General features: G+C 38.9%; 1 long non-coding RNA gene across 1 annotated transcript; it reads left to right on the top strand.

The window, feature by feature from the left end:
• Positions 1-39,172: 39,172 nt before the first annotated feature.
• Positions 39,173-90,761, top strand: LOC120530014. The gene is made up of 4 exons (XR_005633872.1): positions 39,173-39,274; positions 80,793-80,951; positions 89,753-89,867; positions 90,216-90,761. It is a non-coding gene; the product is annotated as an uncharacterized LOC120530014 (long non-coding RNA).
• Positions 90,762-144,179: the final 53,418 nt, after the last annotated feature.

The following is a 144,179-nucleotide window of genomic DNA, read 5'->3' as shown; positions in this document are numbered from 1 at the left end:
TTTTGTTGATTTCATTATATTTTGTCCTTTCTCTGTGCAGTTTTTCCCCTTCATTGTATCTTAATAATGACAACTTAAAATGAGTAGATCAGACACACTGGCAAACAACACTGAATTGTGAAAGGCTGCAACTACTTTACTGTCAAACCCACTAATTAGTAAATAATAGATTAATTAAACAATTAGAACACCTAGAAAAGTAGAATGAAATTTAAGATGAAAATACTGTTAAAAAGAAAAAAAAATACATTATTCCTATATAACTGCTTGGTACATTTTAATATATATATATATTTTTTAGCAAACTTAGTTTTCTAATTAATATACTGTATTGTTCCCTAAACACAGAACTTGGGAAATATCAGTTCACTTAATTAGCTCAGGAGTTCAATTAAAAACAGAAGCTGGTTGAAACAAAAACCTGCAGCGACAGGGGGTCCCCAGGACCGACTAGGGAGACATTTTAAATTGGAAGAGAACTACAGTCCTATCAAGTAACATACTGCCAGAAATGAGTAGCCAGCAGCCATATGACATGTACTTCAGAACAGGTCAATCACCTGAAGCTAAGCATGTTCTGTCCCAGCTAGTACTTGAACAGACCAACCAGAAAAAGCTTGGGTTGCCACTGGAAGAAGTGTTGCCGAGGCCAGCAGGGGGTGCTTACCCTGTGGTCTGTGTTTGGATCTTAATGCCCCAGTCCAGTGATAAGGACACTGTCCTTTAAAAATGGCACAGATAAACATTAAATCGAGGACCTGACTCTCTGTGGTCATTAAAGATCCCTGGGTACCCTTCGTAATAAGAAGGGTGTATCCTGATGTCCTGGCTAAGTTGCCCACCACAGCCTAGTCATTCTGTTCCCCTTAATCATCCCCTATCTCTAACTGGCTAACTATTTCTCATCCCTAATGTGTGGTGAGAGCATTGGCTCAAAATGGCTGCCATTGCATCATCCAGGTGGGTGTTGCATATTAGCGGTGGCTGAAGCGGCTCCCTTCTCACTATGTAAAGTGCTGTTAAGTAGTGAGAAAAGCAACAACAACAACAACATTTATTTATATAGCACATTTTCATACAAATAATGCAGCTCAACATGCTTTACATGATGAAGAAAGAGAAAAAAGACAAAATAAATAAGAATTAAAATAAGGGAACACTAATTAACATTGAATAAAAGTAAGGTCTGATGGCCAGGGAGGACAGAAAAAACAAAAAAAAAAACTCCAGATGGCTGGAGAAAAAAAATAAAATCTGCAGGGATTCCAGGCCACGAGACCACCCAGTCCCTTCTAGGCATTCTACCTACCATAAATGACCTCAATCAGTCCTCATGGTATTCAGGGTTCTCATGGAAGAACTTGATGATGACGGTCATGTGGACTTCTGGCCTTTAATCCATCTATGTAGGGACATCACGGTGCTTTGATCGGGTGGTGGTGGCACAGATCGCCACCCCAGAAAACCGGAAAAAGAACAGAAGAGAAAGTAGGGGTTAGTACGGATTTTGAATATAAATACCATGAATAATAATGATAATTAATTGAATATACAGATCACCAGGATAATGTCTTTTCAGCAGTTTTTTAAAGTGCTCCACTGTATTAGCCTGACAGTATATAAATGTAAAGAATGATTATTTTTAATATTAGTAAAGGAAAAGATAATGGTAAGTATTCTGTTATCTCACACTTTCAAAGTCACCCTAAATTACAGGTACTCACTCAGGGCAATAACAAAATAAATGCATAAAATGCATCAAAGTTGTAATAACAATTTATATACACATATGATGTATGTACATGCTACTTATCACAAACAATGCAATACAAATATAATGGAAAATTGAAATTGCATAAAAAAATGTAATTTTGAGGTACTGGAGTACCAAGAAGGAGAAAGTTCTAAAGCTGTACACTGCATTAAATGTATACTAATTAACCGCTAAGGAAAATTAAAATATGTTAATTGTCTGCTTATTTGTAATAGGGGAAGAATATGAATGAATTTTGCACATTTTGAGCATATGACCGGAAAACGCACATGTGGATTTTTTTCTTGAACATTTTTCATATTGTTTGCTTTTGTATTGTATAACACTGCTTACTATTGAGTTCTATTATATCATAAACTTTTTTCTCTCATGAGGTTAAAACTTTTTCGTAGCCATTGATACAAGCTACTGTGAAGTAAGTAACATATAAAAATTTCACTTTTGGGTGCAGCATTACTTTAATGAGAACCCCATCATAAAGGAAGCCATTGGTCTAGTTTATCTCTGTAAATAAAGGAATTGGAACATACAACATTTGAAGTTGCATGGTAAAGTAAAGCCAAATACTGAAATATGGGTAAAGTAGAATTGCCTCTTTAAACACAAAATTATATGAACACGCCTACCAGAGCTAATTCTCATTTGTTTGCCATATAATTCTGACTGAAAGTACTGGAAGTTTATTTTGCTTTTCCTCCAATTAGGGCCTTCATACTGAAAAAATAAATAAAATAAGGCATTACAAAAAACCTGATAGAGAAAATTACAAAAACAACAGTATTACATGTTGATGCATTAATTACCAAGGCTATGTTGGTAAATGAAGTTGAATGTCAGCAACAGGCTAATAATGAAACTAAAATTACTCCTTTAAAGTTGGAAGCCAGTCTGTAAGCATGTGCCACACGTGTGGTATTCCTATTCTCCTTTCTGTTGCTAAATCTGCCAAAAACAACTCTGTCACTCACATTATCTACTGCACTTCTTTGAAATGCCCTTGGCTTTCACCTCCACTGACCTGCTTTATAAAAATAAAAATTTGATTCCTATTTATTTTCTACTGTGACTGAATTTTGCCTAAATGATTTTGGCATTAAGTAAAGTAATGTGGCATTGGCAGCTCTTTTCCAAAGGCAACATGTGTAACTCTGACCTCTGCTGCTTATATAGATTTTAATCCTGCGTTGCTTTGTTCTACTCCCTGTCACAGATCGTCATGTCATTTGCAAACCACTGCGTGCTTCAAAATCATCTTCTCTATGTGATTAGCTTTTAATAAAGGCAGCAAAAGAAGCTGGCAGGCTGCACTCTCTTTAGTCTTGGAAAATAGGTCCTGTCAGTGGTTTCATTCAGATTTATTACCAGGTAGAGATGCAGATGACAGGATATGTTAACATGAATCCAATCCATCACCTGTATGTGCCGGTATTTCTAAGATGACAAAAAGATGTGTTTTATGTGACTTTTATGCACAGAATATCAAATGGTACCATGATTGAAATTGTCATCGCCTCTGTTTGACAAGATCATCATACTGTTGCTCCCTTTGTACATAAATGTTCTTCAAATGTATACTACCAAATATAGGAGGACTTTTCTTAAGAATGAAGGAAAGACTGGAGAATTTTTAAAATAACAAAGCAGTTGATGCCTCAAAAGTTTAGATACTATATAGAAAAGATGCATGAGAAATGTTGAAATGAAATAGCGTTACCTGTAGGACTGAATGGGCATTGCCTTACTGGACCAGGCTTTTAATGCATAGGAAAACAATAGACTGGATTGTTATTTTTTGTTTTGGGCTAAACTTAAATTCTATAGGAAGGTCCAGATCTAATTATGCAATTTTCATTACCCTATAACTTATTAACTTTATTACATAGAAAATCACCTGAAAAATCCCGGACCATCGAGAAGCGAACTGACGACATGAAGAATCGTCTTTGCGCCAAATTGGAATCTTCTCCGCATAAGTCAAAGTCATCCAGATGATCTGGATCTGCATAATTAGATCTGGACCACCCTGTATTGTAGATGTACGTATGTTTAGCCAATATTTACTAATTTAGACTTACGAATTTCATCTGATAGTAACATTGTTATTGAAGATAAAGTGAGCCAATCTACAGACTTGAACAGACTAAGAGTTATCCAGAAATACATCATTTCTAATATTCTTCATCACAAGCCAACCTTTTTTCTACTCAGGCTTAAAAGATGCAGAGTTTGATCAGTAATTTCGCCTTATGAGGTTTTGTATTTACTCTCCAGTAGCCTGAACATCACCTCCATTAGGTTGTCTCAAATCATTTGTCCACTATAGATCTGTAAATATTTGTTAATAATGTTCACTTGGGAAAGTTTAATTCACATTTACTGTATTGTATCAAAATTAATGTACATCCACTTTCCACATTCTGTCCTAAGAGCAATTGCACTGAAGGGACGCCGTCACTCTCTTGCTGTATAAGAGTAGGGTTTTTGACTTTTGCTTCCAAAGGGCTTTTGTTTCCTACCAACTCTACATACAGTATGGTCGGTTTGATCTTGCCATTCACAAGTGAATCTAATTCTTTTTTTATGTGGCCAACTGCTGTCCAATCTGAAAAAGAAGCTCTGAGGCTGAATCAGGTATTAGGCTTGTTCTGATTGGCTGGTACTTATGCAAGTTGTTTTATGAAAACTTGTCTGCATGTGTGGATTTGTTTTTATACCGAGGTTGCTTAATTACTAGTAGAAGTTTTCCTCGTAATGCACTTTATTTCCTGTAGTTAGATTGGTACCATGTTGGATCACATTCCTACCTTAAATGCACAGCTCCATGGTTTCACTTGGTACTACAGTGAGACCACCATTTGCAAAGGGTGTCATTATTGTATTGGTCCAAAACAGAATGTGACTGCAGTGTTTACATCTACCGAAAAGAACCACACTATGGGGCAAATGCTCCAGAGTTTAAAAAAACTCATTGAATGAAATTGGCGTGAAAGCATATTTAGACCAATCCTTTTTTTTTGCCATTTTCCCATTTTATGTTTTGTGCTTTTTTGGTTGTTTTTTTATGAATAAACATTCAATTTGTAAAGAGTCTTGTTTAAGCTTGACCAAGCCAGTGGTTTCACGGTTCCTCTAACTTTAAAATCTATTTTATATATTATTTCAGACATTTAACATATATTTAGAGATTTAAAAACCAGGGCTCCATTTTAGGCTTGTGCAAGCTGAAGCTTACCCGTTGTGCTCGGGGTATGGCTTCTTGGGGTGAGGCCATGTCTGGGCAGGCTAGTGAAAGCCATGTCCTGCTTTTTGGGACATTTTCTATGCCTTACTTTATTCTATTCATGTTTGTGACTTCTATTCACAACAGAAATAAAGTCTGCAGTACTTTTGCAGGCTTTTACAAAGTTTTGAATTCAAAGTACTTAAAAAGAAGCCAAGAAAGCCTATCTCTGTCTCTCACACATTACAGCAAAGACAATACTAACTGTATGAGAACTCAATGAAAAATATTATAAAAACTTGTCAAACTGGTCGAACAGTCCAGATGTAAACAGACATGGAAGGCTGAGAAATGAGCAATCCTGCCACTGTACACACACAATCGTGTCTGTGAAGCTTTAAAGCTGTTCCATCTGCAGAGCTGGAAGTGTTCTCCTTTATGCCTCTCCAAGATGAGACAGCTTTTCTGTAAACCGGAAGACTCAGGTTTGTAACTGGTGGATAGTACTTAGTTGTATCATCACAGAACAGATTTCAGAACAGATTTCTGAGCAGAAACAACTGCAAACCGAAATAATTTATAAACCGATTAAGAATACCCTCTTTTATGGTACATTTGTTTGTCTTGTCATCTATGTCAGTGTGAATGTATACTGTAATTTCTATGTATTCTCTAAATAGTATTAACTTTTTTTTTTACAGTTCTTTTCGCTTGATATAAAGTTAATGGCCAAGAATCTCAATATACAGAGAAGGGTAAGAAATGTAAAAGTTTCACTACTAAATAACTTAGCCAAAAGCCATTCATTAATTAAGTAATTTACATTGACACATTCTCCCAAACCCCTGTTACATTATAATCTTTCAATTCCTTATGTCAAGGTTTCAGAACTCAGGGGGTTCAGTTATTTCATGGGCTATATCGCCATGATAGTACAAGAATACAGATTTAATGATGGTGGTCTCACTTGGTCTATTATGTGAGGCTTTCATCAGCACTTTATATGAAAAAAGGTCAAAAAAGTGTAATGGTACCTAAATTTATATGCTTTAACTACCATAACAACAACCAGCTTAATAAAGACTAGAAAAGCAAGCAGTGTGACATGGTGTTTAAGGCTTTGAATGTCACGCACTGATGCTGTGAGATCAAATCCTGCTACTGACACACTGTCACAAGAATGAGTCACAGACATCATGAAGGTTTAGGGCAGCCACCCGTATATTCTTCTACTTACTTACTTACTTATGCCCTCCACCCCTTCCGGGGTATGGGCTGCCAAAGGTAGATCTCCAGAGATTTCTGTCCTGGGCCATTCTTTTTAGTTGACTCCAGGTGTAGCCCATCCTTGTGATGTCTGCCTCGAGGTCACGTCACCAGGTATTTCTTGGATGGCTTCTCTTCCGCTTTCCTTGGGGGTTCCATCTGAGAGCCTGTCTGGTGATACTAGTTTGTGGTTTACGTAGGGTGTGCCCTATCCATCCCCATCTTCTCTTCCAGATGTCTGCTTCTACTGAAGGTTGGCAGGTCCTTCCCCATAGGTTGGTGTTACTAATGGTGTCTGGCCAGCGAATATGGAGGATCTTTCTGAGACAGGTGTTAATGAATGTCTTGATTCTTCAGGTGGTGGTTTTGGTTGTCCTCCAGGTTTCGGCCCCGTACAACAGTACTGATTTCACATTGGCATTGAACAGATGTATCTTGGTGGTCAAGGTCAGTTCTCTGGAAGCCCAGATGTTCTTGAGCTGGATGAAGGCGGCTCTTGCTTTGCTGATCCTTGCCTTGATGTCTGTATCTGTTCCATCCAGCTGGTCGATGATGCTCCCCAGGTAGGTGAAGGACTGTATCTCCTCCAGGGAACTTCCATTCAGTGTGACTGGGTTGTGGCTGTTGGAATTGATCTTAAGAATCTTGGTTTTCTCCGTGTGGATGTTGAGTCCAACCTGTGATGATGTGGCTGCCAACACACTGGTCTTATTCTTCTATGGCTGCAAAATAAGTTAATTTGAACAGAGATGTTTACAGATTCGAGTCCAAAACAGAGCTGATATTATTGAGGTAAGATGGTGACTTTAAAGGCCAGTAAAGGAAATGACGTAATCGGGCCCGGAACTGAAAGTGATGCCATCGGGACTGAAAGTGACATCATCATTGGGTCCGGAACCGGAAGTGATGTTGGTGATACCGGAAAACCAAACATGATGTTCTCAGGACCAGAAGTGATATCATGATTGGCGCTGGGGAAAACTGAAGTGACATCATCAATGGCGTCAGTACCCTGTGGGATTTCCCATGGATGGTCTGGAAGAGATGGAGAGAAACAGTCAGCACACCCTGCTGCCTAGCGTGCAATTACTATCATTTAGGCCCTTCAGCTGTCTCCCAATCGCACGTGTGTGACACCGTCTGCACACCAATTGGAAAAAATACTGTGAATGTTCTTGGATAAAGGCAGATCTCTATGGGTCAGAAAGAAAATTGCTTTAAAAGAGCAGGGACTATGCCTGAAAGCGGGGTGATGCCTGAAATAGCTGCTAAACAGATACTGCATACTTAACATTCAATATTTGTGTGCTTTCCCAATTTAACGAAATTGTACTACCAAGCAATGGGGTGCCATTTTGTTCCCATATTTGAAATTATCTGTCCTTTTTACTTTTCATTTAAATGTATTTAACATTAGTGTAGGGTTGTCACATTTGGTATGTTTGCCTACTGTCTTTTCATGACTGAATCTTAAGACACGGGCATTCAGTATCTGAAAATGAGGTTTGCATCTCTTCTGTTTGTAATGACGGGTCATATTGATTTACTGGTAACTTCAGCACACACTAGAACACTTAACATTTAAATGTGACATGGTAAGAATGAGTATCAGCACTTCAAAACATGATATAATGGTTCTCTTTCCAAAAGATTATCTATACCTTTTCTAATCCATTGATATAGTTAAGTGTAACATGGCCTGGTGGCTGGGTGCAAATCAATCAGCTTACCCATCACAGGCGATATACTCTGTATAGACACCTACACTAGGCCATTTTGGGTTCCATGCACCCTAACCTGCCCACCTTGTGCATATGGGAAAGTAAAAACAAAGGAAAAGACATGAAGAACTGGAAAACCTGTACTCCTCCCACTTAGAACAGTTCCCATGCTTGGATTTGGAGCTATGAGATAACCCGAGGGTAATTGTGTTGCCCACAGTGCTTAAAATTTTACAACAAGAGGCAGAATGATCATTTTAAATTAATAAAAATGTTCACTCTCCATTATGCTATTTTATTAGATCAGCAAAAGACATTTTAAAAGGTTTTTGTTTTGGATACATTTTAAACAATTGTATAATAGTATCCCCACAATTACAAATCATCAGCAAGCTGCTTTCTATGAATCGCCACAGGCAGACTGAGAGTACGATTCAGAATGTCTACTCAAAATAGCTGGGGAAGGCACAAGTCCAGTAGAGTGATGTGCTAAAAATAAATTGGAATGGCCTTGGTTTGAGGAAGAGGGGAGTGAAAGATCATACCTTGGCACATGTTGTTACGGATTAAATAAGCCACACTATGTGTTCTAAGAAGCTACAATATGGCTTGCGTATAATAAAGGTACTGTTATAGTGTGACATTAATGAAATGCAGAAGCTAACTATTCCCACTCTCCACTTTACATTTACATTTCTGCATGCCAGACCATGTATGTAACCAAAGCTACGTAGCTCCACATTTATTTCCGGGAACAACCTGTCATTCACAAGAACTCAACAACTGAATGACTGTAAAGGAAGCAAACTGCACCATCTCCAAAGGAAGTGGCATTGTCCTAATCTTCGTCTGTTCAGAATTTCATTACCTGATGAGATTATTGTCAATCTGCCAGTAATATATGTTGCCGTTTTTTTTTATTTATTTGGTTGCAACTTCATCAGTTTATTTCACAGCTGTGAAGAAAAAAGAAAGTAATTGAAAGTTGTTCTTTGTCTATAAGTTGATTTACCATACAAATTTTGCCGTTTTCTAGTTAAATATGTATTTGTCACATCAACAGGAGCACTTGAATTATACTCATGGATTGTGCCCATTGAAATCGTTCAGTATATGCATTATTTATATAATACTCAGGTTTTGGGCAAATTCAATTGCATTTTATTTAGGATATTTTAGTGTATGTAAATAACCTCACACAACATTTGAGGCTCAGGATTGTTTTTTTTTTTTGCTTTAGCTCTTATGCCAGGGGTGTCGAACTCCAGTCCTGGTGGGCCGCAGTGGCTTCATTCTAACCATCTTCTTAATTAGTGAGCCGTTTCTTGCTACTAATTAACTTAGTTTTAACTGTTGTGACTCAGACCCCTTAGTTGTTTCTTTTTCCTTAATTTTCAGCCAAACAATAATGAGACACAAAACAAGCCACCACATGACCAGCTAACCTGAAAATAAAGAAAGGTGAAGGTCTCTGTCATATTGGCCTGCTCAGGTCATCAAAACATCTCAACGGTTGTTTTCGAAAAAACAGAAAATCAGCAGCCTGCTGTGGCCGAATGAGAGCTGCAACAAGTCATGATATTAAATAACGGCCTTAATTAACAGTAAGAGTTGGCTTCTCATTAAGAAACTGGTTGGAGTGAAATTGGCTGGAGTTTGACGTTCAAATTTAGCTGGTCATCTGTCAGCTCGTTTCACGTCTCATTTCTGTTTGGCTGCCATTTAATGAAGAAATTAATCAATTCAGAGGACTGAATCCTTAAAAACAGGGCTATCAAAATGAAGGGAAAAGGAGTTAATTAGCAGTGAAAACTGCTCACTGATTAGGCAAAGGGTTACAATGAAAACCTGCAGCCACTGCGGCCCACCAGGACTGGAGATGGACACCCCTGCCTTATGCCGTTGCATGCTTTAAAAAAATGGAACAACCTGACAGCCCCAGAAGGTTAAAAATTCTTTTTTTATTATTGACTCTTTTGTTATAATATACATATAGTATATAATAATCTCTAAAAGCATGAGGTTTAAAAATGCAAAGTTTTCTTATTTTTGTGTTTTCTATGTCCTCCTTACAGATCATGCAATATCGTAAACTGTGTCAGCTTGCCACCTCTGGTTCGCAGATGTATTCTGCTCCTGCCAGGCTAACTAGTTCTTCTAAGTGACATGTCTCTTTTCTAATCTGGAAAATGATCTGTTTTCCAATTCTAGGATTTTGTATTTTTTAACAAATTGAGTATTTTTTCATATGCAAAGTTATCATGATGTTTTTCTAAAAAATGTAAAAACACATAATTTATTTCACCCATTCTTTTTCTGAGGTAATTAGTTCATCTGAAGTGTTGCAGTGACTTGAGTGAAAAGAGCAGGAATGAGCTTTACAGAGGCTGTCCCACTTGCACTGATAGCCACACAAGGCCAAATTACCTAACCTACATGTCTCTGGGGTGAAATCTACAGTACAAGAGAAACCTCACCCAGACATACAGTAAATGCAAACTCCCCACATGTCATGATTCAAGCCAGGTTGCCAGAGATAGTGAGATAGCAACCCTAATCATTGAGCCACTATGTTTAGATTCTTTAATCCTTTATAATAAATATGGTTCTAAATCCAATAAATTCAGTGCATGTGTGATAAGAACATCACAGAGATACAAGGAATATCTTAACATGCCCTAAACAAGAACATGCAGAGCCTTCAAGCACTCTGTATGCATTACATAGCAGTTTGAATTAATTAAAATGTGTATAAAGCTGTCAACAACACTTTTACCCTCTGCTTTCCTCAGTATTTCATCTTTGTCAGCAGAATCTCCTCATTTCTGCAGAAATGCAGACTGGCAGTGGAGTCATAACCCATTTTGCGCAGCAAAGACTTGATGGGAGCTGTTTGTGGAAATAAAGACACAAACATAGACTCTGTGCTCTGTTTCATTGCTGAGATATATAAAAATAACAAAAATAAACTCAGCAATAGATTTAGAGGGTCAGATATTTGCTTACTCAAGACAACTGAGGAAAATGTGTGCCTAATAGCTCTAGAATCATAGGTTCAATCTCCAGCTCTATGTATGTTCCCAGTAATGTCTGCCAGGAGTTTCTTGATGGCATTAAGTTTTGAATGCAAAGATTTGAATTTTAACTATATGCATACTGTGCGTATAAATGTGTATATATATATATATATATATATATATATATATATATATATATATATATATAGAGGGTGTCCCATATTTATGTATATGATTGAAAAGGCATTATAGTCAGGAAACTACCAATGCAATTATCAAGTAACATAATGGACCGTGAACATTACAAAACTTTAAATGTTTTTTGTTTAATATAAAGAGCTATTCTGTATATCCCACTGCACTATAATTAGGGTCCAATTCATGTAAAGTGTAACAGGACATAGTCAAACAGAGAAACAGCCCACCAGAGGCTGGGACATGGCTCCGTATTGTCAGCCAGAATGATAAAAAAGTCAACCAACTAAAAAATAACACTACAAACAATTATATAATCAATTATCCCATAGCCCAAGAAGCAAAGTGATATCCAATTAAGACTGTCTTTGCCTGTTGCCCCGCAAGGTCAAGGGGGGCCCTTCTGGGGTGCTGCTACAGGAGAGCTCTGTAATTACGATGGTAGCAACATATGTAGATTTCAGCATGATAATCATTCAGCAGCTTCATCCTCTGAAGATAAACACAATCTCCCAGTCTGAAGCACTTTTAATTAAGACTGATTGCTAAACTGAAGCCCCACCAGGTGCTGCGAACCACTTTGCTCATGAGGAGTCGGGAGAAAGAGGGAAATAACATATCGGCATCTGTTTCATTTCAGAAGGGAAAACTGAAGCCACACAGTAGGCACTTGGGCTCTTAGATTATAAATACTGTATCTGTAAGGTCATCCTGATCTTCTCGTGTACTTTGATTTAGTTTGCAGAAGCTGGAGCTGAATATTTTGTGGCTGCATTTCCAATGTGAATCATATGCTTTTATTGCTCTCTGCCTGTCACTTTTACCTGATAAATCAAGATTCACAGTTGCTCAGGTGAAGATGAGCCTGCTAATGATGTGTGGAGAGCACCATGAATTATTATTTCTTGTAGTAATTAGTTAATTTCAGATGACAGATTGGTATAGTGATTAGAAGAGTTAACTGGTTAGTGTAGTTACATAGTTTCTTTGTGGTATCTGGTTATTCAACACTTGTCCCCATACATTTTCTTTTTCCAAAAAAATAAAGGTTTCCTTTCATATTTAAATGTCTTGACAGCTTAGTTAATTGTTGATTCTGAATTTGCATATGTGAACGTTACCCGGGCACAGACAGGCAGACATGTTGTTTTTCCACCACCACACGTTTATTTACAATATTTACACATTTTGTAAGTGTCGCACAAACCCCACAAAGTCCTGGCCACACAATGCCTTCTTCTTCGGGCCGCCTCCACACTCTCCTCTGCTCTGTCCTGCTTCCACCTGACTCCAGCCTCAAATGAAGGGAGGTGGCCACTTTTATCCACACCAGGATGTGCTCCAGGTGTTCCCCGGCAATCACCCGCCGACACGCCCCAGTGTGGCGGAAGTGCCGGCTGTACTCCCAGAAGCACTACGGGTGTCCCTGTTTCTCTTCCTCCCAGCACTTCCTGGTGTGGTGGAAGTGCTGAGGTCCAGGGCTCCATAGGCATCGGGGCGCCCCCTTCCAAGCCCTCTACCCGTGGCCCCCAAAGCAACCAGGGTGGCAGCCCTCACGTGATCCCAGGTGGGCGCACGCACTCTTCCGGTCCTTCATGGCATCCCAGCCGGGTCGTCGCCCCTGGCATCCCTGACACATGGTATGACTGAAGAACTAATATCTCATCCTGGGTGGGTTTCTGGCTCATACCAATGGCTCCCTGTGATCTACCATGCTCAGACTGTTAACACTTAATGAATGTCCTAGGTCTGAAGACATAGGATTAACCGAACGACCGCTATTTTTTTCTTCTATTGTCACAGCTCCCAAGATCTACCTATCCCTGTATAGTGGCCATTTCTGTGTCATGTGCTGTTGCCCCATGTACTTTTGTTTTTTGCCTTTCCTGGATAAGCTCGGCTCCCCACAATACTAGATTGAAATAAGTAGTTTTTGAAAATAAATCAGTGGATGTTTCACACTGTTTCCTAATAGTGACACAAACTCATCAATCTGTGAGGGTTTTAGATTATAAAGAAACATGCAAAGTGGTTTGGGCATCCTGGACACATTGGCCAGTGATTTGAGTGTCTCTAAGATGTCCACAGTAAAGACATTCACAGCAGAAAAATATAAAAAAGATAAATTTAAGTATAAGTAGGTAAGCTAAAAAATGGCTTAGTGAGCTAAAAAGTAAGCACACATAATCATGTAAAGACTCAAGCGCTAAAGAAAAAGAGCCTCTCGTGAATTAGACTCTTTAGACTGGAGCAGATTGCACAATAAAGAACTGTAATCAACAATAATATAACAAATACCATTCTGAATTAAAGGCTAATCAAAATGATCATTAATCAAAACAGATGTAATATCATGCCACAGTAATTAAATTGAATTGCCGCCTACATCTATTATGTCTATAATGCCCTTTTGAAGGGAAAAGACTTAGGCAGACATTAGTCTCCATTTTTGCTTTTTGTTCACACTACCCCGGTGTTTTCAACCACTGAAAATGGAGACCTCTGAAAATGCTCTGTAGAGCCGTATACTTCCGAAAATGCTGGCACAGCATTTCAGTGTGGTCGGACGTAAATGCTGACTATTTTTTTCTGTTTATTATGTGTCCTATTCCTTCCTCGATCCTGCCGATTACAATGTCTCATTGGCTGACTGGTCAGCCTCCACAGAAGAAAGCAATAATTCCACACTGCAGACATTGAAGAGTTGCTTTCCATGGCGCTTCTTGTGTTGCTTACCTGTATGCATCTGAGTTGAGTTTTGTATGGTTTGAATGCTGCATAAATGTGCAAAAGCCATGTAATTTACCTATCGCTACAGTTTTGCCATAAATTCTGTGGCTGGTGATGTTACCATTGTAGTGAAAAATTCAAAGCCCTGTAAAAATCAGATTGTAAATAACTCAGTCGACAACCTCTTATCAATATTTATTACTTACTCTTGATTGATTCATTAAAGAAGGGTGCTTTTGGCAGTAAAGTTAATAACAAAGTGTTTAACAAAGTGTGTAGAATCCAGTCGAGGTCACAAGAATACAGGACAGAGACACACAAGCAAGAAGGTGATGATTACGGCGCACAATATTATTTATTTATTTTCTCTAGTTTGTGAAATATTTGGTACAAGATGTGTTCCAGTTTGTTGTAGACTCCTTATAATCAGTCCTCTCATAAATTAACATAGAGCTGATCACTTTTTTGTTTTTTGAAGTGTATCTTGCGGTGTTTTTATTTAATAACAAACCTAACATCACCCGTTCGGAACGCTTTAACTTTTTTGCTGTAATTAGTGCATTAACGTGAACGGGGGCATCTTTTTCTGTGCTGTGAATGTGCTTTCAGAGTCCTGTGTGTGCTGATAGTTTTGAAAGAACATAAAGCACAACGGATTCGGATTTTCATGAGTCTCTCAATTTTTCACTATCCCGTCCTTTCTGCCGATGTGCATATGCGCATTGTTGATGACTGTCTATGTCATATGTGTTTTTGGTTGTTTTTGTGTTGATGGAGATACTTTTGTAAATGCTCTGAAAATGATAATGTGGACTGAGATTGCTTTTGTTTAAAAAGTTGAGTTTTTTAATTAAAACATAGTTGGACAGTTGAGAGACAAAGTTGGAGAGACGAGATTGTGTTGGTTTGGACATGTGCAGAGGATGAGTATATTGGGAGAAGGATGCTAAGGATAGAGCTGCCAGGGAAGAGGAAAAGAGGAAGGCCCAAGAGAAGGTTTATGGATGTGGTGAGAGAGGACATGCAGGTGATGGGTGTAACGGAACAAGATGTAGAGGACAGGAAGATATGGAACAAGATGATCTGCTGTGGCGACCCCTAACAGGAGCAGCCGAAAGAAGAAGAATAGTAATGTGGTTGAGCCCTTGTTTACTGTTTTTTTATCAATATGTGTTCTCTGTGATTTTTGTTATTTTAGCATCGAAAACTCCCATATAAAGTCATAAAGTCCCATATCTTTAGTAGAAGAAATTCAAAGTGATGTTCACGCAAGATAGTTGAGTAATGAAAATGAAGGGTGGCAGAACCATACTTTCTAATGGGCCTCATTAAACAGACTTAAAAATCCATGAGAACTGCTCTTCCTTCTTGAAAATCAATTAATCTTGAAAGTAATAATCAGTAAGAATTTCCTCATATAAAATAGTCTTCTTCTGTGGGTGATCTGATGTTGCTGAGCTTCTGTTGGTCTTGGAAAAATGTCATATTTATAGTTCCAGAACACATATTCACCTTCAATCAATCAGCTTTAGACTGACATCACAAACTAGGAACTGAACAAAAAAGTCCCCATCTAAATTTTTAAAAGCTCTCACATACAAACCTGCCATCATTTCAGTTTCTAACATGATCAATTCCTTTTTTAATCTATTTTCCTTGTGATTTGAAGCTGGCAACTACAAAAAAAGTCTTAAAGTTTATACACCCTCCAAAAGCCAGAGGCCTACAAAATCAATTAACAGAGAAAGGATCCACATAGCCCTGGTGCCAACAAGCAAACCTATTGATTATTGAAATGATTTTATTAAATAAAGAAGAATGCCAAGATTTATCTGCCTATTGACCATCCTTAAAGAAGGTGCAAGTCTCAAACACAAAAGTCTGACCTGTAATTCCCAAAAGTGTAGGTGTTACTTCTCCAAATCAGCAGCTCAAAAATACTGGAACAAAGGAATATAAAGCTAAAAATATCCAGAGATGGAGAGAGGAAAACCATAAAAAACCTGTAACCCAAAAAAGACAAGAACAATAGTCCTTTAAATAAGTAAAGATTGTGGCCACCATGGGCAACTCACCAGCTTTCCAAATACCCGACACAACAGACACAGGCACAAGTCCAGCACCACAAAAGATTTTATTTCAGTGGGAAATGCTTTTCAGTTTGTTTCCCACTACAGCGTAGACAGGGCCGGCACCCCCAGTAAGGCAAATTAGGCATTCGCCTAGGGCATAGATCATAAACGGGGCAAAAACCCAGCCGCATGGGTTTGCTACTGAACATTTGGTTTGCACACTAATAAGCTTGGTCTAGGGTGCAAAATAACCTAGCGACCCATATTGAGCTCAATACAACAAAGCACCAAGCACCATAATAAGGCAGCACTTTGTCTTTCCGTTCTCTCTCGTCTTCTCTGTCTCTTTGTCTTCTTCCTCCCGACTCTGGCTCCCTGAATGGAGTGAGGCAGCTCCTTTTACAGAGCACATGGAAGTGCTCCAGGTGTCCCATAATCTCCTTGAGGCAGCACTTCCGGGTGTGGTGGAAGTCCTGTAAAAAAAGGCTCAGCAGTTCTCTATATGCCGTTTGGTGGTGACCAAGGACCCCAACAGGGCTGAGCTTCCAAGCTGTAGCAAGCCAGGGGGGGCTGCCCTCTTCCACTCTGGGAGAGAAAATACCCCGTGCAAGCTGTTGTCCTTCCATCAGCTGGGTAAGCGCCCTGGCCGTTCATCACAAGATTCATTAACAAAAGAAGAGAAACGTCAAAAACAAAAATAAAGTAATAGTAAAAAAAAGTCAACCAAACACTGATAAAATAATTCCAGAATTCCAAAATCAGGACCAACATGTCCATCTAAGTTAAATCAAAGGAACTTGACACAGGACTGAATCCCTGGCTGTATCGGAGCAAAGAAACACAAAAAAGGCAAAAAATGTATATCAAAAATGCCTGAACTAAATATTAACATTAAATAAACAAATAAATCCACGGAGGACAAAACCTAATGTGTCACTCAAAAAGCCAATCCATGAGGCACGGGAAACAAAAGTCAATTCATATAACGATGGCAAAACCATACAAATTGTTAAAAAATGTCAACTTGTGTATCTTTCTGCATAGAATCCCACTCTTATGATTTCAGAGGCCACGTTTAGAGCTGAATGGTTGAGGGTGAATGACTGTGCTGGAACAACTACAATATCAGGTGTCTTTCTTGTGAAGTTACTTGCAATTTTTTGCTCTATACAAAATAATATATAACCTTAATAGGTTGTGTGTCTGTTGGGCCAAATACAAAATGGACATTAGGATTTTATTCAATTTTTGTTGTGGCTGATAGTTAGAGGAACAATATTAGTGTGACTAGGGTTCCTTTCATGACTTTCACTCCGTATATTGCTGCATAGCTCGCCTTGCTAGGTATACGGGTGTGCTGTGCTTAATCACCAATTTCATCAGTTTAAATCAAAAGAGACACAAGATCTGATCGGTAAGATGTCCAGTGATTGCAAAGCTCATGATTGCTTTAGCCATAAACTTTGTTACAGTAGCTGTTAAGAGAATGCTACAGCCCGCGGGCAGAAAATAACCAGCCCAGTTCCTCTAGCTAAGAAACAACCTTTTAAAATCCTCCTTTGTAAATGAATGTGCTGCCATCATTGAAGCTGTCAGTAACACTGCTGCCTGGTTTTGATATGACGTCTGAAGAATTTGTGGTTAGTGGTTTTACTGTTTTTCCTTTTTTTTTGTTGTGATTGTTGGTTAACATTCTTGTTGTAGATGTGTAAGGTTTCCTTTTACTTCTTTATAGTTGCCATACAGTATGTGTGAACTGTGCAAAAATAGAGTGAAGTATACAATGTAAAATGAACAAGGCAGAAGGCACAAATAGGTTTGGGGATGGCCACCCCATATACTGAAAAATATCAAAAGAAAAATCAAACACATCTTTACAGCACAGAGCTGTAAAACAGAACTAACTAACAAAGAGAGTCTGGGTTCTAAAATATGGCTGAAACTGAAAGGGGATGGATTAGAGTAGCCGGAACAGGAAATGAGGTCTTCTGTAAGTGGGTTCTAGAATTGATAGGACGTCATCAGTGAGAACCGGAAGTGACGTCTTCAGTGGGGTGGGCTGGTGGTGACGTCACTGGGAGGCATGTTCTTCATCCGGTCTGCAGAGGGACAAAAGGAGAAAGGATCAGATGACTGTGCCAATCCCTGGTCTGACTGATAGTCTCCCTTGCGCACTTGTGTGACAACAGTTATATGAGGTGAGACACAAAAATAACCGGACTGGGCTTGGGGCTTTCCTGGAAAACCATCTGGAGGTCAGGTGAACGTGAATCATAGAACTATATCCCCTCCTACATGCCCTCTCAAACAGCTGACCGGCTAGGTATATCCTGTGAATTGCCCAGTCAGTGTTTGCACAATAATTGCTGCACGAGTTGCTGCGATAATGCCAGGTGAACAAATCAAACAGCGAATCAACATAAAATTTCTTGCAAAATTGAACAAAATGATGAAATGATGAAAACAGTGTATGGTGATAACAGTTTGTCTCATGCACAAGTTTTTGATTGGCACAAACGTTTCAAGGAAGGACAAGAAAATGTGGAAGACATTTAATGCCCAGGTCTCCCACGCTCGTCTCGAATGGATGAAAACATCAAAACTGTGAATCACATTGTTCGAAATGATCGTACTGGTTTTTCTGTAAAGGAGTTTTTGAATGACAAAAACATTTCTGTCGTCGATCATCCTCCCTATTCGCCTGATTTAGCTCCCTGTGATTTTTACTTGTTCATGAAAATCAAAATGACCTGAAGGGAACACATTTTTCTTCAATGGATAAAGTGAAGACAGAAACGGCAAGCCTGTTGAAGAGCCTCAAGCAAAAAGACTCCCAGCACTGTTTCAATCAATGGAAGATACGTATGGAGCCGTGTAGAGATAGGGACGGGGAGCATATAGAAGGTGACAATGTTTAGAATGCTGCAATTCATTAATAAATATAGATATATTTTTTACCAATCCAGTTATTTTTGTGTCTCACCTTGTATGTTTTAATATCAACATTATTTCAAAGAATACTGTATTAAAATGTAATTACATGTTAGATTTTTAACATGCTGCTCATTAATTTCACTGACATGAGTGTCAACAAATATGATCTTCTCCATCCATCTATTCACTGAACCTGCTTAATCCAATTTTTGGACCATCACTGGATACATTCATTCACACACACCCATACTGAGCCAGTTTAATGTTGCCAATTAAAATATAATGGATGTTTTTGGGATGTGAAATAAAAAGTCATTGAGACATGCGCAATCACCACTAAGAGATTAAGTGTGTCTGGGAATTGAACCCACGGTTCTAGAGCTGAGAGGAAGCCGTGCTAACCACTGCGTCGCCATACCATCCACAGTTCAAAGAGCTGATCCTACTGATCTCTTTAATGGACTTGGACTTTTCACACCTGAAGACGGCATGCTTGATTAGCTTGCTCACCAAACAAAATAAAGACGCGCCACACTTTTGTTTTGAATCTCTCCAACTAGACTTTAGAAATTCTGACAAAATTTGGAAGGAATACTGCAGAAAATCATTTTGACAGCAACTGTATTTGTGATTCAAGCATAGAAAGCATCTGTTGGGGCCACTGTTTTGGCTGGGGGTTTGATGGGTAGTCTTGAAGACAGATGTACAGAGCTGCAAGACTCCTAAGTTCAGGAATTTGGTAATGTTATCGAGATAATTAAAAATCACCAGACTTGATTTAAAATGAAAATTGGTATCTAAGCCTGAAAAAAGAACTAACCAAGAATAATTGCCAATGAATATAATATATAATCCGCTGAGAAACTTTGTAAAATGATTTCAGAAGTAGGTTATTATTCCACACAAATAACATACGTCATATAATTTATAGTATTTAAATAGTTTTACAACTTAACAAAGATTATGACAAAATGTTACCATTTATGAAAGAATATGCAAATCTATAAATACACTCACTTACAGAATCAGCTGCTTGCTACTTCTGCCTGTCATTTCTGTTCATTGGGTTTCATGCTGGACACTCTCAAGGTTGCATTTTGTTAATTAATCCTCACTACTCGATCTATCTAGCCACACACTTGGCCATCCATTTTGATATGCTCAGTGCATAAACAGCTTTCCTCCTTTTTTACAGTGTATTCTAGATTTTTTCTCACAATCCATGTATTCTTCTCTGTTCCCTGAGATCCTTTATAAGGTGGGCCTTTTTGTCATTTCATTACATCTGTGTCTCTTGTTTTCTACTCTCTTTTCTGTTTCTTTTTCCGGTTTCTTTGTGGTGGTGGCCTGCGCCAACACCACCTACTCAAAGCTTCATGATGCTCCAACAATGATGGACGGATTAAAAGGCAGAAGTCTACGTGACCATCATCATCAAGCCCTTCCATGAGAACTCTAAATCCAAAGAGGACTGTTTCATTTATGTTAGGTAGAATGCCCAGAGGGGACTGGGCGGTCTCATGGTCTGGAATCCCTACAGATTTTATTTTTTCTCCAGCCTTCTGGAGTTTATTTTGTTTTTTCTGTCCCCCCTGGCCATTGAACCTTACTCTTATTCGATGTTAATTAATGTTGACTTATTTTGTTTTCTTATTGTGTCTTTAATTTTTCTATTCTTTAATATGTAAAGCACTTTGAGCTACTGTTTGTATGAAAATGTGCTATATAAATAAATGTTGTTGTTGTTGTTGTTGTTTTGTGTTTTCAAAACTCATCATTTCTAACCGAAGTCAATTTATTTTTCTTCAGTCTTACATTTGGATGTTGAGGTTCATTAATGTATTCCATACTTGCAATGTAAGTGTCAGTAATTAAGGTAATATATTCTGCAATTCTCATGTTACCACATCTATATCACATACATGCCTTTAATAATGAATACCTGTATGCACAGTCCCATTTGTGCTAGTAATTTATTCGATATATATGGGTTTCTGTGTTTCTTTCTTTCCCAGTAGCTTGCCATGGCTCTGAAGAATGGAGGATTTCCCAAAAGGCATCAGTCAGCCATCCTCTACTGAACATTTCTTACCCCCCAACTCTGGGGTATTGTGTTGGGACTCTATGCACATTGAATTGTTTGGCTTTTTGAGCCCTGAGAGTTCACTGTATATACTAGTGTAATTTTTCAGATTTATATATTCCTTTATATATAGTAACCTATGTTTTGTCAAATTCTTTGCTAAGTAGTAAAAGCATTCAATTCTTAAAAATGACATGGCATAAATTGTTTGTGTAGAATAATAGGCTGCTTCTGAAATTATTTTTTAAAAAAGAAATCATATTATTGATTGGAATAAATGTATATCAGTTTATAGGGTCACTAGCTGTGCTACCCATCTAAAATGAGTTGAAATTTAAATAATTAACATAGACCTCACAATTAACATTTACAGTGCACCTTCAATTGGAATGTGTTTTTGTAATGCATGTAGCAATAAAATGCATTACATTTGTCATTCCAATAGATGGTGCATCACAAACATTGAAGTAATAAAATGCATTGCTACACATGTTTGTGATGCACCATCTGTTGGAATGACAAATGCAATGTGTGTGTTTCTGTTATGTGTCATTTGGTATGGGATTCATAAAGGCAGCATTAATATTTGTGATGTGCCATTTTTTGTAATGACAAATGCAATTTGTTTAATTAATACAAATGTTTGTGATGCACCATCTGTTGGAATGACAAATGCAATGTGTATGTTTCTGTTTTATGCCATTTGGTATGGGATTCATACGAGCAGTGTTAATGTTTGTGATGTGGCATCTGTTGGAATGACAAATGCAAATTATTTATTTAATACAAATGTTAGGGCGGCACGGTGGCGCAGTGGGTAGCGCTGCCTTGCAGTTAGGAGACCCAGATTTGCTTCCCTGGTCCTCCCTGCATGGAGTTTGCATGTTTTCCACGTGTCTGCGTGGGTTTCCTTCCGGGTACTCTGGTTTCCTCCCACAGTCCAAAGACATGCAGGTTAGGTGCATTGGCAAGTCTGAATTGTCCCTAGTGTGTGCTTGGTGTGTGTGTGTACACATCCTGCGGTGGGCTGGTGCCCTGCCCAGGGTTTGTTTCCTGCCTTGTGGCCTGTGTTGGCTGGGATTGGCTCCAGCAGACCCCCGTGACCCTGTAGTTAGGATATAACAGGTTGGATAATGGATGGATGGATGGATAATACAAATGTTTGTGATGCACCATTTGTTGCAATGGCAAATGTAATTCCATCCATCCATCCATTATCCAACCCGCTATATCCCAACCACAGGGTCATGGGGGTCAGCTGGAGCCAATCCCAGCCAACACATGGCACAAGGCAGGAAATAAACCCTGGGCAGGGTGCCAGCCCATTACAGGGCCACACACACACACACACACACACACACACACAGCACACACTAGGGACAATTTAGGATCACCAATGCACCTATCCTGCATGTCTTTGGATTGTGGGAGGAAACCGGAGCACCCGGACGAAACCCACAGAGACACGGGGAGAACATGCAAACTCCACGCAGGGAGGACCCGGGAAGCAAGGCAGCAGCGCTACCCACTGCGCCATCGTGCCACCCAAATGTAATTCATTTTATTAATACAAATGTTGGTGATTCAACATCTGTTGGCATGACAAATACAATCTGTATGTTTGTGTTTTATGCCATTTAGTATGGGATTTGTAAAAGCAGTGTTAATGTTTGTGATGTGCCATCTGTTGAAATGAAAAATGCAATTCATTTTATTACTACAAATGTTTATGATGTGCCATCTGTTGGAATGACAAAGACATAGAAACCGGACATACAAGTACAGGGACACACAGATACTTATTGTTTTATTTTCATGCCTACAGAGTAGAGTAAAAATCTTACTTGCACATACTAATCAACATACAACACATTATCATTTGCCACCAGCATTTTAACAAATAAAACTATTTCACCTCAAAGCATCTGTCTTTCTAGCCATAAATAACTACCGTGCCTCAAAACTTTTGTGTTCCTTACAATGAAAAAATCTCAGAAATGTGGAAATGCATTCCATTACTTCAGCCCCTTTAATTTAATGGCACTAACAGGAAAAGGCTGGTTGTTGGCCACTGTAAAATCCACTGATTTTGAAAATTCAATCAAACCATTATTGTCACATGGTTTACTGACAAGAAACATACTAATTAGTATGCTGCTAATTAGTTTTACTCACTCAAACACACCCTTAGTCATTGTCTTTGTCTGTAGCACATTCTCAGCATGCACTTTAAGCAAATCAGTAATTGGTTTGGGGCATTTCAATTCTGTTTTTTTGTTTCCTCAGATTTTCTCTTTGTATGCAGACATACACCATGCTACAGAACGTGCCAAGTGCAGAAGATGGACTGGTATTGAGATTTCATTGACCGCATGAAGGTGGCTGACTCTTTTAAAAAATTAAAGAATTTGATTTGATCAAAAATGTAATATGGTGTAATCAGTACAGCTCAGATTTCCTGTCACATCTACAACTAAACTCATATTTACATACTTAACGGCACAATTCTCACTGCACATGTTATTCCGACTCTTAACAATGTAGAATACTAGCTGTGCTACTCGTCTACTCGTTGAAATCTAAGCAATCAATGTAGACCTCAGCATTCAAATTTGCTGTGCACTGTGCAATGCCTATGTCTCTGTTATATGTCATTTGGCGTGGGATTTGTAAAAGCAGTGTTAATCTTTGTGATGTGCCATCTAATAGAATGACTGAGATATAACAATTGGATGACACTTGTGCTTTTTTTTAAAGTGAACAATAGGCCAAAAGTAGCCCAGGCCAAGGTGGTCCATGGACAGAAGTGATCTTGAAAAATTACCAATAGGTTACTTTAGCTGGTCCTACCAAATACTCTAGATCATTTTTAAATGTAACAGTAGTAGTCAGCAGAGGTCAATAATATTTGATGCCCCATTCAATTTAGCTAATACCACTCAGTGCTAATGTGTTTTATATGTCTCACACCACTTTCATAAAAGTGGAGGAAAAATCCTCATAAAACAGTGAAACATTCCAATATAAACTGAGGACAGAGCTGAAGTGCTAAATAAGCTGATTTCTTTATTAATAATATAAAGAATTTCAAAAAAAATTGAAAAAAATCCTAGAATAGAGGCATTTGACTATACAGGCATTACACGTGTGTTCAGTACCTTACTGCTCGATTTTAGAGCTCTTGTGAGGCGTCTGACTGACTGAAGCTGAGGAGCTTTTGAGTGATTCTGCATTGGCTGGGAACTTCCCTGGGGTGAAGAAGAAATTATCTCTTCATCTCACTTGACTGATCACCCAGCAATGTCTCTCATAGCTGACAAAACAGTCCTCTGCAGCTCAGCAGAAAAGTCACAGTGGCTAAAAAACATTGTCAGCACATCATGATCATAATCAATTGTAGCCAACAAACTTGAAAAGATCCAATATGGCCAGCTGCACTAGGGAAAAAATATTTTAAATAATCAGCAGGAGGAAGGGAAATGGTTTTAATTTGTCATTGACAACTATGGAACAGAACAGGAAAAGAAAAGAAATATGCCAATTAACTGGGATAAACAGGAAGATGGCCTTTGTATAAAAGTTTTTACAAACATTAAGATGTGTGTGTAAATGTTCAGAATATAATTATCATCAGTAATCTTTGAGACATTTTAAAAAGCTTACACTGGACTGTCGAGAAGACTGAGCATTTATTTCCAAAAATTTTGACCAAAGTTATAATAGCAGTAAAAACCTTTCCATGTAGTACACACTGAGGCTTCATAATTTATTTTTTCAAATGGCAATACAGTTTCATTACGGAGGAATATTTTTGACAAAAACTAAATATGTAAATGGTAGTGCTGCTGCTTTGCAGTAAGGAGATTGTGGGTTTGCTTCCCGGGTCCTCCCTGTGTGGAGATTGCTTTGAGTAGTGAGAAAAGCACTATATAAATGTAAAGAATTATGTATTATTATTATTATTATTAAATAAATAAATATGCAAATAAATAAAAGTACACCTGTGCTGGCTGGGATTGGCTCCAGCAGACCCCCGTGACCCTGTGTTAGGATATAGCAGGTTGGACAATGACTGACTGACTGACTAACAGTGAAATGTGACAATAAATACAAAATGACAACATGAAATGTAAGTATAAATAATTAAATGTGTCACAAAATATATTTTTTGTTGCTTATTTCTTTATGTGTTTATTTAATTATTTCTTAAGTCATTCATTTCAGTCATTTCAGTGTCACACAACATGAATTAAGCCCTGATATAAGAATTGCCACTTTCATTCGTCGGTGAGAGGGCGGGTTCTAACGAGTATTGTGTTTTGATTGGTGAATCGTCAGTAGAGTGAATGTAATCCTTTGGTCATCAGGTGCCACATTTACATCAGGCACTTCAGATTCCGACTCCTAATGATGAATTCAGTATTTCTTAAAATAAAAGATCAGCATTGCACAATAATCCAGCACGTTCATATATAACTTGCCATAGGATTCGTAAGTCATCCAGTGCTCATATGTGCACCCTGCGAATGACTCACCAATCAAAACACATAGTTCTTGCTAAAGCCCACCCTTTCAATTTTGATTTTGATTTTCTAGCACAATTCTGTGCCCTTCTGTATACTTGCACTGCGTATTCTTACTATTTTTAACAGCATAAACAACACCACATCTTAGGGTGCTGCCCGATTTGTGCTTTGAATATGCAAATATTTTACAAGACAACATACAGAAGACTTGATGCGTTTTGACTTAATTAGATAAAGAAAGAGTTTATTGCATATGTACATTAAATTATTTATATGCTTTAAGAATCTGTAGGTCACGCAGAGCATAATATTATCATAGCTATAATACATATTGAAAAGACCATGGACACAAAGAGTGGTTGACTTCACTCCTTCTTAGTTAAAAGGTGGTTAAATTGTCGGCATAAAACATATTCTTTCAAGTCATTGTAAAAGTGAAAAGTTAATATCTTTCAAAAAAAAATTTCAGGATTTATTTCTTAATGTTAAAATTGAGCTCAGTACAATTCCTATATAAGATGAATGATCATGTAATGCTGTAAAATAACTCCCGTCAGGTAGATAGATAGATAGATACTTTATAAATCCCAATGGGGAATTCACATACTCCAGCAGCAGCATACTGATAAAAAACAATATTAAATTAAAGAGTGCTAAAAATACAGGTAAAACAGACAATAACTTTGCATAATGTGAACCTGGTCAGAACACTCTCTGGTGGTCCAAGGTCTTCATAACTTCCTAAACTGCATTACATATTAATTGAACAGACTTATTTTCCTTTTTGGCCAAAATTCAGTCTTTGCGAACGCAGGCCTCTATACTCTCTGTGTTGCCATCTCTAAGACTGAGTAACACTTTGACTTCCTGCCAGTTCTCCATAACTTTCCTAGCACACTAGCACTCCTTAAGTAATCACTTCTGGGGTTCTTGGGAGGCATGGCTTCCCAAAACATATGAGATGGCTTCCTCTATTTGAGTCTGTCCACTAATGTGAAGACCATTGTGAGTCTTTTTCTTGCGACTGTTGTTTATGGCACAACATTGCGCACAGGCACTATATAGTATGTATTGATTTGGTACACCTATCTGCTTTTTGTTTTATTATACTGATTTTTGCAGACTCTAGAGCAGGGGTCCCCAACTCCGGTCCTGGAGGGCCACAGTGGCTTCAGGTTTTCATTCTAACCCTGTTCTTAATTAGTGACTTGTTTTTGCTTCTAATTAACTTGTGTTCCTGCTAATTAACCTGATCCTCTCCCCTCATGTCCTTCTGCACTCTTTTTAATTCATATTAATTGACTTTTTAAAGATTTGTTCCGCTGAATTTCTTTATTTATTTCCTTAAATGGCATCCAAACAGAAATGAAATGTGAAGTGAGGGAGCCAACAGAAGACCAACTAAGTCAGGGCCTCAAACTTCAACCAATTTCACTCCAACCAGTTGCTTAATTAGGCTCTGATTCTTGTTGTTAATTAAACCCGTTCTTTAATTCCATGGCTTGTTGCTGCTCTCATTGTGCAATGTAATTTCCTCTTTTCTAGGAGCATTGCTAATGTGGACCTGAGCATATCAACATTCTTTATTTTCAGATATTGTACGATGGACACAGTTTGCTGGTCCTGCAGGGAGGACCCGGGAAGCGAACCCAGGTCTCCTTACTGTGAGGCAGCAGTGCTACCACTGTGCCACCGTGCCGCATCTCATTATTGTATGACTGATAATTAAGGAAAAAGACACAATTAAGGGGTCTGAGTCTACCAGAGCAAGTCACTTAAAATTAATTCAAAGGAAGTTAATTAGCAGCAAAAACAGGTCACTAATTAAGAAAAGGGTTGGAATGAAAACCTGAAGCCACTGTGGCCCTCCAGGACCGGAGTTGGGGATCCCTGCTCTAGAGGCTGTAATGCATGACAGTTATTACTGAAATGTTGGAACCACCACATGATCACTTAGCTTACCTGTCTTGCTCATTTTAATGTTTGGTCAAACAACAACTAAATCTCATGACTATATCTGGATGCTGTATGTATGTATTGGGCTGCGTGGAGGAGCAGGCTATTTGGATGAAGGAGAAGGTGTCTGTAATAAGTGGCTACATTTATAATATAAGCTGAGAGGGTGTGGCAGATGTTTGCTGTTTGGCCAACCAACCACAAGCATTACCTGGTTACCAGATAATCAGACTGCAATCATATCTATGGATGTAATACTCTAATCTTCACCCTGTCAAATAAGCGAACCAGCTACTGTGGCGCAACATCTGAGGCTCGATCCCCACAAAGGGAAGCAAAGGTACGTACACCTGATGAGCCCCAATTAGGGTGAAACACGTGTCGTGTACTCTTTGACAGTATCGCATAGATATACATAGGCATAGACATAGACAACATAGGATGGTTGTATCTAGGCTAGGATGGAGGGTACCTTACCTGCCCTGGAGGCCTGTATAATAGAAGATTCAGGATGGACAGACATATTAGCCAAGCTGGTTAGTAATAATAATCCATTTGGGAGGTCATCATAGTGGAAGGACAGAGGTAGACTTCCTGCCAGGGCTAGTGTCCCCCCAAAACACTGGGTGGTAGCATTTCTCTGATATAGCTCCCATCTGGACACTCACATGGAGTTGTAGTCCTAGTGCAAAACCTTGTTGGGGTGCCAACAGAGAGAAATGCTGGTGTCAGGCTCCCCTGTCAGGGAGTGGGTCCAACTGACCCAAAATGTCTTCCACGTGGCAATCTTTTTTGCATCAGAAGTGCTCTCCTGGGAGCTACTCCACCTTCCCCAGCTAGTCAGAGTTGGGAGAGGAAGAGGACAAAGCTCACCTGGGAAGAAGTGGAGGAATGACAGGAAAAGAAAAGAAAGCATAACAAAACAAAACAAAACAAAACATAAGAAAAGGAATTGTACTTGTGGTTTGCAAAGAACCTGTAAGAAGGTTAACATTAAATAAAAAATAAGCACGTTTAAATCCAGTTGTAGTTGTGTCAAGGCTTTGGAGCTGAGAGACACCCTGTAGTGGCTACTACAAGGGATGTTCACTTTTTCTTTTAACTCTATTTATTAAGAATTTCAGAAACGAATTACATCACTTTTCTACATAGTCACCTTCCTTTGCAATGCAATTTTCCCAGCATCATACCAACTTTTTAATGCCCAATTACTACAACAAAAATATGAAAGTATGGAAACTTTTTGAATGTCCCTTGGAATTATATATATTAAAAGCGAACATATTTATATGTATGTTCGCTTCCCGGGTCCTCCCTGTGTTAAGACTTTGTATGTTCTCCCCGTGTCTGTGTGGGTTTCCTCCGGGTACTCCAGTTTCCTCCCACAGTCCAAACACATGCAGGTTAGGTGCATTGCTGATCCTAAATTGCCCCTAGTGTGTGCTTGGTGTGTGTGTGTGTGTGTGCGCGCGCCCTGTGGTGGGCTGGCGCCCTACCCGGGGTTTGTTTCCTGCCTTGCGTCCTGTAGTTAGGATATAGCGGGTTGGATAATAGATGGATGGATGGATATATACCTTGACACTGAGAAGCCAGATTGGCATGTCTACGATAGAATGTAGACAGGAACACAGAGCTAAATCATGAAGTCATTTTGGAGAAGGTGTGAACTGCCTCAGTAAAAGTGAGACGAGTGAGTAGCAGCACTAGACGAGAGCAGGCGCAGTAAACAATAAACTCCAAAGATAATTGAGGCCAAGTGAGTGCAGTTCATTTGAAGAGCCTATAAAACAGGTTTTGTACCATTAATGTGGATAAGGTGTCAGACAGATTTCTAACAAAGAGGCTGAAAGGATTGGAGTCTAGGGGTGAATGACTGCTTGGGGAGGGGTGCTAAACTTATTAATGAGTGAGACACATATTATTCTAAGCATCGAGTATATGTCATTTCTTTTTGCTTAAAACATTACAAGTAAATTTATTTGACTATAAAGGCCTTCCGTTCATATTAGAACATTAGAAAAGACTATTTAACCCAATGAGTGCACCAATTCTGTCCACCTAATTTGAAAATCTACCCATAGCAGGTTTATCTTTTTGTGGTCGTATTCTCTTTTGAAGGAAAATACATACACAGTTATAAAAGCAAGAAATGAAGCACTGCAGGGTGGGAAAAAAGAAGCATGTAGCATTTGCCAGTGGGAATTCATTCTTAATTAGCCAAACAAAACTAGTGCACTGGAATAGAAAATCTTTAGACTAGCGGACTATCCATAGACAGGCTTGGATATGAGCTTCTCAAACATGCAGGCAATGATTTACAAATGGAATTCTATGCAGGAATTCCTTTTTAAACACAGCTACAGGGGATAATTGAGGCTGAAATAAAAGACAGGGCAAACACATGCTGGGAAGAGGTCAGACAAGACTCACGGGAGCGGCCTGACCATATAAGCGGCTGCAAAGTCAAAGACTAAAGGGAACACATTCTGCTTAAGATGCATGCTTCCCCCAGGGGCATGTTAAGGACCTATTCAAAGGCTGGTTCTCACGAAGTGGTTTGAGAGTCGAATGGTGAACCAAAAGCAGCCAATGTGCTCAAGATGGTTTCTGTGCCCAGGTGGAGACCTCAAGATTTATTTTCCCATGTCCAAAGAACTTCCATTAACTTGTTTAATAACTTTTGTATCCTGAGTAAATGTAGTGTGTAGTCTGCCCAGATAAAGCAGTAAGATGGCATCTCACATTGTCTTTTAATTAGGACTGTGAGTGGGAGTGTGACCAGAGATAATTGATTTCTTGTCATATTATGAACTGTATTCACTTACTTTTAACAATGCTATTTAGAATGAAGTTATAACAATAATTGCAATCTTTGTTATCATGTTTGGGGTGTCACAATGATAGGCGCTGCTGCCTCACACCTCCAGGTTTTGGGGTTTCAATCCCGGCCAGGGTTATGAGCCAAATGTATGCGGGTTTGTCTCCGGTTTTCTTTGCACATCAAAAAGATGTCAGTGTTAGGTTAACTGGAGACCCTAAATTGGAATGTGTGTAATAAGCGTGTGCTGCAGCAGACTCACATCCCAACCAGGGCTGTTTCCTTCTTTGAACCTCAATGCAACTGCCTTTCACAGCAATACTCACAATCCTGAAAGAGATGAGTGAATTAGAGGTTAGACCAGTGATTGCCAACGTGGGGCACACGCCCAACTGGGGGGCAATTCGAGAATCTAGGTAAGTTAATTTATAAAATGAAAAAACAGAAATTTACTGTTAAAAATGATAGAAAAAAAGAAACAAATAATTTTTATTTTTTACAGAGACATTTATATATTTATACAAACATAGAAGGGATGGTGAAGAACCCTTTAATTTATGATTTTATAAAATTTTGCAATATAACAAAAATATAAAATGATCAAAATATTACAGAAAAAGCTGTCATTAAAGTTATTTTATGTTTATGAATATCACGTCTCTTATTATATGTTTTCAAAACTGTATTTGCTGTATTTTCATATTACTTCATATTATATTATCTTTTTTTAACAATTTCTTGGTGATTTCTTTGTCAGTACTTCAACTATCCTTTCCCTCTTTTGTTTCCATGTTCTTTGGAAGCTTGTTTAGACCAAATTAATGACATTTTGGGCTTCCTGCACGTGAGAAGGTGTTCACATTTTGAATAGGTAATAATAAGAATAAGGTATATGTTACAGTGGGGGACATCATGATTTTAAAGAGGCCTAGGTGGGGCAATAGCCAAAGAAAGGTTGGAAACCACTGGGTTAGACACATTTATATTTTATAATGTATATATTCTCAGTAAAGATGTTCAAACAGCCTTGTTTGTCTCCTCATTTATAATCTACTAACAGACAATCGCATGAGCTTTAATGAAGAACAGTGAAAGAAAGCAGAATGGAAGACACATTGAACTGGGAGTGTTGACATTGGATGGTGGGAGATTGATTCAGATAATTGCTATTTGCTTGAATTTGAATTATTTTTCAGTTGTAAATTTAGAGGTGGTCAAGTCTGATTGATTTTCTCTGGTTTAAGTCTTTACATGTTCAGGGTATGAGAGGGAGATTGTCTTGTCAGGCAGAGCCTGAAGGCGTCAGACGGAGAAAAAAAAAATTACCTAAGGGCATATGCTCAGATAATGGCTGAACGAAGCAGTGCTGTTGTGTATGTTAGGGTTATTAAAAGGCTCTGATAATAGCTTGGAAGATATGGAAAGAAATAAATATGTGAAATGTAAGAAAGGAAGATAGGCTGACAAAAAGGGACACTAAACGAGTAGAATACAATAACTAAAGAGAAGCAGAGTAATAGCATAGCCTTGTCTCCCTCCTGGTTGTGTTCTAGTGTTTATTTAGTTGTTTCCTTTACAATTCCCCTTTTGTCAAGCTATTTAGCTTTCATTAAATGTACAATAGGGAAATAAATGTACTCAACTGGAGGTGGAGTGCTTATCACTGCTGCTCCACACATCCAGAAGGCTGGATTTATGTCCAATGCCCAGTTGTGGAATATGCAGAATTTGCTTCTGTGTCCCATATCTTTGTAGTTATGTTTCTTTTTCCTACTCCTGTTTCTTCTAATATCCCAAAGATGCAAATTCATTTGTGACTTTAATTTTACTCAGTGTGAGTGTCTCCTGTGACTATTACATTGTAAAGGGCTTTGCCTGCACCGCTGCTAGGTTAGGATGCTGCCCTTGCCACACCGAAAATTGGGTTAACGGGACTGAAAATGGATAGATGGACAATTATTTTCATATATTTACAGAGAAAATGTTATGCGGAAGTGCATTTATGTCATTTATTTTTTCATATTTTATTTTAATTGAAAACTTTGTCCTCGGATATGCCTAAGCAATCACATGCAAGACATCATCAGCATGAAAAATAGTATTGAAAAAGCCTTAATGTTGATTTGGGAAACATTAATCAAATTAGCTCGTCCTTAATAGCATCAGTGGTCCGTATTTCATTCTCCCAAATGAAGGTTGTCATGGCTACCTTGATCTATATGCCAATCACAGGTGTTACAACATCACCATTGATTTTCAATTTAAATGTTTCAGACAGTAACAAGCCTCGATAATCTAATCAACCCAGGGGCCTTTGCCAGGGTTAAATAAATGTTTCCTCAGTCCTCCAGGGTTAAAAGCAGCCAAGATAGAGTTCAATAAAAGCAAGCTACAGAATATTCAGAACCTCCAGTGACGTGCCATCCTTTCTTGTTTTCTTGGATTGTCAGGAAGCAGTGTGAACCGAATCTGGCAGTGGGGTGGATGGAGTCAGAGGGGAAGGGGAGCAGCCACTAAGGACTGTATTCTACATACTTGACAGGCATAACATGACAGCACCATATGTACAGTAGATGATTCAGTAAAAATCAAGTGTAGTGGCATGCAAAATGTCATCTTTATTTTACATAGCACATTTCAAAAGGAAGATTATTCAAAGCTCTTTGTAGAATAATCCAGAGTAATCTGTGTATATATATAAAAAGTTCGCTGATGACACTGCTATTGTGGGCTGCATCAGGAGTGGGCAGGAGGAGGAGTACAGGAAGCTAATCAAAGACTTTGTTCAATGGTGTGACTCAAATCGCTTACATCTTAACACCAGCAAAACCAAGGAGCTTGTGGTGGATTTTAGGAGGCCCAGGCCCCTCATGGACCCTGTGATCATCAGAGGTGACTGTGTGCAGACGGTGCAGACCTATAAATATCTGGGAGTGCAGCTGGATGGCAAATTGGACTGATGCTGTATGTAAGAAAGGTCAGAGCCGACTATACTTTCTGAGAAGGTTGGCATCCTTCAACATCTGCAATAAGATGCTGCAGATGCTCTACCAGACGGTTTTTGCAAGTGCCCTCTTCTACGCGGTGGTGTTCTGGGGAGGCAGCATAAAGATGAAAGACGCCTCACGCCTGGACAAACTAGTTAAGAAGGCAGGCTCTATTGTAGGAGTAAAGTTGGACAGTTTAACATCTGTGGCAGAGCGACGGGCATTAAGCAAACTCCTGTCAATCATGAAGAATCCACTGCATCCGCTGAACAGTGTCATCTCCAGGCAGAGGAGTAGCTTTAGTGACAGACTTTTGTCACTGTCCTGCTCCACTGACAGACTGAGGAGATCGTTCCTCCCCCACACTATGTGACTCTTCAATTCCACCCGGGGGAGTAAATGCTAACATTACTCAAAGTTATTGTCTGCTTTTTTATTTTTATATTTTTCATTTTTCATTTTTATTACTATTTAATTTAATAGTTTTTTTTTTGTATCAGTATACTGCTGCTGGATTATGTGAATTTCCCCTTGGGATTAATAAAGTATCTATCTATCTATCTATCTATCTATCTATCTATCTATCTATCTATCTATCTATCTATCTATCTATATATATATATATATACTGTAAAAGCCAAATACCACTGACTCTCTCATCACGAAATCTCCCGAATCATGAGGATTGGGACTTGAAATTTGGGATTTAGGTTACCCTTGCTCGCTAAGAAACGGTTTTAAAAATTTCATGGTCCAAGCGCGAAATTTCTCAAAGATTTTTAGATCCATTTCTATGTCTGTCCAGTTTTCATGAGTACTTAATGGATTTAGATCGTTTTTTCCCATAATTTGCTTGAATATTCCGTTGATTTTGCGACTCATTGAGCTAAGTATCATAGTTCACTTGCTGTATTGATTTATTAGCGCAAATCCGAGAGAGACTTGGGCTGCGGGGAGGGGGGCGAGGCCCTCCTCATGCACGCGTCTGCCTTGGGGCGTAACCTTAAATGTGTTTAGTTACTGAATAAGAGAACTACTTAACAGATTTACATCTTTTTTTTCTATAGTTTGCTTGAACATTCCGGTTGATTTTGCAACTTCTCTCATTGCGCTAAGAATCATAGTTCGCTTGCAGGAGCGATTTATTTGCGCTAATCCAAGACTGAGGCTGCGAGCCGAGGGGAGAGGGAAGAGTGACATCAGGAATAGAGAGCTGGGTGGGCCCTCCTAACTGTCCTGTTTCACTAATACGTGGGCAACACCACAGGGGATGGCTAGTGTAAATATATAGTTAGGTCCATAAGTATTTGGAAAGTGACACAATTTTCATAATTTTGGCTCTGTACGCCGCCACAATGGATTTGAAATGAAGACATCATTACATGATTGAAGCATAGGCTTTCAGCCTAATTCAAAGGGTTTAAAGGTAATATTTAGAAATGACAAACATTTTTATTCATGATCCCCCCCCCATTTTCAGGGGCTCAACAGTATTTGGACAAGCTGCTGCATAGCCAGGTGTGAGCAGATCCTTCATTATTTCTTTAACTGTTAAGCAGGTTGAAGGTCTGAAGTTGATTACAAATGTGGAATTTACATGTAGAAGCTGTCGTGGTGAACTCTCCATATGAGGTCCAAAGAGCTGTCTGTGCAAGCAAAAACAGGCCATCATTAGGCAGAGAAAACAAAACACACCCTTTAGAGAGATAGCAGAAACATCAGAAGTGGTCAAATCAACCATCTGGTACGCTGTTAAAGAGAAGGAACACACAAATCTGAGAGACGGGCCGTAGTGGGGTGGGGTCATCCTCACTCACGCGCCAGCCTCTGTTTGAGTCGCTGTACCTCTCGCCACATGTTGGAGTGTACCTTGCCTCCGCTTAGCTAGCGATACCTGTTTGATTAACAGACATTATCATTTAGAGATTGTTACAGTGTAACGTTTGTTGTTTTTGAAAGAGAGATCACAGCTACGCGGGTTTCAGAGGGTACCTGCTCATTGGTAGAGATATCATGGCCTTGTGCTCTTCTTCCCACACTGGGGATGCTCTCCAGTCAGAGCTGAACATGATCACAGCTACATTCTCACCTCTGATAACAAAACCAAAAAAACTGTATATCAAGAGGCCCTCGGATATGAAAGCTATCAATATAAATTCTTCTCAATACAAATTATTAAATTAAAAAAAAAAAATGTTATTGATTTTTAAAGTTTGTCCTGTTTCACTACTACATGGGTGGAGCCACGTTGGGACAGCTAGTGTATATTTAGTCAAATAGGTTTCCTTAAAGATTCATGAAGAAGTGCCGATACTTACTTGTACGGTAACTAAGCATATACTGTACTATAATACATATGTCCTCTGATGCACTGACACCACTTCCATGCCTGGATCCTGCCTTGTGTTTAGTGCTGTAAGAAGAGCGCTATATAGCACCCGACCCAACACAGATTGACACGGGTAAAATAAAATTAACTATTTATTTTTCTTCAGCTGGAGGCACGTCTTCCCCGTAATCCCTCCAGCCACAACACAGTCCCAAGCACAATACAACAATCACCAAGCACTTACTCTTCCTCAACCACTCCTCCCTGGCAACCTCGTCCTGTTCCTCCCGATTCTGGCTCCTGAGTGGTGGTCGCTGGCTCTCTTTTATTGGGTACCCGGAAGTGCTCCAGGTGTTTGATTGGCAGCATCCGGCTGCACGTCTGGGTAAGGCAAAACCAGTGCCCAAAAGGGGCCAGCAGCTCCTCCTGCAGCACCCCCTGGCAGTGTCTGTGGAACCCAACAGAGCTGTACAGAACTCCAACCCCCATGAAGCCCTTTGGGAATCTGAGACTCAGCTGCAACCCAGGAAGGCTGCCATCTAGCATCCAGGGGGAAATACTGGGCTTCCCACCCTTGTCCCCCTGGCAGAAGTGGTGAAGGGGTGTCCCGGCCAGGCATGGGCCCTGGCCATCCGTCACAATATTTAAGGGACAGGCTGTTGGACTTGACGTCTTGATCCTCTAAAATGAATTGCATGGGAGTTAATAATAGATGGATGGATATACTATGCAATCAGCCATACCACCTGCACTTCAGAAAAGGTAATCCGGCTTAAGCTAAACATTTTTGTTCCAGACCAGTGCTTGGATGGGTGACCATCTAATAATTCATTACATTTATATTGCACTTTTCTCAGTACTCAAAGCACTATCCACACAGGGAGGAACCAGGAAGCAAACCCACAATCTTCCACAGTCTCCTTACTGCAAAGCAGCAGCACTACCACTGCGCCACCTGTGAGGACAAGTAAAAAAGTAAAAGCTTGGGTTGCTGTTGGAAGAGGTGTTATTGGGGCCTTCTCAGGGCACTAACCCTGTGATCTCACCCTGTGTGGATCTCAATGCCCTAGTGGAGTGACCAGGACACCATGCTGTATTTGGATGAGAGTAAAACTAAGTTTGGGACTCTCTGTGGTCATAAAAGATCCCTGGGCATCTTTCAAAAAGAATAGGCTGTTTCCTGATGACCTGATTAAATTACACGCCACAGCCTGGTTATTCTAGCCACCTAATCACCCCCTGTCCTTTACTGGCCGTCTATCTCTCTCTCACCACTTCACCAGCTAATAGCTAATGTGTGGTGAGCAACCTGGTGCAAGAATGACTGCCATATCATTCTGGTGGATGCTACACATTGGTGGTGGCTGAAGTGGTACCCCACTGTCTATGTTAGAGCACTCTGAGTAGGTCAGAAAGGCACTACATCAATGTGAATAATTATTACTATATTGCTCTGTAGTATAACCAACTACAATACACAGTTACATGTCTTGTGATGGAGTGGAACCCTGTTCAGTGCTGGTGCCTTCACTGTGCCCAGTGCTGCCAAGATAAGCTTTTCCCCTATATTCTTAAATGCCTGATAGGCTTTCAGCAGATTCAGTAATGAAAGAATGAATGAAGGAATGAATGAATGTGTGCTATTCTATGGAGTACATTCATCCATTTATCAAAGCCATGACCTCTTAGCAAAGCAGCATGACTAATGATTTAATTATTCATTTGCCTGGGCTTGACCAATCTTTGCACTACACTTTAAAAATGAGGCACTTGCGTGTTTAATTATGTAACAATGAAAAATGAAAACAGTCCTTCAAATAATATAAAAACATTCCAGATAGATAGATAGATAAGGCACTCTATAGATAGATAGATAGATAGATAGATAGATAGATAGATAGATAGATAGATAGATAGATAGATAAGGCACTCTATTATAAATAGATAGATAGATAGATAGATAGATAGATAGATAGATAGATAGATAGATAGATAGATAGATAGATAAGGTACTCTATAATAGATAGATAGATAAGGCACTCTATAATAGATAGATAGATAGATAGTGTGAAAAGATGCTATATAGCACCTGACCTGACCTGGACATGGGAGGCACGTGTAAAAGCACTCTTCCCTTCCTTGGCACCACCACTCCACTCTCACAACCTTGTCCTCCCACACCCGACTCTGGCCGATGAGTGGTGGTTGCTGGCTCCCTTTTATAGGTCACCTGGAAGTGCTCCAGGTGTTTGATCACCAAGATCCGGCGGCACTTCCAGGTGTGCTGAATCTGTTGCCCACACGGGCTCAGGAGTCCCAAACACAGCACCCCTGGCGGTACCTGCGGGATCCAACAGGGCTGCCTCCAACTCCAATTCCCAGGGAGCCCTGTGGGAAACCGAGGCACCACACCAGTCCAGGGGGTCAGCCATCTAGCGTCCAGGGGAATGTATTGCACTGTCCAGGGCTGCTTCCCCTGAATACAGTGTGCAGGGGCGTCCCGGCTAGGCATGGACGCCAGCTGCCTGTCACAATAGATAAGGCACTCTATAATAGATAGATAGATAGATAGATAGATAGATAGATAGATAGATAGATAGATAGATAGATAGATAGATAGATAGATAGATAGATAGATAGATAGATAGATAGATAGATAAGAGACTCTAAGATACATAGATAGATAAATAAGGCACTCTATAATAGATAGATAGATAGATAGATAGATAGATAGATAGATAGATAGATAGATAGATAGATAGATAGATATTACAGTACTATATTTTTCCAAAGGGTAGATTTAGCTTTTACATAAGCACAAGAAATAGAGAAATATTTTAATAAACAATAATAACCCCAGTCAAACACACACACGCAGAAGTATTATGAAAAAGTAGAAAAAAATTCTGCCTTGGCTAAGGATAACAGAGCAGTCTCAGTGAAAAATTAAATGTAGAAAAAAAAGTTTATTTTCCTTTTCTCCTCGAGAATCCTTAGTAAAGTCACTTAAAATGTCACACAAGGCCCACCCAGGATTTCCCAAGGTTCAAGAAAAAGTTTTCCTGGAAATTTTCCACCCACATATGTAAAATCCTCCCAAAGCCGTCTTTGAATAAAGGCACAGAGGCAGTTCAAAATGAAAACTTAAAACGGAAGAAGTCCTCCACATGCACCTACTTGGATGGGGGTGGGGGGCTCTGCTGTGATTCCCTACAGAACTAGATGGAAGTCTGCTGTTGGTATTCACACACAATAGGTCTATTGACTTTACAAACGCTCTCTTTCTTTTTCTTTTTTCTAGATATGACTATGTGCTAACCTTCTGGGCACAAGCAAAGCCTACTGTGAGAAAACAGACCCAGAGTACGAGTGCTGCTGTTTCCAACACAGAAACTGTTGGGTTTGCATTTTTAACAGATTGTATCTGAGTTGAACAGTCAGAGGAAACTGTCAACTGCAGTACAGTCTAAAAATAGTCTTTATCAAGTGTCACAAAATTAACATGCTGCGGAGTAAAAAGTATTTCTCTCATGGTTATAAGTTTCTGATAAGGGAGACTACGAAGCAACTAACTAAGTGGGCATGAAGGAAGCCTCTCCACTGAAGGAAGCCTCTCCACTGTATTTTCCAAGTCTAAATGCATGAGGTGAGGAGATTTCTAGTAATGATTATAATAGTGTTTTACACTGTCAGACTAGTGCATCAGGAATTTCTTTTTATTATGAAAGGCTGCAAAAATAATTTTTTGTACAAAGTAGGCTCACAGGTCTTTGTGGTGCAGCTTTGGTGGGAGTGATTAATTGGAGAGAACAAAATAAAGTGATTTTTTTTTTTTTTTGCGCATTCTTGCCATAGTCGGGAATGACAGTAATGTGAACCATGCATTTGCATTTCAAATCATAGGCATTTCTTTTGTTAAACAAGGAAGTAAAATTATAAACTTGCACACATACATCTGACATCAAAGGTGCAGCCCTTTTTAATGTAGACACATAATACTTGACTGAACTTCCTTGGAGGGAAAAAAATATATAACTGTGAGGTATGTACACCTTGGACCCTAATTCATATGACACACACTGAAAACAGACTGTTAGCAGGCTGTCTTGAAGAATTCAATTTGAAATACTGTATGCAACTTGTTAAGAAGAGATACAGCAGCCATAAATAACAAAGAATGCTTTTTGCTATTTAATAATTGTATTTGTGTGTATTGTGCCCATTAAAACCACACCAGTGCATCATTAATAAACAGTGCTCAAATTGTTGGGGCCATTAAGTTGTGCCAGGTTCGCTGAATGCTCTCTGGGAGTTTAAAGGAATAGACGGCTCTTTTCTTTTTTTCTTTTTTTTTTGACCTGGTGACTCCTGAGTCTGTAATACATCCCACCGAGACTTAGCAAACATCTTATACTTCCTAAGGGCAGAAAAACATTGCCAGGGAATGGGGGGGGGGATGATAGTAATTCAGTGGAAACTCTCAGTCCAATTATTATGTGAATGCAGGTGTAAGCAAAGAAACCAAGCCTGCAGGTTTTTCAGGATAGAGCACAGGCTTCAAAAGCAGTCCTTAAAGCATTGCCATTTACCAAAAACATTACATATACACACTCACTGACAATGCTGATTGTGTATAGGGACACCAGCCAGCCCCCTCGGAATTAGAAGAGCACCCAGCCTGTTTGTCAAGTGGCTGCAGCTGACATGGAAATCATTTGCATTTCAAGTCTGTCATGGGTGGATTTGAATTACGATATGAAGTTTGCACATTCTTCCCTATATCTGTGTGTGCAAAGACTGTATGGGTTGTGTTAATTGGTAGCTCTGTGTCCTTCATTGGCTTACTGGCCTGCCCGGGGGTTGATCATGCTTGGCAATTTTGACCGCCGTGACACTTGCTAAAATGAATTTGATAGACAGATAGATAGATAGATAGATAGATAGATAGATTAGTACCCCAAACCCCAAATACAACCTCACAGACACAGTCCCAGGTGCAAAATACGTTAACACAGCACGGTACAATAGTGTAATTGTTTCTCTTCTTTCTTTTCTGTCCTCCATTTCTCCCCAGTTAGTGTTGTCTATCTCCTATTCCAACTCTGATGTAATTTGAGTGAGGCAGAACTGCTCCTCTTACACAAGACCCTGTGGTACTTCCTGTACCAGGGCGTTGTCCATAGGATGCACTTCCAGATCAGGCGGAAGCCTCACAAAAATAAGGAGCACATGTCCCTGCAGCACTCTCTAGTGGCACCCCCGGAAACCAAAAGGGACAGTCCATGGGACTACAGTTCCCAGCATACCCTGTGGTGTCCAGACAGTTACCATAGTCCAGGGATGCTGCCATCTAGTGTCTCAGAGGAGTGAATAGTTCCATAAGTTATTTCCCAATGTTGTTTCAGCATGCTGGTTTCCTGTCTGAGCCCTTCTGGGACACCAGCATCTTTGTTGCAGTGTTGGCATCTTCTACCAGTCTCTTGATTTAGGAAAGGATAGATAGATAGATAAAGGCACTCTATAATAGATAGATAGATAGATAGATAGATAGATAGATAGATAGATAGATAGATAGATAGATAGATAGATAGATAGATAGATAGATAGATAGATAGATAGATAGATAGATAGATAGATAAAGGCATTCTATAATAGATAGAGGAGACGTCGGTTTTAGAAAGGATGCTCAGGGGACCGAGATTTTAGAATTGCTTCCTGCCTTGGATCTTAATTTATTTATTGGTATGTTTTAGCCTCCACATATTTTTACTGGTTTTTTGAATCATTTATTCATTTATTAAGCAGATTGAACTCCACTACTGGACATTCTTGTTTGGATTTTAATAAAAGCACAGTATTTAGACACCCTAACTTTCTGCGCAGATCACTGTGTTGTAGATTTAATTTTAAATGGTAAAATTTTTCCCATCAATCTATACTTAACCAGCAAAATACCTGTGCTTCGCAGAGGAGAAGTAGTGTGTTAAAGGAGTTATGAAAAAGAAAAGAAAACATTTTAAAAATATGATTGTCAATGTAATTGTCGTAGGCTGATTTTAGTATTGAGAGTGAATTTGATGATTGTAAATGTTGTGTATGATAAATGCACATTTTTAGGATGTAAGGATCTCTTTGTAAAAAAACATTTGCAGTTCTGCCTTTGTGCTGTAAAATAACCAAACTTTCTGCTGAGCTTACTCTTGAGCATGCAACGTACAGTTGGCCATGTGAGAAGCAATCTTGTGTCAAGTCAATGCTGACCTTTTTTAGAGTCTGGCACTGTGACTTATTTATTGTCATAGCGAAGCAGACCCTTAATAGAAATTGGAGGCATTTGAATTTGAATGAAAAGTCAGAGGGTATGAGAGGGAATACAGTCTCCCCTGAGCCAGTTCCAGTGAAGACAGTTACCTCAATGAGGTTCTTGTGCAGAGATTTGATCAGAAGCCTGGTGCCGTTACAAAGTTTTGGTGGTTGTAAGTTTAGTAGTAACATAATTGGTGTGCCAACCTTCAAAAGTAGAGTAGGCATGCCTGGAGTGTTAAGAGTGTGAAGAAACTAAATGAAAGGCAGGAGACACTAGCAGGAAGATGTGAAGCAAGGCGAACAATAACAGGCTTGAAGTGGTGGCGTAAAGAAGAAGGGAGCAGTGAGCATGACAAATAGCTGAGGAAAGTAAGGAAGTGAGTGAGGAGGCACTTGAGAGCGGGATGTTGTTAATGTATGTAGGCAGGTACAGCCAGTACTACTACATACTCAACAAGCAAGGTCCCCAGCATCTAAGTGAAAGAAATCTGAAACTGCAGAATAATAACGTTGATGTTATTGTCATGTAACATCCAAACAGAATAATAATAATAATAGCAGTAAATTATAAATTCGGTTTCACTTATGGCACACATGCTTGTACTTTTTAGTTTTTAAAAGCTCGATTGTAAATGTTGGTGCTTTGTTTTAATTGAAAAAAGAAAGACACCTTTTATTTGTTTTGTTTGTTTTATTTCGGTCAGGTTTGAGTGACTGTTGAATACAACCTACCAATATTGTCCTCTTCTTCCTTTTCCAGTTCAATGTGCGTTTTTCCTGGTGATCCTCTCACATGCACAATGTCTCAGAGAAAATTGCTGCTGAACAGCTGTTTTGGTGTTTGTTGTTCAACAGGGCATTAACAGTGTTTGTGTTTGTTCAGCTGAGTTTTTCCGATCGCCTTGCTTCCTCTCTGTTTCTCTGTGTGACTGTTGAGCATAACAATCCATCAACTGCCTGAGTCTGTTTTTCTTATTCATCTTTTTTATTTGTACAGTTTACCTCACCCAAAAATCTTTTGGCAAAAGCTTCATTCTGCATATCTGCACAGCTGGCCAGTCTTCTCCTCAGTGATGGCTTTTGGTTTCCATTTGTACTATAGCTAACAGAATCGTACTTTTGAAAAATTGTATGTCTGAGCAGCTGTCCCATTATCTTAGGTGTCAGCTTTCCTCACTGCCTTTTCATTTACTCAAGCAGCAAATGACTTAAGTTTAAGTATATTATAAAGTACTAGCAGACCACGTGCGCTTCGCTGCAGTCTCTGTAGTTGGAATAATTATGTATCTACATGCAACTTATAGAGCTTCTTTATATACATCATTTTTGGTTCGTCCTCCTGGAGCCAAAATATATAAATTTTATCTATGACTAATTCGTGAACATGCTACATAAAAAATAGAAACGGGAAAAACGGCAACACGATCAGGAACAACAGTAAATCAAATAAAGTAAAAACGGGCAACAGTGCCGGGAACAACAGTAAAAAACAACAGTAAATGAGATAAAGTAAAAGTCTACTAAACACTAAAGTACAAAAACGAAGTAGAAAGTAACAGTAAACCGCAGGGATTACCGGCACACCATGTCTACTAAACACTAAGAAACACTAAGTAGAAACACTAAAGGAAAAAATACTATTCAGTAAGTACTGTATCTAGTAAACAGTAAATCAGTAAAGGAGAGAGGACTAAACAGTAAGGAAAAAGAACGGCAAGACCACGTCAACTGCGGAGCTCAGCTTGGAGCAAAATGAAGTGAGTGAAATGAGGTGAATGGGAGGGGAGATGATCACGTGACTCCCCCACCCGCCTTAACTCTCAATCCCTCCACAAACACACAAACACAGTCTCTTGGATCCCAACTCTCCTTTATATAAATCAGTAAAGGAGAGAGGACTAAACAGTAAGGAAAAAGAATGGCAAGACCACGTCAACTGCGGAGCTTAGCGGAGCTCATGTCGGAGAGAAATGAAGTGAATGAAATGACGTGAATGGGAGGGGAGATGATTACGTGACTCCCACACCCGCCTTAACTCTCCATCCCTCCACAAACACAGTCTCTCAGATCCCAACTCTCCTTTATACAGTATGTATAGATTTAATACCTGATTCAGACCTTTGTATATCACACGGTTTATGGTCTGGTTTCCAGTTATTTAAGGCTATGATGTGACTTTTCAAGTGACTTTCAGTTAGTGCATTCATTTACAGACTCTTAATGAGTCTGAGGCAGTCATCATCATTCTCCCATAAAGTCAGTCACTTAGTGTTACATATCCAATGACTTACTACAACTAGTCCGATACAATCAAACAGGCTTGATTTTGTCTTTAGTAGTAGGGGTAGGCTGTGTGTGCATGAAAGATGACAACCAATTATGAGTTATAAGCTAGCTAGCTAGCTCCATTTTAAAACTGCTTTCTGTTAATATATGATGCTGTTCTGACAAGACACAATGATAATTGAAAGTAGCAGAATAATTCAACAACATCATCAGATTTATAAAATAAAATTAAATAAATTATTATTATTGTTTTTATTCTTATTGTTTTGCTATATTGCATCCAGAGAGAGGATAGATAGATAGATAGATAGATAGATAGATAGATAGTGTAAGAAAAGGCACAATATTGCACCCGACCCAACACAGATTGACATAGGAGGCATAGATAAAACCAATAAACTATTTATTGTTCTTCAGCTGGATGGTACGTCTTCCCCGTAATCCCTCCAGCCACAATACAGTCCCAAGCACAGTACAGTACACCAAGCTCCTTCTTCTTCCACTACCACTCCTCCTCAGCAGACTTTGCCCTCCTCCTCCCGACTCTGGTCCCTGAGTGGTGGTCAGGAAGTGCTCCAGGTGCTTCATTGCCGACATCCGGCTGCACTTCCGGGTGTGGCGAGACCAATGCCCAAAAGGGACCAGCAGCTCCTGCTGCAGCACCCCCTGGCGGCACCTGTGGAACGCAACATGGCTGCACTGGACTCCAACTCCCATGAAGCCCTAGGGGAGACCGAGGTACCGCTGCAACCCAGGGAGGCTGCCATCTAGCGTCCAGGGGGAGATACTGGGTTTCCCATCCTTGTCCTCCTGGCGTATATGGTGCAGGGGCGTCCCGGCCAGACATGGGCACGGCCATCCATCACAGTGCCCTTCCTTCAAATGAGCCCCGTAGGGCTAAGCGGCATGTCCTGCAAGGGCTGGTTTTCTCCAGGTTGGGGAGTCGGCGTCTTCCAGTCTGCGCCTCTGCCCAGTGGAGATACAAACATCAGATCTAGGGGCGTTGCCCCGACATCCCTGCCAATCGGACGTCCTCTCTGGACAACCCCGCCAGATGTGACCACAGCGGCCACAGTTATAGCAATGCCCCTCCCCTCCAAATCGACCCCTGTGGGATCGGAAGCAGGATGGGAAGTCCTGCTCCCTCATCCGCTCCACTGAGGGCACCCAATGTTTCCTCCCTTTCGCAGTGCAGCCCTCCACCATCTTTACGCAGATGGGATTGCGCTGCACACTGTTAGGATGATCCTGTTTCTTTCTCTGGCTTCTCCTCTTGCTCTGGGGTGCACTGACAGTGTGGATCCCCTTGTGGGAAGAAGGGAAACCCCTTACCGTTTGCACCTCTTTAGACGCCCGCGAGACTGACGCCGGCAGTTGTTGCAAAACTGTTTGGCAGCCGATGTCTATCAGCTGCCTCCCTGCATGCTCCTCTGCCACGCTGTCAGTCATTGTGGCTGCGTCACTTGTAGGAGGCGGGGCTACCTGGCAAACAGAACTGATCACTGCCGCTATTACTCTCCTCCCTCCCCTTTCTTCTACGGCAGAGGCCTCACTCATGCCGCACTGCTTCAGCCACTCCGTGATGGCTAATAACAGCGCGCCAAGCTTCTTTTCCAGTGCTTCCCTTTTCTGCTGCAGTACCTGAAATATTTGAACAAGGGACTGCAGGGGTAGGAGGACAGCTTCCACCTCCCCCGATACCTGAAAAAAGTTACTTTCTTCGGCCGGCAGTGGACTCGGTCGCACCTCATCTTCTCCTGCTGACCGTGAGCCATCGAGGCCCTGCGTTTCTTTCACAGGCCCCTTTGGAGGTCTCTCCGGATCAGGGTGAAGGTTCGCCTTCCCTGACTCTCTGCTTTCATCGGTGGGGAACTGACACACTCCCTCCACCTCCTGATCTGCTACAGGGAGGAACTCCTGTTCCTATAGCGGAAACACCGCGCCGGGAAGCTCATCCGGGCTCTCTTCCTTCAGCCGATGGATTGGGCCTAAGGGAAGACTCAGGTCAGCCTTGCTCTCTTCCGAGCTTGCTCCACCATAATGCCACGGACACACATCCTTAGGCCACCAATGGTTGCTTCGCCCCTCAGCGTTGGAGGTAGATAGATACAAATGCGAAAAAACTTTCCTGTGGCCCTTCGCCTACCTCCTGCTGCAACCCATGGTGCTGGTTAGCGTGGCGTGTCTGGCGGCTGACTTCTGAGTTCACCCAGCTTTTTTTTTCCCCATTCTCACGACGTCCTTAGAAGCTCCCTGGGGGTCGTCTTGAGGCTTCCCTGCTGTGTGTGTGTGCTTCAGTGTGCTGTCTCAGGGCACACCTCCTGCGCGGCTGTGCTATTCACATTCCTCCGCTGCTGTGCCTTACACCAATTTTGATATAGGTCCCGGCTCAAAAGACGAACCAGAATCCTGCCGACTACGCCAGTGTAAGAAAAGGCATTAAATTGTGCCCAACCCGATACAGATTCACACAGGAGGTATGGGTAAAACCAATAAACTATTTATTTTTCTTCAGCTGGAGGGTACGTCTTCCCCGTAATCCCTCTAGCCACAACACAGTCCCAAGCACAGTACAGTACACCAGGCACCTTCTTCTCCCACTACCACTCCTCCTCAGCAAGCTTTGTCTTCCTCCTCCCAACTCTGGTCCCTGAATGGTGGTCGCTGGCTCCCCTTATTGGGTACCCGGAAGTGCTCCAGGTGTCCGGCTGCACTTCCGGGTGTGGCGAGACCAATGCCCAAAAGGAGCCAGCAGCTCCTGCTGGAGCACCCCCTGAACCTCCAGAGAACCTGAGAGTGATTCCAGGTAATAGTGATGAGCCACCTGGAACACTCCCAGAATCCTGAATAAGAGGATCCGCCTCACTCCATTGGGGGGCCAGAGTCGGGAAGGAGGAGACAAAGCCTGAGGAGGACTGGAGGCGGATGGACTGGTGGCAAGGAAGGGAATAGACTGTATATTGTGGTGTTGGTAATGTGTGCACAAACTGTAAATAAATACGGGTGTTGAGTGAACCTGTGTCCTGTTCCGGTTTACAATAGATAGATAGATAGATAGAACTTTATTTAAATTCATGTGGAAATTTGGCTTTTTACAAAAGCTCAATAAATAAATTAATTTTTTTATGTAACGATAATGAGGCACATTACCTGCATTGTGAGGGAGTGTCAGTTATGGCGCTACAGCCATGTGGCACAGTTTCCCGAGGTTGTGCAGTCTCACAGGATCTTCATTGTTAGGGACACCCACGTAACACCTGGCAGCTGACCGTTGGATTGGGCCGCATGTCTGACTGGGGGGATTCCAACTAGGATCTCGAGCTGTTTCATCGTGTGGTGGGTGTGGCAATTTGCTTCAAGAGTGTATGCTCCCCAGCCTTACCTGACCTGACCTATGTTATGATAAGACAAAAATCCTCTCTCAAAAACATATGAGAGGGCTAAAATAAAAGTCTTACCTTCAGTAAGATAAAAAGAGCAGTCACAATCATAGCGAGGAATTCTGAATATGGTTGACTGATTAGGACGGTGGAATTTAAACCTACATGGCTGTCAGTTCATTCCTCACCTCTAATTCAGTTTGCATTCTCCATGTTCTGTGTGGTGTTTTCAGGGTTCCTTGAACAACTGAAGGACATGCATGTTAAGTTAAATGGATGATCTATAAATTGTAGTGTGGGTGTGTTCATGAGTGGGCTCACTGACCTGGTTTGGTTCCTGCTTTGCACCCAGTGCTGCCAGGATGAGTTCTGCTCTCTGTGACTTAATGGATTAAGAGGCTTTGAGGATATTAGGTTATTTGCATTTTGTCAGGACCTTTCTTCCTTATTCTTACACTTTTCATAATCTTTAGTGCCAGTACAGTGAGAAAAAGTTTGCTTTTATTTTAAAATATTTCATTAGTTTTGAAAGCAAGCAAGATACCTTTTATAACGCTTTACACCACAGAGTAATGTCAAAGAATAATTCACTGATGTTCATTAAGAATAATAACATAATAACAGTAAAATACATAAATTAAAGCAACGCCAAAACTGCTGCAGTGTGGGTGGGGATTTTTTGAGGACATGTGTCAGCAGCACAAAAAGAGCTGGTTTCCTAAACAAGGCCTGAGCCACATATTGAGGGACTGGTATCTTCCTATGACACGCCTTGCTATTTCCTTTTTTCTTACTTTCACGGGTTTTTTTTTTTGAGCTGTTAAAATGATGCCAGTATGGTCTTCAGGGGCTTCACGGGATATAACAACAAAGAAAAACGCGGAAGTGACCTTGGGTCATTGGCTTCCCTACAAACCATTTACTCATTGTGTATTGATATCAACCCAAGAATCACAGCCCCAGAAAATTAGGTAAACAATAGTTCCACACTTGTACTGGACATTCTCATTAACAATTAATATCCGATAGGGTCAGTGAAAACAAGCGACATAAATGAAAATATGTCATTCCACTGTGTGTGTAATATTGGGGAGCTTTCTTGTTCCTGACTTCCTCCACAATATTCTGTTTCTGGCATCACTCCAGAGTCAGGGGTGTATTGGCAGGTGACCATTCTATTGTGATTCTGTGACAGTTGCACAATGTAAGATTCTAGTCTTCCATTATACTCTGTCTAAAGTTATTTTGCGTTTTTAAAGCTAACCTTGATATTTTAAATCATATCCATGGATAAAATGAATAAATTATTCTTGAATATATACTGACCCTTTAAAATAAAGCACTATTTAAAAAGTTCTGGAAACAATGAACGCAGTCTGTTTTATTATTCTCACTGTCACCAAATTCTTCAGATCAAAATCCTCCTTTTTTTCTATCATAAAATTTCACCTTCAAAGCAATTACTCAGCAGTTTGTTATTTTTATTTGCATTATTGACATTTTGAGTCATATCCCACACCACCTATTTCCTCTAACTGGCCGAAAAGATCAAGTTCTTCTAGCCTGCTCTTTTTCATACGCCTACCCATGTCTGCTGTTGCTACCGTTTTTAAAGTTGATTTTGCTAGTGCAATAGCTCTTTTACTGAACTTACCTTTTTGATTAAATAAAAAATGTAATAAAATTAAATAAAATAAAAAGCATTAACTATGTCCCCTGCATCCCTATAATGGTATAATTTAATTTATTCAGAAACAGGGTAGCATGATGAGGATATTGTTTTTGGCTTCTCTTGTGCATTCAACATCATACAGCCCAAAATTCTGGGAGAGAAGCTCTTGTCAATGTGGAATGATTCTACCACTGTGTCCTGGACTACCTTACAGTGTTTGAGTAGGACAGGGGTCCCACAGGGAGCTGTACAGGCTCCTTTCTGCTTTAACCTGTACACCTCAGGCTTTAGATACAATACAGAATCATCTCATTGCAGAAATTTTCCGATGACACAGCCATAGTTGGGTGTGTCAGTGGTCGGCAGGAGAATTATGGAAGACTTTGTCTACCAGCACATCAACATCAGTAAAACAAAGCAGATTATCTTGGACTTCAGGTCAAGTCCACTCTGCCCCAATTCTCATGATGGTGAAGATGTAGAGGGGGTGAGGATGTATAGGTACCTTGGTGTGCATCAGGATGACAGGCTCGAATAAAGTACCAACACGGAGGCTGTATATAAGAAGGGCTGAGGCACCTCTGTTTCCTCTGGCGTTCGAGGTCATATGTATGCAGGCCACATGTTTTCTATCAGTCTGTAGTGGCCATCTATTTTATTTTTCTATGCAGTAATGTGATGGGGAAATGGCAGGTGGTGCCAACAGATTAAATAAACTGATCAGAAAGGCTGGTTCAACTGTACACATCAGGCTAGGCTCACTGAAGAACGTGGCAGAACAGACAGTCACTAAGGTAAGTGCCTGCTATCCTGGAAAATGGCCCTCACCCTCTGAATGAGATCTTGGCTAAACAGAGGAGCACATTCAATAACAGACTGAGACACCTGCTTTGCTCAAAGGACCACTATGTGAGGTCGTTTCAACCCTCAAGCATCAGGTTCCGCAATGAGTCGGCCCTTGGCTGAGGTGATACTGTTCCATGTTTGCTGAATGGTACTGAGCTTGTCTAGCAGACATCTTAACAGGCAATGATGCTATGTCCTGTATCATAAAATCGTAACTTACAAGTATGTTCAATTCAATCACTTTACACTTAGTAAATACCTACTTTATTAATCAACTTATAGATAAGTCATGTTATATGTGTATTTGTAGCTGTTATTATTATAATTCATATTACATGTAAAATTGTACATTTTGTCTACTGCTGTAACCCTGCAATTTCTTTCAGAATTAATAAAATCTATCTGTCTATAGCAATTTTTACTGAATGCAGGCTCAGACACTTATACATATTTACATATAAAATACTGTAAAAGTAAACAACATTGCCTTAGAATATTTACACAGATAGATAGAGAGATAGATAGATTTTTATATTTTTTTTAAAACACTAGGGGGCTTTGTCCCATGCTTGCTTCGCTCGCCAACCCCCGTGTTTGGTTTTCCGGATACACACTTTTAAGATTTTTTTTTCTTTGAATTGTTACTATTTCATTATTTTCACTTTTATTTCAGAACTTCGTTAAAAACAATATTTGGAATCTTTCAATGTCCCAACATGTTGAATCTTTTAAATGAGGTCACTGAGACAGTGTTGTGTTTAATGACTTTGTACCCTAATTCAGGATAGGTTTCTCTGTTTGGAATTTCAGCACAGACAAAACGATCTACAGCATCAGCAGTTAATAATTTTTTTTGCAAAGTAACCAATAAATGCATGTGAGGTAAACCCCATTTTTGAAATTCTCTGACTTAAACTTCAAAGCCTTACAATATTTACATACTTCTGACATATCACCTATGTCCATATATTCAACCTCTATTCGCCTTTTCGTTATTTCTCCGAGTAATAATTTCTCTTTGTTTGCGCTAATGCGATATTTACTTTCTTTTTTTGACACTTTCGTTTTTTTTCTGCTTTCATATTCTATATCTTGCTCTGCATGTGTATCGCACCTACGTTTTTCTTGAGTCTTTTGAATTCCACTGTTTTTATTATCTCTAACCTGCTCTGCATGGGTGAAGTTCTACTTTGTCTTTTACTCTTTGTCTTTTAATTGTGAGCCTGATTGGACATGCTTATTTTCAATTCCACTTGTTCCAGGCTGATCATTACTTTCCTTATTTTCTGAATTTGCACCTTGATTATTCTTTTTCTTGTTTGCATTTTTTTCTCTCCAACGCTTTTGAGTCTCTTTTCTTTGCGCTGCTCTTTCTTCTTTGCTTAGTTGTCGACATTTCAGCTACAACGTATTGCCCTTATAAGCTTTATATGCGCAGAGAGCCCTGGATCTGTGTGTGTTCAAAGCCTTTACACGACTGAGTATTTTGCTGTCTTATTTGATATTGGTTGTAAGTAGGGCATGTCTTGCAAGAGTCTCATGTTCTACGTTCCCGCGAGACGCTCCGTGGCCAATCTTTTTCATCTTGCGGGTCTTTAAAGTGTCTTCCGTGATCGTCACATGAAGATCACGTCTCGTCTCCCTAGTCTTTCTCTCCCAGGATTATTTTTTTATAATAGAGAGACAACCTTGATTGGGATATTAAAACAACCTAAACATCATACAATAGGCAAAACTACATGGCAGAAAATGCAAAAGATCTCATATTTTTATTATACTATGCTTAAGAAACAATTCTGGTGAGAACACAACACTCTGATCAACTAAGCATGGAGAGGGAAAGAAAACAAAAATCAGAACACAAGTTGTAACTCTTCATTAACACATCCACACATTATTCCCACACCATATATGGCTAAACCTTTCAACATTCTTTGTAGATGTATAAAAATTACAGTCCACTATGGTTCTGCTTTCACACACCATTTTAATAAACCCAGGCCAACTAATCTTATTTTTGTGGGCTTTCCATATACTTAGTTTAGCTTGACCTAGAATGAAATTAACAAGGTTCATGTTGTTCCCTGATCTTTCTGTTACCCTCCACCCAAATAAGAAGCCCACCCCAATACACTCAGTCCCTAATCTCTCAACTAGTTTTTGCATCATAATAAAAATATAAAAACAGTAAAAATCAGTTTCTCTAACATCAAAAAAAGGACAAGCATCAAAAACCCCCGGACCAATTACTATGAAAAAGGAGTTCACCGCTAGTATGCAATGCTAGCCACAGTCTCCACTTCAGACCTCCAACCCGGTTAGCCAACGTACAGCAACCTTCACACTGGCTTCAGTTTGTCTGGAACAGTAATCTTATTCCTCCAAGTCGTTTCCAGTGCTGTCTTCAGCTGGCTTTGGTGGTTGATCTTCACACAGGTGCTGTAGAGTTGCTTTCCCGTAACTAATTGTAGAGGAAAGTCCATCAGACTGGTAATTGACAAAAGGTTATTTGCTTTACTGTTAGTATGCTCACTTACTGGGGACACCACACTTTTGGGAAATAAGTGATCTTTGGATGGGTAAATCTTTGTTTTAAATAAAGTGTTAACATACTTCTAGGTAATGATGCTCATACTTTTGTTTAAAAATTTACCATCACTTGCATGGGGTGCACCCCTGTGTCTTCTGCTATTATTGTTGCTTCTTTCTAAACAAAATTGTTCAAGTCGATTATATGTTTAAGTATGATAAAACCATTTTTTGTAATATTTTCTACAAAAATAGATAGATAGATAGATAGATAGATAGATAGATAGATAGATAGATAGATAGATAGATAGATTAGTACCCAAATACAACCTCACAGACACATTTCCAGGTTCAAAATATGTCTACCTTTATCAGGTTCCTCTGTTAACACAGCACAGTACAATAGTGTAATTGTTTCTCTTCTCTCTTTTCTGTCCTCCATTTCTCCCCAGTGAGTGTTGTCTATCTCCTCTGCCAACTACGACTTAATCTGAGTGAGGCAGAGCTGCTCCTCTTAGACAAGATTCTGTGTGACTTCCTGTACCAGGGCGTTGTCCATAGGATGCACTTCCAGATCAGGTGGAAGCCTCACAAAAGTAAGGAGTACAAGTCCCTGCAGCACTCTATGGTGGCACCCCGGAACCCAAAAGGGACAGTCCACGGGACTACAGTTCCTAGCATGCCCTGCAGCATCCATACGGTTACCATAGTCCAGGGATGCTGCCATCTAGTGTTTCAGAGGAGTGAATAGTTCACATAAGTCATTTCCCCCTGTTGTTTCAGCATGCTGGTTTCCTAGCAGGGTAAGGATACCTGACCGTGCCCTTCTGGGACACCAGCATCTTTGATGCAGTGTTGGCATCTTCTACCAGTCTCTGGATTTAGGCAAGGAGTGCCCTGCTATCCTTTTTGTCCAATTACTGCCAGGTAAGGACTATTGACCCTGGGGAAGATCTGTCTTTTTACAGAAACCCAATTAAATAAATAAATGTCATTACATTATGACGAACAACAAATCTTCTCAAATACACACCAGAACAACTAAAAGAAAGAAAAGTTCTGATTTGGCACTTACAGTCACATTGTGGTATCATAAAGTGAGGTGTTGCCATTGGTATAAAAGAGCTTCAGTAGCGTTTCTTGACACACTTTTGTTCGATAATTCATTACCAGAAAGTACTCAATCTTAATGTGTAAGAAAGAGGATGTAGAGCATTACTCATAATGTCTTCATTCTTTCCTTTGCTATTACCTCTAGCAGTTCAACAACAACAATTTTTTTTGTATAGCCCAAAGTCAAACGATCCTGAATCCTTGAATATGCACCACTTAAATGGACCGTGAGAGACGGCTGTGTGTGGATGTGGGGCTTTGATAACATCAGGTGTCTTCTGGATGAACAAGGTCTTTCTGCATGAGGGTGTAAGTGAAGGACAGTTAAGCTGCTGTACCCTTTATATGATCTATTTCATCGCCAGACTCATCTTCTCTTGCTTCAGCTCTCTTGGCAGGTCCATCTTTGGCATGTTAATAAACAAAGTGTGGATGTCCAGCAACTGTTGCTATGTGAATTCTAATCCATCCTCTACATTTCTACAGTTAGTGGATGTAAACATATTCCAGTCACCAGGAAGACTAAAAAAAATTATACAGCTACACTCCATATTAATATTTAGCTGTGCATTATAAGGTTTTTGTGGGAAAACAAAACATTTCTTTTACAAAGCAACAAAAATAATTTAACAGAGGAGCAATGCAATAGCTGACAGCCACTCTGGACAGTACCGGAGACGAGCACTAGTATAAAGGTAAGCAAACAATAAAGAAAGTAATCAAAATAGCTGGTTGTAACATAACCAAAGTCACGTGACATATTAACTTAGGACCTAAGCTACTGACTTTTGAGAAGAAAGGAAATGAGAGGAGAACAAAAATTACAGCTAAAAGGTTTGCTTGATTAAATAAACCTCTGCGGAGCTTATGATCATTCATTAAGGGTAAAGTCACTGGACTAAGTGTGTCCAGAAAAAATAAATAACAAAGGACAGCATGACATCCTCAAGGCTACTAGTACAATATGTAGTGCAGAAATTTAGTTTCTGTTCATGTCATCGTGAATTTTTCTCCTGGTATTTTGGTTTTCTTCCCAAGTCCTCCACTGGTGTGGCCTGGGCTGTCTGTTGACTCTGAATTGGCTCAGTGTAACTATGAATGAGGCTATGTGTGTGAGTGGACCAGGCATCAGGCTACCTTGGGTTTTATTCTGTCAGGATGGGCTCTGTCCATATCAACTGGATTTGATTAAGGAGGTCTGAGGATGTTGTGTTATCTTATGTTATGCTACAGACATCAGTCTGCAAAAGGGGTGCTCAAGGTCAGTCCTGCAGTTGCTTAATTTGAAGCCGATCCTTACCAATAACTTGTTATTTAATGATATGGCCTGTTAGCACTTTAATTCGGCTGTGACAGGTCCTTTATACAGTAATCCCTCCTTGATCGCAGGGGTTGCGTTCCAGAACCCCCCGCGATAGGTGAAAATCCACAAAGTAGAAACCATATGTTTGTATGGTTATTTTTATATATTTTAAGCCCTTATAAACTCTCCCACATTGTTAACATTATTAGAGTCCTCTAGACATGAAATAACAACCTTTAGTCAAAAGTTTAAACTGTGCTCCATGACAAGACAGAGATGACAGTTCTTTCTCACAATTAAAAGAATGCAAACATATCTTCCTCTTCAAAGAATGTGTGTCAGGAGCAGAGAATGTCAGAGAGAGAGAGAGTGCAAAAGAACAGCAAACAATCAAAAAATCAATACGTGTTTTTGGGCTTTTAAGTATGCCGAAGCGCCGTGATAAAGCGGCATTTTTTTAGAGGAGCGTCTGTATCCACTAGGCAAACAGCCTCTGTGCAAACAGCCCCACTGCTCACACCCCCTCCGTCAGGCGCAGAGAATGTCAGAGAGAGTGAGAGAGACAGAGAAAAGCAAATAATCAAGCACCACGCGGGAAACATATCATAAATCATTGAGGAGTTTTGCTTAATACGTAATACATGCTCTGATTGGGTAGCTTCTCAGCCATCCACCAATAGCGTCCCTTGTATGAAATCAACTGGGCAAACAAACTGAGGAAGCATGTACCATAAATTAAAGACCCATTGTCCAGAAATCCGAACCAGCGAAAATCCGTGATATATATTTAGATAAGCTTACATTTAAAATCCGTGATGGAGTGAAGCCGCGAAAGTCGAAGCGCGATATAGCGAGGGATCACTGTATTGTAGATTTTTGTTTTCCAAGTTTATCATCCAAATGATTTGTGAATCCAAGTAATAATAATAATAATAATAATAATTAATTGCGTGCATATAATGATTTTCTCACTACTCAAAATGCTTTACATAGACAGAGGGCAGCCACTTCAACCTCCATTAGAGGTTTTAGAAGGCCAGAATGGGATGGTCATGATGAGAAATTTATGCAGGACATTAGGATAAAACTTACTCTTTTTTGAAAGAAGTTCAGGGATCTTGAAAGACCATGGATAGTCAGGACTTCATTTAAACAACTCTCCCAAAACAGGCCACTATTTTTACAGTACAGTGCCCTTTTCCCCACATTGTAGCATTTGAATCCACACTCAGACCACAAGGTAAACACCCCATGCTGGCCTCATCAACACAAGCAGAAGTCCTAGATTTTTCCTAGATGGTTCCATCCAAGTATTGGCCACGCTTAGCTTCAGGTGGATGACCTGTTCTAGTATATATTGTAAATCTCTGTCCTTCTTTTTATTTTTTTACTTCCACTTTGTTTGATAATTATGAGGAAACATATTTGTTATGCTGACCTTCATATTTCAAGGCAAAGCTGTACTGCTTATTGTCTATTCAGCCTCCTAGTTGCAAAATATCAATAAACTATTGGCTTATTGGCTAGTTCTGCTGCCTTCTGAGCCAAATTTCCCAGGATTGGGATTGTGAGTAATATCATCCTTTGCACCAACATTCACTAGTTCTACAGTCACTGGAAATCCTTGTTCATTGATGAACCAACACTAGAGCTCAATTGATTGATTCTCCTTCTCCTACTTTCTTTTGTAGTTTATGCAAAATTTTTTGCACCTTCATGTGCTATTTTGTTCTGTTTTTTTTACCAGACATTAAGTGGAGATTACCATCTGGTACCCCAACAATTTCATGTCTTTTACATTTTGTTTACACTATATGGCAAAATTTTAAAATGTTGTGACATTCATTTATCAAATCCTCTAACTCATTTCATCAAGTACACAGTTTTTGAAAGATGGAGCTTTGCCACTGTGTCCACTGTATCCCCTGCTATTTTTTAGAGTTGGGTGCTTATTCATTTCATGGATCGATTCATGCAGAGCTGTGTATTTTGTAAAGTGAAAAAGAAAGAGGATCTTTCACAACCTTTATTTAAAACGAATCTTGTATTTTAACAAGTTTTATAGATACGGAAACTGAAAATTATGTTGCGAGAAATGAACAATGTCCTTTATTGAAAAATCAAAGGTAACACTTTAAATGAAGCTACAAACATTTTCCAAGCATCTGAAGAAAAAAAATGGCAATACTTTAATCAATATTATTCTATGAAGAAGCAACAAAAACATGTGATCAGAGTGGTACCATATATACTCGCAGATAAGTTCTTCCGTGGATAAGTCGGGACTTGATTTTACAGTATAATTTCTGGCATTTTATAATGTTTGTCGTATAAGTCAAATGTGGAAAACTCACGTTATTGGCACAAGGGATTATGATATGCTAATGCCCACCTGAGAGAGTAACCATGGAGCACACTGCCTTTTTTTCTATGTATTGTGCCAACGTGACCACATGGTAATACCTAAACTATTCCGAAGCCACGTTCACACTGTTTTGTGTTTTTTGTATCTCACACCCTCATACACCTTTATCGTAAGAGCATCCCTTATCTACGATGGAGCATTCGATCAGGATAAAATATGAAGCTGGTTTTAAATTAAACGTCATTGAAGTAGTGAAAAAAATTGATAGCTGCACTGCTGCAACAAACTTCAATGTGTCTGAGAACCTGATGCGAGATTGGAGGAGGCAAGAAGATGTTTAAAAAATAAATAAATAAATAAATAAGTGTCACATTTTTGAATGGGCATATAAATTGGGGTTTGATTTTATGATCGATTTTTTGGGTTTCAAGACCCGACTTATACATGAGTATATATGGTATATACTTTTTTATTAATTACTAGCAGATTACCCAGTGGCTTCGCTCACTGAGTGGAAGGGAAAAATTTGTAGTTCTCATGAGACAATGGCATTAATGCCGTCTGAACAACACATCCCATGTGATTCAAATTTAATCCTCTGTGCTTGGCAGTACCCACACATGATGTCCATTTCTCCTATTGTAACTTTTGGATATAGGCAATAATCTTTTTCAGTGTTATAATTGAATCCGTCCATATACAGACCCTGACGCCTGTGTGACGTGGTAGCCTGTGAATACTGCATCCGTCGAGTTCAATTCTGCTTAGCATGTTTTTCGGGTGTTTGTGAGGCCCTCAATTGTGATTGTCGTATACGTTGATCAGTGAGCCTGCGAGCCTTCTCACTCGATCTGCTTTTGTCTCACTTTGTCTGTGTAACCTTACTGTTGTGGTCATATGTAAGCAGGTTGTTCGGGTGTTTGTGAGGCCATCAATTGTGATTGTCGTATACATTGATCGGCAAGCCTGCGAGCCTTCTCTTTCGATCTGCTCTGTCTCACTTTCTCTGTGTAACTTGACTCCTGTGGTCATACGTAATTTCCATTTCAAATGCGAATTTTATATATATAAATATATCAATGTTATGTAAGCAAGTATGGATTTATTTTTTGTATTACTTATTCATTATTATTCTTGCCTATTATTCTTTTCTTTTAACTATTTCATTGAAATCTTGTAAAGCACTTTTATCTACATTCTGTATAAGAAAATGTGCCATAGCAATAAATGTTGTTGCATAATATACTATTTATTTTGATTTTCCGAAAGCATTTGATAAGGTTTCACATGAGAGGATAAGTATCAGTCTGAAAGAAGTAGGAGTTCGGGGTGTAAATAGGGATCCTCAAATCTGGTCCTGCAGGGCCGCAGTGGCTGCAGGTTTTCATTCTAACCCTTTTCTTAATTAGTGACCTGTTTCTGCTACTAATTAACCTCTTTTTAATTAATTTTAATTGTGTGGTTAAATCTCCTGGCACAAAGTCTCATCTCGTGGGACGTGAAAGTGTCTCTCTGAGAAAGTCACGTCTCGTCTCTCTTCCCAAGATTTTTTAGAATAATAGAGAGAAATGGTTTGTAAAGATTTATAAATAACAAGTTAGTTATGTTTGCAGATGATACCAAGCCTGGTGGTTTCACAGATAATCTAGAATCCATTGAATTATTACAGAGAAACATGGACAGCATGTAGTCTTTTGTCAAATTTGTGGTAGATGAAATTTAATGTAATCAAATGTAAAGTATTACACATAGGAAGTAAAAATAATTAGATTTATATACTCAGTGGTAGATCTGAAAATTGAAAGTACTGCTTATAAGAAAGATTTAGGTGTCATAGTGGACTCGTCACCATCAACTGCCAGATAGTGTTCAGAAGCCATTAAGAAGGCTAACAGAATATGAGATTATATAGCACAATATGTAGAGTACGAGTCCAAGGAGCGTATGCTTAAAGCTCTGTAACGCACAGGTGGAGTACTGCATACAGTTTTGGTCTCTGGGCTATAGAAAAGAACAGCAGTACTAGATAAATTCCAGATAGGAGCAAACAGGCTGATTCCTAGACTACAGAGTTTGAGTTATGAGGAAAGATTGCAGTAGCAAAGCCTTTTCACTTACAGCAAACTGAGATTAAAAGGTGATATGATTTAACTTTTCAAAAGTATGAAAGGAACTGATATAGTGGATAGAGACAGTTACTTTAAATGGGGTTCAACAAGAACACGGGGCACAGTTGGAAACCTTTTAAAGGTAAATTTTGCATAAACGTTGGGAAGTATTTCTTCACACAGAGAACTATAGACACATGGAATAAGCTACCAAGTAGTGCGTTGGACAGAAGGTCTGTAGGGACATTCAAAACTCGACTTGATGTTGTTTAGGAGGAATTAAGTACATAGCATTGGTCAGCTTTGTTTTGCTGAATGGCCTGTTTTCACCAAAGGTTTTTTTAGTAGCCAGAATTTGACTTTCAATTGACAACAGGTACAATTCTACAACTTGATAAGACTTAGTATGACGCAGTCTTTTGTGAAAGTAACCACCTTGAAAAGCTCTACATTATATTACAATTGAGAAAATCATTTCAGATCTTAATTCTATTTGCATTATGTACTTTCCTAGGTAAACCAAAGCATCCAGCTACAGCTAGGCAGAATGAGATAAATATCCCTGCTGCACCTTAATGCCTGGGTCAGCCTTGAGATTCATTCTGCCGGATAAACAGTTAAGTAGTAGTACAGGACAGGGTTGTTTAATGGTTTATTGGCTGGAGACACTTTATAATTAATTAGCATTTGGTTTAAGGGCTGTGGCAACTAATGTTTTACTTTTTAAGACATAATAGTTTGTATAATATGCATAAAATAATAGTCTTTATTCTAGTGAGTAACTAGAATAAAAGTATGCCTGCTGAGGCATTCACAGTGGTTAAGCAAGCAGAGAAAACAATACATTTTATGGGGCTACTGCTGCTGTAAAAAATATTTTGATCAAATACTAGTGTGAAATTGAGTACTTACTGTACAGTAAACAACTCATAGAGTAATTTTATACAAAACTTACAAAAACACATTTCAGCCAAGTGTTGTCAGGGTGATTAATAGATTAATGTTATATACAGTGCATTTACAAGAGTAAATTGAATTTGAAATAAAAACTTCTATACCTTGTAACTTAGATTCCTAAAATGTCTCTTAATTTTACATGCTCAGAACAATTGCAATATCAGAACAACAAAGTAAGCAATATCCAACCTCTCAGCAGGATTATTCACAATAAGAACAAAAAGTATTATAGAAATCTACTATATAACATAACTACTATGACTTGTGTGTGTGTGTGTCTCTGGTCCTTCTAGCAATCTGATTGGTCAGTTTCACTTTAGTCTGATTCGTCAGTTTCACTTTGGTTGCTCTGTCAATTGCATTCAATACAAGAAGCACCAGGCAAGGGAGGCTGAGACACGTAAGGATAGGAGGACTGCTGTGAGCCACCTTCACACATGGGAAGAATACAAACGATGTTTTCACAGTGGGCAGTGGGGGCCATCTACCATTGGTGGTATTCAAAAAGCAGACTAGAGATGAGCAATGCACCTCAAAATGACAGAGTCTAACAATCAGGCTCTATGGGGATGCAATCAATAGGGGAAGTGTCAGGAAAGTGAAGCTGAGACACAAGAGGATATCGGGGGAAAAATATAGGATGAATACTAATGGTACATGTAAGGAAAGAGATATCCAATATTTTTATAAATTTACTCTATGTAGCTAGTGCTTAATAAATTCATGTAACCTCAATAACACCACAGCTTGGAAGAGAATACTTATAAAATAAAATAAAGCGAAAGGAAAAGCTGGTGAAGTAATTAAAGAATTTCTGGAACACAGGGATGGATCATACTGCTTGACTGACAAGGGTGATTATTAATTAATAAAACTATTGAGTGGATGAGTGGACCTTGCTTAGACTGACCTATAAAGCACAAAAAATAAAGAGGAAGTCTCCGAATCAATTGTGCTCTTTGATGATATTATCCTACTTGAGATGTTTGTAAGACCTGAATGGATTGTGGCTTCAGACATCTGCCTTTTCTGCTGTATGACTATGATCATACTTTGTAAGGAAACTTCAGTAAAAACCTGCAATAAATCATGATGACTGGTAACTTTTATGATTCCACTCTGCTTATATTGTCATCGTTTTTCTCCAAAGGTTCTACAAAGCTTTTTCCTGAAATCCATGCCTTAAACTGCATTTATAATGTTAATTTCCAACTTGATCAGCTGATCTTCCTCCCTTCAATATGGTCTTTTGTCTTTATCTAAAATGTAATCGATCAGAATGGTGTCATCATCAAAGTTCAGCAGTTTATCTGATGTTTAGGAGCACTCAGACATTCAAATGATTTTCTTATGACATAGGTAGGTGCCATTGATCTATAATCATTAAGTCAGGAAATGGTCTGCTTCTGGATCCTCAGATAACTGTGGGAACTTTAAAGTCTTTAAACAATATTGCCAAATCCTGATTTAAGATGTTCTCAACACTGTAACTCAGTGGTTCTCAACCTGTGGGGCAGGCCCCCCTATGGGGGTGCGAAATAACAAAAAGGGGGGCGTGAAGATGTGAAAAAAAGAAAACAAGAATCAAAAATATGATAAAAACATCTGTTTAAACCAAAACAAATTAACTTAAACTACATTCTGATACTAGAACAATAAATATAGAGTTAGATAAATGTCAATAAAAGTTAAGTAGGTATAATAAAATATGTTTAAAAAAATGTTAGGGGGGGCGCGATTAAAACTGTTACGAAAACTCGGGTCGCAAATACTTAAAGGTTGAGAAACGCTGCTGTAACTAGTTTGTCAGAATTCTTTTCAAGCATGTCAAGGGTCACCTTTTCTGAGCCAGCTACTTTAAGGCCATTTTGACTCTGGAATAGCAAACATACCTTTATTTTTTAACTGCAAACAGAACAGAATGAATGACAGTAGGGGAAGGAAGTACAATAAACAAGGCCCTGTGTGGTGGCAGATTATCACTCTAACCTTTGGTAGAATTTGTTCTGCTGACAAACTGTTAAGGGATCAACTGGAAAAAAGGAGGTTTACATTAGATAGATAGATAGATAGATAGATAGATAGATAGATAGATAGATAGATAGATAGATAGATAGATAGATAGATAGATAGATAGATAGTGTGAGCTCTGAAAAATAAAGAATAAAATCATCACAAAATTTGGGCATCACATCCTATTCCTTAACTGTAAATCTGATGTCCAATAATTGGTGAGAAAGAGCAGAGATTATGATATTCAGGGTTATTTTGTTTTAAAGGACTCCTTCTTAATAGTGAACAGTTACTCAGGTCAGGTCAGGTTGGGGAGCATGCAATGTTAGTGTGTTGCTGCACCCACTACACGATGGAAATGGCCATCTATCTGCCACAGCGAGGTGTTACGTGGGCATCCCCTTGGTCTGATCCAGCTGCTAGGGTTCTCAATAATGAGGATCCTGAGAGCCGGATCACTCTCAGGGAATTGTGCCACATGACCGGAGTATTATACTTTACCCCGTCTTACAATGTTAGGTAGTGTGCTTCATTTGGGCACCCACTTATTCGATACAAAGTCAAACTAGCGTTACCCACGGATACTCCGAAGAGACACTACTGAAGGAGTCCAGTCTTTGTGTCAGGTCACTGGATAGCATCCATATCTTGCAACCATATACCAAAACAGGAAGCACCAGGACTCTAAAGACTTGGACCTTTGTCCTTTTGCAGTGATATTGCCACACACCTCTTTCCAGTGCCCTCATGACCTCTCATGCTCTCCCAATCCATCTACTGACTTCAAAAGAAGAGTCACCAGAGACATGACAAGGTCGACACTCTGTACGCAGACAGACACACTGCTAATGGCTGTGCCCAAGAGGTCATTAAATGCGTGGATCTTGGTTTTTATGCAGGACACTCACAAGCCCAGACATTCAGACTCCTTGCTCAGTCTTTCAAGAGCCCCTATCAGAGCCTCCATTAACTCTGCAAAGCAAGCATTGAACAGAGTAAGAGCAAGAATACACCCCTGGTGAACTCCAGAAACAACAGGGAAGAACAATTACTCACTTTTTTTTTTTCTGGAGAGGCAACGATGGCATGCTGACCTTAACTGACCACGGCTCTCTACAACTATAAGTCTCCAGCTTTTTCTAAGGAATTCCCAGCTGTCTCATAGCTATTTCAGAGATATAATTCGGTCTTACAAGCATGTCTTGGATCTTCTCCCAGTATGCTGTATCTGGTACTCTTCCTGTGGTTATTCTAACTTCATGCTCAAACCATCTCATATGGCTTCCTCTTTGTAGTTCCTCTGTGACCTGAAAGATATGTTGGCGAGTGTAACAACACCATTATATTGGCCCTAGTTTCTCCTTTGTAATAGCATACCTCATCAGCTGCTTGATTCTGAGGAGTATGCAACTCAAAAAGGAATTACCTATTTATTGGTCTGTGATCAATAATAGTAGGGTTATGGAGTTTGCCAAATTGCTGGGAAAATCCTTAGGTGGTTCCAAGAACCTCTCAGTGAATTCATCTTAATGCGGCAGCCTCACTAATCCACTCAATCCAATATGATTGGATAATAATAATAGTAATAATACCTTGTATTTTTATAGTGCCTAATTATGGAGCATCCATGAGATTAAATGAAGCAAACTAAACTGGATATAGAGACACTGCCAGTAAACATAAAAAGTATTGGTGCTCATATAAGCCAACATCTGTCAGCGTATTCAACATATTGTATGTATAAGGGAAGTGTGACAGTGGTGAGGTCTGCGGTAGGAGCAACGGAAGCATTCAATGTGGAGGTGGGATTACATCAGGGATTACATTGGCTCTGAGCCCTTTCTTATTTGCAATGGTGATGGACAGGTTGACAGATGAGATAAGACATGAGTACACGTGGACTATGATGTTTGCTGATGGCATTGTGATCTGTAGCGATAGTAGGGAGCAGGTTGACGAGACCCTCGAGAGGTGGAGATATGCTCTAGAGAGAAGAGGAATGAAGGTCAGTAGGAACAAGACAGAATAATGTGTGTAAATGAGAGGGAGGTCAGTGGAATGGTAAGGATGCAGGGAGCAGAGTTGGCAAAGGTGGATGAGTTTAAATACTTGGGATCAACAGTGCAGAGTAATGGGGATTGTGGAAAAGAGGTGAAGAAGAGAGTGCTGGCAGGGTGGAATGGGTGGAGAAGAGTGTCAGGAGTAATTTGTGACAGACAGGCATCAGCAAGAGTGAAAGCGAAGGTCTACAGGACAATAGTGAGACCAGCTATGTTATATGGGTTGGAGACAGTGGCACTGAATAGAAAGCAGGAGACAGAGCTGGAGGTAGCAATGTTAAAGATGCTAAGATTTGCACTGGGTGCGACGAGGATGGATAGGATTAGAAATGAGTACATTAGAGGGCCAGCTTAAGTTGGACAGTTGGGAGACAAAGTTAGAGAGGCAAGATTGCATTGGTTTGGACATGTGCAGTGGAGAGATGCTGGGTATATTGGGAGAACGATGTTAAGGATAGAGCTGCCAGGGAAGAGGAAAAGAGCAAGGCCTAAGCGAAGGCTTATGGATGTGGTGAGAAAGGACATGAAGGTGATGGGTGTATCAGAACAAGATGCAGAGAACAGAAAGATATGGAAGAAGATGATCAGCTTTGGCAACCCCTAACGGGAGCAGCCGAAAGAAGAAGAAGTTGTGTTGTGTCTCTGCCTATCTATACTCAGGCTGGATGAAGGAAAAATGGGAGATTAGTCCCTTTTTAGGTGAACTTAATTATTAGAGCACTTAAGGCATCTGTACTTATTGTGGTTGTGTACCGGCACTTCATTCTTGGGAGATCTCTGTATTGTACACAATGCTACCAGGATTGGCATTGGCTGAACTGAGTAAACAGGTTAGAAAATTAATGGATGGATCTGACTTAGGTAGCACTTCTATGGTAATTTTGGTAATGATCACCATGTATATTTCATTTTTAAGACCCCATCAATAAAAGTTTTTTTAATAAATGGAAACAAATAACTTATAAAGTCACATTAAATGTGACCACATTTCCTATGGCACTATTTCTATATAATGTAACTTATTTACTTATAAATTAAGGCTTAAAAATAATAGTCCTCTGATTTTCATGGGATTTTATTTACATGTTTATGTTTTTGTATTCTATTTTGATTTGCGAAAGAATGAAATGAAATACTTTTGTCTTAGCTAACTGCTTAATTCTACACTTTAATGAAAAATTTCAAATCAGGTATAAGGTGTCTGTGTATTTTATTTTTTGCTTAACTAAAATTGGCAAAACTTTCTGTCAATTAAACCTTTTTGTCAGTATCTAAAAGCAGGTTCAGAAAGGCGCAGACAGTAATAAACAAGACACGGAGACGAATATCCTGAGTGGGAAAACCTGCCATTATTAAGGATGTTCAGAGGGCTTAATCAGATTAGCCACCATAAATAGTGTTTTATTATGTTACCAGAAAAATAAAACCATGACTCTGATGTTTTTTTTAGAGTAATTCGTTCTTATTTTCTGATGAAAATGCAGAAATCTCTAAAATAAAGTAAAAGCATGAGAAAAATGAATAATATCCTTGCATGAATTATGCTATTGTAGGAGGAAACATCAAATAAAAAGTATGAGTACATGATAATCTGCTAGTCTAAGAAAAATAAATCTGGTTCAGGAAATTGTGTTCACTTTTTCTCGAAGTATGCCATATCATTTTCATAGATTTTTTCAGAAAGAAAGAAAAAAAAGAAAGAATTATTTTCTAAGCTTACATGAAATATGACTTCTTCTGACTTTTGATCTAATTCAATTTATAAAAAAAGTCCCAATGCAATTTAAGAATATATCAAATATATACATAGATATATATATTTCTCTTCTGGTTCGTCCTGCTTCCACTTCAAAACCAGTCTCGCCCACACGCAGCCGACACGGCATTTCCATACCGACGCTGACTTCATATATTCAAGTTTTGACTTTATATATTCCGACAGTGACTTTATATATTCAAGTTTTGACTTTATATATTTGGTAATGACTTTATATATTCAAGTTTTGACTTTATATATTCTGACGCCGACTTTATATATTCAGAAAATCAATGTATTTTGCCTGTTTGGCACCCCATAATATATATACATGCTATATATATATATATATATATATATAGAGAGAGAGAGAGAGAGAGAGAGAGAGAGAGAATTATTGACTAGGCAGCGCAGAGAGATGATGTGAGATGAAGGGTTGACCATCTATGCAAGTCTTGTTTAATTTTTTCCATGCAGACGACGAAATTTTGTTGATATAGAGCTTTATGTTTACTTGTGATGTTTACCCAGGTATTTAAACTGTTCTGCAATGATAAAAGGTAGGGTGTCTAATCTAATATTATATGCTTGAGAATTCACCGGAAAGAGTACACTTTTATTCAGATTAATTCTGAGACCAGAGAGCTTTTGAAATTCTGTGAGTGCTGCTAAGACTGCAGGCACAGAATTTTCTGGGTCCGATATATACAGTACCATGTCATCTGCATATAATGAGATTTTCTGTTCCAGTCCTTCTCTGCTAATCCCCTTTATCTGATCAGTATTTCGACAATGTATTGCCAGTGGTTCAATGGCAATTGCAAACAGCAGTGGTGACAAAGGGCATCCTTGTCTTGTGCCACGTTCTAGTTTAAAGTAGTCTGAGCAAATGTTATTGATGCAAACTGAAGCTTCTGGGTTAGTATACAGTAATTTAATCCATGCACAAATGTTGGGCCAAACCCAAACTTCTCCAAAATAGTAAAAGGTATTTCCATTCAATCATGTCGAATGCTTTTCTGCATCCAATGATAATAATATTTCTGCGGTGTTTGATTTAGTTGGTGAGTATATTACATTAAACAGGCGTCGAAGATTTGAAGATAAGTGTGGCCCCTAATAAATCCAGTTTGGTCTTGTGATATTACTGAGGGAGCACTTTCTCCATCCTTCTAGCTATGATTTTAGAGAGTATTTTAACGTCGTTATTCAGAAGTGAAATTGGTCTGTATGATGCACATTGTAATAAGTCCTTATTTTGTTTTGGAAAGACAGTGATTAGTGCTTGGCGAAAGGTTTGTGGAAGAGATTGGTTATCTCTGGCTTCTGTAAATGTTGCTAATAGGAGGGGAGCTAGCTGAGCGGAGAATTTCTTGTAAAACTCTGCAGGGTAGCCGTCAGGGCCTGCTGCTTTTCCACCTTGGAGTGACTTTATAGCATCCAGTAATTCTGATAATGACAGAGGTTTATCGAGTTCCTCCACACTAAAAGCGTCAATTTGTGGTATCTGTAATGTATCCAGAAATGCATTAGATTGTATATTGTCTTCTTTAAACTCAGTAGTATATAGGGATTTATAGTAGTCTCTAAAAGTGTACATTATATTTTTGTGTTCGATGATTTTATCTCCGTCGCGTTAGTGATTACGAGATTGCGTTGCGTACATCTTGCTTGTGAATTTGTTGCGCTAAAAGCTTATTAGCTTTCTCTCCATGTTCATAATAATGATGTCTGGATTTGTAAATTAGTTGTTCAGTTTCTTTAGTTGTCAAGAGGTTTAATTCTGAATGTAGAGCCTGCCTCCTCTTATGTAGAGTCTCGCTTGGTAGTCTGGCATGTTCTTCATCTATTTTAGTAATTTCGCTTTTTATCTCTGCTACTTTCTTCGCGGATTTATTTCTGTGGGAAAGATATGAGATAATCTGTCCTCTTAAGAAGGCCTTAAGAGTTTCCCAGAGTATTCCTGCAGAGATCTCAGGGGATGTATTTGTCTCTAGAAAGAATTTGATTTGTTTGGATATAAATTCAGTACAATTCTCGTCAGCTAATAGAAGCGGGTTGAGGCGCCATCTGCGGGGTGAGTGTATGGGGCTTAGTAATTTCAGCTCCAAGATCATCGGAGCATGGTCTGAAATAACAATAGCATCGTATTTACAAGATTTAATCTTAGGCAAGAAGTTATTATCTATAAAGAAGTAATCAATCCTTGAGTAGCAATGATGTACTGGTGAGTAGAAAGAATATGTTCTTGAATTTGGGTTTAAAACCTCCAGGGATCTGATAAGTTGTGATCAGTTATAAACTTTGTAATTATCTTTGCGGTGTTAGTTGCGTTCCCCCCTGTGGAGGAAGTCTTATCTAAAAGTGGATTTAGAACACAATTAAAGTCCCCAGCCATTATAAGTTTATGAGTGTTCAGATTGGGAATGGATGCAAATAAATTTTGTATAAATTCCTTATCATCAACATTAGGTGCATAAACATTTATCAAAATCATTTTACAGTTAGATAAGTCTCCCATGACCATCACATATCTCCCTTCAGGATCCAATACTACATCTGATGCTACAAATGGTACTGTTCTATGTATGAGAATTCCCACCCCTCTAGTTTTCTTTGTAAAACTAGAATGGAACATTTGGCCAGTCCAGTCTTTTGCAGCGGAACTGATCCTTACTTAGTAAGTGGGTTTCCTGTAAAAATACTATTTTAGCATTTAGACCTGTTAGGTGAGAAAGTACTTTCTTTCTCTTTAATTCGTGATTCAGGCCTTTAACATTCCAGCTTACGAAGTTAACTGTCCCATCATGGAGACACTGATTCTGAGTTTTTGATGTCATTTTATAGTCTTAACTGGAAGTGAAATAGTTTAGGTCTTAATTTCCTATTCCCCAAGAGTTGTTGCCATGCAGCTTATTATTACGTTGATAGTTATAATTATAAAGATTGAGATGATAGATTAGGTATAGATCAAGCCTGCTCTCTTTCTCTTCCCCCCTTAACCCCCCACCCTCCCTTTTTGCCTCCCCAGGTGAGGCTAAAACCCACTTCACGCAGTCCCAGTCCTCTGACATACCCAGAGACAGAGCACGTCCAAAGCACATCAAGCCCCCATGCAGTGGGCTTTAAGGTTAAAAGATAGAGATATCTGTTACCAATATAGTCTTTAAAAGAGGAAAAAAAAAAAAAGAATTTTGCACTTAATATATATATATATATATAATCTTCAGCAATTTTAGTGCATTAAGATGATACCCCCAGATAATAAACCCAGGTGATGGTGTTAAAGATGTGTCCAAAATAAGCATAACAAGTCTTAATGCAGTAATAGCAATAACAGTAAACCAAGGGTATGATATTGAACAGTCTCATTTAGGGTACACATGAAATAATTAGAAAAGAAAAAAAAAAAAAAGGAGGAAAACGTAATTAACCACAATAAAAAATAAACATTTAGCGCCCTAGTAATACTAAGTAATAATAGTAATAAGTAAGTAATAATAAGAATATGAGAATATATGCTGATAAAAACCCGTATTTTAAAACAAATAGATCAGACAGTAGATTATTAATCCTAGCTTTATCATTTACCGCCATGACTCACAATTATGTATCAGAATAGTCCGGGATCAGCTTTCTTAATTCATTTTCTGCTTCCTCCTTGCTAGCGAAAACATAGAAATGACCCTGCCATTCCACTTTCAGTTTTGCGGATACAGGAGGCGTATTTGACACTGGCTTGCCGTAGCAGCTGTTTAATATTATAGAAGGCTGCGCGTTTAATAGCTGTTGCTGGAGAGAAGTCAGGGAAGACACGAATGTGGCTATTTTCATATATAATATCTTCCTTTTTTCTGAGGAGTGCCATCACCTCTAACTTAAATGATAATCGTTCAAAACGAACTATAAAAGATCTTGGTCGGGGTCTGACGGTGTTTGATCGCAGACGCGGTAAGCCGCTGCTATCTCAGATTCTGCTTTAAAGTCGCCCCCGATTATTTTAGAAAAAAGTTCAGTTGCGAATTTCACAGGGTTTGAACTTTCTCGATTCTCCGGCAGGCCTTCAATTCTGACATTATACCTTCTACTCCCATCTTCTAAAGCAGCCAGTCTGTCTCCAAGTTTTTCTCTGAGTTTTTACATTCGAACTGACATTTACTGCTCTTTCCTCGGCACTGGCAGCTGAATGTTCGGCCATTTCGATCCGATTCGTGAATGTCTCATTAAGATGCTCCAATTGATCAGCAAGCGTGCTCAGTTTAACCGAGTTTTTCTCAATGCGCTCTTCAATTTTACCCAGCACCTGTCGAAGTTCAAGTTGTACCTCTTGACGCAGCCTTTCATTTGCCTGTTGGAATTCCTGTCGCAGCCTTTCATTTCCAGTTGGATTTCCTGTCGCAGCCATTCATTGGCCTGTTTCATCTCCTGTTTCAGTCTCTCATGTGCCTTTGCCGTTGCTTTCTCATTAGCCTTCTCGCTTTTCTTTATATCTTGCGTGAGCTCAGCAAGCAACACTTTCAGTTCAGATAGCTCAATTGTGCCTTCTTGTACCGTAGATGAAGCAGCAGACTCTGCTGTGAATCTAAGATGTTTAAGAGGCATTGGTGGTTGTTGAAAGGTGTAAAATATTTGGCCATTATGGTACACTTGAAAGCGACAACCAAACAATTCAGCGGCAGCCATCAACTCACATGCAGATCCATAGGTGAAGGGCTTAAGCATTTCACTCTTACAGTGCTCCTGTATAGTATAATTATCTCCTGTACCATCATCTGTCCACACCTTGAACCTGTCCCAGTCATTCAATACATAAGACACAATGTTCCTCCGGATATCAAGAGTGAGCCTGATATGGCCGTGCAATATGTAACAAAGAGAATGGAAAAGGCAGGTGCCATCTCCGGGCATGGAAACCACTTGGTAAATGACAGTTCTTTGATCGATGGTGATCACCTCAATAGACATATTAATGGGGGTATGGTTGGAATGATAAAGGAAATGGGTACCTGAACAATGTAAAGTAAGTCTAAAATACCTACACAATAACTATAATCGTAATAAATGAACAATAAAACAGCGGAGAAGCCATGGATTAAATAAAAAGGCTGTAGTTATCAGCAGGGAGACGTGAATCCCGTGGCGAAGCAAGGAAGGGAATGTAGGGACTGGAGCGACGGACGGCCTTATATAGGCAAGCAGCCAACAATGTGGGAGGTGTTGGGATGGGGGACCCAACGCCGCCTCACACGATGACCGAGTTATAGGCTATGGATGTATATATGTACGTAAGTAGGATTCAGTTAGCGTTGGGAACCCGCATACCAAATTTCTTGAAGTTGGGCCCATAAGTAACAAAGACCGTTGAAAAGTTCAATATGGCGGCCGACAGTGGCATCATACCACCAAAATAAGTACGAACATTGGTTTCGGTTAGCGCAGGGAAGCCGCCTACCAAATTTCGTGAAGATGGGGCCATAAATAAGAAAGTTCAAAATGGCGGACGTTGTTGACCATTATGACCGTTACACGTAGAATTTCGAAATGAAACCTGCTTAACTTTTGTAAGTAATCTGTAAGGAATGAGCCTGCCAAATTTCAGCCTTCTACCTACACGGGAAGTTGGAAAATTAGTGACATTGGAAACTTCAATATGGCTGCCGAGATTGGCATCATACCACTGAAATAAGTATGTACATCGGTTTTGGTTAGCGCAGGGAAGCCACCTACCAAATTTCATGAAGATGGGGCCATAAATAAGAAAGTTCAACATGGCGGACGTTGTTAACCGTTATGACCGTTACGTGTAGAATTTTGAAATGAAACCTGCTTAACTCTTGTAAGTAAGCTGTAAGGAATGAGCCTGCCAAATTTCAGCCTTCTACCTACACGGGAAGTTGGAGAATTAGTGACATTTGGAAAATTCAATATGGCGGCCGACAGTGGCGTCATACCACCGAAATAAGTACGTACATCGGTTTTGGTTAGCGTAGGGAAGCCACCTACCAAATTTCGTGAAGATGGGGTCAGCCTTCTACCTACACAGGAAGTTGGAGAATTAGTGACGTTGGAAAGTTCAATATGGCGGCTGACAGTGGCGTCATACCATCGAAATAAGTATGTACATCGGTTTCGGTTAGTGCAGGGAAGCCGCCTACCAAATTTCGTGAAGATGGGGCCATAAATAAGAAAGTTCAACATGGCGGACGTTGTCGACCGTTATTGACCGTTACGTGTAGAATTTCGAAATGAAACCTGCTTAACTTTTGTAAGTAAGCTGTAAGGAATAAGCCTGCCAAATTTCAGCCTTCTACCTACATGGGAAGTTGGAGAATTAGTGATAAGTCAGTGAGTCAGTGAGTGAGTGAGTGAGTGAGTGAGTCAGTTAGGGCTTTGCCTTTTATTATTATAGATAAAACAACATATACAGTAGGAGAGTTTCATCTGAAGATCTTTTGAGATTGATATTTATTTTTCAGGCAAATTCTTTAGAAATGATTCTTACAAGAAAGTGTCCGACTCTTTTAACTAAAACCTTCACTATCAGTGCATCTCATCCCCAAGCATATTAATAAATTATTATATAATTTATTATAATTCTTCACAAGAGGAAAGAAAGAAAGGCAAAAGTGAAATCTATGGAGTCTCCTAGAATGGACTGTGCACCAGATATCTGCTTACAAAGTTACAGGTAAAGTTGTAACAGTCAGGTGTGCTAAACTGATGCAGACTTAATGCTGGAATCAAGTCAAAAAGTGTAAAGGGCGTCCATGGTTCAGCAACTTACGCAATGAAAGTTAATTATTTTTACTTATTTCATAATAAAAATGATCATTATTTTCATTTAAAGATTATTTTGTTGATTTCAGCCTTTACTCACACAATGACAAAATGTTGTGATTTCAATAGGGGGTTTTAGTCTTCTGGTGTCATTTGTACTTATATTTTAATTTGATTGTATTCATTCTATACATACTGCAGTTCTGTTATCACTATCATTTTCGCTAAATGGTTAAACAAAACAAAAAATGAATAACATGACCAATTGAAATATTATTACAGGTGGACCAGTGCTTTGTGCCATTGCCTCACAGCTCTCAGTTATTAGGTGGAGAGTATGGAGTGTGGAGTTGACACATTGTGTTCATGTCCAATTGAAATTTTTTTGGGTTCTTCTCTTTTCTTTCTTAAAACTGATAGCATGTGGTTTAGGTAATTTGGCAAGTCATAACTGGCTTGGTATGGGTGTGTGTGTGTATGGGTGTGTGCCGGGGAAGTTTCGGCTGTGAGCACAATCCTTTAGTTACCATTGCAATTAAAATGTGATAAAGAAAAAACTTCATTGTTCAGGTTTACTCAGGCTAGCATTATTCTTTGGGATATGAGAAGTTTACCTGTGGCAGAAATGTGTCAAGAAACGCTACTGGGCCTCCTTTATACCAATGGCAAAATGCCTGTATAATAACTCACTGTGGCAGGGACTGCTCTTTTTTAGCCGAGTCAGAATTATGGTGTGTATTTGTTGCTTGTCATAATATAAAAAATTGTATCTACTTATTGAGTTTCTGTAAAAAGCCAAATTTTGCCCTGGGGACAAATAAAGTGCTATCTATCTCGCACCAGTTGTCAAAGCAGCTTATCAGTTTATTTTATTTTCACAGAAAGTAAATAGTTGCTCCATGGCAACAAGCGACTGCTGCTGCTTGCCATTCAAAAGACCCCGGTACGCGTCCTCTGTGTTCTTTTTTGGGCGGAGAGGTGTCTCTGAGGCTAGGGATCTGCGCCAGCAATCAGAAGGTTGTCGGTTCAAATCCCGTAAACACCAGAAGTGACTCAGAAGCCCTTGAGCAAGGCCCTTAACCTGCAATTGCTCCGTCCTGGGTATGACGTTATTCTGCATCCAGCCGTGCAAACAGGTTCTCCAACTTACAAGGGAAAACTTGGGGGTTGTTGGCAGGATTGGCATTCCAGCCACTGTAAAAAAACTGTTCCAGTGTGGCGCTGAGGTGTCACCCACTGCAATCCAGGTGGGTCGTCATGTGGTGGGTGCGACAACATACTAGTGCATGCTCCCAACCTCACCTCACAGAAAGAAAAAGTGTCTCTCATGATATCAGTTATTCACCAAAACCTGATTTCTAAAATGCCATGTAAACCTTTATTCCAGGTACTCAGGTTATTGGACTTTGTGAAACCTGAGGTAGCCAGAAGTAGACTCTCTATGAGTATGTGGCCATGTACAATGCTGCTTGAAAGTTTGTGAACAATTTTGAATTTTCTATATTTCTGCATAAATATGACCTAAAACATCATCAGATTTTCACTCAAGTCCTAAAAGTAGATAAAGAGAAATGAGTTAAAGAAATGAGACAAAAATAGTATACTTGGTCATTTATTTATTGAGGAAAATGATCGAATATTACATATTTGTGAGTGGCAAAAGTATGTGAACCTCTAGGATTAGCAGTGAGTTTGAAGGTGAAATTCAGGTCAGGTGTTTTCAATCAATAGGATGACAATCAGGTGTGAGTGGAAACCCTGTGTTATTTAAAGAACAGGGATCTATCAAAGTCTGCTCTTCACAACATGTTTGTGGAAGTGTATCATGGCACGAACAAAGGAGATTTCTGATGACCTCAGAAAAAGAGTTGTTGATGCTCATCAGGCTGGAAAAGGTTACAAAACCATCTCTAAAGAGTTTGGACTCCACCAATCCACAGTCAGACAGATTGTGTACAAATGGAGGAATTTCAAGACCATTGTTACCCTCCTCAAGAGGGGTCAACCAACACATCACTCCAAGAGCAAGGTGTGTAATAGTTGGCAAGGTCACAAAGGACCCCAGGGTAACTTCTAAGCAACTGAAGGCCTCTCTCACATTGGCTAATGTTCATGTTCATGAGTCCACCATCAGGAGAACACTGAACAGCAATGGTGAGTATGGCAGGGTTGCAAGGAGAAAGCCACTGCTCTCCAAAAAAAACATTGCTGCTCGCCTGCAGTTTGCTAAAGATCATGTGGACAAAACAGAAGGCTATTGGAAGAATGTTTTGTGGACGGATGAGACCAAAATAGAACTTTTTGGTTTAAATGAAAAGCGTTATGTTTGGAGAAAGGAAAACACTGCATTCCAGCATAAGAACCTTATCCCATCTGTGAAACATGGTGGTGGTAATATCATGGTTTGGGCCTGTTTTGCTGCATCTGGGCCAGGACGGCTTGCCTTCATTGATGGAACATTGAATTCTGAATTATATCAGAGAATTGCAAAGGAAAATGTCAGGACATCTGTCCATGAACTGAATCTCAAGAGAAGGTGGGTCATGCAGCAAGACAACGACCCTAAGCACACAAGTCATTCTACCAAAGAATGGTTAAAGAAGAATAAAGTTAATGTTTTGGAATGGCCAAGTCAAAGTCCTGACCTTAATCCAATCGAAATGTTGTGGAAGGACCTGGAGCAAGCAGCTAACGTGAGGAAACTCACCAACATCCCAGAGTTGAAGCTGTTCTGTACGGAGGAATGGGCTAAAATTCCTCCAAGCTGGTGTGTAGGAATGATCAAAAGTTACTGGAAACATTTAGTTGCAGTTATTGCTGTGAAGGGGGGGTCACACCCGATACTGAAAGCAAAGGTTCACATACTTTTGCCACTCACAAATATGTAATATTCGATCATTTTCCTTAATAAATAATTGACCAAGTATAATATTTTTGTCTCATTAGTTTATCTGGTTTCTCTTTATCTACTTTTAGGACTGGAGTGAAAATCTGATGATGTTTTAGGTCATATTTATGCAGAAATATAGAAAACTAGCCAACCCGCGGCGTAGCATACGCCGCATAATCAGGCCGCTTTTTAAATGATTTTTAAGCACAGAGGAAAAAATAAACATTTGAAAAATCCGTAATTTAATAAACCACCAAGAAAAGTAGCATTGCAACAATGCACGCTACGAACCAACATACAATTGTCCGTGACTGAAAACCGGAGGAGCGCCGTCGCGCCTTCTCCTTCCAAAGCGAAGGACGGGTTGAACGGCGCCGTTCAGTACGTACTGCCCGCTTATGTGCCCGCCCCAACTCCCTACCTGAGTCGCTTTCGTCTGTGTACAGTCCACACGCACCTGTGAGTCACGTTGACTGTTAATTTTCCAGACACCGGCTCAGTCGGTTTCCACGTTGATTTTTCATTGTTCTTTGCGGTTCCTGCTGCTTTTTTATAAATAAACCACCAAGTCACCGGACCGGGGGGGGGGTTTTACAAAGGGTAGGGACGTAATCAGTGCGAGCGTATGACCCGCCCGCACTGGGAATTTCGCTCGTGGGGAACAATTGCAAGCCACGGTCTCCATCACGAATGGGGTTCAACGGCTTACGCACGGCTCCCCGCTCCCGGTAGACACACGTTGATCCATTCAGTGTAGCGCGCGTGCAGTACCGGACATACAAGTGCATCACAGACCTGTTAATGCTCAATCTCACGTGGCTGAAAGCCACTTGTCCGTCTAAGAATTTGGACGCCGACTGCTGTTGGGTTGTGTAACTATTTGGAAGGTGGGAGTCTCGTTCGTTTTCGGAAATAACCAGCCAAATCGCTCCACCAACTAAGAACTGCCATGCACCACCACCCACAGAATCGAGAAAGAGCTATCAATCTGTCAATCCTCTCCGTGTCCGGGCCGGGTGAGTTTTCCTGTGTTGAGTCAAATGAAGCAAAAGGCTTCACACCTGGTGGTGCCCTTCCGTCAATTCCTTTAAGTTTCAGCTTTGTAACCATACTCCTCCCTGAACCCAAAGACTTTGGTTACCCGGTTGGCTGCCCTGTTGTGGGGCCTGCATTGGTGAAGCAGGTGAGACGGTAATGAAACAGAGGCACAGGGCTTATTAGTTTTTAAAGACTGCTTCCTTCATTGGGTTTTAACCAATGCACGGAACGAACCAACACACAATCGTCCGTTTGGCGCGGAGGGTGGAACGGGAGGAGAGGAGAAGGACATCCACTCCGCTCCCTCCGTCATGCTAGTCTGCTGATTTCTCGTTCAGTATGCACTGCTTGCTCATGTGCCCACCTTCAACTCGTCACTCGAGTCGTTGTCGTCTTTGTACAGTCCAGATGCACCTGTGACTCACGTAGACTTTTCATTGCTCTGTGCGGTTTTGGCTGCCTTTCTATATATAATCCACCAAGACACCCGACCACGGTAGTAGCGAGGTGGGAGGGGGGTGTGTACAAAGTGCAGGAGCATCTAAGAAGACGCATGTTTGTCGCGGATGCAAATTGCTGTATGTAGCGTGTAAAACAGTTTGCCAGGGTGCATGCGGTTGTGCGTCATAACCGAAAACTCGTTTTTTAAAGACTGCTTACTTTATTGTGTTTTAACCTCAGTTGTAAAGGAATGTTTTAAGGATCCCATGGGATACCCCTCGCAAACTGTTTTACACGCCGCATATACCTCCGCGAGAAACATGCCTCTATTAACAGTCAGCGTGGGTCGGAGCTGCATGTTGCCTCTATGACAGACGAATATAAATGACGCCGTTGTCGTCGTATCCAATGGTCTTGGAGTTGGTGGGCGTGGCTCCTTCCTGCGTGTGCCATAGGTGTCTAACTTGTCGGCGGCTTAGTGAATCCACGCCCCTTCTGGCGTGCTTTCTATGGTCGTCTTGCCTTAGTGAATTATATATATAGATTCTAAAGGGTTCACAAACTTTCAAACACCACTGTAAACCCTTAAGTGGGTTACTGTTCAGGATTTTGTAGTCTGCACATGTCCATTGCACTCTGTCAGCTGCACATGCATTTGCTTCTCACATGCTTTCAACAGCCATGTGTAGAAGCGTCTACAAAATAAATTTCAAGTGGCAGATGTTCTGCCGATTGCATTATTCCTCCTCCTGGCTAAAATACTCTGTCTCAATATTTCAGAAATAGCTACATTTATATTGATGAGCTGAACGTACAGTGCTAAACCTGGCAATGCAGTCCCGAGAGTAGTAGGGTATCACGTTAAAAGTAACGTGCATTATGTAGCCTGACTACTTTTTTAAATTAACGATTAATCTAATGCAATACTTATTGAAGTAAAAATTCCTGCTCTATTATTAGGAAAGAATTATAAGAATTATAAGGAAAGAAGCACACATAGTGGGTCCATTATAGGAGAAAGGAGAGGGGCTGCTTGAATTCTAGTAACAGAAACCTATACATGTAGTCAATTTGAATAACCATAAAATTCAAGAAAATGATCACAGACATTATTCTTATTTTTAGATTCATGGTGACCAACGATGACATTTAAAGACACTTTGTTTGAAAATGGATAACTCCAGAAGGTCTGCGGTGGTCTGGCACCCTGCCCGGGGTTTGTTTCCTGCCTTGCGCCCTGTGCTGGCTGGGATTGGCTCCAGCAGACCCCCGTGACCCTGTAGTTAGGATATAGCAGGTTGGAAAATGGATGTGTGGCTGGAACTCCAGACGGTTACTTGTCCACATAAACAAAAGATTTCTGCCTTAATTGTTTTATTTACGTTAATCTGCGTATGTGTGTGCATGTAAAGGCACTCACTGGAGCAAATTGCTAAGGAACCACACATCCAAGCAGTTTTCCATTTTTTCCAGGTTCCCTTTTTTCCAGTTGTTTCTAAGAGTGCTTATTTAACTGTTTAGCTGAAATATTCGAATACATTTGCCATTGCCTTTAGGGATTTTTAGAATATGAATCAGTTCATTAAATTTTATTCTTAAACTGAAGAAATGTACACTCTCTTAACTGTCTTTTAGTCCTGGAGTGTGCGCTTCTGTTAACAAATTTCTTTGTGGGTTACATGCGTCTTATCATTAGATGGCCACCAGAAAAGCACCCAATAATCCAAAGCAATCTTTCTAGCACTGAATATTGAGAGCAGAGTACATTTAACATCCCTTGATTGATATTACACAGGTTTTATATACTAACATTTTATTAAATTCTGTAATTGCTTCAGCACATTGCATGCAAGATAATAAATCAGGGCTAACATAAGCTTTTAAATTCCATTTAGTATTTTTGAAATTTACTTCTTGCACATCAGTGTTTCCCAGTATGTACTCATAATTGCATTTTAATGATACACTTTACACTCTTATGATCTCATTCATTTGCTCATACTAACCGCATTGTTTTCCCCAAACAATTAAGTCATATTATGGTCAGAAATTTTTCCAGCAACTTTAGTTTTATAAATCATAATTTCATTATTAAACATTAACATTTTCAGGTGGTTTTGCACCATTGTGCTTTGATCATTTTCCAACAATGATCTTAATTTGACCAGAGCTACAATTATACAATTAATTATTTAAGATTCTGGAGAGAAAAGACACAAGGGCATACCTCAGTGTTCCTTCACGGAAGGGAAAATTGCATAAAAACCGACCTGATCAGGTAACAGAAATGTCTCGTCTTGTGTTCGGCTCTGCTTCATTAAATAATCATTTTCTGCAATAGCTCTTACCATGAAAGGAATTCACTGAAATAAAAAAGAAAACAACATGAAATTGTATACAGCAAGTAGCCCCTTTATTAGGCAGACCTCTGTAATTGTGAGTTGATCCCCCTCGGCACAGCCTGAAAAGTCTGAACACAAGTCAAGTCCAAAATGACACATGGTTGTTGCAGATTTGTTGCTGCGGGATCCCTGCTCTAAAATACTTACAGATAATCCACTAGGCTATGATTTATTCTCTGTGAAAACCACTGCATTAAACTGATTTTACAGTTGCGCTTCTGGAACCACTCTAGGATTTTCCTAAACTTGTAGTAAGGGGACTTACTTTACTAAAAAAAAAAATCCAGATGGATTTGCTCCTACCATGAAGAAAACTAATATACTGTGACATTCAAATATTGGTCTTTTCATGCCATTAGACCTAATTTGTTCAATAAGAACACACACTACACCGGCTAAATAGCTAAATGGCCACCCCCCATCATTTATTGTTTAAAATTGGCAGAATGGATTGTTCTACTCCCTCAGTCTTGGTGTGACGATCAGCAGTAACCTTTAGAAACTGGGAATCTTTAGACCTTGCTTGATATTTGGTCTAAGATGCTTATGGCTGAGTTGGGTGCATTAATTCCAAAAATCTTAGGTTTTCTTAAAACTCTGGGAGCTTTCCAGAGTGCAATGCAGTGCTCTACAAGTCGAATATTGTCATGTTTGCATAAATACATTAATGGAGCATTTATATGTTAAAATGTTTTATGTTTTTTTTATGCTTTGCATGTTTTATATGTGTCGCATATGTTGCACATATAAAACCGTGCACAGGATACCGCTTTTATTTTTCTATGACTATTTGGTCCTTGACTAATGGACCGGGATACTCCCAAAATATATTGGATGGTAAGTCTGGATGTTGTTGTTGTGTCTCTTTAGTACCTTTACATAAGAGGCAATGGCTATAGGTTTGTTCTTCTTACCTTTTCAGTAGTCTGCAGGAGCTGGGACTGGATTTTCAGGCTTTCAGGAAACTATTTCTTTTCACGATGAGTTTCTGCTACACTAATGCTCCAGAAATCCTGTAGGACAGAGTACATTTACTGCACCAGCTAGCAGCCCACTTGCATTGCCATGGACACACCTTAAGGTACTGTATGTTATTTTAAGCTATATATCCTTCTTTTATTTGATACTTGGTAAATGCCCTTGACTAAGGGACTGGTATACTCCTAAAATGTATCGGATGGTAAGTCTGGATGTTGTTGCTGTCTCTATAGTATCGATTTTGTGCTTAATTTAACTAAATATTGTTTTTTGTATTTTTTTTGTTCATCATTCAGTATTTTGTGTTTGAGTTCACGTATTGCTAGAATGTTATATGATAATAATTTTTGCTCTTACTGAACAAATTATCTTTCCTGCTGGATATGTGTAATTTATTTGGTACTATGTATTAATCCTCGAGGGGAAGTGATCTCTTTGTATGGCCTTTGGTTGTCAGAGTATAAGGTCAGCCACTGTACAGCACCCTTGGAGCAATTTTCAGGTTAAGGGCCTTACTCAAGGGCCTTCTGGCAGTAGCAGGATTTGAACCAGAAACCATTCAGATGCCAGAGCAGATCCTTAGTCTCAGAGCGGCCACTACACCCTATAACTTTTTTATTTTAAATGCACTTATTTACAACCAGTAACGGCACACTGCACGATAACGTGCAGTGAATACACTTGACTTGAGCATTCATAGTTTTCATAATCTTTCTCTGTACATTTACCATTCGTTTGCTCAGAGGTTGGGGCTCTTGCTGCTTCCTGAGCAGCTCCTCTTTTCTCCACCCTAGCGGCCCACTTCTTCTCTTCTTTCCTCGGCATCTGTTCGCGTTAAAACTGATTAAGTCAGTGTTTGTGTTGCAATTACTTAGTACGTCTTCTTTAATTTTTAACTTAATCTGGCTCTTAAGTCTTCAATCTGCCTCAAGAATGATTTAAAATATGAAGAGGTAGAGGAAGTGATGGCGAAGGTGGTAGGGATGAGAATGGCGCTGACTACCGAAAGTTGATTCTACAATAAAATAAAATAAAAATGAAAAGAGGAATAACCTTGGAGGTCAATCATCACCCTGAAAGCGGATAGTAGACGTCACGTAGTATATGTGTACCAAATTTCAGATCAATAGGTCAAACGGTTTGCAAGCGACAGGTGTTTTAAAATCCTGGACAGACAAACAAACAGCCACAGTAGCGTATTATATAAGAAGATTATTACCTAACTGTCTGTTTGTTCTGATTTCCTTGATACTTTATCTACCTCCTGGACCACATGTGTCTGAGTTACACAGTAAGCTTGCGCTAATGTAATTGTGGCTTTCTCCAGTTTAGTTGATATGTAGTTTACATGCTGTAAGAATGCAACTTTGTTTTGTGCAGATGATTATTTATGTAGAATGGTTATTTAAAGTGAATCTTTAGGCTATTATTTCACCAATACTCCAGTGACTGGTGTATTATTTAGTCCACTACAGCATCACAATGTGTGTAACAGGGTCATTGTTTGCCATATCTCAGTGGTGGCAAATACCAATTGGGTGATCTGAAGAACAGGGTTTCTATTTCTGATATACTCTTGAGAGTGAGTATGATGCCCAAGTTTTTTATATCATTAGTTCAGATTTCCTCTGCACGCATGCACACACACACACATGGTTAATTTATATCTGTCTACCAGCTTTTTTGTTTTTCCACAAATAATACTGAGTGGGAGACAATCAAAAGACAATGTCAGCAGTTAGGTGTGTTTTCTAGCACCCTGTTTAATCAACAGTGAAATCTGCTCCAACACCCACCACATGACGAACCACTTCAGTATCCCTCCTGAGTGCAACCCTGCAGCGGGTGACACCTCTACACCACACTGAACAATGTTAAGTCTTTTTTTTTACAGTGGCTGGAGTGCCAATCCTGCCACCAACTCCCAAGTTTTCCATTCAAGTTGGAGGACCTGCTTGCAGGGCTGGATGCAGATTAACGTCACACCCTGGATGGAGCAATTGCAGGTTGAAGGCCTTGTTCAAGGGTCCAACAGAGTGGAATTACTTCTGGCATTTACAGGATTTGAACCAGCAACCTTCCGGTTTCCAATGCATATCCCTAGCCTCAGAGTCACACTCCACCTACACGGAACTTAAAGGAAACAAAATGATGGGATCAGCGTTCATTTAGAAACATCCTTTTTGAATCACATGCTTGTCTAAAGTAGCATCTTCGTGAAAAGCAAGATTGATAATGATGAGGAACGTCTATCCATGTCTCCTCTTATATTGGTCCTGCAGCCAAACAGGATCACCGGGCTAGAAATAGTGTCATTGTTATCCCTGAAAATTGTCCTCCAGTCTGAGGAAAACAAAAGGGATTTAGAAAAGGACTGTAACAGTCTTCTCCTTCCCTGTACCTTCCATTTCAGAGGCAGTTAGCCGCTACTGTGACTTACATGTGTGACAACTGTTATTCACTTGATAATTATATAGCAAAAGTAGGAGTGACCAATAAAGCGTCAATTCAAACTCTTTCAAATGTTATCTGTCTTATAACCCAATAAGTTTAGCCTGTGTACTGGCATGGTAAAAAAAATGTAATTTTACAGTATTTTTTCAGCCTTTGAGGTTGCAGAGGGGGCACCTATACCACTGGGACCGATCAAAACCCAGCTCTGATCTGGGTGGCAATTCAAGGCTGGTCACACTCATTCACACACCCACACTCACTGATACTGTACAGAGCCTGTTTTGAATCACTAAATAATCTAACACACATGTTTTTTTGGATGTGTATGGAAAACCTAAGGCTAAAAAAAAAAACAGTGCAGAAACAGGAAGAACTTGTAAACTAAACCGAGACATAGACTGGCCAGTAATTTAAAATCAATTTTCTGGTGCTATGTTACAACAACACTAATCATTCCTCCATGGTGCCACCCAATGTATAACCTTTAACTTCTATTTTCTCCTTTAATATGTTTTGACTTTCTGACAGAGTTATCTGAGTTTTGGGGGTGTTATAGGAAATTTAGGATTTAGTCTGCAATAACATTGTTTTGGAGAATGGTGCTTTGGAAAATAAGACCTTGAGATCTTGTTAAATAAGTTTTTTTTATTTCTATGTAATGTGCCAAGCACCAAATCATTAAATTCCAAAAAACACAACATCCAGTAACACAGAATTATTTCTCTGTGCAAAGATTGGAACATATAATAAGAAGGAAATAATTACAAGACACTCAGTCTGTGTTTCAGTTTATTAATATTCTGTGTTCATAATAAGTGAGCTTTCTCCTAGTGGGCAATGAAGTTTCTCCCTAATCTGGAGAAACTCTTCTCTGTAAGCCTCACAGTTCAGCAGTAGACAGGATGCACAAGAGAATTAAAGGTCTTCTATAGCCTTCATACTATAAATACTCATACTTGTCGCAGACAAAGATTCAAGTCAACAAAATGCTTAATCTAGTCCAGGATCATGTGGAGGAGCGACCATCCTGGCAGCACTCATTATGAGGCAGGGACTGACCCTGGACAGGAATTGGGCACAGAGCTTCACTGAGTACAACACACATAGTCTTGGGGATCAGCTAGCACATCAAATGAAGTTCTGATACTGTATTTTACATGTTTAAGTGACGCTGAGAGCCAAATGGCATGTGGTATCACACTAATGAGACCTGACTGTAATCCTAACCAAGAAAATTCTAACAGGTGCTCTATGAGGGTCACTCCACCTTTTTAAAACTGTAAATCAGAAACAACTTTAATCCTAACTTGCTTCTAGGAGCAGATTATCACACAAATCAGGAGGAAAAAGAACCAAAAACTGAATGTGAGGTAAATGGAAGCAAAGAGACAAGTAGAAGGAACATCTAAGATAACAGTAATTTTTGGGTAATTCATTGAGAAACATCACAAAGACAGCATCTAGCAGTTTCAAGAAAGATAAGGAAAAAAACAGACCATTTCCCATAGATCTGCACCTTTAAAAGAAGCTCACCTGCCACACAAATCTGCCCCTTTAAAAGAATGATTTGTGAAATGTCATACACCAGGTACAAGCATGATGAGCACAGCAGAGCGCGTGAATGTGCATTCCTATACAGTATCCTCCTAAGCCTTAAAGTAGGCCTTACACTACAGCAAACATGGATGGCAACAGGGTAGTGCCATATAAAAGAACCAACCTTGACACACACAAAAATGTTTGGGGCAAACACCCATATATTATCCCAAGCTGCAATAGGGATTTGAAAATTCACACTGATGTGCATAGATTGGAGTCTAAGAGTGAACTGACTGTGATGGAGGTTGGCTGGTCTTTTAAGGCAGAGAACCGGAAGTCAGTGTCATTGAGGTCTGGAAACAGAAGTGACATCATCTTTTGGACGGGAAGTGGGAGTGACGTTATCCTTGGGCCCAGAACTGGAAGTGGCATCATCCTTGTGCCCAGAACCATAAGTGGTGTCATTAGGGTTGAATCAGGCAGAATTTCCTGTATTTGATCTGCAGAAACAACAGAGGAAGGTTTAGTGCAGCCCACCACCCCCTGGCCTGGCGTGGAATTTGTAATGTTTTGTAGGTTGAAGTAGCGACACACTCAGAATAACATTTCGAATGCTGTTTATTTTGAACCCTGTTTAACCAACTCTCCATACAGCGTGTTTTTTAAACCACGCCCTTCCCTCAGGATGTCATACGTCACAAAAGACGCAGACCATAGCAATCAATACCTGAACATAAATTAATTGACAAAAATATTATTGAACAATCATATACAACAGAATTACCTTCATTTGGTCCATTCAGCTTACTCCCATGTGCACGTGTGTGACAGCCAACAGTATACTATAAGTAACAGCATCAAACATGGATGGCAACACGGTGGTTCCAACAGCATACTATAATTAACAGCATCGTCATCATCATCACCAGATTAATGTCCATTTTACAAGTTTACTCAGGCTAGCTAGCTGCTCCCTATATCAGCTTCCCTCACTCTCAGCAGTCCTGGGCTTCTTCAGTTGTGTGACTCTTTGTTTTCATATCTTTCATCAGAAGCATCTCCTCAACCAATCAACCTCTGCTTTCACTCTACAAGCCCACATAGCTTGTTTCTTCTCCACACTAAAGCCTTCTCTTAACTCAACAGTCATGTTCCTCTCTCTGCACGATGCTCCACACTACTCATTCTCATTTGTATTTTTCCAGCTTTTTTAGTGTTCTGCCTTGTATTAGCTGTTTCGTGCGTAAACACAACATTCTACTCCCTGGACAGTTCTCATAAACTATTTCTTTGAATATCAGAGAGGCTCCTTTAGAAGTCAGAATGGGGGACGGTTTCTTGAATTTCTTCCATGCACCTCATCCTTTAATTTTGTCTACAAAGCCATTAATAAAAAATGATTTCTCTAATTTAATGTTTTTCAGCTTTATATTCAAAAAGTAATCCACACCTCAACATTCTTAAGCCTGTTGTATGCATGCTAATCTGTAAAGATAAATCTGAATTCTGGGTTCATTCTGGTCACTTTGGGATTTCTGCAACATTCAGAAGTGATTGTAATGTAAATCTCATGACTAACCTATACAGTAACTGATGTCCAGATCCACTATTCTAAGCAGATAAGTATTACCATTACCTCCCCATATATATTCTGTCTTTATACACAAAAGTGAGTAAGAAATAACTTTGCAATGTGCTTGTGTTCTCCACAAATTCAATGCAATTGAACAATCAAATTTAGCAGTTCACATACTTCAGTTCAAACGACGACTTCCTGTCACCCCCCTCTTTTATGGCACCTAAAATGAAAGTGGAGTAATGTGAAAGGACTGCATGTGACATTATTGGTCCTTGGGTGGGACTTTTTCTGACCTAAGTTATGCAACCGAAAAGAAAAAAGCAGGTAACATAAATACGAGAAGATGGAGGGAACAACGCCAGGGCATATGAAAGAAGAAAAGGTGGGAGTAGGTGAGAAAAGATGCCAGGGAGAGATGAAAAAGTTATTCTGTCATGAATACCTGGAGAAATATGTGATCCCAAACTGAGAATTAGCTTAGGTTATTCTGTTTTTCATTAAAAGTGTTTTTAAAGCCCTATGAAAGAACACAGAGAGATCAGTGAGGCTATGGTCAAGGGATGTGAAGTGTTGTACAATATGCTCGATTTTAATGGCTCAACTGAGTGCCCAAAAATGGTCTGCTAGCTGTCTCCCTGTTTCACCTATGTAGATGGCTGGGCACTTCCTACAAGAAATGTGGTAAATATGATTTTTAGACTGGCAAAAGGATCATTGTTTAATATCGAGTTCACCAGAGGGACCAGATACAAGGGTATTGTTAGTGACATATTTACCAGAGAAACAGAGGCACCTGTTACAGCTGAAAGTGCCTGGTGAGGAATGTGGCAATCTACTGTGAAATGAGCTGTATTTGACAGAAGGGGGTTAGGGAAAAAGCTGATGTGAAAGTGTCTGTCTTTAAAATGAAATATGGGAGAGACAGAGTGTTAGACTGACTAGCATTAAAACTTGGTCACTTTAGTTCAAGAAAATCTTCTCTAGTGTAGTAAATGTGCTATTATCCTCTTTAAAACTGAGATGATCAGTGCACTTCTGTAGTAAAGGGTACAGGTTAACAGTATTGCACACTTCTCATAAATTTGCCATCTACAGTAAGTCAATTGGCTGTCCTTCACTGAAATCTATATGGCAGGTTTATAGAGCTCCAGTAGTAGGTCTCTCTTCTCCTGACCTTGTTAACAGGTATGTTGTGGTCAGTAGAAGTCTCAGCCCCTATGTCTTTTTTCCATTCTGTTGTGGTAGGTAAAACACAAGATATCAGACAGATGAGCTTCTCTTCTGTTTTGAGGGTCCAAAACATCCCCGTTCCTTATTTCTTGTCACTGCATTATATGAATTGCACTTCTAGATGAGCATTCATTCGTTGTCAGCTTTCATTCACACACTCCCTGCCCCTGCGACTAAAGGCAAAATCATACCTGTTACATTTTGTCGAAGCAAGTCGTGAACTAGTGAGCATGTCATATTATGCAGCTGGCTGCTGACTGCTTCCGAGTCAATATGATTATGGAAATGAAGTCTTCCACTGAAAATCTCTGAAAAAATCTTCTAATGTGACATGGCCTTTAGTGATTTCTGACAAACAATATGGTTTGCCCTGCGGTAGAACGCTGGGTCTCAGACAAACCATTCATGTCCTGTGGTAAATAACCGTATAATGCAGGAAGTGCTCCAAGGCCTAAGCAGTGTCAGATGACAACACTTGAAACTAGGCCACCGTGCCTGCCTATTTAAATGTGTTGGATAGTATTAGGGTGTTGTACCGTGTTAGCCATTATGGATGTATTGAGAAGTTAAGCAAAATGACATCTTTTATTGGCTAACTAGAAAGGTTACAATATGCAAGCTTTCAAGGCAACTCAGGCCCCTTCTTCAGGCAAGATGTAATCAATGTGTTGGATATGAAACTTATGAATGTTCACTTTGTTTTTTCTAATTTAAAAATTACTTTTCCTTATTATCTGTTAGCATGTTTTTTTTCATAATACTAAATTCTATCCAATTTGCTAAATTAATTTTTTAAAATTCCCTTCATTTGGAGCAGTTAAGACACAATTTGTATGTCTAAGTTGCCATTAATGCACACCTTTACAGATAGGTGTGCTTTTGCTATGGTTTTAGACATTTTAGTAACATAACATCTTCCCAAACCTGCCTAATTCAAAAAAATATTACAGGGGGCCAGAGCCTATACTGGGAACACTAGGAAAAGAACAGGAAACAGGTCAGACACTGCACTGCAAGGCCCACTCACATACACATCTACAAAGGTACTAAATTTAACTCACCTACACATCTTTGCGGATAAGGGAGGAAAAAACACTCAGAGAACAAGAAAACCTCTCACGTATAACAAAAGGTCATGGGATTCAAATCTGTGAAGTGTCAGTGCTACCCAACGCTCCACAGTACAGCCCACACTTTTTCTTTTATATTTATATACATCTTTGTGCCTTTAATGCATATTAATACAACAGTACAATTGGATTCAACTATGTTTCTATTTCTGAAAATGGAATGAACTATAGTAGCTTGTCAAGATGGTTTCATTTGATTCATTAGTAAGAATCCATTAAAGTTTGGTTGATCCAACACCAGGAAAAACTACTATGAAAATGTGTGATGTAGAGTTGGATAATGGCGAGCTGCACAGTGAATATTCCCCTACATAGAGCTGATCATACATCTCTCCTCAATGCCACAGATGAGCATCTGCTAAATCATTTATGTGACCACACACATTCATTTATATGAGTCAATTTTCAGTGACAACAAGCCACTATTTATGAGAATCAAGATGAACAAGGAGAGAGCACAGACTTTATCGTAATATTGTACAGTAAGCTGGATAAAAAAATGGTGATAAGAGTTGCCATGTTATTGGTAATATTGTGAATGTACTGAGCACATGTGGAGTTAAAAAGGAGACGAGATGTAATGAGACAGGGGCGTAGGTGAGTTATACTGAGGTTTATTGGTTATGTCATGGTTAGTAAATACAGGTCCTTGTTTTGATCACATTATCGTTACTGGAAAATTTCTGCCGATGACATGATTCATTATTGTATCTAAACTTCCAACCTGACACATCTTGTAAAACAATAAATTGCAGTGTCAGGGTAATACTAAGTTATTATAATCTTCAAATAATAAAGGTGTGAGGCTGTTTTTTTATTTAGTGGTAATACTAAGTACATGTTTAGCTACGGCAACATAAAGCGTCACGCAGCTATCTTTCCTACGGTACATTTCTGAATGAGTTACATTGCTTGTGTTTTTTTACATTTATGTTCATAAATGCTATGTCATGTTCCTACTTTGATTTCAAGGAGCTGGAGATGTGAGCTGCTGTGACTAAGATTCGCACAAAACATCATGCAAGTGCAGAGACGAGCACAGGATGGGTGGTACAATAAGGAACGGTACTTATACGGTGATGAATAAGTAAGCCATATCATTACTTCCATTTTGAATAAATAAAGAATGTCATTATTAGCGAATTGTATAAATAAATACACGTTAAATGTCATATTTTTATTATATGGTAATTCTTGGTCATCCAACCCCACCTACAATCTGACCCCACCCACCCCATCCAATGTCCTGCAGTGAGATGTACTTGCTTCAGAGCGTGCAACTGCAGGTGTAGCCATTGAACATGTGTGATATGCCGCCTTAGCGTTACACCAAAGTAGAAGCAGTCAAGAGAAGCATAACTATTTATAGCCAGCATATTTTAATGTGAATAGTTAAAATGGAAACTTACCTTTGTTTTTCTTTTTTTTATTGCAGCATGTAGGTGAGTACATAAGACACGCTGGAAGCATTGCAGGAATCTGAGGGTGGTGGTAAAAGCGTTGCCAAAAACCTGTCCTGGAAAAAAGCATTTCAGGATGGCAAGCCTTAATGCAAGTTACCAGGTGCACGGAGGCCGTCTCTGTGAAAAAGCCTTCAGAAAGCCAAGATGTGCATAAAGGAGAAGCCAGCTTACACACAGGGATGAGCAGGGGCCCGGTGGCGGAACAAGCCGCCATGCTATGAGTGTAAGGGTAGTGCTGCAAAGTATTGTGGGAGCACACGCACAAAACTAACAATCTTTATAGTAGTTTTTGGGGAGGTAAAGAACACATACATGCAGCTAGCATGCTAAATAAATGCTACCTAGATACCCTAGAGCATCACTCACGATTGGCCACTAAGGAGGCTACGATCATGTGAAAAGAGTGGAACTCTACAGGAGAGTCTGTCCTCAGGCCAAATGTGTACTGTAGCATTTAGTTGGTGGCAATAATGATAATGAGGAGACGCACAGAGAGAACTCTCCAATCACATAAAGAGGGGAGGATGGCAGAAAAAAAGGGAGAGAAGCCGGGGAGTTTGTGCTAGCAAAATATGTAAGGAACTCTGTAAATAGTATTTGTAGGTTTTCTTGCAGCAGATTAAGGAAGTAACCTTTTATTTGTTTTTTTTTTTTTTTGCATTTTTTTTCAAACTGTAGAGTCATTTAGAATCCTGCAGAACTTGTACATATTGTAAATAGCATCACAGTTATCTTTTTTTCATCTGAGTGGGTGTGGACACTAACTTTGTGTGGTTTTTGCACGACACCCACATTTTAAATGGTTTTGCACATGAACAACAATCATTGTGTTTGTAATAAAGGACATCATTTGTGATATTTTCAAGAGTCTAAGCTGCCTTTATCTCACATACCTCTGGTTTCAACTTGGTTTTGAACTACAAGGAGCCTCGTTACCAAGGTTGTGCCAAGGGTTCAAGGGCATTGGGTTCCTCAACAAGTGCAATAAATAATAGATTAAAAATATGTAAGTTGAAGTAACCACTCTCAATTTAAAACGTAAACAGTAATCTAATTCATAGCTGAAGTAGCACAAAATGTTTCTGTTTTAAAGTAGATGAACAAACTTACCAATACTTTTAGTAATGAAATTTCAAAATCCCACAGAAGATATCTCACAAAAATTGAATTAGCAACTTTCTTAAACAGTAAATGTGCCAAGTTTCAACAAAATTGGTCTACTGGATTGTTTCATGCAGACAGATAGACAGACGGACAGACATGGCTATCGCAGTAGGTGTTTTTTGCATAACAGGTGAACACACCTAAAAAACGAATATATCTTTGAACTAAAATGTGACAGGCAGTTCTCTTCTCTTACTGCCTGTCTTGCCATGTTATTTCTGAGTGCTTTTTATTCCAAGTTCATTATTTTTTGACCGCATTTGTTGCATTTGTGGACTTCTGATTAAATTATACTGTATGTAGTTTTGTGTACAAATGTGTTTACTTGTAAACGGTTCTTCTGAATATTGTGTGGTTTAGCATTTCAATAAAAGGAATTTTCCCATAAGTCTTATAGTCTTATCAATTTTAATTTTGCTTCAGGATCAGATTCATAAAATCATGAGGAGAAGCGCTATCATAACAGACGCAATCCCTATTTGTCTGATTAAAATGTGATAATCAGGTTTAAATCTATTTACAAAAGATGGTCATAAGAATTAGAATTATATAGCATTATTGCCATGTTCAAATTGCAAACAATAAATAAGGCAATTTATTTTAAAATGTTATCGTTAATACAACACTGAAATAGATAATTAAACAAGTCATTGAAATAAGACTAATATTAATGGCCATTGGTCTGCCAATGTAATGAAATTCACTATACAATTAAGCAACCGTCTTATACATTACCGACATCCATCAGCAGTGAAAGCACTAGGGCATTATTTTAATTCTTTGATTGCCTCATTGTTACCACCGCTTTCTCTATTAATTGATTCCTATAACCTTCACTAAGTTGTCTTGTTTCCTTTTAAAATGCTAAAGAAAGAGTACTCTTTATAGACAACCTATACAAAGCATCTTTATAAATAACTGCTCATTTGTGATTCTTCAAGAGCATTAATACTGTTTAAGTCATGAAGTGCTAATATTTCACTATTGAATACTGCTTTGTGATGAAAAATAAAAATACTCATTAGCCAACCCATTGATTAAGTGCTGTATTTTGTAACAACTGAGACGGAGGTGTGGAGTCTGAAAAGCAAGCAGAAATGAATTGCTTGAAAAATTCCATTGAAAATCCCTGAGCAAAGATACTGCAATGCAATGTTTGGAATTTACATATTACTTGTAAAAGCATTCTAAAAAATGCCTGAGCTGTAATATTTCTTCTGTTTTGTTGGTGACACAGTGAGGCCTTCCACCATTAGGAAAATCTGCACTTTGAGATGAGTTTCTCATCCAAGTTATTTGAACGGGGTGATGGATTACTTTTCTTGGTAAAGCAGAATTTCTGCAAAAGTTTTTGGATATTAAAGAATGAAAAATTATACAATATTCCAGTGATAAATAGTCAAAGCTCGAGCAGGTAAACTTTAGGCCACTAGTATGTTTTCATTTAAAAAAAATGCAGACTGTGTTACCTTTTTGTCCACACTATCCCAGCATTTTAAACCCCTGAAAACTGAGACGTTTGAAAAATGGTCTCCAAAACTGTATACTTCTAAAAACTCAGCATTATGGTATGGACAAGTGAAAGCACAGTTTTTCAAACACGCAGCCTTCAATAGCGCTATGATTTGTTTGTGTTTTTTATTTGGCCCTTCCCTGATTGGATCCTGCTCATTACAATGTCTCATTCCCTCATTGGTCACACTTCACGGAAGAAAAACATATTCCAGAATAACGGATATTAAAGAGTTGCTTTCCATGATGTTGCTTACCTGTATGCATCTAAACTGTATTTTGTACGGTTTGAATACTGCGTACACATTCAAAAGGCAAATAATTTACCGGTCACAACAGTTTTGTAATAAATCCCGTGGCCAGCGATAGTCCCACCCTTTCAAGGAATTTTATGCCGGATCACGTGTACCTAGTGTATGTCTTATAGGTTTTCAGTCTTTTTAGTGTGGACAGAGATGCTTTTGTAAATGATACACTAGTATGGATGGAGATGATTTTGGTTTAAAAAAGTAAAACGTAGTAGTGTGAACACAGCCTTCGACTCAGAAGAACACAAATACGTAAAGAAATAAAATGATGATGTCATTAAAAATGTTAGTTTACCTAAAGATCTTGAAATGTGGTGATGAGGGACCCCTCAACAGTCTCACGCTGCCTAGTGATGGATTATGTGTGAAGTTCAGAGTATGATGACCAGCAGGATTATTAAACTGAATAGAATTAATCGTAATGATTCCATGATTTTTAATTAGTGTTAGAAAAATTGTTTGGCCTTTTGGAGGTACTTTCTACTTATTAAATATATAGTTGGCTGTGTTTATTTTTTAATTCATAATTAAAATGATTTTCTTGATATCATTGCAATGCAATCTTGGTTTATGTTATTTCCATGGGAGCCACTATTTTCTATAATTTTCTCATGGAAACTTCCATCATGTTGATAGCAACATTGGGTGGTTACTAGTGACGTAACATGATAACAGCACCTTGTGTCAAAGTTTCTGGATTTAAAAAATCAGTCAGTTGTTATTTGTGCATTTCAATTTAGTTAAGGAAAGCCAATTTAATTCTAGTTAGGATATCCTGGTTTTGAACTTTGACTTTTTTTTGTCACCTTGTTTTGGTCGCTAGTGCTCTGTCTTATGCTAACAAACTCCAGCCTTTCTATCAACTGTAACTTTAGAAATAGCTCTCTTAACACGTCTCCCTTAGATACACCAATTTGCACTTTGGCCACAATAATAAGAATATATTTTGCATACAATAACTTTACTACTGTCAAGGATAGCCAGGACACTTACCTGGGTGGGACACTTTTTTAGTGGAGAAGAGAGCTTGTACAGGGCCTTATCTCCCCTGGATGACTAGGTGACATGCCCTGGTTTGTTATGGCACCACAGATTCCCACAGGGCACACTGGGAATTGGAGGTCAGTGGCTCAGTCCTGTTGGGCTCGAGGGGTGCTGCCAAGGGGTGCCACAGGAGCTGCGGAGCCCTACTTTGTTGAGTTTCCTCCTTACCTGGAAGTACTTCCAGTGTCCCATGCTTCTAGGTTACCGGAACTCCCCGGTGCATGAATAAAATGAGCCAGCTGCAACTACACCAGGAGCCAGATTTAAAAGGAAGAGAAATTAAGTTTGCTGGAGTAGGAGTGGAGGTAAAGGAGAAAGAAAGAGATAGAGGAGAAGAAGATAAAGAAAGTACTGTGGTGTTTCTTGTGCTTGGTGCTGTACTGTGCATTGCTGTGGGAACGATTTGGGAAGCATTTCCCATAGCTGAATAAACGTGAGCAGCACTGAACTTGTGTCTGTGTCTGTCTGTGTCGAGTTATTGGTGGCTGATGCGCCCCCTGCAGGCCACACTACATATACCATTCCCAGGAAGCAGACAATACACCATACATTATATGCAATGTTAAGTAGTTGGCCAAACCCTGTTAACACATAGGTGCATGGCCTTTAGCCTATATCACTTCCAGATAGCATCTTTGAGCCTCAAGTACTGAGTGATAATCATAATTCAGTTTTAAGCCATGAACAATGAAAGTCAGCCACGTCATGGTTTTAAATGGCCCCAGATAGCAGGCAGATAATTGTGAGAAAGCTGACATGTGGTCAATGACATGTTTATTACCACATGCAAGATTTTCACTGAACTATGTACCATGTAATGACTCTCTGAAGCTATAAACTTGTAACAGTGATGCATCAGTGGATGGAAATGGAAAGTCTTCTTTATAATGGATTAGAACAAACTGTAGGAAGTGAACAGACACAAAATACCATAACCAAAAATCATCAGAAAAATAAGGCAGGCATCCCTGGAGCTCCTAGGAACATTAGCTGATAGGAACAGCAAGCCTGAGCATGGGTAAGAAATGAAAAGCAGACTCAGGGTGAGGCAGTATAATTTGAATGATAATGACGAGCAAGTCAAGGTTCATGCCAAATCTCAAACTGATCAGATGTCAGAATTAAATTGGTAACCAAAATCCAAAGACCTATAACCAGAATTAATTGCTAAACCAGGAAGACAATGATCAAAAGATTTTTGTTTCCATGTTACCTTCCAGAAGTGCATGTACCACCTCTATACGTTTGCTCCGGTAACATCACACATGCTGCACATTCTGGTGAAATTTGGGCACAACTGCTAGGCAATTACTCTGCACCCATAACAAAACAAAGGTGGTGTTGCGGCATAACTCCACAATTTCTTCAACTTTTCAAATTGCCATTAAACAAAAAACTCACAGTATTTTCAGAATCCATGAGTTCAGAAATCCACAAATAGATGTATGCATTTTTATTTTTCATTCAGGGAAACCCACCAAAAATTAATAAATATTGCTTATCATACGAGGGACATTCAAAAGTTTTCTGCACTTTTTTTTTTTTTACTTTATTTATTAAGAATTTAAAAAACAAATTATATGACTTTTTTTACATAGTCACCTTCATTTGCGATGCAATTTTCCCAGTCACGTGACACTCTCAGAAACAATCAATTACTACTCCTCCTACCTTCACCATTTCCAACAAAAATATAAAAATACAGAAACTTTTTGAATGTCCCTTGTAATAACATTTTACTTAAATATTGTTTTAATGAGATACAATATCTGTAGAGAACTTGGGCCAAGCAACAAAAGAACATGAGGAGAGAAAGAAAGTCAGTGTTGTTGTGAACTTGCAGTGGAAGGTACATGAAATCTGGACATTGGTAAGTATTCACAGCTTATTTAAATGCTGCCTTGATGAGATTAAAACACCGTAGAGTATTTTGGCATAGCAATCATAACTGCTATTATAATTCACATTATTTTTCATATATTTTATTGTTCTGAGCTCATTTAGGAATAATACCATTTTATATAATTTTTCCTGTTTATTATTTACAGGGTACGAGTTACAGGTCATGTGACCACAGTCATTGCACCTCCAGTATAAATATGTTGTAAAATAAGAAGCACAAACACAACAAAAAGGTGTGGGGTAGCCACCCCGTGTACTTGGCAATCAGATTAGTTTAAGGCAACATGTCTTTACCGTTGTGAGCCCAAACCAGAACTGAGGTACAAAATGATAACATAGCAATTATATAGTCAGGTGACAGGAAGAGGTTGGGTTCAGAGTGACTGGAAGAGGAAGTGATATCTATAGGAGGAAGGTTGACAGGACCAGGAAGCGGAAGTGAAGTCTCTAATTGGCGGGATCTTCTGTTGGTCTGCAGAGGAACAAAAGGAGAAAGATTTAGAGTACAGTGCCAACCGCTGGTCCGGAGGAGAACCAGAATTATTCAAGCACCTAACATGTCTCCTATGCGCATGTGTAGGGGTCCATGGCGCATATGGAGATTATGCTTCAGCTGGAAAAAATACTACAACCTCTGCTGTTATTTATGTTTGATTCCAAGTAGACCAAGTGCTAGATTCTTTTTGGTTTTAATCTATTTTTGAGTTTTGGTTTGCTCCAGTGCTTTGGTTGCTTATTATATTTCTGATCTTTTGGTTTTCACCTCTACCTGGCATTAACTATGATTCTGGTAACATCTCCTGGTCCTTCACCACTCAGAGTAAATTTAGAGACTTTGTCTAATCACATCTACAGAGTGAAAAGATTAGTGCTCCTTTATCCCATAATGTTACCTTTCTTTAAGATGCCTCAGTTGAAGCTATTGGCACATAAAGATACAGTATTCAGTACAGTACAGTATACAGTACAGTATTTGGACATGAATGTGACAAGTTCTTCTAGCCTTTGCTGTAAACTGTCTCGCTGCTGAACTCAAAGGTTAAGCCTTGTGCTTTTCTTATTAAAATGAGTGAATTTACGTAGAATGCTACTGTCAATCTTATTTAATGGTGGTGGTTCTCCTCTGCATCTTTTTAGATTATTCCTATATATGACATTATTTTTCTAACAGTATTCTAATAGGTTGACTCCATGTTCACCATGTATTAACCCTCCAACTGGACTTAGTGTACCTCAAGCTTTCCACCTTTTGCTTTCCAACTCTCATGTGAGAGGCTAAACAATCATTTGCTTTAATAAGACAAAAGAAGTATATAAGCAATGACTGACATAACTGTGAGGTAGTGTTTGGTATCCAGGGAAATATTCTGGTGAACAGAGGATCATTTGACTAATTGCATGGCCTTCAAAAAAAATAAGTGTGACACGCTTGTGGCAATATAAACAATGGAATACAAGCGGCATTGTGAGATCAACAACAAAAAAGAACATTGAAATAAGAATTGGCTAATTTTAATACAAGTACAGCGTTGGGAATACTCTGGCAGCTTTGGGTGTGGGGCAGAAACCAGTCCATCACAAGATATAATATGCACAGAATACCAGTCCACTGTAAAGCACATTCATTCTCTCCATGCCAATTTATAGTTGCCAGTCAGTACTAATCTGCACATTTGTAAAAGTAGGAAGAAACTGTAGCATCCAGTGAAGATAATACAGGCACAGGAAGAAATGAAAATTCCACATGGATGGCATTTCTGCCAGGCTTTGAACTCAGTATATTGTACAAAGCCGCACCATGATGCCACCTTGATGATTGTATCATCTACTTAATTTAATGGTGAAGAGTTGGAACTGAACTAACATTAGGAACCACCATAAACCACAACAAGGCCAAAAGCCTGCTTATAAATGTTTTTCTTTTACACACAAGAATTAAAAAGCAGGCATTATTTGTACGTAAAGAAATAAATATGTCCATACTTTCTGACATAGCAGATAACAATTAAATAATGTGGAATTCATTTTTCATTTGTGCTTCTCTTTATATTCTGTTTCATGCTGCACAGGATGCCCATTTCTGCAAACATCACTGATGTTTCATCCCTAGGCAGTACGTTGCTGTTGATCAAATTGTCCAATTTTCTTAGACACTGTTAATATGGTCCCATCCACAATATTATGGTTTCATTTAAAAATGCGGCCATTTCATTCTCATTTCATCCACACTACCCCAGCATTCTCAAATTCTGAAAATTGAGATGTTTGAAAACACTCTCCAGAGCTGTATACTTCTTCAGCATTGAAATGTGGAAGGACAAAAACACTCATTTTTGAAAACACAAATTCAAAATCACACTCTAATTGATTCATACGTATTATATGGCCCTTCTTTAATTGAATCCTCATTACAACATCTCATTCCCTGACACTTCAGGGAAGAAAACCATATTCTAATAAAGCGGGCATGGAAGAGTTGCTTTCCATGGCGCTTGTTTTATTGCTTACCTGTATACATATAAACTGCATTTTGTACGGTTTGCTGCCTACATGTGCAGAAGGCAAAAATGTCAATACTTGTCAGAATTTTGTGATATATCCATATGTGCGTATGCCCAGTGTAAGTAAACATCTAGGTCAAGGGTGTCGAACTCCGGGCCTGGAGGATTTCATTCTAACCCTTTTCCTAATCAGTGACCAGTTTTCACTGCTAATTAACTTTTTTTCCCTTCTTTTTTAATTGCCCTGTGCTCAGAATTAATTAATTGAGAAATGAGTTGACCAGCTAAATTGGGGCTTCAGACTCCAACCGACTTCACTCCAACCAGTTTCTTACTTAGAAGCTGATTATTGCTGTTAATTAAACTCATTATTTAATTCCATGGAGTTTTGCTGCTCTCATTCTGCTGCAGTAGACCTTTCTAAAACTGTTGATTTTCTGTTTTTTCTAAGAACACATTTAAAATGTTTTGGGGACCTAACAGAACAACCTTACTGAGACTTTCAACTTTCTTTACTTTCAGATATTATGTGATGGGCGCTGATGAGATGGTCATGTGGTGGCTTGTTTTGTGTCTCATTATTGTTTGTCTACTAATTAAGGAAAAAGAAACAACTAAGGGTCAAATTAGTTAAAATTAAGGCAAAAGAAGTTAGAAGGTCACTAATTAAGAAGATGGTTAGAATGAAAACTTTCAGCCACTGAAGCCCTCAAGGGGCCTCATGTATAAACGGTGCGTACACACAGAAATATTGCATAAGAACTTTTCCACGTTCAAATCGCGATGTATAAAACCTACACTTGCCGTAAAGCCACACACTTTTCCACGGTACTTCATACCTTGTCGTATGCAAGTTTTCCGCTCGGTTTTGCAGACTGGCGGCACCCAGCGTCAAAGCACTGCTACTGTTCCTGTGTGGTTACTCCATATTTTCCTGACGTGGCTTTATAAATACACTGAAAATAATCGCATATTGTTTATTAGTGTAACGCATCTGATTGTAATCAACTTGTAATCAATATAATGGTCCAGGGAATAGCCATAGTATTCCAAATACCATAACTGCTTTAGCGTTGTTACTCTCACTGCACCTTCTTCTTCTTTCAGCTCTTCCCGTTAGGAGTTGCAACAGCGGATCATCTTTTTCCATATTACTCTCACTGCACCACTCGGAGTATTTATATCACTGTATCTGAGTGTGAATCACAGCAGCAGCTGATCGGAAAGAGAATTATCGGTATACAGCTTCAAGGGCACGCTACCTCAGCCACGGCAAAACGTTTCAAAGCCTTTCCTGTACAAACTTCGCAGTTCAGAGAACAGTTTCATCCCAAGAACTTTAAACGCACTCAATCAATTGCTCCTTGTAGAACTGTTTGTACTTATACAGTAAGTACAATTACCTCACTGTAAACTTGCACTACAGTTATAATATTACACAACCTGTGCCACTTTATAAAGCCTATATTAACATATGATGACAATATCATTTTTAACATGAAATGCAGCAAAATATGTTTATTATATTATACAAATAAAACTTTAACTTCATTTAAATAATCTATATTCTCCACTGGGAGTGTCGTGAAGGATAGAATAATTAAACATGTACTATGAAGATATTTCAATGTTCCTTAAACGTTTTGAAGAATCGGCGCTCTAAGCTTAACTTCTATTACAGAGCTGATTGTGTGGTGATTGGGTATTTGGGGAAAGAAAAGCAAGGACTGCAGTGGCGGCTACACCAATATATACTGAATATAAAACAGAAAGAGAAAATAACAACACAGCTAAAAACGCAGCGACAAATTTCGGCAAAAGTTAAATGCTTGTGTCATGAGCACGAGGCGGCTATGCAGTGTCTGCAAAGGACGTGGCCATCCACCGTGCATAAGCTACCTCACTGATATTGGCGATGGAGCCACCGATTCTTCCTCTGCCCAGTGCCACCACAAGTCTAGAGCCACCCCTGAGTACTGCTGTAATAAATTATTTCATTGAAGGTCGCACACATTTACTGCGCCGTGAAACCCATGTTTAATAATGTGCTTTAACTCCTATCATCATGAAAATGATATCACGTATACATCTCAGTATTTTAGTTATTCAGAGCTGTAATATCACGAATGTAATGGATTCTGTGTCCAGTTGGAGGAAGAGAGCTGGTTTAAGAAGCAAGTAGTGATTCACACACATAGAGCACATAGAAGATCAAATACAAAACAAAGCATTTAATGTGCTACTTTAATTACGATGTGATTTGAGAAATGTTAATTAAACGATTTTAAGATGAAGTTTATGATGTTCTACTTTAATGACAAAATAAACTACGTGATTAAAGTGGAAATGTCGAGATTGAAGTTGACATTTTGTGCTTTTTCCCCACTGTGTGCCTTTTTTTCTCTGTACCCTAATAAGCTTTTATATGACATTCAGACGGTGGGCTACGACTCGCCTTTTCGCGGCGACTTTGATATGAGACTTCCTTTTTATTTCCGGCACTGTGCGATTTTGTGAACATGAGCTTTCAAGTTTTTCCAACACGCTATGTCACTCGATCAGCTTCCTATTATTGATTATACCACGGTTTATTTGAAAAAATAGTATGTTTTTCCTTTGCCTCCACTTGGTATTCGCTGAAATTCTTATATTTTCCCCCGTGCTTTTCCCATTGTCTTTTCACAGAAGGCTGAGCTTAAGGGCGATTTATATTCATTTGCATATTTAAAGAGGCGTAATTCTGGGAGGAGTTGGGGTGTTACATAAAGCCCGTGCACAAGCGTTACTTTTCACGCTGACCATGATTTATGTAGCGGAAGAACGTGGAAGTTGGAGTACGCACAGATTCCTGCATCTGTATTTTTCTGTGCGTAAGCACATTTCGGCTTTTGTGCTTACGGCATGTTATAGTGCGAGTTCTATGCACGGCGGTATACATGAGGCCCCAGGACCAGAGATTGACACCCCTGATCTAGGTCATAAGACTGAGACAATGGTTGATAATATCTTCCATCATCGATGGGCAGGCCACATCATTAATCTAAATAAAAATTGTCGATGGACTCCAAACATTTGCAGAAAATCCCTCAAAGCACCAATCATCAGGCAATGATTTGTTACTTTGTTTCAATTTCCAGTTAGTTCAGTTACGTGTCACAAGGCAAAATTTAAAATAAGCTAAATATATCAATAAACAAATTTTGTGAACTCTCATTAGGCAGAAACATCTTTTCTAGGTATAACAAATATGATGGAGGGTCGACAACAATTGTGTTTGTGTACTCCTGCATTTTTCCTAATTACTGGGTTTACATACCAAACATAGCTGTGTGAGCAAAACGCTCGTTATCAAACAAGTGTAAAGCTACTTGAAACTGATGTGCTTCCAAACCTTATAGGAAAAGGAAAATGTTTGAAATAGGCAAGAATACAAATCAAAACCAGCTGTACTGAGGGCATGTGCTTCAGTTTTATGACAGTAAGCAAGAGCAGGTAAGTTTCATTAGAATGTATATAACCTTTTTAATTTTCAGTAGCCACCATATGTCTACTGTCTTACAGTAACTCTTGAATATATTTGTTAATAATTTTCATTTGGATTGTTTGACTAAGATTTACTACATATGTCAAAGTTAGTGTGTGCATTGTGAGGACGCGTCACCTCATCGGCACGCATCACTTTCATTGTGTGGGATTAGGAGGTTTGCTCGTCGGTCTCACAAGACCATTTCTTGTCACCTTTTAGTATGTGTGATTTCACAGACCCGATCACAAGTGAATTTACAACTGTTGTCTGATCGCACATGTGAGAAAAGACATGAGTCTGGTCAGATGCTTGGCTTACTCTGATCGAGTGGTAATTGGGTGAGTTGTTTTATGCAAATGGTGTTTCATTTGTACCTCTGTGCCTTTTTATTTGTACCTTGTTATTGTTTTTGATGCTCCATGTTAACTCTTGATTCATTATGCTGTGAATCACATTCCCTAGTATCGACAGCAGACACTTAACATAACTACCACAGCATGCACAGTTTCATCCATAATGCACAGTATTTCATGTAGCTAGATCAGTCCTGTTTTGGGTCACATTTATACCTCATGCAAACCTCCCCAAGGTTCACTTGGTACTGGTCCAGAACTACCCTTTCAAAAGGGTCTGGGTACGGGTGCTTTGGTTTGCACGAGGGTGCGATTGGCATCTTCACATTTACCTAAATAAAGCAGACTTTTGTAGAAATCACACCAAGGTTTGAAAAACTAGTCCAAACAAACTAGTTGTGAAAACATCTATATTCACAGTTGGATTTGTGTGAATTAATGTCCTCGTCTTACCTGTGTAGATATTATATGCAGTGCATGGGCATAGCAGCTAATTATCCATAATCCATAAGCATCGCTCTACCCCCCAAACAAGCAACCTCTTCCCACACAGGCAATAGAATTTTCAGTCGTTATAATTTGGATGGAGATACTTTCATAAGCAATGTGAAAATGCTAGTATGAACAAAGATGGGCCTGGGCATTGAACGTCTTCCACATTTTCTTGTCCTTCCTTGAATAGTTTGTACCACTCAAAAACCTGTGTGTTAGAAAATGTTCTCACTGTACACTTTGACCTATGGCCATTTTGTTCAATTTTGCGAGAAATTTGATGTTGATTCGCTGTTCAATTTTTTCACCTGACATTATAGTGGCAACTCGTGTAGCGATTATTGTGCAGATACTGACTGGGCTATTCACAGGATATACCTAGCCAGTTGGCGGTTTGAGAGGGTGTGTAGGAGGGGATATAGTTCTATGATTCACGTTTGGCCGACCTACAGACAGTTTTCCAGGAAAGCACCAAGCCCAGTTCGGTTATTTTTGTTTCTTACTTCGTATATCCTGGTGTCCTTGCTGAAGAGCTCATTTTGAAGTAAAAGCTGGCATTTATCTTATTTCTTCCTTTCATAATGTAAAACACAACTGTCAGGTCTATTTTTTAATTTCCATTTGCTTAAATTAAAACAATTCAGCTCCTTCAGTCCTTCATTACTGATCAGCCCTCATAGTCCTCTGATTAATCTAATAGTTCATCTCTAGAATTTCTATAGTGCCATCATGCTGTCTTTGGAATACAAAGTCCAAAATTATGCTATATGTTCTAGATTAAGTATTGCACATTTTATTTATGAACTCCCAGTTCAACAAAATCCCATACTAAATGGCTTATGGTGTGGGTTAGCAAGCCTAGCTTGTACTTGTTCTCACATTTGAGAGTTGCTGACAGTCGCCATCACACCGGCTCTAGGCTGTGTGATCAACTTTTAAGGAGATTGGAAGACTCAATAATGACTTGAAATAAAATGGCAACTCTTGTTGAAATCTTACAGGGTGCCTTTGTCAATGCAATTTATTCACTTATTATGATTTTTTTACTATAAGGATAATTAGAATCTCAGCCTAATCTTAACTTTAATATTTTGGAGAAGTATGCAGAAATGTGACTCCACCAAAGAAAAAACAATAAATCATTTCCCCTTAGGGATTAATAAAGTATATCATCATCACCATCATCATGGTTGTCTCTATTTCCTAGAAATGCTTATTTTCTATTAAAATGACAAGTCAAAGTTAATTAATAACAAAAAAAACTATGGAGTTAAACTGCAAAAGCAGCAGCAGATCAGACTGCTGAATGTCAGAAAAACAGGAATATGAACAATTGAATTTAGAAAACAGTTTCTTTTGTACAATACTTTAGATTTTTTCAGTAGTATATATTATTACTTTCTCGTATACGAAGTATAGGGAAAGTATTAGAATCATCCAAAAATTCGATTTCAAGATTTTGATGAATCCCAACGTTTTAGACCTTCCACTGAGTCCAATAATATAATTTTTGGAATGATGTCTGTGTGTCTGTCTGTGTCTGTGTGTGTGTATGTGTAAACACGATAACTTGAGTACATTTTTATTTATGTCAACCAAATTTAGCATACAAGTATTAGGTACAAAACGTAGATTTCTATCAACTTTTGAGCTATCTCTGCTAATCAGAAGTGGTACTTTTTTATTCATACAGCTGCAGAGTCTGATTTATTCAGCTTTACTTATATAATAATTGTTCGATAAATTATTAATTTGATTTGGTTTGTTGTTCATAGTTATTTAATGTACATAATATAAAAATATAATCATTGTCTTGCGGTTTACTCCTCAAATATCCATCCCCCATATCTGAATATATGAGAAAGTCTTGGGGAGACACGATTTTTTTGTTTAATTTCTTATGATAACTTGGTATTTACATGTTTAATTTTGATGATAGTACTATTTTAAAATATATGAAATTATTAATTTTAAAAATATTCTGTGATGGAAGGCAAGACTGTAATTTAAGAGCTTTTACCCAGCTTGGAAGCCTTCATATTGGAAATTGAATGCCCGAAGATGGGTATCCCAGACAGGGTGGATGATGTTCCCTTTCCCAGTTGGGAGCATTTAATAGAAGGACAGGGAGGGTCACTGCCTCCTGGGGCAATACACTGGATGGCAGCATCTCTCTGGCACAGCTTCCCATTTGGACACTCGCGGGGATGCATTGGACTTGTAGTTCTGTAGGGCAGCCCTGGTGGGACCTTTGGGGACTGCTAGAGTGTACTGCCGGCAAAAGGCTCCCCCTGACAGATGGAGGCTTTGTATGATCTGGAATTGCTTCCTCACCCAGAACTCCTGGGTCTAGGTTAGGCCTCACTCAGGAGTCAGAAGAGGAGAAGGGCAATGGCTGCCTGGGAGGTTTGAAAGAAAAACAAAAGAAAAAGCTTGTATCTGTTAGGAGAAGCCTTTATCAGGGTACTGTATTTTGTTTAATAAAAAGGCTTGATTTGAACCTAACACTTGGGTAAGTGGAGTTGTGCCTGGGACTTGGGGCACTGTTACCTTCTTTACAGGCCACAGCACAAAAATATCAGTCATTCATTACTACTTTATTATTGCACTGTTTATATTACGTACAAGAAATTACAAATGATTATTTGTAGGGGGAATGCATATTATAAAGATGTGGAAAAGTACTCCAGAAATACAGCATAACTCTCTATTCTCCTTACAGTGCAGACGAAGATGCTTTGTCTTAAGTTTCCGAAGGTTTGACACCCATCTGATTTGTTCTATTCAGTCTGTCCATAAATTCCATGATTTATCATTGTGGTAAAAGTGAATTAGAGGCGTGTGGCAATGCAGGTTTTTTTTTATAAAAGCAGTGCATCGCAGACTGGTGGGTGTGCGTGAATGGTCCAGAGAAGCAATCTGGAAGCAAGGTGTTCAGTAGGGAATCTAACTGAGTGTGTGGTAATGTGCACACGTAATTGGTGCAGCAGTTCCTCATTGACACTCTGCAGGCAGGTAAGCAAAGCACGTGACCCACAAAGTATAAAGAGTCTGAGTAGAACAAGTTCAAAAAAAAGGAGAAAGAAAAGATTCAGAAAGGAAGAATGGAGAAATCAAGTGAGAGACCTTGTGGATAGAAGTAAAGATCAGGAATGTGAGCTAGTGTGTGGGACAGGAGGTATGGCGGTTGGGAGATGGCCTAGTGGGGAGCAGGAGGAACAGCTCTCCAGGGGAGGGTCACTCCTGTTCAGCATTCAGGGAGCAGGACAGGCTGTAGAGCTTTGAGGATTGTCCTACGATGGTTGGGTGATGTACCCGTGCTTTTGGCAACTCAATGGTGACTGGCTGAGATGGCTAGAATGTAAGCCATTTTAGGGGATAACCATACATAGCAGTGTCTCAGCCTCACTGTGGAGATCTGATGGTGAATGGGGAAGGGATGGGAAAGAAAGATTTTTAATACATTATATTTTTATTTATTAAAGAACAGCGTCAAGCTTTGATTTCAACCCTCATTGATGTGAATAAATACACTTTGCACATTTGGATCAACGTTGCTTGATGGTGTCCTCATTGCACGAGTCTATCCCAGTCATGACTATCAACGTCTCAGGTTCAAGAAGATACCATGGCTGCAGACAATCATTTACTGACTGTCTGATGACATCATAGAGTACAGTACAGCAGATGGGACATCAGATCGAGCATGCAGTGTGTAGAGTGAGGGTACTTGTAGGTCTGCGTGGCTGTGCAGTAGCAGCACGAACCACTGCGTCACTGTCACATCTCGTTGTCAAATTTTTAAGAGCTGAATCAATTAGACAGTAGCATAAACTGGGTTTGCTTTCACATTCTTCATTATTTTCAATAATTGTTTAGGAAGCAAAGTGTTATATTGTTTTTTTTTCTCTTGGCCACACTTATAAAGTAAATAATCAGACGCCTCATAGAATAAAGTATAAATAATCAAGCTAACTGATAAATAAGAGCAAAACTCTGATTATCAGTGATTATGTGTTTCCCAATCAGTCAGTGTCTAAGTGGCAATTGTTATTTGAAGTGGTTGTTCGCTACATATCCTTAATTTTACCTACATTATAAAGCATACTGTAAAGTTCATTTGTGACAGAACATTTTCCAGGTATGAGAGTGTGAGTTTCGCCAGAGATAAACTGGCATTTTATTCAGATGAGGTTGTAGTTTTGTGTAGTCAAATCAAACGTATTTATATAGCACTTTTCAAACAACTAAAAGTTATCCAAATGCTTTACAACAGTAAAACCAACAACAAATAAGAAAAGGAAGTAAATAAAACATAATGCTTGCATTATATAATAAGAGGATAAAGAAAGGCAAAACTAACACACAAAGAGAAAGCACTTTATTTGTCCCCAGGGGGAAATTTGGCTTTCACAGAAACTCATTAAATAAATGAATATATGCACACAGACACACACTCGCAAACACACACACACACACACACAATTCCTTAGAGCATCTGTGAAATGTCAGACATTGTGTCCTTTTAAAATATGTATACCAACGAGCACACACATGTACATACACACACATACATTATAGCCTAAACACACACCAGAATAACTAAAAAACATTAAATTAAAAAGAAAAGAAACTGACTTGGCAGTCCCAGTCACAGTGAGGCATTATGCAGACATATTGCTATTGGTATAAAGGAGCCGCAGTAGTGCGTACTGACCCACTTCTGCTGAGTAATTTGTTGGCTGAAAGTCCTCAGTGTTAGTGTGTCAGAGGGAGATGTGCAGCATTGTTCATAATGACACTCAGTTTTCTTCATTGTCTCCTCTGCTACTAACTCCAGGGGGTTGAGGGTGCGTCCTATGCCTGAGTCTGCTATTTTAATTAGGGTGGATTTGGTGGGCCCCTCTTCAAGTGATGTTACTGGTCTAACAGCATATATATATATATATATATATATATATATATAAAACAACATTTAAGCTGAAACCTAAAAGCAAGTGAATAAAAATATGTTTTAAAATGTATTTCAAAATATTCAGTTGCGGGAGCCAATCTTATTGAGAAGGACAAGCTGTTTCATAACTGAGGACCTACTACAGTGAAGGCATGATCACCCCACAACTTCAAACGTGTGCATGAAGAAACATTAATAATTGATTAGAAGATCTGAGATGTGATGGATGAGTAGGGACAAAGGTCAGCAAAATATGGTAGCACAGACCCATGTAAGACTTTGAACACAAACAATAAAATCTTAAAGTCCACCTTGTATTTCATAGAGAGCCAATGACAGAGATGAGTGGCAAACACCAGTATAGAGGAAATTACATTAGTCTAAAGGTATGAAACAAAGTCATTAATACACTTTTGCAGATCATTAAAAGATACAAATGATTTCACTGTAGTGATATCCCTAAGATAATAAAAGCTACTTTCGACTACAACTTTTATCTGTTTATCAAATCTGAAATCTGAGTTGAAAATAATACCAAGGTTTCTAATATAAAACCTGATGTTTGGAGTTGGTGGAGCAAGATTGCTGTTGATACTGTTAATGGAGAATGAAAGGCCAAAAAGAATAACCTGTGATTTTAATTTGTTTAGTTGAAAAATTTTGATGCTATCCAACAATTGATAATGTATCTTCAAGGCAATTAAGAAGAATAATAAAAGTATTGGTATCACTGAGTTATAGAGCCAGGTTGATATAGGTATCATCTGCATAAGCAGTGATTAAGGATGTTATACTTTTTAAAAATAGTGCAAAGTGGCAGCGTGTACAAGGAATAAATGAATGGTCCTATTACAAACCCATGCGGTGCCCTGCAGGTAACAGGGGATACAAGAGATGATGAATTACTAAATATTGACCCTAAAGGTCCTGCAAACCACACAAGGGCAGTGCCCTGAATGCCAACCCAACATTCAGATTGATAAAAAGAATGTCTTGATCAACTGTGTTTCAGATCCAGAATTAACATAGTACAGCTCCTGGGAGGAACTGCTAGCAGCAGATCATTTGACACTCTGAGAAGGGCAGACTCAGTGCTGTGAAATGATCTGAATCAAGGCTGGAAATTATCTTGACACCCATTTTAGTTTTGGATAGATAGATAGATAGATAGATAGATAGATAGATAGATAGATAGATAGATAGATAGATAGATAGATAAGGCACTCTATACTAGATAGATAGATAGATAGATAGATAGATAGATAGATAGATAGATAGATAGATAAGGCACTCTATACTAGATAGATAGATAGATAGATAGATAGATAGATAGATAGATAGATAGATAGATAGACCCTCCTAATCCTATTACTTGTAATGTATCAGTGTGACTGCTTTGTAGTGTTGTGGGGTGTATTGTTGTAAAGAGTTATATCTGCATGCTAATTTTGGCATGTTTTTCATTAGTGACAGGCAGGGTTTGTGACGCTGAAACTGATTGCAAATGTTTGTGTCACATCACCCGTCGTTTCAGCTGCTCAATTAAACTGCTAGCGCTCAGAGTTTTAGACCTATAGCAGGTTTTCACATGGTATTCATCATTAAATGTATTATACTGTATAAAGTATAAATCATTTCTTAATATATATCATATATTATTATTTACATTATGTATAAATTAACAAATGTTACTATTTTATTTTTAATTTTAATCTTCACCTTGATTAAAAATGTATTCCTAATACCTCAAATAAAGAACTTCAACATAAAATGAATTTAGTTACTGATACTGAAAACAAGATGATTGTTTCATCAGCTAACACTATGAATTGTAAAGTATTTTGCTAAATGAAAGGTAATTATACAGAATTGCATAACAATGCAGAAACCAACAGGGGGTGAAAAGTCCCGTCTCTCTGCCTTGTCTGCTATCACCTTGCACTTGTTCCTACTTTTCCAACAGGATGTGTGCCAAAGGTCCTGCGACATGCCAGAAGTCATATTTAATTATGAAAGAATTTCCTTTTGCTTCACAGAAGTCTTACAATTCTTCTTAAGCAATGAATTTAATTTCCTTTCAAGATGTTAGAAGATTGATAAAAGACAATTTCGAAAGACTATTTAAACAACATAAGCTGCACGATTTCTGACTACCATATTATCACTGGTGTTGGTGTTTAAATTTGAGGTATTTTTAGACAGGTTGTCTATATGAATAATATCTTTGTTTGAAGTTTTAAATTAACATACAGGAATTAACTTCAGCTGACTGATTCTTCGCAAGGCTTCAAACAGATGAGTCCAGTTGTGTTCAACATAGGAGCAAAGAAAAAGCCCTCCTTGTACCAGACGACAATGAACTAGATTCTACAGGCACAAAAATATTATACATAATTCATAATAGAGAATAGGGATCAATTGGCTAATGTATTATGTGGAACTTTGTAGACTGCATACTATGCTTTTCTGAAATTGCTACTACTACCAAAATATATTTATTGAAGTATAGATATAGAAGTTCACGTTTCATGTTTGAGTCTTTTGCTTTTATTGATAATGATGATGGTAAAGGCCAGAAACTTCAATAAAGAATTGCCATTAAAGATTTTGTATGCCAATGATCTCATTTTGGTGACAAAAGGAGGAATTTAATTGAATAAAATTACTCTGAAATGCAAAGCTAGTTTGGAAGCAAGAGGTTGGAAGAAACTCAGTCCAATTCATGGATTGTTAGAAGTTGGTGCATTAAGTAAGTCATGGCGGAAGAGTAGTCTGTAGGCAGTGAGTGGGATCTTTGTTTATAGAGGGGTGCAGAATGTTGTTTTTGTAAGTGTAAATTGAGATAGCAGCTACTGAGAATTTCTGCTGCTTATGTCACATACAGTATATTGTGCAGCTACAGCTGTCATAGTGAGGGTGAGAGATGTATGAAAGAAATATTGGGATATGTTCACCATTTGACTTCCAAGGGAGCATCTTAGGTATGAGAGTTGTTTGAGGAGTAGTATGATTTAGGAGAGTAAGACGCGGTTGATGAGAGAAGAACATGAAGCAAAGCTGGAAAGTTGGTGAGAATGATCAGATGGAGTTAAAGAAAAGCAAAGGTTGAGTTAACAGAAAGTGGTGTGTAGGCAAGAGGTGTTGTGCTGAGGAGAAACAGATTGAGGTGGTTTGGGCTTGTGCAGTGAAAGCCAAAGGATGACTGGGTGAAGAATTACAGAGGAAAATGTCCAGTGTGAAGCCATGCTATGATTCTACTTCTTTTGATATTTTTTTCTATTCTTTCTAGTATACTTGAAAGTACAGTATACTAAATTTAGTATTGTTCTTTACTTATGGATTGAAATAATTTTAAAACACATTATTTTGTTTAGCCATTATATTTTTTTCTGGTGTGACACCATGTTGGATTTTTCACACTATCACTATTTTGTGGTCTCATCATCAAAACACAGTTCTTGCTGCTAGGGAAGTTGCGGTACATGATGCCCTCAGTAGGACATCACTTAAGCAGCAGCAACACACAGTATAATTCATCTATGATTGTGGATAACAATTTTGAATTTAGTTCTAACAATCTTTCTGACAAGTATTCTATTTAGAACCTTGACTTTTGCTTTGGGTTTAGAATTTCGAGGTAGGTGTTTATTCAATAAAATCCCATCTTTGGACTGTCTTAGATTAAGAATTTGAGCTAGAATATAGGAGAGTGGTGGACAGGTTAGTTCACCTTTTACCTGCTCTTTCTACCATTCAGCAATGTTTCATCTCCTACCCTTCATCTTCTTTCCTTCTCTGTCACTTCAGTTCTGGCAGAACAAGCTGAAAAAAACATCAGTGGTGTCAAATGATATGAAAAGAATAAGTGCAACCCTAAAGGATGTCCAGGACTGCAAAGAGTTTCTCTTCAAGAATGGCAGCATTGGCACTTGAATGCACATGGGTGGAATTCCTGGTGTACCTGGAACACACTGGAGTAGATCAGGGAAGCGAACATGGGAAAGAGAGACTGGATCATGCAATGGCTACATCTTGCCAATGCATGTGGCTCAATACCTCTCAAATTGGTGATTAAACTGGGCTAACAACACGATCCCAAAAAGATCAAGGACTTCATCGAGAACTTGTATGGCTCATACTGCAGTATGAGGTTGCTGGACAATCTCTGTGTTGCAACGTCATAAGTCACCTATCTATAAGTTACCTATACCTTACCTATAAGTGACCTATCTTATGACTCCAGTAGCATCTTTGTAGATGTTTCTATGGTCACTGAACTACTTACACATAATTGAGACAAGGGATGTTACTTTGTATTCAGATGTGAGACAATAAATAGAACTACAAGTTACAGTGCAATTTCAGTATTGTCTGACATCTCTACTTCTTTGCAAGTAGAATCTAAACTTGTGCAAATTTATTTTTGCATGAACCAACATCAGAACATTCAAAAAGGTGGTAAAGAATGCAAAAATTACAATTAGTGTCAAGCTAAGATTCCTTTTTTGTATATGGCATAAGAAAGGCTTTGTATACGTGTGCTTTGTCTCACAGCAGCATGTGCTCTGACATTCAGTGCTGTATCCAATAACATGAGGGAGGATGAGATTCACACTTTCCGTGTTTTCATTCATCTGAACTACCCCAATATGAGCAGGAACAAGATGTTCAACTCCTGTACTTTCATTTTGTTTTTCTCACCACATTTATTTACTTATGTCCTGGTCTTGCTTGGTTAACAGTGATTTTTTTGGTAAAAGAATGTTCTGTTCTGTTTATATTGGACTTATGCAAGATTCTGTATCTCCTTCTGCTATAGCAATGTGTGTGGGTTCAGAATCACTCACAAAATAGTATTACATATAAGAATGCTCTGTAGTTAAAATTTTTAGAGGCAGTGTAAATTGTTAACCAGGGAGATTTCCATATATGTGATTTTTCCACTGTATCTGATTCCTAAGAAAATATTTTCCATGTAAGGCTGTTCTGGAAGTAGGCAAAATAAAGCATATATAGAGAGAAAGAAAGACTGCCAAACAGAGAAATTATTTACAGTAAAGACTGGTATTAAGAAATAGTTTTTAATTGTAATTAATAGTTAGATAAGCAGGATTATAGGGCACACAGAAAAATATAAAAAGTAGTCTTGAACTTACTTTAGAGTAAGTTCTTGTAAATATACAAACTAAGCTGTGTTCACTTTTACTTAATTCCCATTCAAGCTTTTCCCCTCTGACAAGGGCATATAAGTGAGTATGAATGGGGTGTTTGGTATGTTAAAATCAAGACTGGACAGTAGATCCAAATAAAACAGGTATATTAGTTTTGTTTATTTTTAGTTCCCAGTAAACACAGTGGGATTGCCTACATATATCGGAATAATTTCCTGAAAGACATTCATTGTCCCTTTGGAATTCCAGGAGTAGCCGGTCAGCAGAGACATGTGTTTTATGAACAAAGTTGGCAAACTCATGTTTTCTTTTTCTAGGCTCCTTTCCATATCTTATTATGACATGTAACTGGAAAGGTCAGTCCGTCTGCCTCCTTAACAACTTTCCAAGGCTGGGTTGATTTTCCTGAACACCCTGTCTCCACGGAGAGGCTGGACTGGCTCCATCGAACATCTGAGCTCCACTCCAGGGTGTGTAACTATTGACACACTTATGGCACCTTCCTGAAACGAGAGTGGGAGAGGATGTGAGTCATTGTAAGTCTTCGGTGTACTTTCTAATGGTTTCCTCCTGGTCTTTATTATATGGAGATGGAGGAGCATGTATACACTGTATATAAATATAAAAGACACAAAATAGTACGTATATATATATATATATATATATATATATATATATATATATATATATATATATATATATATATATATATAGATAGATAGATAGATAGATAGATAGATAGATAGATAGATAGTACAGCATATGTATATAAATATTTATATTCGGTATAGTATATACAGTGCTTTAAAAATGATTCCTCCCTTGGAAGTTTTCATATTTTATTATTACAAAACATTGAATACCAGTGCATTTTTTGATTTTGATCAACTGTAAAAAAACTGTGGTCTACATTACTTGCAAATATAAGACACAAAATAATTAATCGCACAGGTTTTCACCCCCTTCAAGTCAGTATTTAGTAGATGGCAGCAGTGTTAGTCTTGAGCCTATGTGGACAGGTGTCTGTCATCTTTCCGTGTCTGAACACTGGAATTATTCTCTATTCATCATTAGGAAACTGCTCCAGCTCTGTCAGGTTGCATGAAGATCATGAGGGAATGATCTTTGTCAAGTACAGCCATAGATTCTAAATTTAATTGAGATCTGGACTTAACCACTCCAAGACATTAATATTGTTGTTTTTAAGCCATTCCTGTGTTTAGCTGTATAATAATAAAAAGCGAACACTTCCGAGGGGGTGAATTATTTTTACAGGTGCTGTATCTACTGCATAACAAAATGCTAAGATCTATGTGCATCCGTTGCATTGCAGCAAGTAGTTTGACTTTTGTCGGATTGGTCAGTTCAGCTGTGTTTGCTCAGTCAAACGTTACTGAGACAGGAACCAACAAACAAGGAAAGACATTAGAGCTGAGAGTCGCATTTAAAGATGGGAAGTATTTAAAGGAATACAAATTGTGTTTTTACAGCAGGTAATGGGGGTCCATCTAAGGCACAGGACAACAGCTGAGGGTTCATGTAAGGCAAAAGATTCCAAATATCTTTACATTTGTACCTAGTACATACAGTATATATATCTATACTAATAAAAGGCAAAGCCCTCACTCACTCACTCACTCACTCACTCACTCACTCACTCACTCACTCACTCACTCACTCATCACTAATTTTCCAACTTCCTGTGTAGGTAGAAGGATGAAATTTGGCAGGCTCATTCCTTACAGCTTACTTACAAAAGTTGGGCAGGTTTCATTTCGAAATTCAACGCGTAATGGTCATAACTGGAACCTATTTTTTCATCCATATACTGTAATAGACTGCAGGTCGATGGCCATGGGAGGCGGAGTTGTGTTTCGCGTTATCACTCCTCCCGCGTAATCACGTCAACTGACTGTGAACGCAGTACGTAGAGAACAAGGAAGAGCTCCAAACAGCGCTGAAGAAAAGATGCATTACACAATTGAGAAGGCAGAAAAAGAATATCAAATGAGTGACACATACAAGCATATTCATAAGTGCAGCTACTGCGGAAACAAAGCACGGTGTAAACCATAAGTTTAAATTAAGTTTATAGACACGCTTCTTAAATTAAATTCATAGACAGGCTGCCGCTGGCGTTTGTCATGCCCACGACTAATACGATATTCGCGGGATACAAGTTTAATTAGAGGACGCTGGGTATAAACGAGAGTTTTGATCACTTTGTGACTAAGTTAAAATTGCTGGTGAAGGACTGTGCTTATGCAAATTTCAAGACACTGTGTTTGGGGGGGAGTCACGTCAGCATCTCCCCTCCCATTCACCTCATTTCATTCACTTCATTTCTCTCTGAGCTGAGCTCTGCAGCTAACGCGGTCTTGCGGAAGCAACTTTGTGACGCTGCCACCAAATACTCACAGAAAAATCCACAAGTTAGACGCTGTCTCTAGGGTTTCTCCACACTCTGAAACCTCCAGGCACTACTGAGCATAATCTAATTTTGAGGGTTGGGGCACCAATAATATTACTGAAAACCTTACAGCCACCGAGACTTTGTAACGGCATGAGACTTCAGGTCACGTGTCTGCAAAAGAACCTAATTGAGAAAACTATTTTTACTGGCGGTTGCTCAGGTGAGAGAGTTTGTATTCCTCGCATCCCTGTTATACCCTTTGATCTCCCATTTCAATTCAAATGCCTCCAATTTCCAGTGAGGCTCTGCTTCGCGATGACAATTAATAAGTCTCAGGGACAGACCCTACAAAAGGTTACATTGACAATCATGTTACGTTATTTTTAAAATGTTTCCTTTTCTTAGCACAAGCACAGCTGAGAAGCTTCGATGCATGTGCTCCATAACGTGTTTAAATGCATTTTTTTCAGAAATTAAAAGACCTTGAGTTTACAATATTCATGTCCATGTCTATTATTTGATTCTGTCGCCCACTAAAACCTTTTAAAAGTAAAAAAAACATTTGCGCTTTGGGGCAAATGTACTTGTGCGATTACATGCAATTAATCAAGATTAATTAATTACAAAGCCTCTAATTAATTAGATACATTTTTTTAATCGAGTCCCACCCTAATATATATATATATATATATATATATATATATATATATATATATACATACAGTATACACACACACACATATATATACATATGTATGCATATATATATATGTATATATATGTGGATGTATATATAAATTCAGGAACAAATGAGAACAAAAGTAATTGAGATCTATCAGTCTGGTAAAGGTTAAAAAGCCATTTCTAAAGCTTTGGGACTCCAGCGAGCCACAGTGAGAGCCGTTATTCACAAATGGCAAAAACATGGAACAGTGGTGAACTTCCCAGGAGAGGCCAGCCGACCAAAATTACCCCAAGAGCGCAGAGACGACTCATCCGAGAGGTCACAAAAGACCCCAGGACAACGTCTAAAGAACTGCAGGCCTCACTTGCCTCAATTAAGGTCAGTGTTCACGACTCCACCATAAGAAAGAGACTGGGCAAAACGGCCTGCATGGCAGATTTCCAAGACGCAAACCACTGTTAAGCAAAAAGAACATTAGGGCTCGTCTCAATTTTGCTAAGAAACATCTCAATGATTGCCAAGACTTTTGGGAAAATACCTTGTGGACTGATGAGACAAAAGTTTAACTTTTTGGAAGGCAAATGTCCCGTTACATCTGGCGTAAAAGGAACACAGCATTTCAGAAAAAGAACATCATACCAACAGTAAAATATGGTGGGGGTAGTGTGATGGTCTGGGGTTGTTTTGCTGCTTCAGGACCTGAAAGGCTTGCTGTGATAGATGGAACCATGAATTCTACTGTCTACCAAAAAATCCTGAAGGAGAATGGCCGGCCATCTGTTCGTCAACTCAAGCTGAAGCGATCATGGGTGCTGCAACAGGACAATGACCCAAAACACACCAGCAAATCCACCTCTGAATGGCTGAAGAAAAACAAAATGAAGACTTTGGAGTGGCCTAGTCAAAGTCCTGACCTGAATCCAATTGAGATGCTATGGCATGACCTTAAAAAGTCAGTTCATGCTAGAAAACCCTCAAATAAAGCTGAATTACAACAATTCTGCAAAGATGAGTGGGCCAAAATTCCTCCAGAGCGCTGTAAAGACTCATTGCAAGTTATTGCAAACGCTTGATTGCAGTTATTGCTGCTAAGGGTGGCCCAACTAGTTATTAGGTTCAGGGGCAATTACTTTTCACACAGGGCCATGTAGGTTTGGATTTTTTTTCCCTAAATAATAAAAACCATCATTTAAAAACTGCATTTTGTGTTTACTTGTGTTATATTTGACTAATGGTTAAATGTGTTTGATGATCAGAAACATTTTGTGTGACAAACATGCAAAAGAATAAGAAATCAGGAAGGGGGCAAATAGTTTTTCACACCACTGTATATATGTATATATGTCTATATATGTATTGTAGATGTATGTATATATGTGTATATATATGTATATGTATATACAGTATATATGTATATATATATGTATATATTTATGTATAAATATATGTGTATATATATGTGTGTGTATATATATATGTATATATATATATGTATATGTATATATGTACATTTATATATCTATGCATATATGTATATAGTATTTTATATATATAAATATTTTAAAATGTTGTAAAGTATAGCCCGGCCACCAATGTCTTAAACACACGGGTTTATTTACACTCTTCAGCCATGGGGCACGCCTTCCCTGTGTCCCACAGGCCCAACACAGTCCCAAAAAGCACTTAACAGACCTCTGCACCACTCCTTGTATCACCAGTTCTCCCAGACAACCTCGTCTTCTTCCTCCCGATTCTGGCTGCTGAGTAGTGGCTGCTGGCTCTTTTTGTAGCCGTCCCGGATGTGCTCCAGGTGGTAATTGTCCTAATTAGGCTGCACTTCCGGGTGTGGCTGCAATCCAGTCCACAGAGGCTCGTTAAGCCATGCAGCTCTTCCGGGTGGTGACCATGGAGCCCAACAGGTCTGAGTCCTGAAGTCCACCTGTGGTCCCGAGGTAACCCAGGAGGGCTGCCAACAAGCGTTCCGGGGGACGTACTGAGGAGCCCCTAGCTGCTCCCTAGGAACATAAGTAGAAGGGGCGTCCCGGCCGGGCATGGGATCCAGCCGCCGCCACAATGTATAACCTGAAGGGGAGCCAGTGTACTCCAAACCCCCAACCCATCCAACATCAACACAAGTATCAGTACATATATATGTATAGTGTGTGTGTATATATATATATATATATATATATATATATATATATATATATATATATATATATATATATATATATACTAGCCATCCTCTGAACAAGACAGTGAGGAGGGCCCCATCCGGCTCCCCAATCCTGACGTCATGCTTCCCCCATCCTTCGACCCGCAGCCTCTATCTTGGATTAATGCAAATATATCACTCCTGCAAGCAAACTATGATTATAGCGTGATGAGAGAAGTCGTAAAATCAACTGGAATGTTCAAATAAATTATAGAAAAAAAAACAGATCTAAATCCATTAAGTAGTTCTCATGTTTGCTGGTAAGCTGAGGTAAGAGACTGGTGCGTGAGTGAGAAGGGCCCCGCTCCTTTCCCCTCGGCCCACTACATGTCACTTGGATTTACACAAATAAATCGGTACTGCAAGAGAACTATGATACATAGCGCAATGAGAGAAGTCACAAAATCAAAACTGTAAACCTATTTTTGCTCACCTCTAATATATATATATACAGTATATTAAATTATAATATAATTTCCAACTGGGGACAAATATCTATCTATCTATCTATCTATCTATCTACCTATCTATAATGATATGCATGTTAAAAAAATAAGCTCTTATTTTAAATATGTGCTGAATCTTTGCCTAGTTATAGTAAAATTTATGTTTTTCTGCTAATAATCAGAAATGGCCAAATCAATACTTGATCCAGCTTATTTGTATAAACAAAGCATTTCACAATGACAAGTTCCATGTCCCAGCTTGAGTGAATTCCCAGCTCTGTACTCATGCTATTGTTCAACTGCAAATTTGATAAGCTTTTCCCCAGAGAGCTCTCAAGACGTTTATTCCTAAACTGTTATGTTAGATGCAAACTTGACAATGTGTGCTTTGTGTGCTAGTCAGATGTGGCTCAGTCTCTTTCAGAGTCAACATGGTCTGTAAAGTCTAACAAAATGAAATGAAAATAGTGGTTAAGAAGCTGTTATCACTTTGTTTATATAAAATGCTATTATCATTGAGCTCCATCTTTATTATTGCATAATCCACCACAAAATGTTCACAATATAGGGTTCATCAGAGAGGCTGCCAACTGTAAAATGCCAGCTATTAAACACTTTCTCTTAGAATGCTATATGCATCAGTAGAGCAATGAAAGGGGAGGAGAATTTAAGCATTTGTATAAATATTTGCATGCATGAAAAGACTGTGATATTCTATTACTAAATACAACTGGAGAGGCTGATCAGCTCAGAGCAGCACAATTCTGTAGCTGCATTAGATGACATGTATTCCCTTTATTGTATGACTTTAACAAGTTAGTGTGAATGGCCCGGCACATTGGTTAGAGAATTATTTAACACGAAATAGGACTTTACTTCACAATAAGCAGAAGTGTTTTTGATAAAAAGCAGTGCTCAGGCTTTACCTTGATGTAGTGTTTTTTACAAAGAAATACATATGTAAGCCCATTGATTCGAATTACTTCTTACAAAAGGTTTGTTTGAGTTTAGCAAAGAAAAGAGAAGAAAAAAGTAATTTAACCTTTGTAATATTACAACGTAGAATTGAAATTGGATAACTTTTTTTTTTTTTAGATTTTTACAGGTGCCCTTCTCTTTTTATTTCATTAGTTTTTCATTAAACAAGTAATGAAGATGCAAACTTTTCTCGTATATTACTCGGTTAAAATCTCATGTAAAGATTTCAATATAAATATACATACAGACTCAAACCTTCTTAGAGCTTGAGTCACTTTAGAGTTGCCAGTCCACCCACACTATATGGCCAAAACGTATGTGGACACTCTTTCAAATTATTGAGTACAGGGGTTTCACCTACGCAAATTCTTAACAGGGGCGTCAAATCAAGTACATATTGTAGCTCCATTGACAAACATTGGCAGTTAAATGAGTCGTACTGAAGAGCTCAGTGACTTTTACTGATGGCACTGCCATAGGTTGACACCATTACCACAAATCAGTACATAACATTTCTGCTCTTCTAAGTCTGTTCTGGTCAGCTGTAAGTGCCATTATTGTGAAGCTGAAGAGTCTAAGATCAACAACAGCTCAGCCACAACGTGGTGGACCACTTAAACTCAGAGAGTGGGGCTGTTAAGTGCTGAAGCACATAGTGCATCGCCTATCTTCTGTTGCATCAGTCACAACAGAGCTCCAAACTGAATTTGAAAGCAACATCAGTTCAAGAACTGTGCTGCATTGGGCGTTTCAAGAAATGTGTTTCCATAGCTGGGCAGCAGCACACAAGCCTAAGATCACTATGCGTAATGCCAAGTGTCAGCTGGAGAGCTGTAAAGCACCCTGCCATTGTAAGCAGTGGAAATGTGTTCTCTGGAGTGTAGAATCACACTTCATTATCTAGCAGACTGCTTTACGAATCCATGTTTGGCAGATGCCAAGAGAATGTAACTTTTTGGACTGCATAGTGTCTACTGTAAAGTTTGGTGGAGGAAGGTGTGATGATGCAGATTGGCTTCTTGCTCCTGTTGCATCCCAGGAACCCCTCTAACCTGCCACCATTGATACCGTAAACCGAGGATGAGCCTAGCAGATAAGGACACATACATCTAGACAAGGGGTAGGTATAACAGCACTCATGTGCTCTTATTAAAACCACTAAAATAAATGGCGTCCAAAGTGAAATAGTGTAGTGTTCCACAATGTACATCCTTAAATAAATACTGAATCCTACTTACGTACATTTATACGTCCATAGCCTGCAGCTCGGTCACCATGTTAGGCAGCATTGGGTCCCCCATCCCAACGCCTCCCACATTGTTGGCTGCCTGCCTATATAAGGCCGTCTATCTCTCCGGTCTCTACATTCCCTTCCTTGCTTCACAAGTAAGAAAAATGTTATGGGGGAAATATGAAATATGTCCAAATCAAAATCTACTCCTACTAACTGCACTAAGAAAAAAAATGAATTCCCTTTACTCAGGATTTCACACAGATGTATAGAGTGAACAATGAGCAAACTTTTAACCTAGATTTGAACAAGCAAATTTCAGACATGTTTAACCTGTCACTGTTGCCATGCTTATTTAAAATGTAGTGTGGAATGAATAGCCTTGAAACACAAAAAAGATTTGGGCCAGCCACTGTATACTTGAATCCAGGCTCCAAAAAGGCAAATATTAAGTACAGATGTGTACAGAGTTGAGTCCAGAACAGAACTGAGTAAAAGGATGTGGTCTGATTTTTATGTCTGGCTGGCGGAAGTGATGTCCAAGAAGCCGGAACTGGAAGTGACATCTTCGGGTCCAGAATCAGGCAGAATCTCCCGTGTTTGGCCTGTAGAGATTGCAGAGAAAGGTTTAGTGCACCCCATCACCCCTTGGCCTGGCATGGAATTACCTTCTATTGGTCCTTTTTGATGCCTCCCATACACATGTGTGTGACAATAGTTAACAAATACCATTTATATAATATCTTTACCAGTATTAATTCCAAAAACACACCTCCATCCGCTTATTTTTCTTTTTTTTTTGTCCCTATACATTTTTCCATTTCAGTTCATAAAGACAACAGAATATGAGGGGAAGTCTGATCTGGCAGGTATGTCCACCATATTATGCTTCCCTTGCTTTTGTCAAATGCACCAAATTGTGAGCGAAACTGGCAACTTTTGATTCACTTACAGATTTATGAAACTGAAACTTAAATTTGTTTCATAATTGGAACTGTAAAATTTTGTGAGGTTTTAAAGGTTTTTGAGCAATTCTGCTCCTTGATACCTCATTCCCACTTTTGTGTTTATCTGTGTTTTTAATTTCTCATATAGGAAGTATAGGGAAAGTATTGGAATCCTCCAAAAAATTAAGTTTCAAGATTTTGATGAATCTCGACATTTTAGAACTCCCTGACCCAGAAAATACCATTTTTGGAATTATGTCTGTGTGTGTGTGTGTGTGTGTGTGTGAGTGAGTGTGTATGTAAGCACAATAAGTTCAATACGCTTTCACTTATCTCAACCAACTTTTGCCCACAAGTGTGAGGTACAAAATGTAGATTACTATCAACTTTTGGGATATTTCCGTTAACCAGAAGTGGTACTTTACCTTTTATTCATGCATCTGTCATTGCCTAGTGCATGTAATCGCTGCTTACCACTAAAATCCATTCTATTTATGACACTCACCTCAGAAACACAGTGCGTTTTTTTGTCTAAATTTAACATGTGACATATTTTCCACACAAAGACACAACAAAATGCTCCGTTGTTTACATTACTATGTTATCTCCAATAGAAAAATCGAAGTCAGCCTGGAACCACCTTTTGCAATTTCTTGATTTGTGCAAGAGGAGGACGAGGATATTTTTTGTCTCTGATGCATCTTTAGGATTGGCAGTACCAAGATTCACATCATAATTGACAATGAATGCAGAGGTCACACTACCAGAACACGTCTGGCGGCTTGACAAAATGTCTGCCCATAACAGGAAACACGCCTGGTGATTTTTTGTTTTCACTAGAGATCTTTCTTTATTGAAATACTAAATGACAGGCAAGACGCATGCAGAATTAATCTTCAGTATGAACAGTATGTAAACGTTTCCAGAAGGAAATCTTTCCTCTTGCATCTCTGGCACAAATATCACTGACAGAAAACACACTTTTTTTCATTACTTTTTTGTGAATTAAAGTTCAGTTTTGCGTGAATCAGTATTCTCACTGCTACCAACTGTACAACAGCAAAATTTGATAAGGCAATGAAAAATTGCAGAACACCAGAAGAACAGAACATAGAGTTTGAAATGTTTCTGGGGGGACATTAGTCCATTGCTGTGTTTTTTTTTTATATGCTTTCTGTTAATGGGATGGCATGGCGGTTTAGTGATTAACCCTGCTGCCTCACAGCTCTGTCATCCTAGGTCTGAATTTCACGCACTGTCTTTACAGTTTTCCCCCAGGTACTCTGGTTTTCTTCACATCACAAAGACACGCAAGTCTGGTTAATCGGCAGCTGGCACAATGCAAGCAAGGGTATGTCTCCAATGCTTCATTAAGATTGTAAACACCAAGACTGACATCATAACTAACAAAGCGAAGATCATACTCCCAGAACAATCTGGTTTTGTTTCTTTCCTATTGTATTTCCATTTTGCTTTATTGATTTTGAAAAAAATGGTGGAATTTGTTATGGTACTGCTTTTTATTTGATTGAATAGTATGCTATTGTAATGGTCTACTTTTTTCAAATATAAAATGAAATTTTATTTAAAAAAATAAGCAAGAGTATGTGTGTGAGCATGCCCTGCAATGGATTAACACATCCAAGGTTGATTTCTGCCTTTCATTCACGCAATGCTTCTGGGATAGCCACTGCCCTTCTTGAGCAGAGTAATGACCAGGGGGAATCTCTGAGGCACACATTCTGGATTTAAATAAAAGATATTTAATCAACCAAAGGACCCTTACAATAAGCACCCATGAAAAGATCATTCACAATATAACCAAATTCATCCTCCTTCTTTCCCCCAAGGTCTCTTCTAAAATTGACCCAGGAACTGCATCCGGTTTCCTGTCTCAGGTCTATGAAGCACTTCTGGGTCGTACATGAAACAGGGCAGTCCTCCCTAGGCAGCGCCCCGTGGCATCTCACAAAGACCCCGAAAGGCCTGCGTCTCCAGACTCCCAATCCCATGCTACCCTGCAGGTCTCCTAAAGTAGTCCAGCCTTGAGGAACACTGCCACCTGTTGTGTGGGAGAATGAGCTGCTCCGAGTGGGCTCATTCACCTGCTCCTGCCATTAGGGCCTCCTGGCTGGGATAAAGGAAGGTTTTAATGTCTGTCCTTTCTCTCAGGTAGAGAAAAAGGATGGATCGACACTCTCTTAACTGGAGTCTAAGCTGCTCAGTTAAAAGAAATTACCCTAAATCATGGGAGTCAAACTCCAGTCCTGGAGGGCCGCAGTGGCTGCAGGTTTTCATTCTAACCATCTTCTTAATTAGTGAGCAGTTTTTGCTGCTAATTACTTCTTTTAATTAACTTGACTCAGGCCCTTTAGTTGTTTCTTTTTCCTTAATTAGCAGCCAAACAATAACGAGACAAAAAACAAGCCGTCACATCACACAATATCTGAAAATAAAGAAAGGTGAAGGTCTCAGTAAGGTTGATCTCTCAACTCACCAAAACACTTTGACGACGTTCTTATGAAAAACAGAAAATGAACAGATTTGGAAATGTTAGTTGTGGCAGAACGAGAGCAACAACAAGCCGTGGAATTAAATAACGGGTTTAATTAACAGCAAGAATTGGCTTCTCATTAAGAAACTGGTTGGAGTTTGAAGCCCCAGTTTAGCTGGTCATCTATTGGCTTGTTTCTGTTTTTAATGAGGAAACAAATCAATTCAGAGGACTGAATCCTTCTAACAGGGCTATTAAAATGTGAATTAGCAGTGAAAACAGGTCACTGACTAGGAAAAGAGTTAGAATGAAAACCTGTAGCCGCTGCTGCCCTCCAGGCCTGGAGTTTGACACCCGTGCCCTAAATTAATTACCCTATGTGACCTGCAAGAGCATCGTTCTATATGAAAAATTGCTATTCGTTCACTTTTTGGATAGCAGGTTTTTGAAATCATAAAATGTAATTTGTAATCTTAGAAGTGGTCACATGATTCAAAAACACTTTGATAACAAGGGGAAAATAAGAAAATGTCCCTTGCATTGTCTGGCATGGACCATCTCAAATAAGGAGCTGCTCACCAGATTCAAGCCACAGAGCATGGATACTGTCCTCATTAGTAGAAGGTGGAGATGGATAGGACACACCATAAGAGAAGAGCAAGACTTCCTCACAAGAACAGCTCCCCACTGGACCTAAGAAGGCAAACATAAGGGAGACAGGCCGAAGAACTCCTGGAGGCAAACTGTGGCATATAAAAATTGAAGACCATGAACCACAGCTGGAGCACAATGCAGAAACTTGCCCAAGACAGACAGAAGTGGAGTAACTTTGTTGGTGCCTTACTTGTCAGCTGGCATAGGGGGCAATAGTAGTAGTAAAAAATGTAGTCTTGAATCAATTTTTTTTCTTGTTGAAGACAGCCTTTCCTTTTATTTTCAGCTAAAATGCAGACAGGGTCTTCTTGACCCTTGGCTCTTAAACAAGCAGATATGCCTGATACCTCATCATTTAATGCACATGCAAAGAAACACAGCAATCTGGGATTTAAAATGGGACATGAAATGCCGACATATTAAAATGATGACAACAAAGAAATATAACTGAAAAATAAATTACTTTTCAAAATAAAACACCATAATTCATTATCCATCTGCTGCAGCCAGGTGTTACGTGGGCATCCCCTTGGCCTGGTCCAGCCACTCGGGTCCTCAACAATGAGGATCCTGCAAGCTGGATCACCTTCTGGGAATCGTGCCATAGGCTGACGCTCCCTCACAATGCAGGTAATGTACCTCATTTGGGACTGCATGAGCAACCGCTTATTCGACACAAAGTCACAAAGGAGTCCAGACTTTTTCTCAGGTCACTGGATAGCATGTATGTCTCGCAACCATATAGCAAGACAGGATGCACCAGGACTCAAAAGACATGGACCTTTGTCCCTTTGCATAGATATGCTGACACCTTAATAATAATAATTAGAAGGTCTCATATAACCACATTATAAATTCTTGTTTTGTTTATTTTTTTAAAAGTAATGCAAACATACATTATTATATTAAGAATGTCAAGTAAGACAATTCTTATTTCAGGACATACTACAGTACGTCACATAAACCTAGGATCTTACACTCTTAATATGCTATAAATAACTGAGCAAGATGCTATCCTGCACGGTAGCAATACTGTACTACAGTGCACGACTAGGACTTAGTAAGTTCTTGGTAAATTAATGGCCAGTAGCCAGCAACAGCATACAGCATACAGATGCTATTTCCAGAGAATCCAGGTTAGTGCCTAGAAAACAGAACAATTTTCTGATTAACTTGATAAGTCTGTTGGCATGTTCTGTTCTAACCGCTCCTTAACTATCACTTAAAAGAGTACACTTTTACCACAGAGTGATAAATCATATATAAAAACGTGAATTGTCCCAGCAAATCTGAGAAATACAGTCAACTCCTGTTTCACATGCTGTTTGCAGCTCAAATCCAGATTTCTATCCTGTTTTACCTATACTACCTCAACCTCTAATTGTGGGTGAAAAATGGAGTCAGAAAACTTTTGCTCTTCCTAACGTCCACTACTCAAAAGACATGGACCTTTGTCCCTTTGCATAGATATGCTGACACCTTAATAATAATAATTAGAAGGTCTCATATAACCACATTATAAATTCTTGTTTTGTTTATTTTTTTAAAAGTAATGCAAACATACATTATTATATTAAGAATGTCAAGTAAGACAATTCTTATTTCAGGACATACTACAGTACGTCACATAAACCTAGGATCTTACACTCTTAATATGCTATAAATAACTGAGCAAGATGCTATCCTGCACGGTAGCAATACTGTACTACAGTGCACGACTAGGACTTAGTAAGTTCTTGGTAAATTAATGGCCAGTAGCCAGCAACAGCATACATCGAATCAGGACTGAGGTTCAGCTTTGCGTAATAAAAACAATAAATACCACATGAAAGTAATATGAGCTATACTTTTCATATTCACAACAAACTGTCTCTTTACAGAACTGAATAATTTGTTTCAGTATTATATGAAAGCAACAATACGCAATGGGCAAAAATATGGCTCACAGAAGACACAATCAGAGCCTTTGTTTTGGTGTTTGTCTTTTTTTTTATTAGAATGAGCAAATAATTAAAAAAGAAACACATGACTATATTTTGTACTTCAAAAGCATTCTAAATGTCAGTCTATAATGAGCAGTCATGGGTCAAATTATAGTGACTCCAGAAAAATCAATGTTGACTGGTAGCTGGAAGGATGTGGACAACACTAGGATATTACTGCATATTACTTCACGGATCAGTCGTCATTTGGCAGCAAATGAGCACATTTTCACATTTTTGTATAGAAGTATGTGATCATTCTTCTATGTTGATTGCGCCTTTTAAGAGATTAAAGTCTGATTTGTTGAAATGTGGACGGATTATACTGTACTTTGACTTGATGAACACAAAATTCAGAAGTGTAGTTTGGTGCACTCTCTCTTTCTTAATTGTTGTTGAGTTGATGTCAGCTTATGCTGACTGTGTGGATAGCTGTTCTGAATTATTTCTAATCATCAGCTAATTGGCTAAGGCTTGGCAGACGGGCATCCATAGCTGCAGTGCATTAGAAAACGGATGCCCTATTTTATTCTCTAATGACTAAATAAAAGAGAAACTCTACCATGAAAATATTAACTTCAATGACTATTCAACAATCAAACTACCTTTTAAACATCTTGTCCTATTTTTGGTTACAGTTGGCTTTGGCAGCATTTCAGGGTTAAAATTGAAGAATTCTCTTATACCCGTTTAAAAAGGTGGCCAGCTCAGGATTGAAGTTGCTAGGAGTTTAATGTTGTGTAGGTTAGGAGTTGGGTCTTATGATGCCCTAGCAGATACAGGCAATTGGAACTGGCAACTCATGTGATCATGCCAGTGGAAATGTTTCCCAACACCATGGGGGCTTATGCCCCATAGTTGTGTAGGATAATACAAGGAGGGTGGTATCAGTACCCTGTAGTGAAAGAGAGAGACATCAAGAGGGAGTTCCAGCAGGACAACCCCAGGAGTTTCCTAAGCTAGTCCTAATGCTGGAAGCTATTTTTGAGTATACAAGGAAGCTCCTTCCATTAGCCTTTTGATCTTTGAGATTAAAGGTAGAGAGGATGAGAATTCAACTAGTTGGGTATAAGAGAAGTAGAGGGAAAATGAACTGAAGGCAGTAAAGGAGGACTTACTGTGATTATTAGGTGAGAAACATGAGAAGCCATTCCATTATGAAACACACTTATACCCACGTCCCTACTCATACATGCAGTCCACCCCTAAAACAGTGTCTCTGTACTGTGGGTCTTCCAGATGAAACCCAGACATGCACTGGGAGAACATGCAAACTTGACCCAATATCAGTCATTTGTTCAGCATTTTAGCACCTTTCCTGCTTCTCTCAAGACTATTTCCTTCCCTGGCCCAGGGCTTGTAGGGATAGGGTCCATCCCTCTGTATTATATTAAGTGTTTTTTTTTTTGTGGAATAAAGGCCAACAGATGTGGAAAAATAAATTGATTAGGAATTTAGATAGATAGATAGATAGATAGATAGATAGATAGATAGATAGATAGATAGATAGATAGATAGATAGATCTCATTGATCACAAGAAGATAGTGTTGTGTTATAGCTGCCTACACATATAAACAGCAATCAGACATTCAAAAAACAAAAATGAAGAAATAAATATGTCCAGAATGTATTTAAAATTAACATTTTAATGTGCCTAAAAAACAAACTAGCCTGAAGATATTTTGTAAAATATGTTGGCACTTCCTATAGTTAAATCAGCCTTGTACTTAAGGTTCTTCTTCAATTGGCCAGGGTATTATAAAGAGAATGTCAGCCATTCTTCAAGATAGCCATCAGCTTGGCCAGCATGTTTCTCCCAGATGCTATTTCCACAGAATCCAGGTTAGTGCCTAGAAAACAGAACGATTTTCTGATTAACTTGATAAGTCTGTTGGCATGTTCTGTTCTAACCGCTCCTTAACTACCACTTAAAAGAGTACACTTTTACCACAGAGTGATAAATCATATATAAAAACGTGAATTATCCCAGCAAATCTGAGAAATAAGTCAACTCCTGTTTCACATGCTGTTTGCAGCTCAAATCCAGATTTCTATCCTGTTTTACCTATTCTACCTCAACCTCTAATTGTGGGTGAAAAATGGAGTCAGAAAACTTTTGCGCTTCCTAACGTCCACTACCATGCCTTTGGTTTTGTTAATGCTGAACTGCTGATGATTTAATCTTCACTACTCGGCAAAGTCATCAATCAAGCATGTATATTCCTCCTTCTCCGGTTTACCACTTATATACTGAGTCATCGGAAATTACAGTATGACATCATTATAATTTATATCAGGAAAAACATTTTATCAACTACTTCATTACTTAAACTTAATCTGATGTTATGAAGCACATTCCAACATCTAATATAATCCCAAATTACTAGTCTCTAATTCAGGGATCTGTAACTCCAGCCCTGGAGCATTACTGTGGTTACCGCAGGTTTTCATTCTAACCCTTTTCTTAATTAGTGACCAGTTTTTGCTGCTAATTAACTTATTTCCCTTCCACTTTAATTGCCTTATTTTTTCAGACTTAGTCCTCTATGAATTGCTTCTTTTTTACTTAAACAACTCACAAACAGACCCAACAGTTGATCAGCTAAATTGGGCTCTCAAGCTCCAACCAATTTCACTCCAACCAGTTCCTTAATTAGAAGGCAATTCTTGTTGTTAGTTAACTCCATTATTTAATTCCATGGCTAGTTGATGATCTTATTCTGCCACAGCAAACACCTCCAAAAACATTGCTTTTCTTTTTTCTGAAAATGTTTTTTTGAACCTGGGCAGGTCAACATTACTGAGGCCTTCACTTTTGTTTATTTTCAGATATTGTATGATGAACAAAGGATGCTGGTCATGTGTTGGTTCACTTTGCATCTCAGTATTGTTCGATTGCTAATTAAGGAAGAAGAAAATAATTAAAGGATCTGAATTTTAAGCAGCAGGCCAATCAAAAATAAGGCAATAGAAGTTAATTAGCAGCAAAAACTGGTCACTAATGAAGAAATGGTGGATTGGCAGATAATCTAGAATCTATTGAATAATTCTAGAGGGATTTGAACAGCATACAGGGTTGGGAAGATTTGTGGCAGATTAAATTTAATATTAGTAAATGTAAAGTACAGTAATCCCTATTCGATCGTGGGGGTTGCGTTCCAGAACCCCCCGCGATAGGTGAAAATCTGCAAAGTAGAAACTATATGTTTATACGGTTATTTTTATATATTTTAAGCCCTTATAAACTCTCCCATACTGTTTATAAATATTCTCCGCACAGTTATAGAGTAAACCCTCGTTTATCGCGGTTAATCCGTTCCAGACTCTACCGCAATAAATGAATTTCCACGAAGTAGGATTCTTTATTTATAAATCTTAAAAATAAAATTTTCGTAGTTAGAGCATAGAAAACCTGTTTATCTTCTAAATACGTTTTTTAACATTATTAGAGCCCTCTAGACATGAAAGAACACCCTTTAGTCAAAAGTTTAAACTGTGCTCCATGACAAGACAGAGATGACAGTTCTTTCTCACAATTAAAAGAATGCAAACATATCTTCCTCTTCAAAGGAGTGCGCAATAGGAGCAGAGAATGTCAGAGAGAAAGAGAGCGAGAAAAGCAAACAATCAAAAATCAATACAAGCTGTTGGGCTTTTAAGTATGCGATAAAGTGGCTGCAAGAAAAAGGGAGCAATGGAAAAGTAGTCTTTCAGCATTTTTTAGAGGAGCGTCCGTATCTTCTACGCAAACAGCCTCTGTGCAAACAGCCCCTCTGCTCACACCGCCTCCGTCAGGAGCAGAGAATGTTAGATATAGTGAGAGAGAAAGAGAAAAGCAAACAATCAAAAATCAATACGTGCTGCTAGAGCTTTTAAGTGTGTGAAGCACCGCACGGGAAGCATATCGTATATCATTGAGGAGTTTTATTTAATACGTAATACGTGCTCTGATTGGGTAGCTTCTCAGCCATCTGCCAATAGCGTCCCTTGTATGAAATCAACTGGGCAAAAAAACTGAGGATGCGTGTACCATAAATTAAAAGACCCATTGTCCGCAGAAATCCGCGAGCCAGCGAGAAATCTGTGATATACCATATATTTAGATATGCTTACATTTAAAATCCGCGATGGAGTGAAGCCGCGAAAGTCGAAGCGCGATATAGCAAGGGATCACTGTATTACATGTAGGAAGTAAAAATGTTAGATTTGAATACACAAAAATCAAAAGTACACCTTATGAGAAGGATTTAGGAGTTGTAGTGGAGTCTACACTATCAACTGCCAGAGATTGTTCAGAAGCCATTAAAAAGGTTAACAGAATGCTAAGTTATATAGCACAATGTGTGCAGTCCAAGTCCAAAGAGGTTACTCTCAAGCTTTATAATGGACTGGTGAGGCCTCATCTGGATTACTGTGTCGGGTTTTGGTCTCCAGGCTATAAAAAGTAAAAGAAGGGTGAAATGACACCTTTTATTGGCTAACTAAATAGATTACAAATGCAAGCTTTCGAGGCAGCTAAGGCCCCTTCATCAGAAAAGGTGTCATTTCACTCTACTTTCTCCTGTATCAATCTACCGTATGGCTAACACGGTACAACACTCTACTGCTATGAAAAAGACATAGCAGCACTGGAAAAACTCCAGAGAAGAGCAACCAGGCTCATTACAGGGCTACAGGGGATGCACTATGTAGAAGGATTAAAAGAGCTTAGCCTTTTCAGCTTATGCAAAACAAGATTAGGAGCAGACATGATTGAAATGTTTAAAATTATGAAGTGAATTAGCACAGTGGATCGAGACTGTTACTTTAAAATGAGTTCGTCAAGAACATGGAGCCAGAGTTGGAAACTTGTTAAGGGTAAATTTTACACAAGTATTAGGACGTTTTCTTTACATGGAGACCATAGACACTTGGAATAAGTTGCCAAGTAGTGTGATAGATAGTAGGACTTTAGGGGCTTTCAAAAATCGATTTCCTTTTTAGAAAGTGTTAGAATAAGTTGAATAACCCTCCTGTAATCCATTATGAGCACATGGTCAGGATCATGACACCCAAAAGTAGCACTAAATATGTGACAATCATTGCTACATATATAAAACAAGTAGCAGATTCTTTTTTTTCTTTTTTTGCTATTAAAAATTACAACTTGCATTTGTTGCTATTTTGAGAAGATATTCCAGATTTCCTTCTACATCACAAAGGTGCATGTGTCAGATTAATTAGTGACTGTAAGTGAGCTTGTGTGACTGGGGTACTGGCTCCATGAGACCATAAAAATGGATTTAGTAAGCTTGCTAAAATGACCGAATGAAACAGTTTCATATTATATTAACAAATTGTTGTTAAAAGATTGCAAAATAATCGTAACTCTGTTCTAGTTAGAGACTCTTCACTGTGATCACTTAACTTGGATATTTTATTAACTGTTAACAGACTGCTTATTATATCCTTACACAACATAACTGGAAACCATCAAACTAAAGAAATACCTTTTATTTATGGAGTGACCAATTATCCAGAAACAGAAATGACGCATTTATACTTAGGCAGAACAGGCCTGGGAAATCCTTTCCTTTTGTGTTACAACTTGGAATGAAATCTACAGGTTGGCACAGCTGGTAAGAATCTACGCAAGTAGTTTATAGCAGGAGTTTTTTTTTCCTTTCAATAGGTCTGAATTGGTGTAATGGGCAGCCCATAATTGCATTTGCTATCAAAGTCCTCATGAACAGCTTACGGAGAGCAAAAGTACAAAGGTCAGGGATTTTTGTCAGATAAGAATAAAGCAGGCAGCCTTCAGTGACTCCTCTTGATAGCAGTAGGAGAACAAGCTGCGTTTAGAAAAGAGAGCAGACCTTGTTAAATAAGCAGCCTCACTTTACTCTGTAGAAATGTTTTTTTTATTGACCTTACGCTGTGCAACTGTGCCATAACTTTGTTCTGTCTCTCACGCATTTTTTTCAGACAAAAGGCTGAGTTTTCTACAGAAGGTATAAATTAGAATTTTTCACACTGAAACAATCAGGCAGTTTTTGGATCGACTTCCAGGGGAAATGTGAGCAGAGCTCACAGCAGGTAATTAAGGAGTGTGGCAAAGACTGATCTGCTTCTTTTTGTTTTATTGTGGAAATGGTGGTGTTTTTTAAAATTCTTGTTATTCTCTACTACCTGTTTCACTTTATTCCAGATTCCGTTTTATTTCCTTCGATACTTTACCACAGGGGAAAACACATTTTTCATCTTTACATATTGGGTATTGTCTGTTGCCCAATTTAATGTTGCACATATTATATTTGATATTGTTTATTTAGCACATACTACAATTATTAAATTATGACTGTTAGAAAACAATTCCCAGCCAGTAGGTTGCATCGCATTAAATTTACTTAAATTAAATTTTCAAATGCAGTTATTCCAATGCAGTGTCACATAGGGAAAACAGAGAGAGAGACAGGAGGAGATAAAGACAGAGACAGAGTCTGTCCTTGCAACAACAGATGTAATGCGTTAACCAGCCCTGGTCTAGTCGGCACTTTATTTCAAGATATACAAGTGTAGTGCTGTTTGAGAGTCACTGTTCCACCAGACTCTCCTGTATTTGTAAAAACTGGAGTTTTTGAAATCCAAGCGAGGAAACGTTTCACATTGTTGAGGCTGGGGTTTGAATTCTGGGATCCAAATAGTAAAGCTAAGCCTTAATGATTTAGAGATAACAAGAAGATAAAATAAAATGAGGTAGGGAAATCTAAAGGGAACACAATGTATAGTGAGCTTCACTGGTGTAGCAATGGATTGTGCAGATTGTGGGTCTACGAGCTTGGGGGTCCCACTCGGGACTGTATAGATTTTTTTAACATTTTTAATTACTTAACTAAAACAGTGGTTTCACAGTCTCGATATAGTGGCTTCAACATTCAATGTCTGGTTACCATCAACTCTGACCTTGATGGCTGACGACGAATCGTATGCTGCTGCCGATCTTCTCGTTGAACACTATATTGTAGCACCGCCATTTCACCAGCATTTTCTGCATAATTGTTGTCATTTCGTGCATCTTTTAAAACGATCCTGTGAACCAAGTCAATTGTTTTCGAAGTATCTGAACTGCTGCTGATAGATCATTGTGCACTTTCTTATACTTCCAGTGATTAATAAAGTATCTATCTATCTATCTATCTATCTATCTATCTATCTATCTATCTATCTATCTGATGTTTGCATAGCTTACATGTTATTACTCTATACCAGTGACTGTCGTTGTGTGTGAACGATCATTCTCCAAGTTAAAACCCATCAAAAATGACCTCAGAAGCGCTACGTAGCAAGACAAATTTATTGGCTTGATTGAACTCTCAATCAAAAACGAGTGTGTCAGACAACTTGACGTGTCAAACATTGTTGAGACTTTTGTGCAACAGAAGGCACACAAGTGAGTATCTTAAGGTACCCGCTGTGGCAACCCCTAATGGAAGCAGCCGAAAGAAAAGAAGAAGTGATATTATAAGTACTGTATATACTAACGTATAACTCGGGTCTTGAAACCCAAAAAATTGATCATAAAATCAGACCCCGACATATACGCCCATTCAAAAATACACTTATTTTTTTTTAATATTCTTGCCTCCTCCAATCTCGCATCAGTTTCTCAGACACATTGAATTTTGTTGCAGCAGTGCAGATGCCAATTTCTTTCACCACTTTAAGGACTTTTAATTTAAAACCAGCTTAATATTTTCTTCTAATTAAACACTCCATCGTAGATATATTCATTGCACGCAAAGTTGTGTTTATGTGACTATTTCTGGGGAAGGAGGTCCATAGCCTTCATCAGATTCTTAAGGGGGTCTATGACTCAAAAAAGGTTAAGAGTCACTGGCTTAGAAGATGGAGAAAAGTAATGCCATGTAGCCAAATCATTAGGGTAATAACCCAGACATTGAAAGGAGTTAGTTCAGAGTGTGGAAGAGGGAGCGAAGATGAAATCATTCACCTGCCAGCACATCAGAAATGCTTTTCTACTGCTGGAGCCCATTAGTCTGGGAGTATGGCCAGCAGTGAATTCTCTTGGATTGTCTCACAGAGTTAGGGAAAGTGTGGCATATGTGCCTGAGTAAGGTATGAGGTTGGGTCAGTAGCACAAATGTCTCATCGGGGAACATGGCAGATGAGAGTGTGTGGAGCTGCATGGAATGGTCATACAAACTTGGAGTGTTGTAAGGTGGCCAAGGAATGGGACAGCAGCCAGCATGAGCCCCAGGACCTCCATTCAATAACCCACTGGGGCATTACAAAACATAGATAGATAGATAGATAGATAGATAGATAGATAGATAGATAGATAGATAGATAGATAGATAGATAGATAGATAGATAGATAGATAGATAGATAGATAGATACTTTATTAATCCTAAGGGAAAATTCATGTACTCCAGCAGCAGCATACTGATAAAAAAAACAATATTAAATTAAAGAGTGATAAAAATGCAAGTATAACAGACAATAACTTTGTATTATGTTAACATTTACCAACCCTACCCCCTCCCCAAAGCGTAGTGTGGGGGAGGAACAATCTCTTCAGTCTGTCAGTGGAGCAGGACAGTGACAGCAGTCTGTCGCTGAAGCTGCTCCTCTGTCTGGAGATGATACTGTTCAGTGGATGTAGTGGATCCTCCATGATGAGAACATTATGTGTAGATCAGTTGTCCTACTATTTTGAATCTACTCTAATAATGGAGTTTCTTATAATGATCTAAAATCAATTTCTTTAACTGAGGTGTTACTGAGTACAGTACAGATCTTTCTAAACAATGAGATCATTTATTGGTCTGTAACAATTTAATGGAAAGAACAAAGTAATATACATGTTGTAAAAGAATGAGTGTCAACACACTGGAAAGGTTTGGGTCAGCCACCTGTATATTGTCCCTGGCTGCAAAAAAGGGTTTTTTAAATTAACACTGATGTGCATGAATGGAGTTCTGGGTTGAACTGCTGGTGGCTTTATAGGCCATAAAGCGAAAGTGATGTCATTTGGCTGGAACCAGAAGTGATGTCAGTCTGGGTGCAGGAACCAGAAGTGATGTTGAATCAGGCAGGTTTTCCCATCTTTGACCCGCAGAGATAACAGAGATAGGTTTAGTGGCCTGGTGGGTAATTACCTCCACTTGGTCCATTCAGCGCTCTCCTAGTTGCAAAATCTATTTCTTTAACTGAGGTGTTACTGAGTACAGTACAGATATTTCTAAACAATGTGATCATTTATTGGTCTATAACAATTTAATAGAAAGAAAGAAGTAATACAGTAATCCCTCGCTATATCGCGCTTCGACTTTCGCGGCTTCACTCTATCGCGGATTTTAAATGTAAGCACATCTAAATATTAATCATGGATTTTTCGCTGGTTCGCGGATTTCTGAAGACAATGGGTGTTTTAATTTATTCTACACGCTTCCTCAGTTTGTTTGCCCTGTTGATTTCATACAAGGGACGCTATTGGCAGATGGCTTAGAAGCTACCCAATCAGAGCATGTATTACATATTAACTAAAACTCCTCAGTGCTATAAGATATGCTTCCCGCGCGGAGCTTGATTGTTTGCTTGTCTCTGCCTCTATCTCACCCTCTCTGACATTCTCTGCGCCTGACACAGAGAAGCTGTTTGCCTAGTTGATAGGGATACACCTCTAACAAATGCCGCTTTATTGCGGTGCTGCCAAAAGCACACTTATTGATTTTTTGATGGTTTGCTTTAATCTCGCTCTCTCTCTCTCTCTCTGACGTTCTCTGCGCCTGACGGAGGAGATGTGAGCAGAGGGGCTGTTTGCACAGAGGATACTGATGCTCCTCTAAAAAATGCCGTGGCAAACTTAAAAGCACACATATTGATTTTTTGATTGTTTGCTTTTCTTTGCGAGCTCTCTCTTTGTCTGAAATTTTCTGCTCTTGAAGATCTTTTTGCATTCTTTTAATTGTGAGAAAGAACTGTCATCTCTGTCTTGTCATGGAGCACAGTTTAAACTTTTGACTAAAGGGTGTTATTTCATGTCTAGAGGGCTCTAATAATGTTAACAGGGTGGAAGAGTTTATAAGGGCTTAAAATATATAAAAATAACTACACAAACATATGGTTTCTACTTCGCGGATTTTCATCTATCGCGGGGGGTTCTGGAACGCAACCCCCACGATCGAGGAGGGATTACTGTATACATTTAAAATAATCGTATATATAAACATATACACATGGAATTGTGTCTGTCTGTCTGTCTGTCCTGGAAGTGCAAGGCTACAGTATGAAGTTCAAATAGCCAGCAAGTCAGAGACAAACTCGCTTAGCTGCTAATACACAAATGAGGCGAGCACATCAGCAAAACGGAACCTCTGAGGAGAGAGAAACTCGCTTTGCCGCTGATAGACAAGGGGAGCGAGCACATTCGCAAAACGAAACCGTTGACTCTGCATTTCCATTTTTTTTCTGACGATTTCAATAGTTTGCAGGAGCCCAGGCTTTTTACAGCACAGAAATACACAGCTAGTTATGCATAACAAGCTTAGATGTCTTCAGAAAAAATGGTTGCTTTTTAGTATTTTTATGCTACTTTTCTATTTTAGCAAACCCAGGTTTAATCATCCTGCTTAGCTTTAAATATGGATCTCTGTCAATGAAGAAGTTTTAGAAATCATATCTCTTCTTGTTCATATTTTGATGTAATTTAAACATGTAGAGGTATTTAGATTTATTCAGACATCTGGGAATGTAGCGTGCACAGTGCAGCTATACATCATTAAAGAAAACTGGAAAGCATAATTATTTTTCAACGTAGTTAGCGATAGTTTAAGTGAATTGTTTTTATTTTATTTTATGTAACCTTCCTTCTATTCTTTCTGAGAAATATTTATTTGTTTAGCATTTAAAATTTGCATTGTATTTCTGTAATCTGGACTCAACAAATATTTTGAATGTACTTGGGAATTACAAGGTCATTAGAGATGCTAAATGCTACAGGAATTCAAAGAAGCCACACATACAAAAAACAAATCATGATCTGAATATTCAAAAATATCAACAAAAGCAAAAAAAAAAATCAATGAGTAAATTTTTCTACTAACTTTCATGTTTTCAAGACTTTTGACCACAAATGCTTGCCTCATTATCTACAGACTATGTTTTCTAACACCACATATTGACTTTTTAATCTTCCTTCACTTAATTTGTAGCTTTCCTAATTAATTTAATAAAGCCCTTCATTTGTCCTCCCAACTTTGAAGTTGCACTTACAACATATAAGACGGGAGAAGGAAAGAAAAATGTCATATTGTTATTATGAACCTGTTTCAAATTGCAGTGTAGATTTCTCCATGCCTTCTACAGTAATTAATCAGATAAGAATACAACCTGGGTGATAGTAATTCTTGGGTACATATTTGTAGGTCTGAGTGCATTCAAATTGAGGGAATTTGGCCCACAAGGTGGGGGAGCTATTAAGTTCAGCATGAGTTTGCAAACGCCTAGAAGGTCACATATCCCTGCTACAAAAAGATCCACTCCCAGTAGGACGTAAAAGGTAAAGCCAGTAAGAGACTACTTAGGCAGTGCTCGATGTCCTAGAAGCAGAAAGTTAATTCTGAGGAGCTACAGTATAATCTGGGAATTTGGTATGCAACATAACAGCTAGAAGGCACCACTGCCAGATAGCCATGAGACTTTCTGAGTGAATATGATATTTGAAATGACCTCAGCCCTATGTATGAGAAGAAAGTGAGCAACAGACTTCTATCTATTATAGAAAAGAATATTCTTAAAGTTGATGATTTGCATATATTCAAAGAGAATCATAAACATACAGGTATATGGAAATAAGTATTAGATCCTAATGCACGCTAGTACAGTAAGGGTTAAACCATAAAAAGCCCTCTCCTGAATATTTTATTATTTTTCTCTTTTCAGCTGCAAACCATCAATATCTTGTTGCTAAGCTCAAAAACTTTAGTCAAGGACACTGTTTACTTTGAGAGGGTTAAGCAGACCATTGTTTTAGAAATTCAGCTGCTCAAAACTTCAACCATGAGACATGCTTGGACGTCAAGTAACTTTTATTTGAACAGCACAGTGTCTAATACGTGGATCTTCCTGGTTTTGACTGAAGTTGTGTTCTCGTGTTCACCTGCAAAGGGTAGGAAGTAATGATGGCAGTCAAGTGATGGGCATCATGTAATGGTGGGTTTGGACATTAGGTAATGATGGGAAAAACTTGAGTATTTTGCATGAGTGATAATAATTAATAAATGTAAGGTCACTGAATTTGCTAATTGCTCATTTCATTTGAATTGAGACTGTGTATGCATTATGCAATAAAGCTCGATTCTGCTGCCTTCCTGAAGACTCTGTGTGTCTTCTTTGAGCAGCGTATTTCTGTCATAACACTATCTATCTATCTATCTATCTATCTATCTATCTATCTATCTATCTATCTATCTATCTATCTATCTATCTATCTATCTATCTATCTATGTTTTGTAATGCCCCAGTGGGTTATTGAACCATGCAACTCCACACACTCTCATCTGCCATGTTCCCCGATGAGACATTTGTGCTACTGACCCAACCTCATACCTTACTCAGGCACATATGCCACACTTTCCCTAACTCTGTGAGACAATCCAAGAGAATTCACTGCTGGCCATACTCCCAGACTAATGGGCTCTAGCAGTAGAAAAGCATTTCTGATGTGCTGGCAGGTGAATGATTTCATCTTCGCTCCCTCTTCCACACTCTGAACTAACTCCTTTCAATGTCTGGGTTATTACCCTAATGATTTGGCTACATGGTATTACTTTTCTCCATCTTCTAAGCCAGTGACTCTTAACCTTTTTTGAGTCATAGACCCCCTTAAGAATCTGATGAAGGCTATGGACCTCCTTCCCAGGAAATAGTCACATAAACACAACTTTGCGTGCAATGAATATATCTACGATGGAGTGTTCAATTAGAAGAAAATATTAAGCTGGTTTTAAATTAAAAGTCCTTGAAGTGGTGAAAGAAATTGGCATCTGCACTGCTGCAACAAAATTCAATGTGTCTGAGAAACTGATGCGAGATTGGAGGAGGCAAGAATATCTATCTATCTATCTTCACTTTTTATTGTTATTAACTCCAACTATGAAACATGCTGCACTTCTTAGAACTTTTAATTCTTCTTGTACTGCTTAGATTGTTCATTAAATATAGGTGTAATCTTGCTTGTACAATACAATTCTTTGAACTTGTGAATGTTCATAATGATGTTATATAAATTTACGATTTTGTGGACAGCAAGCAGCCTACCTAGGTGCATAAGAAGGTTAGTTCTCTAACTCATGTGGTGGCTGTCAACTTACACGAAAAAGAACAAATAAAACAGACACTCCTTCCTACCTGTCTTTATTCTCCTTCAAACCACGCTTTCATCCCTTCGTCCCTTCTCTCTCAACTCCAAACTCAACTTATTAGTAGTGGAAGGAAATCTAAAGCTTGTTCTGGGAACCACTTCCAGAATTAAGACTGTCCTGTAGTATTCCTGGTGCTGTCTTCCCAGAGATGCCTTTGTGGTTCCAGGTGGCCCTGGAGTTCTCAACTGTAATCTTATACAAAAGGGTCCAGACAGCCCTACAGAGGCCTGCTTGGTGTAAGACGTGGGAGTGACTGCTGCAAACTACTGCCCTGGGACACTAGTATTCTTTAATCTAAGGTCCTCCTGTGTCCTATCATTATGTCACACAACAACATAAGTTATTATTATGATTCTGAAAATGATTAAATTTAATTTGCCTATTTAGCTTAGCTAATCTATGCTGATTAAACATGCAAGTAATAATTTTACTATATTCTCTGCATGTGACAATAATACTACTACTACTACTACGATGACTACTACTGTTGCTGCTGATACTACTTCTACGTTTTGACTTCCCAGTGCCTGAAATATACTTTTCAAAGCTGGGCTTCCAGTGCTTGCCAATCTCCTTATAGAAAAGTCTTTTCTACATTTTTGGCCATGGTTAGGTGTCAATTTGACATGGATCATGCTGAAATGCCATATCATTTTTCAACAATTTGATTCATCTCTATAATGTTATATTTTTACTGCATTAGTGTTGCTAGAATGGGATATCATTCACCTATATTTCTCCAGAAGGCCTATTTGTGTAAATGCCATATTCTCTCATCTCACTCTCATTGTTGACAGCCTTAGTAGTAGTACAGACCATTTCAGAGAAGTATTATGTTTTCAGATCCAGTTCAGAGCTTTAAATGAGGTTCTTTGTTTTATAATTCAGATATGGCTATGCCTTTGTATTTTTTATTTGAAAATCCTTTGCATTGTGCTGTGGCATGAGTGGAACAAATCTGTCATCTTCCAGGCTTCCAGACATTTAGTTATTTCTTCATTAGGTCTTTGTATAGTTTTGGAGAGATGCCACCAATTTGTTGGGGTTGCCATCTGTCCCGCAGCATGATCGCATTAAGACCTTTTTCATTAGTTGTTTCAGCTCAACATTCTTATCAGACAAGGTCACTAAATCCACTGGAAAACCCAAGACTGTCCTGAAGAACGACAGCCTTTCTTTCAGAAACTGAATCCTTTTTAAATGTGCTATGTTGTGTTTATTGCACAAAAAATGTTCCATATTTTGTAACACGTAATTTAAAAGATCGACTCTTTTACTGAATGTGGTTAATCAAAAATGAAGACTACAAAGTATGAGAATCTTTTCCACGTGTGTTGTACATAGGCATCTGTAGGAAGTTTTGCAGGGTAGCACAAAATTTTCTGTGAACCACAAAATAATAAAGGAAAGTTCATAGATAACAATAAATATAATAATGGAAAGGTAATCCTAAACAGTATATCTGGTTGATATTAAATAGCAATATTATAAAAATAAATCCCAAAAACTTCTCATTTGTTGATTGTAAAATGCATGTTAGTTACACACCACAAAACTGATAAAATTCCAAGTTTGTGAAATTGAATAAAGAAGATTATTATATGAGAATTAAATTACAGTGCTTGAATAAGAGTTGTAGTCGGCACTAATTTTGTCCAAATTTTAAATAAGTTTTAACAGTTTGCTTTTACACTCAAGAATCTTGGTTCTCTGAACATTCAATATGCATATCTAGATAAATTTGCATCTAGCGTACTTGTCCTCAGCCATGTTTTCCCATTTATCATTGTGCTAAATTACTTTTCTCTTCCTTAAACTGTTATATGTAATTAGCTGTGTAAGCCCGTGCTGTACCATAGATTCTGGCACTTCAATCAATCAATCGCATCAGTTGTACATTTGTGGCTAAGCGAGGTTCTCCTTTCTTGGTGGTTTCGTTGTGCTGACGTGCTCACCCCCCTTGTCTATCAGCGGCCAAGCGAGTTTCTCTCTCCTCGGAGGTTTCGTTTTGCCAATGTGCTTGCCTCGCTTATGAATTAGCAGCTAAGCGAGCTTCTCTCTTTTCTCGGCGGTTTCACTTTGGCGACAAAGTCGCTTTCTTTGAGCTTCATGTTGTAGCTTTGCACTTCCGGGCCCTTCTTTGACCTTCATGCTATAGCCTCACACTTCCAGGCCAGACAGACAGACAGACACACACTCTTCCACACATAGACGTTTATATATAAGATGTTATAGCAATATGAGTGGTTTGTCAAATAACAAGAAAAAAATCTGAGTACTTCAGCAAGTTCACAGTCTGTCATGTACATGTCAAAAATTGAATGAAAATGTCTGAAGGCTATAGCTGTTCTGTCATTTTTCTTGGAAGACCATTACTGAACAGTACTAATAAAATGTTCATACACACAGAGAATGAGGAAGCTGCTGCCCTTTGAAGCCCTTTTCATATGTAAATATCAAAACAAGTTTTGCAGCACTGCTGGCAAATGCTCCCTTTCTCACTTGCAGTCCATTCTGACATTGGGTCGACTTTCCCAACATGTCTACTCGTGTTTACTTTTCGCCCTTCTTGGTGAATTGTTTGTGGATATAACAGCACATGTGAAAGGGTCTTTGTCAACAGAAATGTTAACTTCCTCACTAATTAAACTAAATCGTTTGGCTTTTACAGTGTTTCACACTTAACAGAAACTTGCTAACATTCATGCATTCCGAATTTTGAAACAAATGATGCACAGTTTCTGCAAACTGACATTGTGTTTCTCTTAAAACAATTTGTTTGAAGAAAACCTTGAAGCCCTTTAAGTTAGAATGCTGCTCCACTAATCTGTCCACGTAATCTTAGCTAAATTTAGGAAAAGTTAAGGCCTGTAGAATACTCCATGATATGTCACTGCAGTATGACACTATAGCTGCTGACTCAATGTTATGACACACTACTTCTGGCTGTTGACTCCAGTCATTTTGAAACTGTGCTGAAAACACGTTGTGTTCTTGCTTAGTCTGTTATTCCCTGCAATTCCAAGTCTTTGAATTTGAGTGACAGATTCAAAACTGAACTGCTCACCTCCTTGAAGTTATGTGATGTCACACCACTCTAATGAAGCTATCCTTTGCTCTCCAGACAAAATATGTAGCTGAAAATATGTCTAATAGCGAATTTCAGAAAATAGAACCCCACATTCCAATATTTTCATTTGTCATTCAGTCAGTCAGTCATTTTCTAACCTGCCTAGTCCTGAACAGCATCATGGGGGTCTTCCAGAGTCTATCTCAGCTAGCATAGGGCACAAGGCAGGAACAAAACCTGGACAGGGCGCCAGTCCAAATCAAAGTGAACTCACACAAAAACACACACCGACCCCAACCACACAATAGAGCCACTTTAAAAACGTCAATTCACTTAGCCTGCATGTCTTTGGATTGTGGGAGGAGACCAGAGCACCTGGAGGAAATCCACACAGACACAGGGAGAACATGAAAACTCCATGCAGGGAGGAACTGGGACATGAACACTGCTCTCCTTACAGTTCTAAAA

This window comes from Polypterus senegalus, chromosome 5 (assembly GCF_016835505.1).
Source record: "Polypterus senegalus isolate Bchr_013 chromosome 5, ASM1683550v1, whole genome shotgun sequence".
NCBI lineage: Eukaryota > Metazoa > Chordata > Cladistia > Polypteriformes > Polypteridae > Polypterus > Polypterus senegalus.
Note: the sequence above shows the minus strand (reverse complement) of the source record. Positions and strands in the feature narration are given on the sequence as shown.